This window comes from Acipenser ruthenus, chromosome 2 (genome assembly GCF_902713425.1).
Source record: "Acipenser ruthenus chromosome 2, fAciRut3.2 maternal haplotype, whole genome shotgun sequence".
In the NCBI taxonomy this organism is placed as follows: Eukaryota; Metazoa; Chordata; class Actinopteri; order Acipenseriformes; family Acipenseridae; genus Acipenser; species Acipenser ruthenus.
This window is the reverse complement of record NC_081190.1, coordinates 92,861,768-92,983,663: the sequence shown is the minus strand read 5'-3', so window position 1 is coordinate 92,983,663 and position 121,896 is coordinate 92,861,768. Positions and strand designations below refer to the sequence as shown.

Genomic DNA, 121,896 nt, shown 5'->3' with positions numbered 1-121,896 from the left:
GTCCTTCAGAGGCCGGTAGCTCGCTGACATCCGCTAGAGTTTCTGGGTGTAAAAGAGGAAGCTGGCTCGGCCGTGGGATCAGAGGACGCCGACTGAACCTTCAGTTCTCCTGAGCTGTGTGGGGAATTGTTGCGGTGAGGGGAAAATGATTGGACATTTGAAACTGGGGAAAAAATCGGGGGGTAAAATAATTAGGCACACACAAAAAAAGTACATTTTGGATTAAAAACGTAATGTCCTTTTGTTTGTTGGGTGGCAAGTGGCTGTGGTCAGATCTCAGGATCTCAAGTTCAGTTGCAATCGATCTTTGTTTTTTTCATTTTTATGTTTTTTTTTTTTTCATTTGTGAAACCAGAAAGCACATGAAAATAGATCTGACTTTGGGACTTGAATTCCTTTCCAAACAAACTATACTTAATTTGAGTTCTTTCTTACGTTTATTGTCATAAGATTTTCCATTTAAGGGGGTCGCAGTATACTGTATTATGTCTTATTCACTTTCAACACCTCCCATTTCAAACACCACGTAAAATAAAGATCATAATTGCAGGGTTGAAAAAAAAAACAAATAACCATTGTGTCGCCCTATCACAGCCACAGTAAAGGGGTATACTGAGGCTGTATGTCCCTCTGTTCTGGTTTCATATTTAAATATCTTCAGATAACCAATACAATGGGTTTTTATTATTATTATTATTATTTTGCATTAGTTGTCGTGTACCAGAATCTGGGGGCATGTTTGTACGTGGATATAGGCCACGGTGATCAACATTTTAATGTCTCTAATTTTTAATTTAAAGCAGTTTTCTTTTTATAAATTATATTCTGTTCTTACAAAAACTTTGACCAACATGGATTTATTTTAACTGGTATTTTGCATAATTTGTGAATGAAAAGGTAAATGTTTTAATCATGGAACTAATTATCTTCCTTTGTCATAAAAAGGAGGGAATGTTTTGGTGCTCATTACTCTACATTATACATAAAATGTGCAATAAAGAAAAAAATGTTCACCACTCTAGTAAAGCTTTATTAACTTGATGGTTACAGTACAATGTTTTGCCTCAACACATGCACTCACTAGATCGTGGATACAAGGGAAGGGAAATCAGTTACACAAAAGCACTGTATAGGGCTAAAACACTTCTTCCTCATCACCGATAGGCTGCTCAAGGTCTCAATAGGTTTAAAGCACCAAAGTGGAAGTAGTGCAAAGGAGAATGGGTGATTTCTGGAAAATAAAATAAGTCGTATGCTGGAATATGATTCAAGTAAAGAGAAAAATGTTTAATTATTAATTCTGATTTAAATCTGCTCCTTACACATGTAATTCTAGCTACAAATAATAATTGCTCTTTCCCTCAGCATTATATGATGCATTGTTGGAACAGACATTAATGTTACAATTGCTTTAGGCAACTGTCGGGTTGAAATAAAACAACTCTCAAAACAATTCATTGCAAAGTTGACTAATTAAAAAAAGTTTAAATGATCAATAAAAGTTTCCAAGACTTACTGCAATGTGCTCCTGAATCAATCCCAGTCTCCCTTGTTCTGATAAAATGAAGTGCATAGGGATGTGAATAACTTATTTGGTTAGGTAATTTGGAGAGCTTTCTGTCCTCTCTAAAGTTGCTGTTCCTATAGGTTTGGCCAGTTATGCAGAGCTAAATCGGCTCATTGTAAAGGCGTAACTGCTGTGCAACAAGATTCTTATGCCGTACACTGTCCATAGTTTAAATCAGGAAAAAAGAGTCAACGAAATAATATATTGAAAGTGTCCTTCGGATGAGCACCCTAGTCTCTAAGTCGCTTTGGATAAAAGCACCTGCTAAATGACTAATTAATATGAAATATTCCTGAAAGCAAAGATGCAAAAACCTTTATACACAAGCTTAATATACATCTATCCTAATTTGGGGTCAAGCATTTTTCTTTTAAAGTAACATTGCTATGGAATGTTATAGACGGTTTATAACTGTACTGTAGAAAAGAAAAAAGCTGTTGCAAAGTTTATTTTTCACAAACACCATACATTTGTCATCAAAGTAGTCAGCATAACTAAACTAGATACAGAAGATCAGTGTTGCAGGCAGTATTGTAAATCTAAGGCAGCGTCTTACATCACAAGTTCATGTCCTGAAACATATTGGCACACATTGATTTGCAAAGAGATTCTTGTTTAAAAAAACAAAAAACAAACAAACAAACAAAAAAATATTGTAATAAAAAAGCAGAATATCTACCAAACACATTTATATATATTTGTTTTAATTAATGATAACAGCCATTAAGAACTTTCAGAACAAAATTAATCTTAGTGTATATTCTGTTGGTTGTTACACATCTAAACCGAACAAAGATTAGTACACAATAAAACGACGTACACAGCTAAACTAAAGCATTACCTAGTATATTATTCAACTTGTACACATTCTCCATTAAAGACTGGAAAAATAGACATCCACTTGAAATGAACTGGTTTTAAATATCCTGCAGGTTGATTTTTTAAATACTCCCAGCAGCACGACTGATTATTTTGTTATTGAACACAGTAACAACCCCATTCAAGAAGCAATTTAGAGCAAGATCATGTCTAATTCATTCTCTTTAAAACAAATTTTTAATGTGACATCACTGTAGATTTTCCCATTTTGTTGGTTGACGCCATATTTAAGATGCGTGTAAAGAGTGCAATATACTTCAAATCCAATACAATCTAAAACTTGCTTATTATTTTAAGATGCCTGGAAGTCAGAACTCAGTCTTAACAAATGAAAAAATCCTGTAGTTCATTACAAGTAAGCGATTAACTATGTCAAGACATCATAAAACAGTTTCAAGGCATCACTGTGTATCTGATGACATGCATAAATAACCAAAACATGTTTCACACAAACTATGTTATAGTAAAGACTCACACAGACTTGCAGCCCAATTAATGTTTTAGCAAAGAAAAAAATGGTTTCAGGAAAAAACAAATTCATGTCATAAACATGGCGAATTTGGATTCATTATCGATTTATTATTATTTTTGTATATATTCATTTTCCTTATTTTTCCCAGCTTACCGCTAATGGAATTGGAAGCTTAGCGCACACTTGACAAAATATAGCATAATTAGGGCTTATTACACAAAGGCCACATGAAACTAGCTTTATTGAGTTTTATTTTGTTTGTTTGTTTTCTTCAAAATCGGGACAGTTATGATTTCAAATGGTCCCAAGTGGTCATCATCAAGTAGTGCCAGCCCCGCTATGCCCAAGCACAGCACCTTTCCATGCCAGTATGGGATGTCGCTTCATTGAAAACTGGCAGCCTGCATAAATACAGTAAGATAACAAGGGGGGGTGGGAGTGCAGGTTTGCGGTACGGAGTAGTCTAGGTGGAGAGGAGCAGGCGGTGCACTTTGTGTAGCTGTGGCGGTGTTAGGACAACCCTGTGGATCTGCTCCTGCCCGCGGGGACAGGGGAACATCACCCTCCCTATGAGCACAGTGTCGTCCTTCTGCTCCACTTGAGCCTGCAACAACAAGCAGAGAGACAAAGAAAACCCTGGATTAAGCTGTGTTACCAACCACAATTACTACTCACCCCTTTAGCGCAGGAATTATTTTTTTCTGCATCAGATTACACTATGTAACACAATTTGGGGGCTGATTCGTGAAAGTGATTTACAGTATAATCGTAAATCTCGAAAAACTACTCGCTTCTAATTCTTTTGTAGTCATTTACTTAACACTTACTACCCAGGAACAAAAAATAAATAAAAAAAATTGTTACACGGTGTTATTTACCATTCTGCACATAAACGTAGTTAATGTATAGTAGGAAAATAAAGTTTGTCTTGGTGGTACTTTAAAGGGGATTGTCTAAATATATGGTGAAGAACTGATGCATCTTTAGTTAATCAATACACTTAATCTGTACCAAACTTTCAGAAGGTTCTGCCAATTGCTTTGGTGCAGACAACTATTTCAAATAGAATTGTGAATTAAAAAGGTAAACATTAACTTATCAGCATCCTTACCTTATTTAAATTTTAAACGCCATAAATATACCGAGCATCAAAAGAAACTTACCACTATTATAACACATTCATTTTAGAAATAAATAAGGTATATAAATGATTGACATTGACAAAAAGTTTTTAGTTTCTTTTTAATCACTTGATCATTCATTCGTGACTATGACAGAAGCATATGGACTAAATCACCTAATTAGTGAGACTGTTGATTGGACAATGGATATGGAGTGATTTCAGCTGTTGAAAGACTGAATAAAAACAATAAAGAATCACAGAAAAAAAACAATATGCCACGTCTATCAAGAGAGCAGCGCCTTCGTGCAATCGGCATGTTGGAGGCTGGACTAGGGCAGCGTATTGTAGCTCACCTCTTGGGTGCTCACAGGCAGCAATTTCAAACATTTCGAGACGGTATAACCAGATCATGAACAAAACCTGCCCAAGATCGACAGGTCATTTTGCAGCATCTCCGTGATGTCGATTGTTAATCAGCACAATAAAAAGTCACTGCACCTGGTCTAAAACAGAGTTTGTCATTTTTCGATCACATCTACTGAATTTTATCCAAATATAAGTTATAAGTTTCTTTTGATGCTCAAATATAAGTGATACGTTTCTTTCAGTATATAAATCAATTGTAAAATATAGTACTTTGTATTATAATATAAAATATATACTTTGTGTATATACTTTGATTCCCATTTTTTAAATCTAAAATGATGTTACTGGATAAGGGCAGACCATAAAATGATATACTCCAGAGTCTAATGTTAAATAAAGACGGGTACATTCTACATTTCAACAGTGCCAGTTAAAATATTTTGACGCTCACCAGAGATCTTATATTGGAACGCTGTATAAATCCATTGAACGTTTTGTTTGGCATGAGAATCTGATATTTAGCCAGAACCTCAAACCTTATTTGTAGTTTTTCTTGAACGAATGTCAACATTTGAAATGTGAAAAATAAAGAGTTCTCAAACCGGTCTATGAATTCCATCTACACACTTTCCATACACATGTAAAATTGTTAGCTGTCAGGGAGGACAGCTCAATAGCATGGCATGGTCTGGTTGCCACTGCCTATCTTACCTTGACGAAGGAGGAGGAGGGGAAAGTGGCAAAGTCCGAAGGCACGCGGGCGCCGGGGCGCTGGGACACCACGTGCTCGGCCACTTCATCCTGACACAGCAGGAAAGGGGGGAAATCAAAGTAAGCAAAAGGGAGAAAAAGAGGGTGTTTTTTAAGATGTGATAGAGATTATTTGCAAAGAGACTGGTTTAGTGCAAATTCTGGTGCAAATCAATATGTTTTGGATTCCCACCAAAGTGGAAACAAACTATACGTGAAAGGGGCTTTATATTGTTAAATATGCTAAAAATGTTTGCGGTCTGATGACTTGTGATACATCCTTTATACAATCTATTGTATCGTTAGCATGGTATGACACGTCAACGTCCAAAAACACTACATAGATACTTGTATTTCATTAAATGGTTTGTGAGTGATTCATAAGTATTAAATTTACAGGTATGATTACATGCTCCCCCTAATTAATCTAAGTTTGCCTTTTTTTAAAAGTCCTTCATTAATGACAATTTTTTCTTACGACCTCCATATCGTGATACATATCGTATTATTGCCTTAGTGTTTTATTTCACCCTTAGCTATACCCCAGTTACCTTCAGTCTGTCCAGTGTGTCACTCAGACTCTTGAGACGGGCCGTCTGCTCCATCAACTGTGCAGTAGGGCTTACTAGAAATCAGAAGAAATCAGAGTTAATATTGTAATGGGGAAACAAAACATCTTCCAATAAACCTTGCAGATAATTACTGAAACTGGGCTGGCTAATTTTACATTCTACATTTTGATTATTACCCCATACGGCGTGAAACTAAGAGAAGATTCCCCACAAAAACACCACATGTTTTGAGATTTCAGGTTTAGAATAATTTTAATATATATAGAAATTATTTATAAAGTGCAAATTTTGCACTCACAAAAAAAAAAAAAATACAGCACTAAAACCACTGTTTGTGATCATTGTTTTTGTTCATAATTTACAGACAGCACAGGCACATCAGCATGTGGCAAGAGTGAGCCTGACCTGGTGTTTTTTCCGGTGATGTCCACCACTTTCATGTTGGCGCTCATCTGCAGTAGCGTTTCCAGCAGCTGGCTGGTCTTGCGGTACAGGGGGTTGGACTGCAGGTCTGTGTTCACTCCCTCCTTCAAAGGCAGTTTGGAAACACGCAGAGGCGGCAGGGATGCCAACTGAGCGTTCATCTTCTCAGCCTGCCAGCAAGGGAAACTGTTAGTTCAGGACTGAGGGATTTGAACCTTAATTATTTTAAAGCTCAACACCCATACATAGATACCAGAGAAAAGTGCTGTCTTTGAAGCACATTTTGGAGAATTAGTTTAGCTCATGTAAAGAAACACTTTCAACTTAAACATGCACATTTTAACTAAAGACTACTATCGCATTTAACCAGCACATGACTCACTGCTGAATCTTAAACCTATAGCATTTTCAAAGCATTTCAATGTATTTACTCAAAGGACAGGTTAACTGTAAGATAGTGGTAGAGGTTACAAATATTGCCAGGTTTGTTTGTCTCTTACCTTTTTGTGATGTTGTGGGTGGTATAAAATGCGTAACGTACAACACAATCAGTTGTTAAATGTGATGGCTTACATCCTTAGAAACTGCTTAGGATTTGCACACACACCTTGAGCCGGTTGTTCTCGTTCTTGAGATATTTGATGCCGAGTCGCTGGGCATCAATCTGCTGGAGCAGCAGAGGAGAGTCGATCACCTGGACTGGGCCAGAGCCACCGCCCATGGACTGCATACTGCCGACCCCTGAAAGTCACACACACACACACACAGTCAGGAGAGCTCAGGACTCACACAACAGGTCCAAACATTCATGCATGTTACTTGTTTCAGCATGCAACTCAGCATTAGAATGGTCTTATTTCATTGTCTCCCACACAATATTTGCAACAATATTTGCTTCATGTTGTTTACACGTGTAAAAGACTGAGATACAGAGTGGAAGAGAGGCTCAGAAGAGTTCAATGGCTGAGCCAATGGTTTGCTTCGTACAGTCCCTAGTATTAACCATTTAGCCATCTTTAACTTCAAACCCTCAATATACAGTAGATTCAAATGAAACTAGTTCAAGTAGACAAACGTTTTGGCTACTGCCTTATATGTTTAACCTTAACAATTAAGGCTCAATTCCCTATCCTACAAGAGAAAAAAATAGCATCCAATAACTATAAAAATGCAATAATTAAGCATAGGATTTTGAGCATTCTTGTCTGCAGTCCTGGGTCACAGGAACAATATAATGTCTTGCATATCCATGCAGTGGCAGAAATATGAAGCAGGCAGATGGTAGCACAAGTACAAGAAGTAGCTGGTGACATACAAAATACCTTTCTGCTGTTCCTCTGTGGAAAAGATAACAAAACAGGAAGGGCAGACAGAATAGCAAAAGTTAGAAGACTGAAGTGGAAATTAGCTGGAAAACCAGACCTTAGCAATGCAGAGTTTTAGGCTGAAAATACATGTACAAGGACGTTCAAAATATAATGATCATAATTTTATACATATCTTGACTGTGTCTACTTGATTTCAGTTCTGGGTGACACAGTTCTATATACTGAACTGTCCTGGTGTATTTGTTTTAGCAAACAGTATAGTATCACTACTTGCAAATTCAACACTTACAATAAATCACACCATTGTTAGCTGTCCATGTTATACTGATTAAAGTGAAGAAATGTAGGTGTCCCTGCTGGACTCACCCGATGCAACACCAGTGACGATGGAAGCGATCCCCGAAGCGGGCGGCCTTTGCAGACCATCGATGGTCATTTTGGATTGGTTGTTGAGACGTTGCTTCAGTTCTGCTTTCTCCGACTCAAGCTGGTCGATGTCGGCCTGGAGAGCATCCATCGTCTCCTCAAACTCCCTGGGGAAGGAAAACATCAGGTCAGGAGACTGAGACACTGCAGCAAGCATGCACTATCCTTATATAGTTTATGTTTGGGACCTGAAACTCCCTACGTTACTGAACTGAACAATGTTGAAAAATGTGTCTGTACTGGGCCAAGAAATGTTATTTAAATTACCCATGTAACAGTAAACAGATTAATAAGAGATTTGTAACAAAACCTGTTACACTATTTATCTATTGAACAGGCCAGCCTCAATACAGACCACACTCAATGGCCCCCTGACCCACACTCACTTCTCTTTTTTCTTGAGCAGCGCCTGGGTCTCGTCCAGCCTGGTCTGGATCTTCTCCACCCTCTCGTCTGCGTCTTTCGAGGAGCTGTCCAGCTTCTTCTCCAGGAGACTCAGACGAACACTGGCTTCGCTCAACTCCTCACCCTGGGGGACAAAAAACAGGGAAGGTCCCTTAACTTTAACTCCATGATCCACCATTCTTTGACTTGATCTCCCCCACCACCCCCTCCAACAAGGTGGATGAAAAACAAATTTGGTGGTGATAAGTGAGTCCCAGCTTACACTTCCTTATGAGCACTGTCATTACAAACTAGGACACCTAGAACATAAACTGGATGTAATTAGTTCATTATTTGAACACTGATTACATACAGTGGGGTGAAACTTCACTTTTCATTGCAGCTGGCATGTGGCATGTTGAACACCACTGTGTTTACTACTTAGGGTTGAAGTTCATTGCAATCAAGCTGCAAAAGAAAACTAGTAGTTTCAAGCAAGCTCCTTGTCAACCCATGCACAAAACAACCTAATTCAAAGTGGCTGTATTGTACACAAAGTATACCCAAGGGGGCTTGTCCTCACCTTGATTTTGAGGGACTTCTTAAGCTCCTTGATGACTGTCTCTCTGTCCTCCAATTTGAGCCCCAGCCCCTCTGCATCAGTGATCTCTGCTCTTAGTGCTGCTGCTCTCAGCTCCACTGGAGGAGTTGGCTGTGAAACATTAAATGAAAAAATACAAGTAGGCTGAGTGACATCACAGCGACACCACCAAGTCCGGACTGGAAGGGGTTGTGTGATCCATATGCCCCTTAACTTGTGGAATGCTTATACACAAGAGAATAATTAACACTTGATCTCTTGGATCATCTAAATCTGCCTTGAAGTGTGATTCGCTCTTGTCTGATTATATTAATCTTACAATAGGCATGCGTGTTACACTGTGCGGCACAAAGTAATGGGGACGCCCAGGTCTTACCTTGTTCTGAGGTCTGTCGGCATCATACTCCCCTTCCTGCATGGCTGTTGCCATTTTGTTCATGGTGGCAATGACAATGCTGCACGACTGGCGCAGGCAGTCGTAGGGGCTGACACCCTGGGCACCATAGATCTGGGAGACGAAACACACAAAATCGATTGGACGCTTTAACCCTTTACTGCCCAGGGTATGTTCCCATACCTAAAATGCCTATTTTCTCAATATCAAATATATTGGGCACTGGGCAGCAAATGGTTATTTAGTTTTTAAGAATTATGAGATCAGTATCAGATTTTTTTCTTGGTAAATTAACTTTCTTTCAAGACCATAGAGATGATTTTCGAAGCCTTTCACTCCAAAAACAAAATTACCCGATTTACTTAAAATGAGAGAAAAAAAAGTTACAAAACTAGAAATAAACACAACAGACATTTTAAGTAAGCAATGTTTATTCTTTATTTTGGAATTTGAAAGGAGGCTTTTTTTACCTTTTGAAAAATGGATGTACACTTCTATATTAAAAGATTTAAAGAACTCTAGGCTAACCAATGTAAAGAAATCTAGGAACAAAGACATATCCTCTTCATTTTAAATATCAAATCACAGTGAACTAGAGGACACAGCTAACAACAAAAATAAACTTGTATAAGGTCCAACCCAATTGGCCAATGAAGATTTTACACACCCGGTTCCCAAAGAAAGAAGCAACTCCACTCTCTGGAGATGGTGAGGATGAATCCCTACCTGTTCCCCTGCTTTGAAGGCCATGTCTTCCAGTTTGAGTGCAGACAGACCCTCCTGCTCAGTGAGTGGGGCGATCATCTGGGCCCCGGCTGCAGCTACCTCCTGCAGCACTGCCACCACCCAGGTCAGGTGCTTCCGACAGTCCAGCAGGGTCTCCGACACCTGCACACAAGCAGCACCAGGGGGTTAGACTGCAACTACTGGGAACTGCCCCGTTTATAGGCAGACTAATTGGATTCAAGATCCAATTTAAAAATCCTCTATAGATATTCAGTATGTAAGCACTTTATGTGCAGGAATCGTGTTGGGGTTTTAATGAGATTGTAGTGCCGAGGTTCAGGAGCACCAATTCCTCCAAACCCCAGTGAGTTTGGCATGTAAATTCTGCACATTTGTTTTCTGGTTCAAAAGAATCAAGTACAAAATAATTGACTCCTTATGAATGTAAATGAAGAGTCCCTTCGACTTTAACCTTCTATCTGTACAGTTCAGCAGATGGCAGTTCAGACCAAAGTCTATGACACGTTATTGTTACCTGAATTTGATTTATGTTTGACCTGCTGCAACGTGAGTTGGGGGAAAAAAAAAAAAAAAAACCCAGCAGGCATACTTTTATTTTTAAGCCACTCTTACATTCAAAGGAAATATGCTGATACAGCGATACTGTTTCATTTGAAACCACGCCATAGAGGCAAATGTTCTGTATTATATAAATCTGCTGATTTTGCAACTTCTCTTTTTCTTTCTATTGCCTTTGCCAAAACATGTGGCTCCAATTGCAAGAGTAGTTTCTGGTAGTGCCAGGGTAACAGTGCAGACCATGTAAGATTTTAACATCAGATACATTTTACACTAATTTCTCTTTAAGGAATTATGCTTGGGATACCAATAACATAAAACTTAAGACAATATCTGGTGCCAACCTAAGGAGAGAGTCAGTTTTAACAGCTTCATTGCAAGGTATTTTATTGACTCATTTTAAATAATAATTTATACAAGGGGTCAAGGGGGTGATTCTATTTTAGTGAACAAGATCAATACAAAATGTCTGTTCTTGATATGAGCTTTGAAGGAAAAAAAAAACTTCCAGTAAGTGAGCTGTGATGTTCGGGTGCTGCAAAACTGCTGTCAACCCAACAGCCCCCTCTGGTGCCTGAAGTGTGAACTGGACTGGCATTTGTGTTTAGAAAAAATATTGTTGCAGCCCAGTTACTTGGAGTTGGGAGTATAAGAATCAGGTTTTCCAAATACAAATATTAAGAGATCACAGCAGACATTTTCTGTAATCCCATGCCAATAACCACCAAGATGTTTTTTTTTTACTTAATCTAGTATTGTTTTGTAATTAAATACAACTCAAGTTAGCTGTCTCCACTTAAGTGCCCTCATTGTTATAACTTATTCCCCCAACAGGAACTTTTAGAAATCATCTCTTTTCCTCAGATACAGCAGCTGTTAAAATATGTTTTGGAAATGACTGGTACACACTGTTTCCAGTGTAGTGGCTGCTGAAGAGGTTTTCAAGCCACCCTCCCCTCATGAACTACAGAGACAGTGATCATACAGACGCCCCCCCTCACCGGCGGTCCGAAGGTGAGTGCCGCTGGGATACCAGGCACGTCTGTCCCAGGCATGCGGCGGCGGATCTTCTTACAGAACTGCCGGATATCACTGCAGGACGTCTCCAAATCCTTCAAAAGGATGGCAAGATCTGCAGCTTCTTGTCCCGTCTACAGGAGAGATAGACAGTGCAGAAAAGAGATGGTATAAAATGTAGCACTCTCAATGGCTAATATGTGTTCCAAGCTGGAACTTTTAGAACAACTCTGCCTGATTCACATGACAACCAAAACATTTTTGTAGTGGTGGGTTAGGGTGGGGGGGTTTAACATTTTATAAGCGCAATAACACACTCCAGGGTGTATAAATATGATATGCTGAACAACTCAAGTCCGTGCAGATATTGGAAAATATCTGAACACCCTATCATGTATTATTGCTTTATTATTTACTCATGGATGATCTTCTATCAGATCTAGCTGCCCAGTTATTGCAGTGAATGGTAACTTTAATCTTAATAAACTGACATCCAAGTTCACCTTTATCTTGGGCACCCTTACAAACAAGTCTGGTGAAATGCTCAAAAACAAATCAAAATATTTAATAAGCTTATCAATCAATTTTCAATAAGTATAATTAGTTTACTCAGGTGTTCTGTTCATTGACATATTCCACAAATATTTATAACTAGGGGATTTTGGATTAATGTCTCCTCATTGTGAATAGTAAAAGAGATTTGAGCACTTACATGAAGGAAGGCCCGAAGTCTGCCAACTTCCACTCCCATGCAATCCAAGGCACTCTGGGTAAACTACAATGGTAAAAACAAACAAGTCGTCATATATTAGAATTATATATGCAAATTCTGTTTGAGGAAAAGGAGATACCCCTTAACTTCTCAAAATTGTGGTTGAAAAATGAACACTAACAAAACCAATGCAAGTGGGTTGCAAGTTTGAAAGTATCAATCAATGCTAGTATTGTAGCACCTGATTTAGTTGTTTTCAATACCCAAATGGAGCAGGGTAATATGCCACAAATAAATTACAAGGCAACATTGGCTAAGGTGAGTTCAATGTTTTGCCAGTAGGATTGATTGCTGAACAGTAAATGCAAGGCACTGATCTACGACACTGAAAATCTGTACTTACTTTGATGTGGTCAGAAAGCTGCAGGGTGCAGTCCTCAGGTTGTTCTGTGAGGTGGATACTGTACAAGTGCTGCAAGAAAAACAAGCAGCAATTGAATTGCAAATATTTGTTCTACTTAAAACCTTGTGACATCCTTTTCGGTCCCTCATACGTAATCATTTACAAGCGTTAATGTGCTGGACAGTGTTCAGTACGGTACCTGGTAGTATTTAATGGCCTTGGTGAGGGGCTCCACATTGACAGTCTCGTCCAGCTGGTCCTTGTGCAGGAGGTCAATCAGGAAATCCAGGGAGCGCTCGTGGACACTCATCTCTGGATACAGCGTGCCAATCTTCTTATAAACCTCCACGCTGCACTGGTTCAGAGCTCTAGAGGGGACACAAGGGAATAATGGATAAAGACCTGAGTAAAGGAACCTCTTGGAAAAAACTGGAAGCTTATTTTATAAATACTATACCCTGTGGGTCAAAGGTTATGGTGTCACCAACCTTGAAAGAGAATGACCGGCGCTGGAACATTTATTGCCCTTTTTATCCCAGTCAGACACCTTACTTACTAAACGTCTTGGAATCACTACCTAAATTGTCTCCTAATATATGCAAAATAGGATCACGCCATCAGTGCAGTTGTACCCCAAAATCTTATCAATTTTAGTAATGTAGAACAATTCGGAATAGTGCTTTTTATCACCCAGGTTTTTCTCTCAGCCCCCTTGCTCACTAAATATCGTGGTATCCCTGAATAGATAATTGTCTCCTCTTAAAATACATACAAATGGTTTAAACAAAAAATCTGTCCCACAAGTGCACTGGTACCCAAAACATGATCAATTTACTACCAATTTAGAATGATTGTGCGCCAGTTCTTACTTTTATCCCACAATGTTGACTGCCAAGACTCGTACTGATTTCAGTTGCATTAAGAATCAACTGTACCCATTATTGGATGGTTTGCTGTGCTAATCCCGAATTTGTGTTTATCAGAGTCTGTGAAACCAGACAGCAATTTAGACAATATTAGAACTCTGGACCTAGCTTAGATCTTCTACATTACCAGCTCTCACAATTAGGCATGGCAGCAGTGTGGAATAGTGGTTAGGGCTCTGGACTCTTGACCGGGTCGTGGTTCAATCCCAGGTAGGGGACACTGCTGCTGTACCCTTGAGCAAGGTACTTTACCTAGATTGCTCCAGTAAAAACTCAACTGTACAAATGGGTAATTTTATGTAAAAAATAATGTAATTCTATGTAAAAATAATGTGATATCTTGTAACAATTGTAAGTCGCCCTAGATAAGGGCATCTGCTAAGAAAATAATAATAATAATAATAATAATAATAATAATAATAATAATAATAATAATAATAATAATAAATACAAGAAGTGAAGCCATGAAAGACTCAAACATCAATAATGCTCCCTTGCTGGCAGACACACGTACTGTTCGTATTTGTGCAGGGTTGCCTGGAGCAGGATGAGCGAGTACACCAGCCCTGCAGCGAAGCTCAGCTGCTCTCCCACCGCTCCCCGCAGGCCTGCCCTTGCCACGCAGTTCTCATTCAGGTCAAACTTCTCCTGGGCCTGCTTGCTGATCAGCTCAGCCTAAAACACAAGGCAGAAAAGCATGTGGTCAGTGTGAGGCGCACCATACCAAAAAACAGACATTTTTCTGATATTGATAACTTGCATTACATTTACATGAAATGGTGTTCCAGCTGGTCAAACCAGCAGACAGAAAACCTGATGGATTTTATCATTTGGTTTTAAGAAAACCATCGATTTGCTACCCTGTCTTTTATTTTAGAACAATCCCAAAAAGTACAAAATATTCTCCCATCAGCTCTTTAGTGTCTGTGATAAGTTAATTCTTCATTTCATTGGAGAGAGTAGTTTAAGAAGAGCGTTACCTTGCAGATGAGGCGGGGGATGAGCAGCAGCACCAGGATGCAGTCGTGGTCGCCCCCGTGGCGCAGGAAGGAGTCTGGCATGAAGGAGGTGAGCAGAGACACCTGCCGGTTCGCCTGGCTCACCTCCATCTTCCGCAGCTCCATTTCGATTGCCTGAAAAAGTACAAAACAAACAAAAGCCCCCATTAGATTACTGTAAATCATCTTTCACATGTATTACCATCATTTTATAGGTCCTGCATTTCTTATTTAAAAATCAAACACTTTACAGTAAACGTCTAGTTGTTTAATTAATATATTTATTTTTTAAAGGTAGCTACTAATGAACTATGTTTACCCATTACCCATAATGCATATATTATAGAAAACAGTGAGATATACAACATGATAGTAAATTATATGAGGTAGGATTTACTGGAATTATTTCAGCTCTGTGATCTTAAAACAAATAACAAAACGTTAGAATTCATCTGAGTGGTGCTCATTTTGATTTCCTGAAAACAGTGCAGGTACATAGAAAAAAAATAGATTCAATCATCTTTTTTGTGATTCAGTCCGTCTTATATGCATAGGAAGTAGTCACACGCAATGGCAATTATCGACAAGCATCTCTTTCCAATGCAATCAAATGTGTTGATTTAATAATACTGTTTATTCACTGTTTATTCCCCACCCGGTTTTTCATTCAGTTTTTCATTATGTCATTTATGTCAAGTGTAGCTCTTTTCTGTCAAATGAATTGAATACAGGGACACACTTGAAATGCAAGAACCAGGGAGATTGTGTGAACAAAACAGAACAGGAGAGGACTGGGGTGAAATGAATCTGTATTTTATGTATACCTGACCATAGAGCCCCTTGCTCACCTTAGCGTAGGCCTTGGTCTCTGCAAACTTGATCTTGAAGTCGAACATTTCTGCAGGAGGCTGCTGCTGCTGCTGTTCTGCTGAGGCCTCCTGTTGACTCATCAGCTCGCGGTTCACCTCCTACACACAAGAGGACAACAATGAGAGGCAAGCAACACAAACACATGGCTTCTCCATTCATATCACTACCACTAGATGGCAGCATGCCCATTTGAATCCCTTGATGAATGCACGACTGAAAACTTTCTTTCTGAATGACCTTTCATTTTAAAATTGATTAATTTGTTTTAAACAATCTTTCACAAAAAAGGCCTTTGACCGTGTATCTATTTTCCTTAAATGAATCCTTATATATATATATATATATATATATATATATATATATATAGAGAGAGAGAGAGAGAGAGAGAGAGCCTACAATAAATATAAAGAGGATCCATGTGAAGGGGAAAAATATGATTAACATGGTTTTAGCTAAATGTAATGTTAGCTTTCAGCTTTAAGAAAGTGTGTGTTAAGCAACTGTGCAGACTGCTGTACGGGACAAAAAAGATACAAACAGGTTTCTGGGAGTACAGCCAAGTGAAGCCTGTGGTTGGTAAGCAGGTACACCAGGGTGGGGGAGAAGCTGTTAGCCAAGAAAGATGAAGCTAGATAAAAGCAGTTTTGTACACAGTTGAAAAACAATACTGTATTTAGGAGATAGGGTTAAGTATGTACCATAGAATGTTCCAAAAGATTTGGGCTAACACCCCTCCCGAGGGGTGTGTGTTAAAGGTGTGTTTTAATAGCATGAAGGAAGAATACATTCGTTTAATTTAGGGGCGCTGTCTGTACTCATTGGTTAAATGCTTAATCATCTGGGGTGGGATATGCATCTGGGGAGTTAACCATTATAAAATGTCATGTTTCAAGGAGAGCTCCTCAGAAGGTCTCTGATAACTTCTCCAGAGCGCTCTGTTTTGTCTGCTGTTTTGCTGTGGCTTGGAATAAACAATCTCTAGTTTTGAAACCAGACTCAGTCATCTCCGTGTCTTGAAAATTTTTCTCCCTCTACATGTTTGGTGTTCAAAGTGTCCTAAGAACTGTTGTCATATGTGGTACTGTACCAGAAAATGTAAACAAAAAGCAGCAAGCAAACAAAATGTTTCATCTGGTATTTCCATTCACTGCCCCATTCTCCTCACCTGCAGGTGTGCGGTCAGCTCCCGGTACTTCTTGATGGTCTGCTGGTAGTCAGCGACGGTCTCCTGCGCAGCCTCCACCCTCTTCTCAGCCTCTCTGACTTGCACGCTGCCCAGGTCCAGCTGCTCCCGCAGCTCCAGCTCTGTCTCCCGAGCATTCTCCTGCAGCTCATCGTTCATCTCGTTGATGGCCTCCTGTGAGTGCGGCACAGTCACGTCAACATGCTCTTATACTAGGCAAGCGCACCCCAGTGATTGGTGTAAATAATAAATACCCTCTTTCCAATTTCTAGCTCTGGGGTTTACAGGGTAGGTGAATTATCTAGCTGGCAAGTCCAGTGCATTCCAGTGCCTAAAATGGACACTCTGTCTTCTTAGTGCTCAGAATTGTCACGTTTCCTGTTGCAGTGCAAGTCTTTCAACTGGATACCCACCAGGTCACTAGCAGTTTCTCTCAGCTCCCTCACTTTCTCCTCCAGATCCAGGTTTCTCTCTGTTAGTGTCTCCACCATCTCCTCTGCACCCAGAGCAGCATCAACCTGAACAACGCAGTCAGCAAACATTGAGAAACCTCACAGAACATCTCAGTCAATCAGGTTCAGAGGAAACAGGTAGGTGCTCATAAAGCTAAAAGGGTTATAGAATCCTAAAACACTGGCCTTGATTCAAGCTCCCCAGTATGCCAGAAATACACAGTCCCTGCCACAGCAGTAAAAACTTCATTTGAGCTATCGGCATCATGAAAGTAAATCACCAGGATCTACAGCTACCTTATATACACTACATGCAAAAATGTAAATGTGACATACTGACAGATGGATAGACAAGGCAGGTATACAGGATGCCAATACACTGCCTGTCTATCAGTATGTAAGACTTACATTAAAAAAAAAAAAAAAAAAAGATTTCTCCACAATAAAGGGTAGAAGAATTAAAAGAAATTTGCCCATTCCATAAATAAATAACTATATATTTTGATGCCCAATTCATTTACATAATATATAACACCTCTATCTCTTGTTGGATAAAGACTCTTACTGTAAGAGGGAGGAACACAAAAAACATCTCAGTGGTGCTAAGACTTTTTGCTTTATATTGTAGCAATCTGCAGATGTGTGCTGCCTCTTTACATTTCTTACTGCTGGTAAGAGATAAAAGAAGGGCAAATGGAGTAACATTAGTCTGTGTGGAGTTTTTGTAAAATTTAAACTGTAATGGTGGGAGTACCTCATGCTGGTTTCTTTGTTTTAGTTTTAAATGGATTAAATACGTTTGGAGTAGAACGGTCTATAGTTTTTATTCCCCGATTCCTGGAACTGACTGGGTTGTGCGTTGCAGCAGAAAGGAATACAGACAATGGAGCTGAGTGACAGGTTGGAGTATGGAGAGGACGCTGAATAGGAAAGCTTCTATCGGGTTTGAAAGACACTGTCTTATTCTTTTTCTTTCTTATCCTCCTTCCTCCGTTATATTGCCATTTTCATTTTATTGAATTGTCTATTCTTTTCTTTAAAAGAACTGCGACTGAACTGAGAACCGGGAATCACTGTATACAAGCAAAGGTACGCTGTTAAAAAAAATATATATATATTGACAGCGAGATACTATTACTGAATAGTTGGAATTGTGCATACTGTTCTTTAACTGTGACTGAATTGGGAAACGTGGATGCTATAAGACCAAGGAACGCTGCTAGGAAATACTGTCGGTAGAATATTATCGCTGATTAATCGGGATGGTGGATTTCTATATATATACAGCTTTGGTGCCAAAGCACGTTGGAGTAGCATTGTTACTCTTATTATTATTGAGACTTGTATGTGCTTGAAACAATCCATCCACTTTATGTTTTGTCTTGTTAGATTAATAGTACATCTTCTTTCCATTTTTGATAGTATATTATTTGCTTGTTATAGTGTACTTTATTTTCCACTTTACTAAAGTAAAAATGCATTTTGTCTAACTGTTGCACTTTCAATTGCCTAATATTGCACTTATTCTCAACTTTGCTAAAAGTAATATGAATATGTATTAATGTCCTGTTCTAACTAAGTACTGCTGCACTTTCCTCCTTGTTAAAGGGCTGATGTATTTGTATGTATGTATTAAAAAATGAGTGATTGCCTAAGCAAAAATAAGTTTGAGTGATAATATATATTTGTTTTACTGGTGTTGTAATGTATAAATGGGTATTGTAATTAATTATCAAAAGGATTATGCTTAAGCCTGTTGATTTAATTTAAAGGTACGCTTATTGCACATTGTATATTATTACTGTTTAGGAGGGGCAGATATAATAATTAATTGATTCATTGTTATTGTTGATGGATACTGAATGATAAATGTTGCTTCTTTGCAATATTCTCTTCTCCCTTCCTTATAGCATAGCAGTTTCACCCATTCTGTGTTTTACTACAAGCTTGATTAGCTACAGTGTACAGGTAACAAGCTCAGGTGTGTCATTAAAAAGTCATAGTAAAACCAGGAATGGATCAAACTGCTGTGCAATGGGAGTCTTATTTCCATCCCTGTGATGGTTACAGCTCCAACCCCTAACTAAAGGTGCATGTGATGTTGAACCCCAGTCTCATGCCCACGCTCACCTGCTCCTTGAGCTCATCGATGATCTTCTCGGCCTGCGTCATCTCCTCCACCAGCTTCTCCTTCTGCTGCCGCAGGATCTCCAGCTCTGAGTTCTTCTTCTCCATCTGCTTCTGCAGCTTCACATGCTCCTGCTTCTCTGAGGCCGACAGGTCTCGCATCCTGCGACACAGCAGAAATTAAAAGCCTCTATTTCTGAGTTATTAGAAGTTGCTGCTCTCAGCATTCTTATTTTGGTTGTTGAAAATCAACTTTATAGGTGTCTATGGGGACAACAAAGGTTGCTTGTAATGTGATGGTTATATATGCATTGTTTGTTTTTTTTGTTTGTTTGTTTCTAAAATCTGAATGTTGCAATTATTTAAGGTCTGAAATTAACATAAGATATTTTTTTAAGCTTTACACTGGGACAATTCAGTCGCTTGTATCCCAACAATTTTGCAGCATTTTCCCCCTCAAACAAGTTCTTTAAAACTATGAATTTATCTATCATTCTTGTTTTCTAAAATCCAAACCACTGAATTTAGAATCAATTCAATTCGAAGGATTATTATGAAAAAGGTTAACAAATGGATACATATTTGCATGACCAGTGAAAATGTAACACTCACTCTTTTTTTTTATTTTAATATTCAAGACTGAATTTAAAATAATTTAGACATATAGTGCCGTGAAAAGGTATTTGCCCCGTCTGATTTTCTGCATTTTTGCACATTTTTCACATTGTATTTGGTCAGATTTTTTTGTGGGTTGTAGTAGTATATAGAGGGAGTCAGAGAGAAAAAATGACACCAAAGTTTGGTGCTTCTTTCATTTGTTTGGCATGCAAGATATTCAAACATGCAATCTTCAGGTGTGAAAAAGTTATTGCCCCCCCTAGTTAACTCAACCCAATTAAAGGGATAATTAGGGTCAGCTGTTTGGAGTACTTTGGTTAACAACCAGGCCTGATTTGGGCCAGCCCTGCCCAATATAACTCTGACTAACTTTGGCCCTTACCATCAGAGTGAAGTTGTCAGCACACAGGTTCTAGAGCAGGGGTGGGCAATCCTGGTCCTGGAGGGCCGGTGTCCCTCCTGGCTTTTGTTCCAACTGTGCTCTAAATTACTTAATTAGACCAATAATTGGTAATAATCAGTACAATTAAGTAATTTAGAGCACAGTTGGAACAAAAGCCAGGAGGGACACCGGCCCTCCAGGACCAGGATTGCCCACCCCTGTTCTAGAGGCACATCATGCCACGAACAAAAGAAATTCCTGAAGACCTCCGGAAAAAAGTTGTTGATGCCTATCAGTCTGGAAAGGGTTACAAAGCCATTTATAAGGCTCTGGGGCTCCACCGAACCACAATTAGAGCCATATTGTCCAAATGGAGAAAGTTTGGGACAGTAGTGAATCTTCCCAGAAGTGGTCGTCCTGCCAAAATCTCTCCAAGAGCAAGGTGTAAAATCATCCAGGAAGTCACAAAAGAACCCTAGAACAACATCCAGGGATCTGCAGGCCTCTCTCGCCTCGGCTAAGGTCAGTGTTCATGACTCCACCATTAGAAAGACACTGGGCAAAAATGGGATTCATGGCAGAGTAGCAAGGCAGAAACCATTGCTCACTATGAAGAACATGAATGCTTGTCTCAAGTTTGCCAAAAAGCACCTGTTTGATCCTCAAGAGTTCTGGAACAATTTTCTATGAACAGATGAGTCAAAAGTGGAACTTTTTGGCCGACATGGGCCCCGTTATGTCTGGCGAAAACCAAACACTGCATTCCACAGTAAGAACCTCATACCAACGATCAAGCATGGTGGTGGTAGTGTCATGGTTTGGGGATGTTTTGCTACATCAGGACCTGGACGCCTTGCCATCATTGAAGGAACCATGAATTCTGCTCTGTATCAGAGAATTCTACAGGAGAATGTCAGGCCAGCTGGGTCATGCAGCAAGACAATGATCCGAAACACACAAGCATGTCTACATCAGAATGGTTGAATAACAAAAAATTAAAGTTCTGGAATGGCCTAGTCAAAGTCCAGACCTAAATCCCATTGAGATGTTGCGGCAGTCCCTGAAACAAGCAGTTCATGCTCGAAAACCCACAAATGTCACTGAGTTGAAGCAGTTCTGCATGGAGGAGTGGGCCAACATTCCTCCACGGCGCTGTGAGAGACTAATCTAATCAATAACTACAGGAAGCGTTTGGTTGCAGTTATTGCTGCTAAAAGTGGCGTAACCAGTTATTGAGTCTAAGGGGGGCGATTACTTTTTCACACGAGGGCATTGGGTGTTGCAAAACTTTCTTTAATAAATAAATGAAATATGTATCAAATCTTTGTGTTATTTGTTCACTCAGGGTCCCTTTTATCTAATATTAGGTTTTGGTTGAAGATCTGATAACATTCAGTGTCAAAAATATGCAAAAATGCAGAAAATCAGACAGGGGGCAAATACTTTTTCACGGCACTGTATGTAAGGATTATGACAGATCTTGTTTAACTGCACATTTCTGGAATGCTGATTGTAAAAAGCCATGTCTAAGTTATGACTGAGTCTTGTAAGGAAAGGTAAGGAGACGAAAACACGTCAAGAAGACTGACCTGACAAGTGCCTCCTTCAGTCTGCCGTTCTGTTCCTCCAGCTGTTTCACATGGTAACTGGAGGCAGCTCCGTCAGATCCTGTCGACAAGAAACAACATCAGTAATATGTTCTGGAGTATTTTGATAGCAAGCAAAAAACACACAGTACCCTTACAATAAATAATGTATTTATAAATTACAGTGCAGACATTGGGGAACATTAGGTTATTATCATAACCCTGGTTCCCTGAAATAGAAAGGTAACCATTACCTCATGGGTATTTATCGTTTAATACCATCTAACCTGAATAGATATATCGTTCATATGCAGTTTTAACTGTATCTATAATCCATCTTGATAGCCTCTTTTAAACAGAGCTTTCCCATGGGACTCATAACAGATAAAAAACTGCTCAGACTGCCTCGAACTTTGAGTTCTGTCCACATAATACACTAGTGCCCGCACCAGTCAAAATGTATGGAGCTGCCGCTCTCTATCAGACTGGAAAAGAGACGGACGAAAGGCCTTAAGTTCCACCATCTGGTTGATGTGGAATGCCGAGATGGTTTCCAGCAAAAAAGCAGGATTAGTGCGAAGTGTGACTTTCGCCCTGGCCTCTGCAAATATTAAGCAGGCTTTTGCGATCGAAAAATCTCACCCACCCGCTTAGCAGATGTAATCTAAAGCAAGAAAGCTGCTTTCATAGATAAATATTTCAGCTCCACTGAACGCAAGGGCAAAAATGGAGGCTTCATAAGTGCTTCAAGCACCACACTAAGCCTCCAGTGAGGGACAATGTCCTTCATAGGCGGCCGAAGCCGCCGAGCTCCTTTCAAAACTTGCCCCACCAGAAAATGTGCACCTGGGGAGACTGAATACATATTAAAATGACAAGCCGAAATGGCTGCCAAATAGACCTTCAATCTAGGTCCTGTAAAAAGTGCCAAGGGACAGGTTGTAGGGTCAAAACCCTTAGGCATGGCACCACATTTGAAAAACGCCCCACTTGTACCCATACTGGGAATGTGTAGACTCTGCTCTGGCATTCTGTAAAGTGTCAATGACCCTATTAGAAAGCCCCAGATGGCTCAAATGGTGTGACCCAGAGCTGCCGGCTCAATAGGCTGGGATGCCACAATGTACCCCGCACCTGGCTGAGTAGGCCAACAACCAAACGAGCAAGATGGGCTGAATGACCTCCTCTCGTCTGTAAACTTTCTTATGTTCTTATGACTATTTCTTAAGTATAGCGCTACCCCTCCATCTCTTCTGCCCTGCCTGTCTTTCCTATACAGTTTATACCCACTAATATTATAGACCACCTCACAGAGCTTATCCACCTGCTCAGGGCTCTCCAATTACCATTATTTTAATATATTTTTTATAACAATTTTTTTTTTATTTTACACTTCAACCGAAGCTAGTAGCTTAAGAGAGAGCACCAGTATCTGACTTAAGGCGCTTGATACTGGGGAAGGGGCAAGGAAACAGCTGGCTTCACACGGGCCACAAGGCCGCTGAGGAACTAACAAAACAACCACGGCTGAGTGCACAATACGTTAAGTAAATTTTACTAAAACATTTGAAAACAATCGCAATAAGTGTTAAAACACAAGCGAAAAGTCAGATATAACACTTTGTGTCACTTAGCTCTGTTCGTAGCTCTCTCTCTCTCCAGGCGGTGAAAAGAAAACTGATGATGATACTTGTGTCAGTGGTCGTTTATGCCCTTGGGGGCAGGCACGACTGTCACAAGCACTACGTGCAGCTTTGATATATCTATTCAGGTTAGACGGTACTAAAAAGATAAATACCCATGGTGTAATGGTTACATTTCGTACCTGATAGGGAACACATCTCAGTTTAATATCAGTCTGTCTGTCTTCCATCTTTCAAGTGACAAGGAGTCCCCTGTGATTGTCACACTAATATTTTTATGTGCACTAACATCAGTTCTAGGGAAGACTACAACTCTTGGTCTTCTAGTAATCAATTTAATCAAAAGAAGTGCTAACCAATGTTTTAAAATGGATTTCCAGCAGTAGAAACATTATCTCTTCCCATTGCTCTTGTGTTGACGATGTTGTGGTTCTTTGTTGTTAATACCTTATTTTGGGATATGTATGATGTTTCAAAAACAATAGTATAGGTGAGGGCTGTCCAACACATGGCTCTTTGAAGAATCCCATTTAAAGCTTTTAGTCTGAAAAGACTGCAAGGGCAATCTATAGTCTTACATTGATAGAAGCAAGTCAGCATTCCCAATGTTGTGTTTTAAACATGCAACATGTTTAATGAGCAGCTGTGTCTTAGTGTAGTCACTACTATTGAGTCAGTGATATGCTGTTGCTGTTGATATATTTTTTGTATGACTCTGTACTGTAAGAATTCCATGGTAAAGCAGTGTGGTGATCAGTACCTTTCTCCTCAATCTCGTGCTTGAGGATCTCCAGGTCCATGGTCAGCTCCTCCGCCTTCTCTTTCAGGGAGTCCACCTCCTGCTGCAGGGACTCGGCTCGTTCCTCAGCCATCTCCTTGTCAAGAGTCGCCATCTCGATCGCGTCCGCTGTGTCTGCCATCTCCTCCATGTAGCGATCCTTCGCCTCCAGAGCCTCTCTGGCTTCCTGCAGGGATTATAGGTCACACTTAATACAAGCAAGACCACCACCACCCTGTGTTCAACCGGCTAAAAACGAAATACTTACCATGGAAGTTGTTTCACCTTTAATGGAATTACCTTAGGGTGATATAGTAGATCTATTTACCACATTTTAACAATAAAACAAAAAACCAAATCAGCCCATCTAGCCCTAGTATCATGCTTGGTAACTGACTACAGCAGACAGCAAAACAACATTCATTAATTCAGTGACTAATCATACCTTACCCATGCCTCGAAAAAGTAGGACTATGAGTGTTACCTACATGAGTATTTACCACCAGGCCTCAGAGTGCAACCTTGAGTCTGCTGACTAAACATTTCCATTTCTTTATCCCTGTGTCTCTAGTGCTGGCCACTGATCTGCTTATTTTGCTTGCGTTTGTTGAACAGTTCATATAGGAAAAACTGGAATTAATGTAACAGACATTACTTCACTCTATTCGATACATTTGATCTTAACAATTTTATTATATAGAACTTGGCATAACCTAGTGTAAAAAGTTTCTGTTCACATGGAATGAGCACAGTCTATGTTGTAATTTACCACTTATTGTAAAGGTTTTATTTGAAAAGATGGAGAAAGACTTTGCCAAAACCTGTGTCAAAAAATACTAATTTATTTTAATATTACTTTTTTGTGTTTAAGTTTGAAAGGAATTCCAACATTGCAAATCTGAAAATCTGAAAGGGCAGTCTGCAGTAATTGGATTTAACTTTAAGGATGCGTAAGGGTCTTGGTGCACATCCTGTTGACCATACGAATCTCAGCGGGGTACCAATAAGCCTGATACATAGCAAGTATGGAGCTGTCATCCCTAATCTGTCAAAACTATTTTTAGCCAATTCAGGTCCCATCTCTGATGTCACAATGGCCAAATGGCAATGAGCAGCGGTGTGTACTGAAGCAGCAATTCAATATGAATCTAGAGATTCCACTGTATTAGAAATCGAGTTTGCTCAGGTAATAATGTTCCTTAAAAATATATATTAGATGTTACCCTTTTCATGCACTCAGCATCTCTAAGCAAGTGACTGTACAATTATTATGCACACAGCCGTGATGTTTATTTTTAGTTTGGCCAGGACCACAAGAATTAAATTGACTTGGTTCCCTTTGCTGCACTTGAACCATATCCCAAAGGTAAAAGTCAATGGTCTTAGGCAAGTTTAGATGGGAGAGACACAACTTCTAGAAGCAGACTATTTAGAAACTGTTTTCCAAACTGTGGTGGAGCTCATTTACCCTGCCACTGCACTGCCTGTGCAACAAGTATTAGGACCTTCAACAATGTCTACTGTGGGAACAGAAATCCAGCAGCTGTGTTGTTGTAGGAGAGGGAGCTTTAATTTGGACACAAAGACAGGATTTGTGACTCCGTGCTGAACATTTGTCCTCACTGACCCAAATTGTTACAGAAACATGTTGTAAAACAGTTCAACTTTATTTAATTATCAAAACCTTTGTGGTAATGCTGAAAAATATATATTGGCATGACAAGTCCATGGCAACGGTAAGTTTTGAACTTGCTGTAAACACTGCATGATGTTAAATGCCCGTATTTCTGAATAAACACTAAGGAGAAGAATCCAGCCTTACTGAAATACAAAGACTAGTAGAACTATGTTTTTCTAGGGTAGTGGGGGGGGGGGTTTGAAACAACCACACCACAAAGCAGAGCAATTCATTTCTTTATTTGTATTTATTTTGTATACCTGCTCAATGAATTGAAGGGAATAGGAAAATGATCTGATTAAAAATAACACAGTTTTAAGGTTAAAAATCAAATTTTCAATATTACTATATTAACAAGGGTGCATGTAGGGGTTTGTGGCAAACCACTGTTCTAGTGGTTCAGTTAAAAACCTCTGCCTTTACCTTTTTGGCCTCCTTTAGCTGCTTCTGCAAGTCAGCCTGCTGCTCCTGCATCTTGCCCTTCCACTCCTGCAGCTGCTCCAGCTGGATCTTATACTTCTCCAGCTCCTTGAGCTTGGCCTTGTCCTCGCTGCGCTTCATCTTCAGAGTCTCCAGCTTTTCTTCCAGGTCCTTCACCTGAACACGCAGGGCCTCCTCCTCCTGACAGAGAGTGAGAGGGGGAGAAAGAAGTGCAAGTGTGAGGGGACTTATGTATGGAATAACATGAGCCGAGGAGGATATACAGTCAGATACAGGGAGTGTGATGGGGATACCCTGTTCAATCAAATACTGATGCTGCAAGTGTGTTAGGAGTGATATCATACCCTACGCAGTAAACAACAAATTTCTTTTTAATTACATCAACTGAGTAACACATTTCTCAGCACTTACTCTGGAGCTTTCGCCAGGAAAAATAAAACAGTTGAAGGACCGCAGTGTATCCATATCATGCTCACTCCTGCAGCAATGCAGGTTTACTGTTCCCACAATACATCACTCATTTCAATCACAGTGCTAGCATTGTTGCAGGAGGGAGCATGAACTGTGATGTTCAGAAGAAAAAAATCTCTCTCTCCTGGCGAATGTTCCTGAATAAAAGTAATTCCCTAGTTTAACTATGATGTGTGAATAAAAAATTAAAAATAAATCAATATTTGAGAATGTTAAAAAAAAAAAAAAAAAAACCCAAAACCTGCGATATGGACAGCACGGAATACAGCAAAGATAAAGTTATGTGTTTCTTGTAAACACAAATGTATTTTGTTTTGTTTAAAACTTTAAATGAAAACCTACAAAAATGAATTGTGCAATACAATTCAATCTTTTTTGCCCTATAGCAATTTCTAGGTTCTGTCCGAATAATCATCCCAAACTCACATTCAACTTGCAAACCTTCTGAATCTTTTTTTTATTTTTGGTAGTTATCACTGGAATAGTTATGTATAATAAAGATAAGCACAAAAAGGCACTTGCAATATTTATGCTTCTATCTAACCTCTATCAGCAACTGTGTAAATCCGGATAAGCTAACTAGCTTTGTGGGTCTGCTTGCAACTTTTAACAAGCTGGGTCTGTAGTTTGAAACATAAGACAGTGGGTTTGCTAAACTACAGACTACCCCTTTCCTGAATCAGGTTTGCAGGTTCTTGTTTACACCTCTTTCCCCTGGCTGGTCCTCACCTTGCTGGGAGTCGGATGAGGGTGAGCTCCTGGAGATGTGAGCCCCATGCTAGGGGTGGGGATCACGGGTGCTGCCAGGGGGGTCTGGGCAGGGGTACTGGGCTCGCTGCTGCTCATGTCCCCCCCGGAGGCTGAGGCTGACCCAGAGGGACCTGCCGTGCCACTGGACGCTGCCGAGCTGGGGGGTCGCGTCGGCTGTTGAACCACAAGAGACTAGGAATGTTAGATTCTGTTTTATTTCCTAATTATTTATACAAGGATTAACACATACAAACTTTCACATATTGGAAATTTATGTACTTAATCATAACACAACATTAAAGTGGATGAAACATGTGTGCAACATTACTTGTAAGTTACCTGTATACATCATACTGTTTAACCCTACAGCTGACCTATACATTTGAGACAGATCTTTGACAATAGTAACTGGAAAAATAGCATGTCTTCAGTATGAAGCCTTTTTTCAATGGTCCCAAAATCAGTCCGACTAAATAGATGCATAAATGCAGTTTTACAGGCTCAAAACAATATTTTTTAAAACACTACTTACTGCAGTGTGCCAAATTTTCGACCAAACTTTCTAGCCTTCTAGACCAATAGTTAGTGGCACTTGCATAAAAGTGTGTGTGCAGATATCAGCATGGACCTATCCAATATTTTTCTTTGTTAGTGGTATTGGAGTTAAAGTTTCTGTTGGCTGGCTTCCGAAACATATCGGTAGCGAGGTTCTGAAACATATAGCATTACACGTCCCCACGTGTTGCTACAACTGTTTAAATAATGTACTTGTAATTTTTCTTTTCATTGTTAACATCCTAAGGATTAAAAAATAAAAATCATATATATTCATGTTTTAAGTGCATGATACATATCTAAATACTATACAGTACACATACATTTAGTCCCTTCAGATCTGTAGACTTGTGTAACCTTTTTCAGTACTGGAAACATCAAAATAATAATAATAATACAATATTATTATTATTATTATTATTATTATTATTATTATTATTATTATTATTATAAAACATCTCTGTTTGAATACAGTTATGTTACATGTGCTTCATGCTGCAAAACGAAACTTAAAGGTGCAGTCCTCTGAATCCGAACTGATAAATAAACACACATATTTCATTACATTAACATGGCATCCAAGCAAAGTATTGTGTGGAAGTTCTTTATCAGGCTGGAGAAAACAGAATTCGCAAACTCTGCCAAGGAAATATTTCATTCAAAAGGAGGAAGCACTAGCACAAATGTTTTTATTTAACCCAAAACCAAATAGATACACGTTTCGTAAGCGTGTGAGTAATGTTTCTCATACTGATTTAACTTTGTACTTTGCACCGTATGCATTTTGGCATGTGTATGCTTTTTCTTAGTAAATCTACTTCATTAAAATAAAAAATATATATATCTGTGCAATAACTGTAGATAAAGCATTCTGTATTGGAAGCTACACAGAGTTATTCCTGACATAAACAAACAGGATGTTATTATGTTGTTTTCTTTCTGATTTAGTTCCTGAGAAGAATAGTCGTAGCAGTTATTATTATTGAGCTGTACTTGCCACTCGCAGTGTGTTATTGTTTTCTGTAAAACATTGATATCCTGTCAGTTAAGAAAAGGCTTGATGACAGAGACCCGCGCTTACAAATGTTTTGCCATATTTTCTACATCTTTAAATTCTCAAATTAATAAATCAAAACCCGTAAAAAAGGTATGAATATCATGAATCAGCACCATCACCCCTGTGGTGAACAGTAAAATAAATAAATAAATAAATAAATAAATAAATAAATAAAGGTGATTTAGAGGACAGATCTCAAACCCCAGTGCACTAAAGCGGACATTTAGAAAAGAGATTTGAAGCAGACTTTAAAGTTACAAGTGTAAAAAGTTGTCAGGATGTTAACAATGACATGACTAATTAGGGAAGCTGGGTCTGTGGGTATTTAAGTCTAAACTTAAAACACATTTTTATAAAATGGCATTTTTATCTTGGTGGTTTTAATGCAACATAATTTGCTAGCTTTTAATGATTATTTATTATTATTATTATTATTATTATTATTATTATTATTATTATTATTATTTGTATTGTATTTTATTTTTATGTATTTGTGTACAGTGCCTTGTGATACATCGGTATGAAAGGTGCTATATAAATGAAATAAATAAATACATTTCAGGTACATTATTTCAACAGGTGTAGCAACATGTGGGGACTCATAATGCTGTATTTTTCAGAACCCTGCTAGTTACTCTAAGTCACCCTCTTTCCCCACAAAGGAAACTGCTTTTGTAGCTGTTCGCTAAGATCTTTTTTTTAGAGATTAGAGTAAAATCACAGACACCGTTTCAAAGACATCACAAAACTGCTGGTTGGATACAAACATATCTTTCACCACGGGGATTACCTTATGAGATTTAAGGCTGGAAGGGATACAATCATTAGAATAATTTCCATTATTTGTAGTGAGGGATGTTGCCATGTTCAAAGATGTAGGAGGTCCTTCAACAATAGGATGAATACAGTATCCCCAATGACAATCTCCTAAACAACCGGATGAGCTTCACCCAGTATTTGTGATCTTAGTTTCAAGTCATCAAGACTTCTTGCAACACTTCAATTACGGGGATTTTGTGCCGTGCACAAACTTGACATGCATTAGACAACTATGTATCCCATTCATTTTAAATTAGTTGCAGCCACTCAACACACCATGCCCAAGAACACCCATGTGTTAGTGCTCACCTTGGTCCTCCTGGCTGGGGTCTGGAGGAGAGTGGGAGGATTCAGAGTAGGAAATAGTCACACACGGAGAAATAGACACATAGACAGACAAGCAGCAGCGGCAGCAACAGCAGCAGGCAGAGCGCAGTGGCAGAGGCAGCAGTTATCAGAATAGAGGGACAAAAAAAACAAAAAAAAACAACACATTGTCATATTGGTAGCTATCCACATCAGGGTTGCATCTCAGTGCTTGGCTTAATATGCTCCAGATTGGCACGGCTATTAGTAGTTCCCTTATGGTCTGCTAAACAAGGCCAGCAGAGTGTTTGTGGTGCTTAAGCACACAGATACTTCTTATCAACTTGAGTGCACTACAAGGTACCCGGATAAGTGAAGAGTCTTGTTAAAAACAGCACCCTCTCTACCGGAACCCATTCAAACTGTTGCCACCATAGCCATTTCCTTGTTATTCTCCTAGCATGTCTGTACACCAAGTGTACACAATAAGATATATGGATTAGTTTGTCTGAATAAATCCTAAGAGACACTGTTGAGTTAAAAGTTAAGGGGCACTGCCGTTTTTCAAAAACAAAATCACCAGGAATCCCCTTTTATATTTCTGAAATGAATAAAACCATTTATTACAAGATATAAAGCCCACTGGATTAGCTCATCTTTGACAAGAAGGACAAACAATGTCAATTAAGAACACACAAAAAAAAATACCGCATAATTTATTAAGCAAATTAGCTGATCTGAACACTTTGGTGATTAGCCGATTAATTTCTACATCAAGTTACTGGTTTTCAAAAGGCATTTCTGCTAATTTGAGTAACTCGACCAAACATAACATGTCCAGCTAGCCGTGTCAGTGCATTCACTGGTACAGTGATTGTACTTCAATGACTATATCTGTTTTTTTGTTTTTTTGTTTTTTTTAACAAAGACGCTATAGTACATATAAGAAAGCAAAATCTTGAATAACAATGAACTGGAGTGGAACAACTGGGCCATAAGGTTTGATTTTAAATAAAGCACGTTGGGCTTTTCTTTTCTTTTTTTTTTTTTTTAAGAAAAAACACAGACAAAGCCATTCAAAAAACAAAATCTTATATCCAAAGGTTGGAAAAAAAAAAAAAAAAACCCTGCATGATCGATATACATTCTCATAATATTTGCATTTGATACATACACTGTATGTTTTCTGCAATATACTTAAAAATGTTAGAGGAAAAATAAAATAATAATACTAATTTAAAAAAGGAAAAGTTGGGTCTTATCTGTCTGTTTTGCCTGGTCTTACAAAAACAGTTCACTTTCAACTAATGCTTTTTACCTGGGTGTGTGGTTCTATGTGGACTTTCCGAGTTGACCACAAGTACAGTATAAAAAAAGAAAGATGACTACCGGTACCTTAAAAACAAATTAAACTTTAAACTGATATTAATTCAATTGCCCCATACACAAAAAGCCACAAGGATACCATAAATAAGCAATAGTTGAGCTTGACTGCAAAGATCAGTTCAGATATAGACATTAAAATAGTTGTGCACCTTGCTACACAGTTGTTTATGTCTATGCAAGGTAAAACTAGATGTTAATCTGACCGGCTAAACCAGGAAAATGATAGAAAGCAGTCTCCTATTAGTTAGTAAGTCCTTGACACATTGTGCTTTAAATTGTCCAATCCTATTTGTTGAAGACAGCAATCTCTTTCAAAGAGTGTAACTTTGTGGCATTTTTAGATTTTCTCTGGCATTTGACTGCAATATATTCCTTCTGTACATTGATTTTTATATAGAGCAGCAGGTACCTGAATATACAGTTTTTGCAATGTATTCACTTTCTATAAATACTGAATGTTTGTCCATGAACAGTGCATTACAGGAGTAGATAGTCCAGAAGTTAGTAATATATTGAGCAAAATAATCAACAATTTGAGGCAAATAACTGAAAACTACATAATTAATACATAAAACAAGTCTGATGTAAAATCTAAATTGAGCAATGCCAAAATGCATGCACAATCCTTACTACTACAATTAAGTAATTACTGATGTACACATTTTTTTAAAAGTACATTTTAAAACTGACATGAATGAAAACAATAATATATATATATATATATCATGAACAATCTAACAAGACCTTAAGCCACTATTGTTAAAAAGTTGAAAGTTAAGTTAGTGTACAGGCATATTTTTTCCTATCTAAAAGAATATGCCATCATTGTACTGTAACCCCCCCCCAATTCCAAAATAAAACCTAAAAAAAATTAAATAGGACCAAAAAAATACTCAATAAACCAGCATCTAAAAACAAATCAAGATAGGCTATGGCTTGCCTTAAAAATAAAAGGAAATCAAAAGTAGACTTACTTAATTATCACAGTATTAAACAAAGCATAACCAAGCAGACCCAACTGACAACGGCAATTAAAATACCACAGAAACACTATACTAATCAAACACTATGATTAAAACACAGAATAACTTAAAGCCTGACAGTAAAAAATATTGCATTGATGTACCTTCCTGGGAGTTGGGGTCTTTCTCATCATTTTGAAAGAAAGGATACAGAGGAATAAAAACAGAGAAACACTGTCAGTTAGAATCACATTGAAACAAAACAAAATGCAGGTTCTGCTAGGTACAGTACAGTATTGCAACCCAAAGAAAGGCTGCTGAAGATTGCTTGCAAATGGCTGCTGGGTCCTTTTTCGTGTCTCTCTCTCTTCCTCCCCTCCTCTGTCCTCTGAAATCTATTGTCCAGTGTCTTTAAAACTTGCTTCACGGTTGCCCCTCTCCGCTCCAAAAGCATCTGCGATCGGCTAATTAGCACAGTACCATCGTCAACAGGCCCGGAACCCTGCACCTGCGCTCATGAGAAGGAAGCCCCTCTCTTTGCCTGTGTTCCTGTGATTCTCCAACCACCACCCTGCTTGGGCATTACATCATCACTTATAGATTTTTTTTCCTATCCTGCTCTCTGCCCCCCTCCCCCGACTGCACCGGTAACTGATTTGAAGCTTTGCTCTGCTGAGGAAGGTGATGCAAGGTTTCTTTGTATCTTAGCAACAGACTGAGCTTTAGTCTCTCTTGCCTCGGTAGCTAATTAGAATGGCTTGCAAGTCCCTCCCCAAAACAATGGAGAAGAGAAGACAGCCTGGCCTATAAGCCAGTGTGTGTCTAGTGTGTGAGTGAAGGGGGTTGCAGCAGACTGCTTCCAAATCACAGTGACAGCTGACTCCATTATTGGTTATCACCTACTTGACATATGGCCCATTATTGAAAATATTAGAGCCAAGACTCTTTGTTGGATTAACCATGGAAGAGTTTTACTTTATGATTTGTTGCTGTTTTTTTTCTTTCTTTTTAAGGTCCAGACTTAATGCATGCACTGGCAGGAGTTTGAAAATTAGTATTTTAAAAATGAAGCAGCATATGTCTGTGGGTTCATGTCCCTGTAGACGCAGTCTGGTGCAGACATGGATACAATTACGGTTTTAAACAACATTAGCACAGCAAGATAATGCATGCTGATCTCTGCTAACTGTATGCAGTCTGGGCAGTTTGTTTTAAGGGCTTGGCTGGAGACAGTGTGTTGAAATGGCTTTGTTTTAAAATTACATGTATTTAATGTGATCTGAATATAAAACAACGTTACATTATTAAATATGTCAGTCCTATCAACGTCAGCTGTAGATTTCTGCACTGGGACTAAGCTTTTCTCATACACTGATCATGTTAGAGATCAGCTCAATTCCACATACTGCTAAGTTGCATTGTAAAGCAATTCAATGTACAGTACTTATGCTAAAACATTGGGTGACAGTACTGGAGTCAGAAAAACTACAGGCTACAGTAACTGGTACGGGTTTGTAAGCATTCATTCTACAGAACACTCTGAACCTCACAAAGACAAGACAGAGATATAGGCTGAAGCCAGTTTTATTGTCTGCCTATTTACAGCTGTCCTTCAAGGCACCCTTGAAAGAAGAGACATACATCTGTATGGGCGGTCTCTGTGGCAAAAGAATAAAGAATTACATTTAAAAATCGCAGATAGTTTCGATGCAGTAAAACATCCTTTTTTGGTTTGTGAAAGTGTAATACATACAGTTACACAAAAAAGTCGAAAGTTATATCCCCACCCTCAACAACCATGTCCCTTACTGACGACAGACTTCTGCCAAACATAGTTTTGTACATCTTGTTGTTGCATTACAGATTTCATTATTAGCCACCAGCAAAATAGAGGAGGCTAACAAGGGCAGTGCCCTATTAAGTTAAAGCTTGTTGACTTACAGTAAAGGCAACAAACTGAGCTAACTGAGCCACCCCTTCCACTGATTATTCAGCCATTTGCAAACATAAAGCCTATTTAGCAGAACCTGCAGTCCTGAGAAAAATGTTTTAGGAAGACAATGAATGAAACCACGATTGCAGTATATCTGGCATCAAGGCTTATTTAACAGCAGCTTAACACTAATGAAATGAACCTGCTTTAAAGCTCTAACAGAAAAGAGTATTATAATGACTTTACAGAAGGGGGTGCAGTTGGCAGGACAACAGCTACTGAGAGGTAGTGTAAATCATGCCGCAGTAAAAGTACAGTGCATGCACAGTAAACACCAACCCCTTCTTTTCAAATATATTAAATTGCAAATTACCTGTGTGACTAAAACTAAAAAGGAGTTATTTTAATGTATTTGTATCCTTCACTTTCATCAAATTACACTACAGAAAGTGTGATGCTCATCTCTTGGTCACTTTCATTTTTCACAATGGTCATGGCTGGCTAGTTTGAGTTCAAACTATTATCCTTTTTTTTCACAATTTTAATTAAAAAAAAAAAACCTCAATATATATTTACCATTTTTAAAATGTATAAATGTGTCCTACAGTTCTCCTTTCATTGTATATCTTATTGTATTTTTGCTTTATAATTTCAGTATTTTTCTGGGTCTCTATGTGGGGAGGGGGAATCTCATTTGTATCAATACATCTTCATGACTGGCTATTATTAACACTAATACTTATGTATTACCTTTCATGATTACATTTCAAGAACAGGTGGTGTGAGTAATTGATACCCATTCTCCTAGTAGACTTGTAAACAGATCAATACATCAGGACTGACACTAGGGGGAGCATGTATATCATGTAGAGAATAAAATAAATGAACACATAAAATTGTTTAGAATCAGTAGTTATTGAAAACTGATTACTTGTAGAAAATTGCCAGGACTTCTACAACTGGCTGCAGTAGGTGGTTAATTATGAGAGTATCATAGAATTGGCAAGCACTGGCTGCTTAATTAATATGGGGAAGCTTTTTGATTAATGGAATATTCATTCATTCCAGTGTTGTATTGAAATTAGAACACTTAAAATGTGCCAAAGAAAGTGCAAAAGTATTCTGCTGGCTGCAAAGAAAGTTTGAAATGGGAACAATATTTCAGGGCTGCTTTAAAAAAATAAAATTAACTGTTAGTATTAGAGAAGAATAGTGAATATTTAACAGTTTTTAGTGTGATAGGCCCTGTAAAGATTAACTGATTGATTCAGTGTCAAAAGTAAATGAAAACATACAAATGTGATACTGACTTTGAGAAATGTAAATAAGCAAAATCCTAAAGATAGCATTGACTGGTAAGGGTACCCCATTTAAAATACTGTACATTTCAGTTAGTTTAATAGACTAAATGTAATTGCAATTAAGTTAATAGTAATTCTCCAAACTTTATAACTAAAACCAGATACACTTTATATAAAAAGAAAAGTGTACTTGCTTAATACATTATGCATACTTAATAGTATGGTCAAAATAAATATATATGTTGTAAATGTATTTGCATATACACAATTTTCTGTATAACTGCAGTTACTCTTCCGGTTTCATTTTTTGGCTGTGTCTGTGTCAGATTAAACTGTTAAGTGCATCACCTGACTCAGATATTTCCAAATTAAAAGCAAATTAAAAGCAAGATTACTTTAAAGATACTAAAGCAAGATAACTACATGCTCCTTCCTGACAAACCGCTTCAGTGGCTCCCCCTTAAATAAATGCAAACAGAGGTCCATCCAATTAATAAAGATACTAAATACATGTAAGAATAAACCCTGAAAACCTGCTGCAGCATGAACTACACAGTATAATATACAGTGTTTCTTGCAGCCAAGAAAGCCATGTGAATAATAAGCGCAGCAGGCATGCAGAAAGAAAATGTGCAGTACAGAGGCACAGTGATGGCTATGCGGATGTAGAGAGAGAGAGAGAGAGAGAGAGAAAGTGAAACATGCAGATAGGATAACATACAGAGACCCGCATACTCCGTGGACTGGAAGGACATGATAGGTTGTTGAGGAAGTCAGAAAATGGGCATGTCATAATCTACGCCCCCTCCTAGCGATCAGGAATACTACTGAACAGAAACTTGGCTCTGAACTGAGACTAATACTTTTCCTTGACCCTTTCTGTCCTAACACAAGCCCCCCCACCCCACCCCACCCCACCCCACCCCACCCCACCGATCAGCTCTCCAGAGGAAATCTGCTATGTATGTGTGTGCATTTTGTGCCAATTCCCCTTCTAAAACGTACTATAAACAGATCCTATAATATACTCCTTATAGAAAAACATGACATCCGCAAACTGTGGCGAGAAGTGGTCCCGTCACAGAAAAGCTGACAGTAACTTCAGCTGAACTTCATTTGAAATGTAGATCCTCAACACTTGTTTTCAGTTGTTTAAATTTACTAATGTAAACAGAAAAAGAGATTTTGAAATATTTTATCTTAATTCTTCTTTATTTTATTAAAAGGAATGCAGGATTACCCTTCACTATACTCAAAGCCTGAGCCTCATACACAGGAATATCCTGTCATTGTACTCAGAATAACTAACTTTTCTAAACCTTCTCTTCACATGCTGGTCACGCACTAGCTGAAAAGACAAAGTCCACAAAAAGCTGTTTCAGTCACATGCTGCCAGTGTGTTCAACAATGAGGTGGCTGGACATAAAATTGCATGGTGCTGTTTGATGTGCAGGGTTAAATATATGGTGGTGAGGAAACACAGATGTGATTAGGTGGGTTGTTCTTTTCATGCAGCCAGGTGAATCTGTGATGTTGTCACGCATTAATAAAAACATGCACCACCTTCTTGAGTTTCACTCCTCGCTGCATGGGTGGGGGACAAAGGTTAGAAGTTAAAGTTACTATCAATGTTAGGCAATGGACACTGTTTGCAGTGAGTTAGTGTGCCTTCTTACTGGCAGAGGCAGAATTGCACTGGAAGAAATGTAATGCATCCTTCAGATTTTTAGTAGCAAAAAACATTTTTATTAGCTACATTTCCATACAATGAATAAAAGCCTTAAGTCCACGATCCTGGTCTGTCCCACTTATAGGTTAGTTTTATGATTAGGTACCACCAATGCTGTTCAGTTGGGTCTGATACCTGAACAAAAGAGTATCTGCCTTCCATTAGAAAAATTGGGTATGTGTACATTGATGGCTTCAAATGGTGCAGATGTCTTTTTTTTCAGCAAATGTCTGTACTGTATGGAACATGGACTTGTGAATACAAGGAAGGAGCAACACATGGGTCAATTTCCTATATTTCAGTGTTTTTTGAAGAAAAGAAAAATCTAACATCTCCATTTTGCAGCTTGATTGACTTTCTGTGGATGGTTAATTAACTGGGAACAAGGTTCAGGAAACAAATATGACAAAGTATATGCTATTAATCTGCAGTGCATTTTCATACAGCCCCTTTAGTAGTCCATGTGAGCAGACTGAGGTAGATCCCATTAAAACAAGCCTGTGACAACCAATCTTAACCAGTTAAAGGATGCTACCATGTTTGATAATTTATGCATCTCAAGTACCTACAGAAGAGTTATATTACTAAACAAATGAAATATAAAAAACACACACCAATTGAGGTGGAACCTTTAAAATGGTTCACTTAGATTCAGTAAAGTACACGAATACCATGAAAAAACAGCAGCTTCAACAGTTTATAAAATATTCTCTGATGCACAATACTATTGTGTTTAGAATCTATAACTGCATTGGTGGCAGGCAAAATATTTACTTGGAAGGATTTTTTTTGAAGGATATGCTCAACTCAAGGCTCCTGAATCTCTTCAATTAAGAATAGCTTAAACAGATATTGAACTGCTCCAAAACCTTACATGGAGGAATATAAGTATTACTTAAGTTCCAGTCATTCACAAACTAAAGCAAGATAAAGCTTCAGGCAAGCTTGGCAAATGTATTGCTCTACTGCCCTCTGCTGGAGTGAAAAGGAAATCCAGCTTGATCTAGGGCACCAGTTTAGCAACCTGAGCAAATTGTGCCCAAGTTATGCCAGTTTAACTTAGCAGCTCAATTAAAAGAGCTATTGGGACTTGGCTGCCCATTTGGATATTCACAGATAGGTGTAACTGTGAGAGAACTAGGGTTTTCATTGCATCACTGCACCACATAGTCTTTCCTTATCTTTTTGTATCAAAGCTTATTTTTTCCAGTAAAATTGTCACTAACATATTGTACCATGTAATCAGTTCACGACTGTACTTCCTACATTATAGGTAGTAAGCATCAATAATGAATATGTTCTCCTCAGCAGCCGCTTTGACTGCTCTGCATACCAAACTCTTGCTCACTCCGACTCGGATTGTTGTAGAGAGCAGCCAGTAAAAGATAACCCTCTGTTTTCATTCCTTATCCACAGACTTGAAAATATTGGGAAACTGAACACAGCATTAAAAAAAAAAATCCTCCAAAAAACATCAGTTTTAATTTCTTTATAAACCACTTTGTGTAGTTAGTGCTGTGACATCCAGATAAAGGCTGAAAAGTAGAGCTTGCCATTTGCCCTCTGTGTCTAAGACAGTGCAGTTCCAGGGTGAAAGGGTAAAGGGGAAGCAGAGGGGAAGACAGACAAGAGAATCAGCAAAATCGACAGGGTTAGACCACCAAACCAAACCAAACCAAACTGGCTAAAATCTTTGTAGCAAGTCAAAAACAGCTCTTTTATTAACAGTCCACAGGGAACTTTGTGGAAAAATCTAAACACAGGGAACTTTGTGGAAAAATCTAAACATTTGGGAAAAGAAATCTTGAGATCAATTAAAAAGGAAGAATATTATTCTTTCAGGAAGTTTCAAAGAGAGACTTCTCAATATTAGTACTTTGTTTGTGTTAAGAGGATGAATGCAGAATACCAAACCAGATTAATGTTATATGGTAATAAGGCCAGACAACATTTAATATTTTTTCAAGGCCCACCTGGTCCTGTCTGTTAGGCCACACTGCTGTTTTTTGCTACAGTTCTATCTTTACAGGATAAACCGAAGTTTCAAAATGCAACCGAAGTTTCAAAATTCAAAACATATAAACCTATACACAGCCTCACTTTATTAGGACCTGTACTTAACATCCGGCTGAGCAATAAATTTACCAGACCGTACCAATTTTGCTTACATAGCATCCTTCGTGTGCAAGCATCACAGGGCTCTTTGAAAAAATAAAAATAAACAGCAAGCCAAAATTGCTAACTAGTGAAAGGTCAAATCAAATAACTATGTTTTAAACTTAGATTTAAAAATACTGACATACTCAGCATTCCGGAAAAAATTTGGAAGCAACTTCCAAAGTGAAACAGCTTGAGAACTAAAAGCCCTTGAACCATGTTTTTAATCGGGTTCTTGGAATAACCAAGAGGCCATCATGATGATGAATACGTTCAAGTTCGTCTGCTCAGTTGTGGTGACCATTGAAGTTTCCTGAAGTCTCTGCCATTGTCTTCAAACCAATGGAAGGGTGCATAATTGTCTTGAAAGTACCATCAGGGTATTTATGCAGAATTGCTGAATGGATTTAATCCGCAACGAAGCCTAAGTGAACAACACATATGTTTGCCTTCCAGAATAATTAGGGGACACACACAGGGTTTACCAACAAAAAAAGGCCCCCCACCAGGGCGATGCCAAATCCAATCGGATAGACAGGTCCTAATAAAGTGGACAGGCAGTGAATATGAAAACCAGGGCTCCACTTTAGCACCTGTCTGCCTGCTATTTAGTGCTATGGTCACCAGAGGTCAGTTTTAACATGAGTTCAGGCATTGAACTAAATAAAATAATAATTAAGCTACAGTTTAATCAGAATAACAGATAAGTCTACCACTGCACTGAATCAGACTAGGCCACAAACCTAGGTGTGGTTAATAAAGCAATACTAAAGTCTGACATGTCTTGATTTGTTTCATTTTTCTTTTTATCAACTTTTATCAAGGCTAATTCCTGAATTATGCCAGAAGTGACATCAGGTAGCTGTAGGACCAAATAGAAGGTGGGTTTTGCCTGAGGATTTGTTTGTTCACCCTTATTACAAGATATCTTCCATTTTAAATAATAGAAGCGATGATCCATTCCACAGGAAATAGTACATAATGTCCATAGAATACATCTTAATGATTCCATCCTCTTCATGGAATCCGGGGCTGGATTTCCTACGATTGTGTAAAACTTACCTTGCCAGCAGAGCCCACCTCTTGTGCACATGATCCATGCGAGCAATACACACACATATAATGCACACTTGTGTGAATCTGTTTGCTGTATGCATCTTACCATTATGTATATATAAATTAATAACATATGTTTCCCCATAGCTTATAAAAGGGACAAAAAAAATCTAACGAGTCAAACATTCAGATTTTTGTTTTGTTGGAATAGACATCTGGAAATTGAATAAAAACATCCTACTCACCAGTTTGCTGGATTTAGGAGTTTCCAACAGCTCTGCGAGAAAAAAATAAATATATTATAGCCAAATTAACTAATTTAACCTTCAGTTTTCTCCACCCAGAAACATAACATGTACACTTTACAGAATATAAACACCATTGGGGTATGAATATGCAGATACTAAGATGGTATAAAGTATGATTCTAAAAAGACAGTGTCACACAAAAACACAATCAAGAGTAGATGGAGTCAGAATAAACTGTAAATAAACATAACACATGCCATGTTCAAAACAGTGCAGTTCCGGATGTTTAGATGCCTCTAAACTAAGCTGGATATGTGAATGCCCAGTAAAATGGGGTCCCCTAACAAACAGAAATAGATCCATTGAAGTTGAGGGTGTGACAACTATTGACTTTTAATTCAAAAGCAATCCTTGTGGTAGTCCTTAAATGTTCTAAACCTTATTTACCTTATTTCTAATATCATTTTTCTTGACAAATCTGAAAATACAATACTATATCATTGCATCCCTCTCCTCCACAAACATGGAGTAATGGTCTATAGTGCTGTACCTTTTGCTCAAATTGAAACAAGAATCATATATAACATATTGCAAAAGATGCAGGCCTGACCTACTTCTGTTTTACAGATTTTTTTTGCTTTGTGAGACTATGAAATGAAAAACTGTTATGCAATTTAGATGCAAATAAAGAGTTGGAAAATGGATTGTAAAAACTCAGGTGATTACAACTTTATATAAAAAAAAAAACAGTTTAAAAAAAAAGCAAAAGATCGTGGATGAGGTAAGGACGGGTGATTCGTTTCCAGCCACAGCAGCGAACAAAGCAAAAGACTGTCTCCCAAATGTAGATGTGACCTTTGCAAGTGTCAGGGCCCTGAAACACATTGTACAATGCTACCCCATTATAACGTGACCTATTATAGTGCGGAATCGGTTATAACACGGTAATGTCGTGGCTCCCATTACCCCCATAATGCAATTTGACTTGCAAACATTGGGTGAACGTTCCAGATTCTCGTGATGTTATCATGAATTATGCTAGGATAAATTCTAATAGAAACCTACAGCACTGTGTTTTTGTTTTATTGTTGTTTTTACATTACCGTATTTAAATACATTTAAGTTGAAACTGGGTCGTATAGTACTTATAAAGCTCCCGTGCTCACTGTATTTTTTTTTCTTAATGTTACAAAACAATACAACTGTGTATAAACGTCCTTGGATTCTGTATTATTTATTTACAGTTTACAACATTTATTATAAAAAAATATACTATTTAAATAAAAGTGGTGTAATCTTTAAACTGGTGGAATAGCAGTTTCTATTACACTGTACATATTGTAACGACCCAGGATTTATACTGTTGCAGGACTGGTCTACGGACCCTGTTGTTTGTTTGCGTGTGTGTGTTTGTTAGCAGGGAAGCAGTAAGCTTGCCTCAGCTAGGGTTGGTGAGCGACTGGTGAGAGTCGAGTGAGACAAGCTGCTGTGTGAATGTGCTGCTGTAAGAGTGCAGGACTGTTTGTTGTTTTTGGTGTGGCCCAGTATAACAGGGGCCGGGCTTAATCGTCCCAATAAACCGTGGATTCAAGTACCTGCAAATTGTGTGTGTCTCTTTCCTTCATTTTCCAGTGTACACTACAATATTAATTTGGCTTGTGGGCATTGCAAATCATTTCAGGAACATAAATGCCAATATTTGTTACAAGGCAAAACACAAATAACGCAGTCTCCTAATTATGGACTCTAACAACCGTATTGCAACAAGGTAGCACTGTATTTGCTTGGGAACTATACTCCTTTGCCTAAACACAAGAAATGGCATACAAACTAATTAGACAGCGATGAGGACCACATGTACAGCTCAATGTAAGACAGAAAGGAGTCTAATTCTTACAATCAGGAAGGGAATATCAACGCGAATATGTATTTTATGAGAAACTGTAATGAATAAAAAGAAATGTCACATTAACACCGACAGCTGATTGTTTTACCAGCATCTTATCTACTGTTAAAAGTATCCACAATCTTACCCACTGTTGTGGTTCACAGATATGGAGGGATACTAAACTCGCATGCTGTACACTGCAGTCCCAAGACTGCAGCAAAATTACATGTAACCACAGCAACAACTGACACTATGGCGCACCAGGAATACTGAGCCCTTTACACATTATGTCAGTGTCCTTGTGATTAATATGTCTGCTGCATTTTTTACTTCTGTATTACAAGTTGCAAGTTTCAAACGTAACACATATTCAACAACACAATTACAGAATCTGCAAAAACCCAACAAGGTGCATTGCAAAAAAAGGTTTTTATATCCGATCCTAGAATTAAGGATTTTAAGACATGCCAAGCTGAATTACCTACAAACAGTAAATCACTAAAAGTGCATCAGACATGAATTCATTTACTCCATGTTTCTTTTCAGACTTCATATGAAGAGCACATCTTGTTCTCAGCTATTGGCCCAATAGCCCATTGTAAGAAAGTAGAATCTAAATTGTAATCCTTAGGCATGTCACTTTACAATGGCTCTTATACACTCCCCTCACTTTGAAAAAACAGCTGATTATAGGGGACTTGCAGCAGAAAGCTATCCTCATTCGCTTCTGAACAAAGTCTTCTTTTTTGCCTAGTGGTTGAGAAAACCCTGATAACACAAAAAATAACTTCCATATCCACCCATAAATAAACTGTTATCAGAGGCTAATTATATATTTTTTTGTCAGGTCAGAGTTTATCCTACCTCAATATCAAACTTGATTGTGCAGGATTGGTTTTATTTAGTACAACACACTACATAATTTTACATACAGTACATCTAGGGAACTTAACTCAAACTTTTTTAGGACTTTAAGCACAAGTTATTGGGAATACAATGTATGGAGAAATATGCCTGTCTGTAGATCGGTGGATATATGTCAGGGTGGTTCACTTTTTTTTTTTTTATTATTGTAACTTAAAAGTAAGTAAGCAGGCATTTTTATTTGAAGACAATCTGTCTTGCTTTAAATAATATGTTAATTTCAGTGGGTGTACCTCAACTTAAACCATTCTTAAGTACAGAGAGCTTTTAATAAATACATATTGGTCTCTGTGTAACCAACTGAATTGAAAGGCAGATAACATTAGGTTATTAGTACAAGCCTGGTTCCCCGAAATAGAAATGTAACCATTACCGTATGGGTATTTACCTCTTAAAGACCCGAAACCTGAATAAGATATATCAAAGCTGCTCGACGAGCCTGTGACATAGTCATGGCCCACCCCCCGAGGACATAAAAACACTGCAGTCACAGACCTCGTCAGTTTGCCTTCAACCATACTGCAATCATAGATGCAGCGACCTTGAAGGTTAATGGTTACATTTCTATTTCTGGGAACCAGGGTTATGATAATAACCTAACGTTCCCTTTCAAGTACGAAATGTAACCATTACCGTATGGGCGAGAGTACCAAAGCCGTCGCAAGGGCAATATTGCAGAACGATTGGAATGCTACAAGGCTAAGCCAAGAGGATGCTTGTGCGTTATCATATGGAACCCTAGTAAGTAAAAAAATTGAGGGAGAAACTCACCTCCATGTCTGTTGTAAGGGTTGACTGAGAAGCCGCCCTTAACACTCTAGTTCCAAAACCAGGGTTTTGGGGCTCCATGATATTGTCTGTAGTACCTAGAAAATGTGTGGGGTGTAGCCCACCCCATTGCATTGCAAATGTCTTTTTGACAGATGCACCCTGAAATAAAGCCCACAAAGTTGCTATGCCCCTGGTGGAATGGGCAGTAAGCTTTTCTGGAGGGGGCAAGTTGGCCAGCTCATAGGCAGTCCTGACCATGTCTGGCATCTATTTGGACAGCCTCTGCTTAGACAGGGCTTGACCATGGGTCTTCGCCCCACAGCAGAAAAAAAATAGTTTGGACTGCCTCCAACTTTTCGTCCTGTCAACGTAGTACGTCAGGGCCCGTATTAAGCTGTCGCTGCCTGTCAGATTGGAAAGGAGGTGGATGGAAAGCCTCCAATTCCAGACTGTTTGACATGGAATGCCGAGATTGTCTTCGGCAAAAAGGCAGGATTGGTACGGAGCTTAACCTTAGTCCTGGCCTCTGTAAAAATTAAGCAGGCTTTCGCTATGGAGAATGCCTGCATTTCGCTCACCCGCTTTGCTGAGGTGATAGCAAGCAAAAATGCCGCTTTGAGTGATAAATACTTCAGCTCAGGTGAATGCATGGGCTCAAATCGAGGCTTAATGAGTACATTAAACACCACATTTAACCTCCAGCTAAGAACAATATCCTTCATAGGTGACCAAAGCCAGCAAGCCCCTTTCCAAAATTGCCCTGCCCGGAAGTGAGATCCTGGGCAGACCGAGTCACTTTTGACATGGCAAGCAGAAATTGCTGCCACATAGACCTTTAAAGTGGAGGGAGATTTCCCCTAATCAAAAAGGTCCTTCAAAAATTGCAGGATAACTGCCATGGGACAGGTTGTGGGGTCGAACCCACGAGGCAGACACCACGTCTGGAAAACACCCCACTTGTACCCGTACTGGGAACACGTGGACGGTGCTCTGGCATTCTGCAGGGTGTCAATGACCCTATTAGAAAACCCCAGACGGCTCAAATGCAGCCGTTCAGGGGCCAGACCCAGAACTCCAGACTCGATGGGTCAGAATGCCATAAGGTCCCCCGTGCCTGACTGAACAGGTCACGGCGCTTGGGCAGTCTCCACAGCTGGCTGCTCAGGAGCTGCATCAGGGTCTCCTGGTCCAATAACGAACACCTTGGCCCGGTCCTGCCTGATTTTTTTCAGACACAGCGTGAGTAGGGCAAGCGGTGGGAAGGCATATAACAGTTGCCTCGGCCGATGGGTGTTTGAAGTGCTTTTTAAAACCCAAAAAGTAATGACTAAAGCAAAGGTTTACAATTTTTAAAAGGCAAACTATGAAGGAATGAAATAGAGACTAACAGAAGTAGATTGGAGTAAAGTAGCAAAAACATCCACAGAGAAAGGATAGCTATTTTTCAAAAATGTAGTACTAGAGGCACAAAACAAATACATCCCAAAAGTAGACAAATCAAAATCTAAAACAAATGGAAAGCCAAAGCTGGCTACGTGCAGCAACCAGCACAGCCAGGTTCCTGCTTAAAGTCTGCCTGTTACCTTTCGACACCCAGAGCAGGTTCTTATTAAACAGGTGCAGCTCCTCCAGCTGTTGAGGGCCTGTGACTGTCGGAAAGGGACCTCAGCAAATGGGACTGGTAGGCTACCAGAATACTATTATAGTTGCTCAGTTGTGCGGCGAACGCACTGGCTGAATAGGCACGCTTGAGGATCGCCTTCAAGACCCAGCACTGCTTGTTGGGGCAGGTGGCGTCCTTGGATAGAAGCACTAAATTAGGCGCGTGTACCAAAGCGGCAACTGAAGCCTCCACCGGTGGAAATTGGGCCAGGCTCAGCTTCTCCGCATTATGCACTCTATATAGCGTGTCAATTGACTGGGTAACAGCAGGACAACTGGATCTCAATAAGAAAATCCAGGTGCACTTGCGGGGACACGGGAGAGGTGGACTGCCTTGTCTCACCTTGTGCAGGCCAGGGCACTTGCAAGACTGCAGTGGCCCTCTTGAACAGCGGCAGAAGCTCTGCCGACAGGGAGAGCTTAACCGCAGGTGATGTGCTTTCTGACTCCTGCGAGCACAGTTCGTTGGTGGGAAACAGCTGCCAAGAACTTTTCCATCAGCTCTGAGTTCACCGATCGCTTGGAACAGTGACTCTTCTTCCTACCCAGGGGAGGAGACGGAGAAACAGTGAAGACTGTTTCCTGTGTGGGCTACTTTCCCTGGTGCGTTGTCCGGTTTCCCATGGTACAGAGCCATGGGGTGAGGATGCAGCCACCTCTCTGTGATGGGGAAGAGCGCTGTGCAGGAGTGAGGGACGCAGAGCACTCTGTAGAGCTGCGGGAGAGATGTTTCTCCAGTGTGCGCTTAGAGAAATGTGCACAAAACTCACAGAAACTGTGATTCACCAGTGCCTCCTTGGCATGCTCTGGCCCCAGGCAGGAAGAAACCCAGGCATGATGCAAGAAGCAAGCAATGCAGTGTACAGTATACAGTTGTACAGGTGCTGCCTCAATCTGCTTATAGACCGCAACCGGGCAGGTCAAGACCCGAACAAGACCAGTTTGGTACCGGACTGGGGATGTAAGCACCGGTCGGTAGTGGGTCCAATTGAACGAATGCTAAATGTATTTAATAGTGCACCATTAATGCATTATATTACCCAGTTATCTAAATAATCAATATCCTGTTTTGTGGGTTAAAAACATTACCTCACTTGTTGGCACAGCCAACCAAACCAAATCTACAAATTTGCCTTGATTGTTATTATGGAACCGGAACACACAACAAATCAAAGACGGTGTTGGCACTCATCCCCTACTTTGGTGAGTTTTAGACAGCTATTTATTTTTTTGTATTCTTTGTGGTCTTGAACCTCACCAGTGGAATGCTACACAGAGATCCACATCATCTTGCCAGCAATGAGAATGAACCTCACACAGCCTATTGACATTTACAGTGAATCTGAGACTGGGTGCATGGAGACAGACAGACAGACAGACAGATGTTTCAGACATTCCAATAGCTAATCTCTCTGAGGATAGCTGCATATGTTTACATTTCCTTTAAGGGAGATACACACTAATGCAATCGTAGTTTTGATAATAACTGATTTTAAGTTGCTGTATTGATTTTAAACACAGCTTTCCATGATGTAAAATTGTTGCTGATTGTGTTTACAGGTAGCGACAGGTTCAGACAATTTGCTAGAGACAAGTGAATGAAGGAGAGTTTTATCCCTGTTGAAAAAAGCCTAATTGCTGTCCTTAATAACAATGCATTAATATTTGCAGTTGTATGGCAATAGCCTTAAAAGACAGACATATTTATACTAGTGACCTCTCAGTCACGGAGCAACATTAGGTGCTGCAAAATATTTTAATAAAGGTTGCTACACACCAGATGCGATGCAACAAAATTAACAGAACCTATATACCAAAGGCAACGCGACAGGCGATGTGGGGGCCACGCAAAATAAATAAGATTAAATTCTATTGTTTGAGACTTTCTTCACGTGACAACTAGGGAATTGAGCAATTACAGAACAGCTTAAATGCAGTGTCCACCAGGGGGAAGCAGTATCCAAAATGATGGAGAAAAGAATAATACTTGCCATTGAAAAATACCCAAAGCTTTATGATAAAGATCATCGCAATTGTAAAGATACAGAGATGAAAGATAATATATGGGACTCCATTTTGAAGGAACTGCATAAGCCTGGTGTGTATGATTTATAGCCATATATGTTGAAATACTGTCAGAGAAGACACTCGTACTGGCCACATCATGAACATAGTTTTGTCAATAGCAATTTTTAATAGTTTTATAGATCTGTCAGTTTCAAATCTGTCACATCGCGTCTGTGTCGCTTTGGGTTTGTATGGTCATGTGATATCTGTATAATGTGAAATAATGTATAATGTGATATCTTGTAACAATTGTAAGTCGCCCTGGATAATGGCGCCTGCTAAGAAATAAATAATAATAATAACAATAATAATGGCCATGTCGCTGTGAAAGTATCTTGTCGTCCGATGAAAAATCGCATCACGTCTGGTGTGTAGCGGCCTTAACTGTACCCAAGATCAAAATAGTGTTTGCTTAAAGAATCATTTAATAAATGACCAGCATGTTATTTCAAGTACCTCGTTTGGGGTACTTTGAAGCCAAGGGTTCAGGGGTCTCTGGAGAAGTGGTGTCTGCTCCATCGTCAACCAGCTGGATCTACATTTAAAAAAAAAAAAACAGAAGAAATTAAATGACATAAAAAACAAAAGATTTGAAATTAAACAAAAGGCCTAGGACTACATTATGGTTGATATTCTACTAACACATTAGGGACCATCAATATTGAAAGTATGCAGGGCTGAAGGTCAGGGTATCCCTGCCTGGAGAGTTTCATTAGGACTGAGATCCAACGATTGGGCATGCCATGCTTATGTTACAGTTGTGAATACAACGGACACAGTTCTACCTGAAATGATTAAGGGTACTAAAAATGAAACAATGCTGTATATATTACGGTACAATATCATAAAACATATAATACAGTCAAGCATTTTAATATTAGAAATATTTTGGGAAACTGACTGACAGAGACAATATCATGTTTCAAAATACATGTGAGGTATCAATACGGTGTACTGTGTTATACATGAGTTTAAGCAACACATATGCATGTTCTATAGATAACGGCATCATAAAGGTTATTTGTCTTCGTAATGTTCATATTAGAGTATAGGTATATGGTACAGGTATAAGTGTGATGAAACACTACATGACTTCCTGAATAATATGCCAAAACCGGGTTTAGGTTAATAAACAAACCACATAGGATCATTTCTACCATCTCTAATTCTAACAGTAAAAGTTTTTTTTATTATTTTATTTACTATTTGAATTTCATGGAACTAGGCTACAGTATGATGATTAATCCCAATACACTGAACCAGTGAGGGGTATGCTTAGAAAACATTAAAAACAATAAACATTTCCAATTAGGATACCACATCTTTCAGCACAATACTCATTATTATTTCAAACATTAACTTGTTATTCCTGAAATATGTCAAATGAATGCTCATTGCTTTCATCTTCAAGACAACATTCATACATAAAATGCAGTTGCTTAGCAAAGGCTATTGTAGCAAGTTCTTTATATGAGACTGGTCTTCTGATTGATGTGATTTCTATTTGACAATGAAGAAAGTATCTTAGTATATAAAACATTTTCAACAAATAAATGGCATATTAATTACAAAATTAGAGGAATCAAAACATGAAGCTTAAGTAGAATGTGTCACAGAGAGACACCTCCATATATCCCTAAATACCAACCTTCTTCACTTCTGCTAATGGATGTCCTTAGCAAGTTTGATCACAGATGGATACAAGTTTCTCTAGAGATACAGTATATGTCAATATATAAGTCTGACATACGTATTAGGGATGTGTTTTTGGTAAATTTTTAAGAACGTTTAAATGCTATGCAGGTGTCAGCGTTTAAACCATATCTACATACCCACACACAGTCTTTATGTTACATTATGATGCATACCGACAGCCCTGGTTAGTATTTTCTAAGCAAAGAAACCCTAAATAAGCAAATAACGTTTTAACATTGCAGAGACTTAACTACAAAGTAAAAAAAGAAAAACACGTACACACAACGTATAGACTGAAATTAGAGCCGTCACTCGATTCAAATTTTTGATTGGTTAATTTATGGGCATTAGTTGATTAACTGGTAGATTCATCCGTGCACATTTTTAATAAAGGTAACAATCTTATAGCTGCTGTCCTGCATGCAATACTAAAAAAATCAATCGAATCTAAATGAATGAATAAATAAATAAATAAATAAATAAACAAAGCCCAATAGGAATTTGTTTTTTTAAAAGCACTTGTATTATTATTTTTATCTCAGTAAATGTCTCTTTGTATTTGTACTGCACTATTGAGATATCTCGTGAAAACCGTTGATTAAGTCGATTTTCTAGGCATTTTTGCGGGGCCCTTAAAAGGGGGGAGCGGCTAATACACAGGTGCGAGGTATGCGCCGGTGTGTCTAATATTAAACTACTGTATGTAAAGAAATTTGATAGTCCATATTAATATTTGGGATGTATGGTACATTCAATTGAGAGATATTGAGCACAGAGTTTAGGTGCGGTATTTTGGAATGCAGGGTCAGCAAATATGACCATTTATGGGCATTGGTGGAAAGGGTCTCTATTCTGCTCTGTTTTGGTTGCATGGAGGGGTGGGAGAATCTCAGGAGATAAGAGATGCAGAGGAAAGTTTGTGAGGCTTGGGGACTGGCCACGCACACAGTTTTAGGTGGGGAGGGTCTCAAATGATGCCATTACAGGGGAGTATTCTATGTTATTAAAAAGTGACTGTAGCCATTGTCTGTTGCACAGATTCCATCCGCTGTGACCCAGAGCATTTGTCTCTACTTTCTTCAAATAGTTCTATTCTTGTATTACACCAATAAACATATTTTTGACTTTCACTAATATTGTTTTTCAGGTCTCATCAATTTTTCCTTACATGTACCAGTGGCACCATGGGATTACTACAGCCACGGTTATGTCTCACACAAACTTATCTGTCAACAACCCAATTTATTTGTTCAGGATCAATGGCATTCAGGTCATGTTGCTAGGTAGAAACACAAAACCACTGTTCTGACTAAAAGTTAAAATTTCTTACTCTCAATACCCCTAGTCATTTTGAATGTTAAACGTAAGCTTTCAGACTACTGACTGACCTCCTCTCAAACATCACAGCTATACTGCTTCACTAAGGCTACATACACAACCGTATTTACAAATGACACTTGCTGCGGTTGTGTGTTGTACACACACACACACACACACACACACACACCTTTCATTACTGAAGTGAGCGCACTCCCTGTTTCAACAAGCCACTGAACTCGGGCCATGCCGATCGTGAGGTTTTGATCGAGAGCTCGTCAAGCACAGCTATGCTCTTTTCTGCAAAACCAGCGAAGATGATGTTTTACTTTTTCTGCACTGCTAAATACAGTGGTGATGATCTGCAGTACCATGACGGTAGATCGAAACATTTGGGCGATCTTCTTACCAGAAGGCTTGAATGGTTTCCAAATGGCTGGATTGAAAATGTACGCATGTCTAAGGAGTCATATATGCATCTTTGTCATTTAATGAGACATTTCCTGGAGTGCCAAAACACACAGACGAGACGTTCGGTATTGGTGGAAAAACAAGTTGCGGTCGCACTGTGGCATTTGGGGATACAAATTGTATCATATTGTTTAAGTTGCAAAACCAAAAAGACATTTTTTTTTTTCTTGCAACAAAATTGCATACAACTGTACTTTGATTAAATAAAAAAGTATATTATATGTATGCACTATTTACCACTGTTATGAATTTACTATTCATCAATATTACAAAATCAACTTGGCTCATTAGACACCTATATATATATATATGGTTGTGTTAGTGCGGTTGTAATACACACACGCAGTTAGTGAGCATTAACCAACTGCACTCAATACCTGCTCTGAAAAGGATTAACTAGTGCGGTTGTCGCTGCCCTTTGTAACCGAACTGTGTGTGTATACAAACTGTATTAAGAGCAAAAGGTGAACTCACAACCGCATTTAGCCTGTGTATGTATGTAGCCTTAGTGTTAACACAATATACAGTGCCGTGAAAAAGTATTTGCCCCCTGTCTGATGTTCTGCATTTTTGCACATTTCTCACATTGTATTTGGTCAGATTTGTTTGTGGGTTGTAGTAGTATATAGAGGGAGTCTGAGAGAAAAAATGACAACAAAGTTTGGTGCTTCTTTCATTTGTTTGGTGTGCAAGGTAATCAAACATGCAATCGTCAGGTGTAAAGATTGCATGTTTGAAAGCTGAGTAGTAAACTTTTCAAGTCTTCCGTTAGTTGTAAGTGCAATACTATAATAATGTAGGTGACCTTGAAACTGGATAACGTTGAACAGTAAGAAAAAAAAAAAGAAAATGCTACTCAACAGGTTTGAAATTGCGCGTTGTTGAATATGCAGAAATACATGTTAATCGCAATGCTGAAAAAAACAGTACGTGACTGGAGACGAAACAAAGACAAATGAGCGGATAAGTGGAAAGTGTTTATGGCCCTATGTAGAAAACATTTTGTTTGACTGGAGTACTTTGAATGACTGTAATACATACTGTAACTTGTTCTACATGTCAGTGCAATGCAGCTGTACACTTGTAAAGTATGTGTATGGTTTTGATTAACAAAACAAAATGAATGTATTTGTACAGCTGGAAATTGGAAACTTCTAAAAGCCAATGCAGCAGGAACTATTGTCTAAGTCTGGTTTTGGAAAGCAATGTACAGTAAACCAAAGATATTATGTTCTTGAACTTGTTTGGGTACTTGAGAAGCTAAAATAAAATACCGGTAGTTTAATACAGATGTGATGTGCTATGTATAACTTAATTTTACACTCTGTTAATTATTACTTTTTAATTTTTAAAAAACGAATAGTTTCTAGCAGCACTAAAAATATTAATGGAATAAAATGTTGCAGACAAGGGTTATTTCGAAACTAAACCTCTGCATCTTTATTATCGGTGTTGCGCATGGAGGAAAAAAAATATTGTAAATAAAATGTATTATAAACACAAAAAAGGTGTTTTCTTAAAATTTAACTCTCAAAAATGGGGGAGCGACATTTACGCCAGTGCGACCTATTTTTTTTTTACATTCTATTATATTTCAACAAACAAAACAAATAATACATGGCACAAGGCAGCCCCAGCTCAACAGAGGAAGCTGGTAGTCAACGAGCTGCAAAAGCAGGAGGAGAGGATGAGGTGCGTAAAGGCAATTTCCCAGGCCAAGCAGGGAGAATGGATGAGATGGGAGAGTGTGGAATATTGGGAAACCGTCCTTTTAAAATCGTGTCATATGTATTCACAGGGACACAAGGGCTAAATAAATGCCAGTCGCCATCTGGAGCGTTCTGTTTATTATGGATGTTTGCTTTTTACTGTCATCAGTAACTCCATCCTACTGTATATGAAGATATATTACTAAAATTAATACATAAAAAAATATGCGTTTGGTGAAATTTGTCACTTGACCGGTTATACGTCTAGCACATTATTCAACATTAACCACTTCTTTAGAGCTTATACACTTAAACGTTTAAAATTCCCAACCTTAATACGCATACTGTAGACATCCTGGCATGGCACCTTTACATATTCACAGATTTATTTGTGCTAAAGAATGTCCTTTGAAAGTTTTGTGACAATATAGCCCACCTCGCTGGGGATACAATTTTTAATAGAAGATATATTTGGAATGTTGTATTGGAATTACTAGTGCCTTGTGTTCTTTAATGACCAGTTGCTGTGTAAACTCCTGCTGGCTACTGCTTTACCTGATCTGCTGCAGACACATTTTTAGCCTTTTTAGAGACATCCATTTTCTTGTTTACAGTGTGTAGTATTTTAATTTCCCACCTAGATTGCATATCACATGACAATCACTGCACAACACTGCGTGCATGGCGAATATTACACACAGGCACATATCAGAGCTGTACAATTTCATTAATGTGATTTTTTTTGTATGAAATACAAATAATTATGAAATTATTTTTATTTCTTAAGAATATTGTAAAAATCGCGGTGTTGGACTAATTTCACGATTTCTACGCAGCCCATGAAATAGCAATTTTCACAAAGCCCTACTCATAATGTATGCAAAGAGTTTCCAGCAATGTGACCTGAAGAGCACCTGCAGTACACAATGCAACACAAAGACCATTATTTAAGTTCTTATTACTGCATGGTGCAATTTGCTTAATTTTTATACGGACAATATACCATTATAGTTGCAAAACTAATAAGGAATAATACTGTATATGTTTATTTTCATAAGAATCTAACCCCCCACCCCGATTCCGAGTAGGTGAGACCACTCTATACATATATAGAGATAATCTAGAGATGGCAATTCTGATTGAGCACTGATTTCTATAATATAATGCAATGTGTATGTATCGGAGTAGTTACCTACCTGTGACTGTCGGACGAAGATGCCGTGGTTCTCCTCACAAGTAAAGTACCTCTTGCCCTGCACCGTGCCGTCGTTCTTGCCCTTGGCATCATCAAGAATGACTCCCACCCACTTGCCGGTGGCAAACAGGGTGGCTCCGATGTATGCCACGGTGCCGCGGTACCCCTTACCGATCACCTCTACCCGGGAGCCCACCTTGATCGGCTTGCCACTCCCGTCTGAGCTCATCCTGCTGCTGCTGCTACTCGGCACCTACAGAGACAAGCCACTGGTCAGTTTCACTCAAGTCCAAGGTCTGAATCCTTTCACTTTCCAAATTCCTTGCTGGAATGCAGGGAGCACTAGTCTTTTCTCAAACGCTAAAGCTATTAACTGACGTCAGTGTCTAAATGTAGCCCTTTTCTCTCATGCTCATTATTTTTTAAATAAAGTTGGATTTATTTTTGCTTACTTCTATCGACTTACTATACTTTGAAATGCAACCACATACGTTGACCAAGCCTCCCCAGGTAAGAATTAAACACAAAACATGCCAAAGCAAAGCCTACTTAGATTATTGTAATGCTCTGTTTTCTGGTATTCCTAAACGAGTGGTGTCTCGTTTACAGCTAGTTCAAAACACCGCCGCCAGAATTCCAACTAAAACCAACAAAAAATAGAGCATATTATCCCTTTCTTAGCCTCTTTGCACTAGCTCCCTGTGCATTCTAGAATTGATTAAAAGATTTTGCTTTTAACTTATAAAGCCCTAAATGGATTGGCACCAAGTTATTTACAGGAGTTGTTGATCCCTTACAATCTAAGTCATACTCTAAGATCGCAGGATGTGGGGCTGTTGGTTGTTCCGAGAGTGAATAAAGATGGTGCGGGAGGGAGGGCCTTCTCTTTAACTCTTTGCGGTCCTATGTCGGACCAGGTCTGACATTACAATTTTCCCTTTCCGGTCCAATGTCGGACCCTGTCCGACATCATCAAAAAGACGTCAAGCACAGGTCTCTAGTCGTTTTTTCTCCGGAAAAAGCCGAGAAAACCTTTCAATGGCCAAGTGAGACTGATAGGAGAGAAGCCGCAAAAAAAAAAAAAAAGGGGTGGACATAAACAAACGAGATCGGTGCTTCCGCATCCAGCGGTAAAAGAATATCACCAACATTTGCCAAGCTTTTTGAGATGTTATAGTAATAAAATAATGACTTGAATCTCAATATTGAGGAGTTTGGTGATAAAATATCAGTATGCACGACTATGAAGAGGAATGAGATAAATACAGCGAACAAGGGGTGGGGCGGGGCTGCAGATGCAGTACTGAGTGTCCTGTTGATATGCAGTGCCCTTTAAACCTATTTTACTGTGAATAAAATTACTTTTAAACAGCGTGTGTAAAATAAACAGCGTGTGTGAAAATAAATTGGACCTGACGCGCCTGACAGGCGCTGAATAAATGGACCGCTAAGGGTTAAAGCCCCAATATTGTGGAATGCTCTGCAATCTTCAGTTAAAAAAGCTATTTTATAGGAATTTCTTTGCCTTTTAAATGTTGTAAAATGTTGTAAAGCACCTTGACATCCTTGTGATGAAAGGATCTATATACATGTAAATAAATAAGTATTACACTCAGCTTTGCAGCACACTGATATGACGTTTCAATCACAGAGCCCTGCCCGCTATTGCAATCTCACAGATAATCTGAATCATCATCCTCACTGAGGTAAATAAGCAAAGTGGGAGCTGGGTTACAGTGTTCTGGTAAACATGCCTGGTAATAAAAGGAAATACATTCACTAATAATCTTTTAATTGTTTCTTGCTGCTCTCAGCTAGGCAGTGATGAGGTCAAGATGAGCAGTTCTGAATCTGAAAAAACTGAAAACTCTGATGCTACTGTATTGATTCCCCACACAAGCACGCATGAATAAAGGATTTCTTTGCACAGATACTGTAGCCTGTACTTTAATCAATCAATTCATTTCAAATCAATGTTGCGAGAAATTTGCTTTTAAATTCAGACCCTTTCATATACTCTATTCACCAGTATTCACACACACACATTGAAAGCACTCAATTGTCATTCACAAGGTTTTCAACATGTGATGATTGTGCATTTGTATATATAGTGAGCAGCATAGAATAAAGAAAATGTGAGAGTGCGTGTGGGACCAACAATATACTTTGCATGGAAATACTTAAACTGTTATTCAGGATATGACATTTTATGTGCAAGTATGACATTTTATATGCAAGTATGGTAAAGGAAAAAGAAAAAAATACTATTAAATATTGAACTACCACTGCTGAAAACAAGGTATACTGTATTTGACTGATACAGACCACACAAGACAGTAACACAAAGTACTGAGATTATTATAAACCCAGCCAGGGGAGGCAGTAGGATGCGCTACCTTCTACCTTGCACTGTTTTGAGTAGAGTGAATATAACCCTTCTTCCTGCCAGAGCAGGGTCAGACAGTCCCTTTTCTGCTATTCTTAGGAAGACAGCTCAAAGTGCAACAGACTGAATGCTGTTTTTGGGCAGGTATATACCTGTGTCAATTGCTTTTCTTCACGGAAGTGTCCAAGCTCAAATAATTATTCTTTTTACAACCCATTTGAAAGGTAATTTTTAATTTCTTACAGCTGTGGGTTAAATCAAACATGGTTAAAAAGGGGTAAGTAGTAGGCTACTTCCCAAAATAAGTAACAGCAAAGAGTAGATTACCATGACCTACATCCACTGTATGCGTATGTAAAAATATAAGTTTCACTTACAGACAGATGGACAAATGCCTTCATAAATGAGTGCCCGACAGTGAGGCAAACCATAATGGCAGCAATAGCCATTGACTTATCAGGAGGGGTTCCATTAAGTCCCTAATGACCTGTCCAGACACAAATTAGAGGAATACTGGTACGATTAAAGGGTTGCTACAATTAAATCGAAAATCGATTTTTCAATCGATTCCAGTCCTCATTATATACATCGAGATAAATACAGGATAATAGATTCAATAATTACATTTTTGTAACGTGCATAGTTGATAACATTATTTATTACTATTTACAGTATATCTGACAAAGACAAGCAGGGGGTGTGTTGTTCTTTTCCTGTTTGTGTTAGCTAGCATCTGATTTGCTGGTCCCACCCTGACTACCAGTGAATCAGTCCAGAGCAGGTCGACAGGCTTGTATTCCTGGCTAACAACGTGTAAACAAATTGTGCACATTAATTTGTGCTTCTTTGGAGTTTAAAAATGAACTGTTAAACCTGGGAACAACACTGTTTTTTAAACAGGCTGCATCCGTCTGGTTTCCGGATTGATGACCACACCTAGTCGATGTAAGTACAATCAGTTCCACCCACAGCTGAAAAAATGAATGATATGCATTTGAGGGGATTTTTGGAATTGGGTCCAAACCGGGTAGTATCTGTCATTGAAACCGGATATTTTGATTCCGGTTCCCAAACTATTTAGAAAAACACGTCCGCATGTCAATGTGTGAGAAAGGTGGGGGGGGGGGGGGGGGGGGGGGGGGGCTCTTATAAACATTATAAACAAGCACTAGTCCTACAGTTCTGCCTCAGCATAAAAACCATTAGAACGACCACCACAACAAAAGAGCAAAAAATAAGTCAAACTAAACTAATCACAGGCACGATCAGTCAGTAGTCCAAAACAAGGACAACAAAACGCAAATACATAGTCTAGTTAAGTGGGTGTTTTTTTTGTAAGTATGAAGTATATAGTTATCAAATGTATTTGACAGAAATGTCTATGATACTTTTCATTGTTTTATCATTTTTATTAAAAACATAACGGTACTCACTGGAAACAGATCCTTGATATTTGTATCAGGTTCGTCAGGTACCCGGTTTCAAAGGAACCGTTTTGCACATCTCTAGATAAAACACTTTTATGCCGATACTCCTACAGTACCATGCACAAAGCTATATTACAGTTAATTACCTCTTGCATTCCATTGTTTTGCACAAGCTTTTACTGAACTGCAATGATATTAAAATAATCACGTCTGTCTCCACATTAATGGGGGATGACAACTGTGATGTGTCCAACCAAGAGCTCAGCACTGCAGGTCAGGATCTGACCTGTCCTCTGTAACCTTTCAACCTTTGACACACAAGACAGCCACATCTTCAATCAGCCATGAGAAATGGAATCCACCCCTTTTAACAGGTCAAAAGTAAGATAACTATTGTCATAAGCAATGACTGTATATTATACTAAATCAGAGTAGTGATCACTCCAAGAGAACACATACTGTACACATGGATGGGCGAATGCAGTAAGTTGCATTATTACACTATTCAATGCTGTGTGCTGGCTGTGCCAACAGCTCAGCAGATGTGTGGTGTACAGCTCTTCTGTAGACCAGGTTGGCTAGACACAAGACGGGACCTAATACACTATATCATCTGGTGCTCACCAGGTACAATTTACTTATTATGCTTCCACAGGTGGACAAGTAGACACAGACTCAGACGTACAGAATACACAAGACACCCACTTATATTCCTGGAGAAGGTGGTGAATAAGTATACAAATCTCCTTCATAAATATAAATTGAGACATTAATATTAAAACCACACACATGAACACACATGATCTCACACAGTATACACTACAATAGGAAAATAGAGCAGTCTATGGCTAAGAGAACCCTCCTCGGGAAGCAAGCGAAGTGTTCTCTTCGACAAAGTTGACCAACAGACACAATATGTCAAGGCGAATCACGATATGAATCAATAAATATAAATGTATTTATTACTTATGTCATCATGACACTCATGCATCAACATCTGAAATGAACAGTAAATAAGAGAAAAGCAATAGGCAAGCGTATGTTAATAAACTATAATAATAAACAAACTGACAAACTAACGTTAATAAACTAACTGACAAACTAAATTAACAAAACACTTGTACAAAAGATTGAATAAACCATTTTAATTTTAAACTTCTTTATGGGTTAATGCTTGTCCCAATATTTATTTGGTGGCTCTAGATGGGTCATATGCTAAACTCAAAAGGAAAGTATCCCCCCCCCCCCAATAAATAAATACAATAGATAAATAATCTGCAAATAAATTAAGATACAATGCAGTTACTAAGCCACTGGTTAAACATTCTTAAAAGTTGCACACAGGAGAATAGAGATCTTATAAATGTCCAAAACAATGAGTATAATGAAACAATTTAAATACTGGGTGATTAGAAAGTAAGTTTACCACATCAATGAAATGGTGCGTTGATGTGGTAAACTTACTTTCTAATCACCCTGTATATAAGGGAAAAGGGAAAGAACAAAACACAATGTGCCATTACATAAAGGGGTTTAATATACCAGACACATGCCCTAGAGTAACTTCAAAAGCAAGCAGACACAGTACTCTATGTACATCAGTAGCCGCACAGCCATATTTCTTACATGTTTTGAACTGTCAAGTACAGAACAGCAGGGGAGTAACAACATAAAGGTAACTAACCAAAGCCATTTCTGTTCAGTATATTGTATGTCAAACCATGCATGCCACTTCAGGTGGTAACCTACAAAGCCCTGTCACTGTAAAAACATCCTGATATTGCTCACTCTACAACTGTATACAAAGTGTTTTTGAAAAACAGAATTATACAATTAAAAAGGTACATTAAAAAAAACCCAAAAGGAAGTATTTAACGCTGTACTTTCATCTCCAGGATGTGAAGGTGATGGTCCTGGGCTTGTTTTTTTTAATTTTTTTCCTGATTTGAACGTCTTGATGAAATTATACAGTATTACTAATTAGGTCCTACCATCTACTGTACAATGTTCTGATGTGCAGTACAGATTGTGTTACCAGAGTAACAGTGCATTCATCCAGTTACAGTAATGCCTATTGATGAAATCTGTCCACACAATAATATATTACCTGACTGTGACCACTGAAAGCTAGAGGACCATTGATTGACTTTTCCATGCCCACCCCCACATCCCTAAATTTAAAGAGTAGGTTCACTTTATTCTTTCTGTGTTCTGTAGGATTGAGGTACTCACAAGAGTAGTCTGCCTTGCTGAGTTGACTCAACATGATGTAATTGAGACCTCAGGTCAGTACTACTGGTTTCCCATGGCAGAGGGAGGAGAGGAACACTTACAATCAGGGTTGGAATATGGAATATTTCTCTCATACAGCACCATATGGAACAGAATGCTTGGTATTCTACCATGTGCCATGCAGGTTGTTGAAACACAATAGTACTGAGTAGGTGGGACTGATAAGACACTGAAAATGAAGGGTATTGTGATTAGGTATCTGTGCAATAGTGTACAATATTCCTATTTAAAAAAAACAAACAAAACAAAAAAAAAAAACAGTGAGATGATACCTTTAAATGGTCTGCTAGCCAGTGCCAGCAAACAATACTGGCCTTGGGTTAGAACTTCACTTGAACATCCCCTCCCCAATGTCTGTAGCCCTCGGTTAAAGATACTATAAAAGTTAAAAAGCCAGCATTTTCAATAAGAGACAAGACATCGTCGTCGTCGTCTCCCCCCTCCCCCCCCCCACACATTTCTCTAGTGGCAGAATGTTGGCTAACTATATTGCATTTGTTTTTAAATATCTAGTTCCCCTTATGCAGTAAAGAAAAAAAAAATATGAGAAAAGGAAACTAGGCAGACGCAGACATTTTAAACAGCAAAAAAAAAACAAAAAAAAAACAAGACAATGCAGTAGTACAGCTGAGCTGTCATTAACAGGTTTAAAGTAGCTTGAATGGCAATATGTTATCCTCCTATTTGAACTATAGCACTGTACCAATGCTGTGCAGTTTCTACACCTTTGTTTTCTTTTATTAAAAAAAATATTATTTTTGTCTACTCACCCGGCTGTACATGTGTCTTTTGGTTTGAGCCATGTTGCCACTGTTACTGCTGTTACTGGGCTCCTGTTTGCTGCTATGCTTTTTTGGGGGGGTGTTTTCAATGATTCTGTCTGTATTGTAATGATCACACCATGGCTGCTACAGTAGATGCCCAGAGAAGCAGGCTGGATTCACAACTTCTCTGCAGCCTGCCTTACTCATGGACTACCTCAGGACCACTCTCGTTGTCAGATACAAAAGTAACTTGCTTTCTGGTTTGCCTTAATTTAAAAAATAAATAGAATTTCAAAGCCCCTAATGAAGGATTGCACTGCGCTATTGCCGGTGCTGCCGACTAGGGTTCCTGGCAAGCAGGCTGTAGCTCACTCTGGGTCCTAGTGCTCATGGAGTACAGTCATTAAGGATGTGTCATTCAACCCCCACCCGATTACCTCTGAGGGTCTCTCCAGCACAGACTGTAGTATGTAAATTAAATCAAAACACATGCACTGGCCTTAAAAGTCCCTTAAATAGTGTGTAGTTGGTTCCTGACCTTCTGTAGCCACAGCATGACATTGATTGTGTTTGGTTTTTGATAGTGTGTGTGCTCTGCCACTGCATTTACAAGCACATTACAGTGTGTTTAGTCTGCCATTGGTCTGTTCAGTCAGTTGGCGACAGCAGCACATCCAGCTACAAGGGACGATGAAGGAGGTGATACTGGGACACACAGCTTCTGCTACGGAGGGGCAGGCGAGCCATGCTAACTTACACTGGGGATCAAGATGTCATGAACGCATATATTTAACCTTTTAAAGTTCAGGAGAAAAATATGTGAGCCAATCTTTTAGTACTGCATCCACTGACCCTGCTGTTGAGCAACTAACACTTAACCAAATGACTGATATCACAACACATTGCCATTATTTTTATTAGCAGATTGCTAGTTTGGATTCAGCAGCACAACTCTATCCACATTTTGTTGATCAGCGGTCACCTTTATTAAAGGTAGTGCAATTCAGTCCAGTTGCTAGATGACTTGTGATCACATTAACCAGGATGTTCTGGAATGCTGACTTACAGTAACTACCCTATCAACACACTGATGCAGCAGTGTGCATATATACACATAGTATAATACAGGATATTTTGTTATGTTACTGTATAATCTTTAAATGTTTGAATGTATGCTCTGCAGCTGTCTATGCTGTACTATGTGGATAAATAGAGGAATTTGGTCTCCCAAAGAGATGATGAACCAAACCATTAAAAGCATTTTCTTACCTATGATTAAGATTTTTACAAGTAGCTTATTGCAGATAGTTAAGCATGCAATCAATTTACCCTACCACTAAACTATATACAACTTTCATTTGCAGCAGGTATGGGCTCCATTTGACACTGCATAAAAGCAGGGCAGAGTGAGGAGCCCCCAAAACCTGCAACACAGGGGATCAATTTGTAGCATGGTGGCACATTAAGTTGGTTTCACATGATGACAAAATAAAAATGCATTAAAATGTGTGTTTTTAAAAGCCTTGATATTACCCCCCTTAACAAGCACAAGATACAAAAACCCTGCCACACTATAACATGTTCCCTGTATTGTTTCGTAGGTGGTGTACTGGATGGGTTATTAGTGTCTTGTCAGCTTTTCCTTTTCAGCCTGCAGCTGGAGGAGTATGGCCACCAAATAGCATTCAGAATGGCAGACAGTTATTACAGCTTGCGTGACTTGAAAAGAAATGACAAAGCAGGCCCCAAGCATTAATTATAGTACCATTTAGTCTAAATGATCTCAATGCCGGTTTAGGCTTGCATATCTATTCTGTGTTGTTATTCCCAGAACAGTTCATAGCAGGAGCTGTCACTGCTGTACTTACATCTGTAGATCCTTTCTTTTCTGAATTATTATTTATTATTATTATTTTTTTTAAATCACCTAAACTACAGCTGACCAACCATGACCTGCTGTTTGGGTTCACCACTGTGAACGAGCACAGCTACTAATCAAAGGCTATTGGCTGACTGGTACTTTAAACTCAAACAATTCTCTCATCAGTCAAAAAAGATCCCTTTTAAAACAAGCAATTGACTCATTTCTATAAAACACTGCAGTTAGCAATACTGGCAACACAGTTTCAAGAAGAACTGAGGATTAGCAGTCTTTATGTTGCAGCTGCAATGGGTTTTGCTCGTTCTCTCTCGTATATTGTGAGTTATTCTGCTTTCTGCTGAGGCTATACAAGAGAGTGATATTGAAGGGCTAACCCTAATTCTCTATTACCAGCACACACACTCCAGCACCACAGTAGGCAATGGTTCCAAGCTGTAAGATCCAGCACCTCTTCATTAGCAGACTGAAGCCTCTGGCCTATTGTTCTCTATTTACAGCCTGATCAATAGTGATTGACCCAATGAAAAATTAATTCTGGTTATCACTGGCAACCTAGTTCCAACACAGATCCTTGCACCTCCTCCACAGCAACAAAATTTGCAAGTAACATCCCCTGCTAAGGGGATAAAAATCACATTACAAGCCATGGCCAAATTTGTGACCATGGATGGAAATAAAACTCCTATTGCATAGTAGTTTCACCCATTCCAGGATTTAACACATGCTTGACTAGCCACAGTGTATTCACCCAATCAGATGCCAAAACCTGTTGGGTCAGACAACCTGACTACATCAAGAATGAGTAAGGAATGTCTATATTATTATTTTATTATTATTTATTTCTTAGCAGACGCCCTTATCCAGGGCGACTTACAATCGCAAGCAAATACAAATACATTCAAGTGTTACAATATAAGTCATACAATAAGAACAAGAAATACAATAATTCTCAAGTGTGACAAATCACAATTCAATAATACAAATTAGGGATGGGTCAGTGTACTCGAATACACGATTACATGAAAATAAAAAACTTAGAATAGCATACTACATATTCAAGTACACAAAAAACGTATATGAGCTACAAGTAGAAGCAAACGCGTCTTTTTTTTTAAATGCTGCCGCTTGACAAGTGTTCAAAGTCAGTGTTAAACCCTGTGCGTTCATGTGAATGAGATTCTCACATTAAACGGAAGGACCATAATTAATCATGTAATGCTTGTAATAGCAAAGTTCTACAGTAAATGTATTCTGTTTGAAATTGTTGCCTTGTTTTCAGCTAATGTTAACAAATCCCCTGCTTGAGTTCCCCTGTAATGACTGCGCACAGCCACTGTTGCTAGGCAGTCATGAAAAGCTTCCGGGAGCACTGTAACTAAACTAAATTTGTAACCAAATGGCAAGTGCTAAAAAGGAAGCATAACTTTACTAGCATTGAAATTAGAACACTAATTTAGCTTTATGATGAAAATAAAGACATACTAAATGCTAAACAGAACACCACAATGACTGAGAAAACAGCATGGAAGTAGTTTAACTCTGTGGACTTTAATACAATGTAAAACCTGTAATGTTGACTTCCTGTAAATGGATGGAGTAACGTCAGCATTTGCACTGACCATTAAAAGTACTACCAGATATTCACAAGTTATTGAATAAACCAAGTAACTTGAACAACGAAATCTCGTCTTGGACATTGTTTGTACACTTCGTGAACCCGGCCGGCTCCTCCGAAGAGTGAACTTAAACTTTAGTGGCTTACACTTTTTATGCTGTCTGCTGTAGTACACATATGCATTTGCCTTTTATTCTTTATTTCGGGTATTCAAATACACGAAAATGTTGGCCCCTGTGTATTCGAATAGGAAACTATTCCAAATTCCCATCCCTAATACCAATTTCATCAGAATCAGATGAGGAGATCTCAATTTTGATAGCAATTTTGAATAGTTTTATAGATCTGGCAGTTTTGAAACCTGTCGCATCGCCTCTGTGTCGCTTCTGGTGTGTATGGTCCTGTCGCTGCCAAAGTATCTTGTCGATGAAAAATTGCATTGCGTCTGGTGTGTGGCAGCCTTTACAGTGTTGGTCCATCCTGAACAGAAATGCAGCTGCATGTTGTAGCAGTTATTTGGATATACTCTACTGAGGAATAAGCTACAGCACCAACTGAGAAGTCATCTACAGTATTATTCCAAAATGTTTAATCAGAAACGTTTGTCTACTTGATGTAGTTTCTCATAGTTTTACCACTTACTTACTACCACTACTGTTCCTGTACAGTGTTGGACTACAGCAAAGTCACACTAATATCAAGTGATTTGCTTTCAGTATCAGGTGACAGAGCAGAGAGAGCCTGTAAGTCACAAAAGAAAAGTAAAGCGCATACAGTAAATGCAATACAGTGTAACGTCGCATATCCGACCGTCACATAACCACCCTGATCAATTAACCGCCTCGCTAAATAAATAAATAAATAATAAATAAATAAATATTTAAAAAGTAGGCTATGAGAGTAATGGCATTGGCAGCAAATGTCACCATGACCACACAGTTTCATTTAATGTGGCTGAGCTATTCCCCCATACAAACTAGTCTTAAATATCTCAGGTGTCAGTAGCACAATAAAAAAGTAGGTCACCATGACCTACATTCACAACACATTGAATAACTTGTCCTTGTAACAAAGTTCAAATCTGGGGTAGTTAGCCGTTCTGAAGATATTGCCTTACTGTAAAGCCCAACCAGAACTCAACTAGGTTGCAGTGATCTATTTTCTAAAACCTTCAAGATACTGTTTCAATCCTCACAGGGTACTCAAATCCCAATCCTTTAAAGGGTCATTCCATACCCACACTCGATTGACAGTCTTTTTAATCTTTTTTTTTTTTTAAATACATTAGCATTCTGAATGGAAAGAAACAGAACAAACAATTAATTCTTGGAGGTCAGCACCCTATAGCATTAATTCTGCACCTCTGGCAGGCAAAACACAGAAGTTAACATTGAATTTCTGCTGAGCTCCTATTGTACTGCGTGCTGCAAAGCTTGACCTTAAACTTTGGAGAGGACAGGAATGAGAGACACACAAGAGAGCGTAAGGCTCCTGGCGGTGAGAGTTCAGGAACACTGAAAATAGTAATCATTTTATTTCTTTCACACAACCTTATCACTGTACAGAGGAAACATCTGAGTCAGCTTCCCAGCTGCCATTGGCATGTAAGAAAAATTGGAGCAGGAACCAGCAATCTAGTGCTAGGACCACACGGATTCAAACAGAGGCAGAAGCCAGCTCTTTCAAAACCAGCACCATGTCACAGCATCAGCAGCACAGGAGAGAAGTGCAGCCTCTGCTCTGACTGTAAGATATGTCTGGGCGGATTTAGAGTATACATTAGTATATTAAAAAAAAAAAAAAAAAAAAGGAAATCGCAGAAAAATGTAGCTTCTCCCATCCAGCCTGGATTCTGAAAACTACTCAGGAATGAAACTCCTCCCAGCAACAGCCATGCACTACATTAAGACTAAAGGCAGAACCTTTTTTTTTTTTTTTTTTGCTTTAATAATTAATAGCAAAATGCAACTAGGTAGCCATGACAACAAGCGGGGCTGCTGGTGTGAATGCTGTATCCAAGGGAACAGTCTGGAAGCCGAGTGAGGTTAGTCAATTTCAGTTGAATAATCATTTTCAGGCTAATTGAAAGCCTTGCTGAATCAGACTCGTAGGGTAATTTTCATTTCATTAATTGAATGCAAACGTATTTAGGCAGCTTTTTATCATTCCTAATTAGGCATGATCCCTTGGAGGGCTAGTTGCTTGGTACAGTAAATTAACCTGCCTTTTAAGCTTCATCTTAGGTGCTTTAGTAGAGGTTTAAGGCACAGATTTGTGTCCTACCTATTGTCTTCCTTTTCCGTGCTTAACTCTGCAACTTCCATTGATGTATTGTACTTTAACTCCTTTGCATACCAGCAATTGCCGCCATACCTGGGCATTTCTAGATGTACCTGCACCGCTTGCCTTATTTGAGATGTTTACTACACATTAATGGCACAATTTTTGAATAAGTAGTTTAAATTTAATCAAAATATAGGCTAATTATTATTATTATTATTATTTTACCATAAACAAGTTTTAAGCTAAAGGGGGAAGAGCATTTGGCCTGGAATATCATGGGCTTGATCCCTGACCAAGATAGCAAGGATCTGATCATGCTACTGTAGCTGCAAGAGTGCAGTGCTTTCACATTCACATGTAGTCAACATACTGCACATGTCTGTTGAAGCAAAATTGGATGTATTTCAGACAATTTACAGTACACTGCAAATTATCTGTTAAAACAGTCTAGTGGTGTAAAATCTACTTGCCCACAAAACACACGCACACAAATAGAATATAACTAATGATTTAGTGCATGACACACGGCAAAACAAAAATAAAAATTAAACTAAAGATATTCAAACTACATCCGACTTCACGCATCAGGCCAATAGAGATACCTTTTATTATGAGGTGCAAGTATGCTTAACAACCCCCCCCCCCCCCCCAAAAAAAAAAATATATATATATTTTTTTTTTTCCCCCAGAAGATGTTGTTGAGTTGGCACATCTATCTGATGGTGAACTATTTCAAATTACGCACCCGACAAACAATTTGGTGTAAAATGAAAACCAGACACAGTATTTATAAAATGCTTTCTGATCCTGTGAGTTGTGGCTACCACTGATATTTTTCGTTTGTAGGTAGGAGATCACTAAATTACACTTACTGAGACATTTCTAAAGAAAAATTAATTTCAGTACATTTTAAAACATATGTTTTACATTCAAACTAGGTAATCGTTGGGTATATTTCATCATAGAGTGAAAAGTATAATACAGAATACTTTCGGTGGAGGTTTGCCCTGATACACAAGCCGAAAGTCACATTGTCAGTCAAACCTCAAACAGATTGAATGTTCACGGAGCTGAAGGTTAAAGGATTGGTTTCTAAACTACATTACACAGAAGAACGGCGATGACGCTTGTTTCATACGTTTTGGTTTCCTATATGGTCATAAAAAATATTGTTTTGTGGGCGTTGCGCTGTCGGTCTCTCTATTATTAAAAATAATAATAAAAGACAATCTATAGCTTTACAAACCTACTGCCGACATTAAGTAGCTTTAAAAATATAATAATAAATTGCTAAACCGTTACATACAAAATAGTTTCATGGTTTTTGTAATTTTTATTATGTTAAATATTCTTCCTAGAGCTGGTGGTCAAACTTTACTGGGCTCCTACTGTAGACAAAGGCAATATAATAGTATTGTTGCATTAATTTTAAATACGTTTGTTACTGTGTGTGACTGAGGATTTGTGAATTAAAAGGAGATTATATATATATATATATATATAGTGAGATAGTGTAGTCCCGTGTGAAGAGGACTACATCTCCCAGAAGGGCACAGCCTTAAATTGTTAATTGTTTTATTAGTAATTACACTATCTCAGTTTGTTCTGGGCTGCTGATGTGTGTAGAAGCCCAACTGTGCTTGTACAGCCGTAATTATAACAGAAATGGTAGTGTAAAGCCTTTTTGGTGTGATTTGCTTAAAAACAGTGTGTTTTGTGTTGTTTTTTCGTTTGAACAGGTAAACAGCTTAGCTGTCCTGTTACATAGCTTAGGTTCCTGTTTTGTGTTTTAGTTTAGTGCTCAAGAAAAGAGCTAGATGTTTGCTTTGAAATTTAGAGTTACGCATTTAAAAACATTAAAAAAAAAAATATATATATATATATATATATATATATAGCAGCGTGACTCAATTAAAATCTACAGGAGTTTTTTTATAGCAACAGAACATTGTGACAAAAGAAGAAAAAAAAGTACTTGTCTGATGGGCAAAGTATACCGGTAAAACTTATTGTTCCTAACACAAATCTTGTTATCCCGAGTGTCGGGTGACATGACTTACGCACCCCTGTGTATAGTACCATTATCCAGTAAAGGACTGCTTTAATCATTTTAAATGTTAACCAACTGTCCTTTGGTTAAGGAGATACATGAGGCCAAACAAAATAAATGGTGTGTTTCTGGCAACGGTGTGGGAAAAAATAGGCTAGGTACTGTAGATAGGGCCAAAACCTTTTCTAAAAACAGTATACAGAAACTAGAGTAGGCAAGTACTGTAACATCCAAAAAATGTGACTTTTTATTTAATTGTCATTTAAGTAAGCATATGAAAAACATTATGTTGAGCAGTACAATAAAGTAAATTACCTTTTTTGGTGTTAGACAGCAGTGCTTTACAGAACTGGCACCATTACCGCACACCCTGTCGTGGGTTATTGTTTTTCAGGTATTTCAATAGTGTGCTGTTATTGCAGAAAACTAATGGAAAACCCTGTTTAGCACGAGTTACTTTATGTAAAAGGTGAAATATTATGGAAAAAATGCAAGTTTGTTTTCATGAAGGAGACAATACTTATGTGCATCGATCATAGCAATGGAGGCCAATACATGGAACTCGAGAGATTTTTGGTGGATCTTGGCGCAAATCTGAATTAATCATCAACACATAAGCATAGCATAGTTTTAACAGGGTTGATTACATATTTAAAATATATAATTCCTTACAATACAACATACAAAGAAAAATGACATTAATTCCAAACAGTATATGGCGCTAATAACTGTACTCTGGCTTCCATACCTTAGTAAACCGAGCAACAAGCTTCCTCAAGGCGTTGGTTCGTAGTGTACAGTTGTAAGTTTGTGTTTGGTGGTTTCAATGGATCGCTTTGTGGTGCGAGTTTAAAAAGATGGGGGAGAGCCTTCTGTGCCTTCCAGTAGTTCTGATTTGGATGAAAATATCCCAGCTGTTTCAAAGAAGGTAAAGGCTGCGCCAAACCTAACATTAACGAAAGGTGGGAGCTGGAATTTGCCGTTGTTTTGGTTCCACATGCCTGTGGGCGACTACGTTTTCAGCACTGACTGACCTCCAATTGAAAAAGCGCTGAAAGCTTTGTTGTGCTTCAACATCTTTTGAGCCTGAGCTGGAAAAACAGTCAAAACCAAAGCATGCAAAAGTTCACACTTAACTTTAGGCAATTGCGCTTTTTTTATGCCACCTTGTTTAGTTTTTGCAGAAAACAAAAACAGGACACATTTGTTTACTTGACTAAGATGTTTCTTTAATTTTAATCCATTCAAATGTTCATTGTTACTTTTATGGGGTGATTTTTATTGGACAAAAATGTCACAAAATACACAGCAGCTTTCAGAACTTTCTTTTTCTTAAGAAAGGATGAAAAAAAGTATTTTTGTACGTTCCTAAACTTGAAAATGCTGATATGTTTGGATTCTGTTTTATTTAATTTTTTTCATTGCTACCTTAACGTATTGGTCACCACTAGTTTAAAGCCAGATAATCCCAATTGATCAAAAGGGTTTTACTTTATTGTACTCTTGTTCACTTTATTGCTGGTGGATCGCGGAGCCCACTGAGATCCACCAAAATAGATCTCAATACTTGTATTGGCCACCACTGCCTAAAGCAAAAGGAAATTTAAAGTTTCAATTATTTTTTACCATGAAATTGCCATGAAAAGGTAAGTCACCATGACCTTCATCCTTGTAGAAAAGTACCTCAAATGCCATAACCATCAAAACCAGACAAGCACTTTCCATGAAATAGCTTTCAATCAGGCACCAGTTATACCATACTGTCAAGCTCAATACAATTAACACACGAATGCCATAATAATAATAATAATAATAATAATAATAATAATAATAATAATAATAAACATTTAAACAAATACAAATGAATTGGGGGTTCAAATAAAAATAGAGTGGTTCTCATAGTATGCAGATCATCAGAAATATAGGGTGGGATATATCCGACAACATGTATTGTCCACGATCCAGCATTCTTCTAACTTGGGTCGATTTAAAATTGATTAGCAATGTCCAAATAATTGCCGTTAGTCATGGGCTAAAGATTTAACTCTTGGTAGCAATCACTTGACAGGTATAGTACAGCCAAGTCCAGACAAAGATAACCAGAGCTAATCAGATACAGTAAGCCTACAGTAGTTCTTCAACAAAAAGATAACGAAAATAACAGCAATTTCTTCAACAATTAATAGCTATTAATGAAACCTACGATTCACTGCTAGAAACTAAAAATGTGTCACTACTTTCAATTGGTGAATCTGTAAAAATGAGTACTAAACAAATCAAGAGAAATGTACTTCTGCAGACATGTTTGTGCAGTAGAGCAATGAAACTCGGCAAGAACAGTAACCAACAGGGAAGAGCGTGGCATGGTTCACATGAGGTGCTCGCGTACAAAATAACACTTACAAGTGCTGAATTTGATTACCCTTTCTTCCCATCTAGTGCTGCATGAAACGTTTAATCGTTTAATCTATCGATGGTTGCTTCGATTAATCGAATAAATACCAACACATCAATCAAATGTTAGCATGTTGAACCATTTTAACAGATGTTTATGTACCCAGTACAATATATGTCTCGAGATGATTTTTGCTTTGCTATTTCAGCAACAAGAAATACTTACAATTTCTTAAGTATCTAAAATAAATTATTAAATAAAGAATACTCAGCGTAGTATCCTTCTGAAAAAAAAAAAAACGAAGTTTATAACTTTACAAGGGCAGCAGTGTGGAGTAGTGGTTAGGGCTCTGGACTCTTGACCGGAGAGTCGTGGGTTCAATCCCAGGTGTGGGACACTGCTGCTGTACCATTGAGCAAGGTATTTTACCTAGATTGCTCCAGTAAAAACCCAACTGTATAAATGGGCAATTGTATGTAAAAATAATGTGATATCTTGTAACAATTGTAAGTAGCCCTGGATAAGGGCATCTGCTAATAATAATAATAATAATAATAATAATAATAATAATAATAATAATAATAATACAAACTACTTATTTTTAAGTTGACCACGTCATAAAACAAAAAAACAACTATATATGTTAATTATTGCTTTTTGATTTTTTTTTTTCTAACAATGGAATGACATGGGGAAAAAAAATTACTTTAAAACAAAACAAAAATGGTCTAACTTTTCAACAGTATTACACTGTGGGATGTACTTCAAACAAATAACCTGTTTTGTTTTCAAATCTTAATAGCACTTTTAAATAATTATTTGTAGAGGAAACTAAAGATATTAATTATATTTGGTCTCTTCAAGTCAGTCACGTGGTAATACACATAATTATTATTATTATTATTATTTTACCATAAACAAGTTTTAAGCTAAAGGGGGAAGAGCATTTGGCCTGGAATATCATGGGCTTGATCCCTGACCAAGATAGCAAGGATCTGATCATGCTACTGTAGCTGCAAGAGTGCAGTGCTTTCACATTCACATGTAGTCAACATACTGCACATGTCTGTTGAAGCAAAATTGGATGTATTTCAGACAATTTACAGTACACTGCAAATTATCTGTTAAAACAGTCTAGTGGTGTAAAATCTACTTGCCCACAAAACACACGCACACAAATAGAATATAACTAATGATTTAGTGCATGACACACGGCAAAACAAAAATAAAAATTAAACTAAAGATATTCAAACTACATCCGACTTCACGCATCAGGCCAATAGAGATACCTTTTATTATGAGGTGCAAGTATGCTTAACAACCCCCCCCCCCCCCCCAAAAAAAAAAAAATATATATTTTTTTTTTTTTCCCCCAGAAGATGTTGTTGAGTTGGCACATCTATCTGATGGTGAACTATTTCAAATTACGCACCCGACAAACAATTTGGTGTAAAATGAAAACCAGACACAGTATTTATAAAATGCTTTCTGATCCTGTGAGTTGTGGCTACCACTGATATTTTTCGTTTGTAGGTAGGAGATCACTAAATTACACTTACTGAGACATTTCTAAAGAAAAATTAATTTCAGTACATTTTAAAACATATGTTTTACATTCAAACTAGGTAATCGTTGGGTATATTTCATCATAGAGTGAAAAGTATAATACAGAATACTTTCGGTGGAGGTTTGCCCTGATACACAAGCCGAAAGTCACATTGTCAGTCAAACCTCAAACAGATTGAATGTTCACGGAGCTGAAGGTTAAAGGATTGGTTTCTAAACTACATTACACAGAAGAACGGCGATGACGCTTGTTTCATACGTTTTGGTTTCCTATATGGTCATAAAAAATATTGTTTTGTGGGCGTTGCGCTGTCGGTCTCTCTATTATTAAAAATAATAATAAAAGACAATCTATAGCTTTACAAACCTACTGCCGACATTAAGTAGCTTTAAAAATATAATAATAAATTGCTAAACCGTTACATACAAAATAGTTTCATGGTTTTTGTAATTTTTATTATGTTAAATATTCTTCCTAGAGCTGGTGGTCAAACTTTACTGGGCTCCTACTGTAGACAAAGGCAATATAATAGTATTGTTGCATTAATTTTAAATACGTTTGTTACTGTGTGTGACTGAGGATTTGTGAATTAAAAGGAGATTATATATATATATATATATATATATAGTGAGATAGTGTAGTCCCGTGTGAAGAGGACTACATCTCCCAGAAGGGCACAGCCTTAAATTGTTAATTGTTTTATTAGTAATTACACTATCTCAGTTTGTTCTGGGCTGCTGATGTGTGTAGAAGCCCAACTGTGCTTGTACAGCCGTAATTATAACAGAAATGGTAGTGTAAAGCCTTTTTGGTGTGATTTGCTTAAAAACAGTGTGTTTTGTGTTGTTTTTTCGTTTGAACAGGTAAACAGCTTAGCTGTCCTGTTACATAGCTTAGGTTCCTGTTTTGTGTTTTAGTTTAGTGCTCAAGAAAAGAGCTAGATGTTTGCTTTGAAATTTAGAGTTACGCATTTAAAAACATTAAAAAAATATATATATATATATATATATATATATATATAGCAGCGTGACTCAATTAAAATCTACAGGAGTTTTTTTATAGCAACAGAACATTGTGACAAAAGAAGAAAAAAAAGTACTTGTCTGATGGGCAAAGTATACCGGTAAAACTTATTGTTCCTAACACAAATCTTGTTATCCCGAGTGTCGGGTGACATGACTTACGCACCCCTGTGTATAGTACCATTATCCAGTAAAGGACTGCTTTAATCATTTTAAATGTTAACCAACTGTCCTTTGGTTAAGGAGATACATGAGGCCAAACAAAATAAATGGTGTGTTTCTGGCAACGGTGTGGGAAAAAATAGGCTAGGTACTGTAGATAGGGCCAAAACCTTTTCTAAAAACAGTATACAGAAACTAGAGTAGGCAAGTACTGTAACATCCAAAAAATGTGACTTTTTATTTAATTGTCATTTAAGTAAGCATATGAAAAACATTATGTTGAGCAGTACAATAAAGTAAATTACCTTTTTTGGTGTTAGACAGCAGTGCTTTACAGAACTGGCACCATTACCGCACACCCTGTCGTGGGTTATTGTTTTTCAGGTATTTCAATAGTGTGCTGTTATTGCAGAAAACTAATGGAAAACCCTGTTTAGCACGAGTTACTTTATGTAAAAGGTGAAATATTATGGAAAAAATGCAAGTTTGTTTTCATGAAGGAGACAATACTTATGTGCATCGATCATAGCAATGGAGGCCAATACATGGAACTCGAGAGATTTTTGGTGGATCTTGGCGCAAATCTGAATTAATCATCAACACATAAGCATAGCATAGTTTTAACAGGGTTGATTACATATTTAAAATATATAATTCCTTACAATACAACATACAAAGAAAAATGACATTAATTCCAAACAGTATATGGCGCTAATAACTGTACTCTGGCTTCCATACCTTAGTAAACCGAGCAACAAGCTTCCTCAAGGCGTTGGTTCGTAGTGTACAGTTGTAAGTTTGTGTTTGGTGGTTTCAATGGATCGCTTTGTGGTGCGAGTTTAAAAAGATGGGGGAGAGCCTTCTGTGCCTTCCAGTAGTTCTGATTTGGATGAAAATATCCCAGCTGTTTCAAAGAAGGTAAAGGCTGCGCCAAACCTAACATTAACGAAAGGTGGGAGCTGGAATTTGCCGTTGTTTTGGTTCCACATGCCTGTGGGCGACTACGTTTTCAGCACTGACTGACCTCCAATTGAAAAAGCGCTGAAAGCTTTGTTGTGCTTCAACATCTTTTGAGCCTGAGCTGGAAAAACAGTCAAAACCAAAGCATGCAAAAGTTCACACTTAACTTTAGGCAATTGCGCTTTTTTTATGCCACCTTGTTTAGTTTTTGCAGAAAACAAAAACAGGACACATTTGTTTACTTGACTAAGATGTTTCTTTAATTTTAATCCATTCAAATGTTCATTGTTACTTTTATGGGGTGATTTTTATTGGACAAAAATGTCACAAAATACACAGCAGCTTTCAGAACTTTCTTTTTCTTAAGAAAGGATGAAAAAAAGTATTTTTGTACGTTCCTAAACTTGAAAATGCTGATATGTTTGGATTCTGTTTTATTTAATTTTTTTCATTGCTACCTTAACGTATTGGTCACCACTAGTTTAAAGCCAGATAATCCCAATTGATCAAAAGGGTTTTACTTTATTGTACTCTTGTTCACTTTATTGCTGGTGGATCGCGGAGCCCACTGAGATCCACCAAAATAGATCTCAATACTTGTATTGGCCACCACTGCCTAAAGCAAAAGGAAATTTAAAGTTTCAATTATTTTTTACCATGAAATTGCCATGAAAAGGTAAGTCACCATGACCTTCATCCTTGTAGAAAAGTACCTCAAATGCCATAACCATCAAAACCAGACAAGCACTTTCCATGAAATAGCTTTCAATCAGGCACCAGTTATACCATACTGTCAAGCTCAATACAATTAACACACGAATGCCATAATAATAATAATAATAATAATAATAATAATAATAATAATAATAATAATAATAAACATTTAAACAAATACAAATGAATTGGGGGTTCAAATAAAAATAGAGTGGTTCTCATAGTATGCAGATCATCAGAAATATAGGGTGGGATATATCCGACAACATGTATTGTCCACGATCCAGCATTCTTCTAACTTGGGTCGATTTAAAATTGATTAGCAATGTCCAAATAATTGCCGTTAGTCATGGGCTAAAGATTTAACTCTTGGTAGCAATCACTTGACAGGTATAGTACAGCCAAGTCCAGACAAAGATAACCAGAGCTAATCAGATACAGTAAGCCTACAGTAGTTCTTCAACAAAAAGATAACGAAAATAACAGCAATTTCTTCAACAATTAATAGCTATTAATGAAACCTACGATTCACTGCTAGAAACTAAAAATGTGTCACTACTTTCAATTGGTGAATCTGTAAAAATGAGTACTAAACAAATCAAGAGAAATGTACTTCTGCAGACATGTTTGTGCAGTAGAGCAATGAAACTCGGCAAGAACAGTAACCAACAGGGAAGAGCGTGGCATGGTTCACATGAGGTGCTCGCGTACAAAATAACACTTACAAGTGCTGAATTTGATTACCCTTTCTTCCCATCTAGTGCTGCATGAAACGTTTAATCGTTTAATCTATCGATGGTTGCTTCGATTAATCGAATAAATACCAACACATCAATCAAATGTTAGCATGTTGAACCATTTTAACAGATGTTTATGTACCCAGTACAATATATGTCTCGAGATGATTTTTGCTTTGCTATTTCAGCAACAAGAAATACTTACAATTTCTTAAGTATCTAAAATAAATTATTAAATAAAGAATACTCAGCGTAGTATCCTTCTGAAAAAAAAAAAAACGAAGTTTATAACTTTACAAGGGCAGCAGTGTGGAGTAGTGGTTAGGGCTCTGGACTCTTGACCGGAGAGTCGTGGGTTCAATCCCAGGTGTGGGACACTGCTGCTGTACCATTGAGCAAGGTATTTTACCTAGATTGCTCCAGTAAAAACCCAACTGTATAAATGGGCAATTGTATGTAAAAATAATGTGATATCTTGTAACAATTGTAAGTAGCCCTGGATAAGGGCATCTGCTAATAATAATAATAATAATAATAATAATAATAATAATAATAATAATAATAATACAAACTACTTATTTTTAAGTTGACCACGTCATAAAACAAAAAAACAACTATATATGTTAATTATTGCTTTTTGATTTTTTTTTTTCTAACAATGGAATGACATGGGGAAAAAAAATTACTTTAAAACAAAACAAAAATGGTCTAACTTTTCAACAGTATTACACTGTGGGATGTACTTCAAACAAATAACCTGTTTTGTTTTCAAATCTTAATAGCACTTTTAAATAATTATTTGTAGAGGAAACTAAAGATATTAATTATATTTGGTCTCTTCAAGTCAGTCACGTGGTAATACACAGTTGCATTTTTGCTAGTCTACAGTATTTGAGTGCAAGAACACCATCATATCAACCCGTTCTGGGGTTAGACTCTTCACGTGTACTCCTTGTTTACTTATTTACACTGCAACTCAATTACTGTTTGTAATTGTATTGAAAGCCCCCCAAATTATTTGAATACATTTTAACTAGGGAAGTCAAGCGATTAAAAAAATTAACCGCGATTATCTCACGATTTAAAATTTTTTATCTTAGTTAATCTCGGTTTTAATCGCATATTAAATTGTTACAATTACTACATCCATTGAATTTAAATTAGTTTTATTACTGATGCTATTGTTTTTATTATCCTTAACTGTAAATAAAATTGTTTAAAATGTATTTATTTAACCAGGAAATTTACCCATTGAGACCACCACCAAAATGTACCAGGGGCAATAATTTAGAAATTACAAATACAACCAACACAATAAAATGTGCGGTACATACTATGCGCAATTGTTAGGCTTTACATACTACGCGCAAAAAAAAAAGGAGCAAAGTTAGCCTAACTAATTTATTATCATGATCATACTTAGCTTGATATGGGATTGCAGCGATCCTGCATTTCTGTCGAAACTGGTGGGTTTAATTTGTTCTTGTTATTGTCTGTAGCAAGAGCTGCTAGTGTATTTTGAGAGATGAAGGCGTGTTAAGCACGCAGCAGACTAGATGTGCTCGTGTTTGATACTGGAACTCACTTTGACAGTAGACAAGTAAGCGACTTTCTGTCCAGTGAGCCCGTCGAAAAAAAAATCCCATCCATTTTTAGTGCTTTGCTCCATTAAGCGGTTCAGTGACTAACTTTCTATTTTAACAATAACTGCACTCAGACACTCAATACAATGCTGCCGCAGCCGGGATTGAAGTACGGTGTGCAGAAAGGCTCAAGACACAGCAATGCGATTAACACACGTTAAAATAATTAATCTCTAAAAACATTTACGCGTTAATCGCAGACGTTAACTGCAATTAATTGACAGCCCTAATTTTAACTCATTTTGTCTCATATAGACACACCAATAGTGCTGGTTGTTTTGTTGTTTTGACACGTATTAATAACGTTTGTTAGTATACTTTTATAGGGAGGCAGAATTTGCCATTACTGCAGCAGACTGACTTTTTGTTTACAAACTGAAAGCAGGCGGCACACACTGCAAGCGATTTTCTTATGCATGTTTGAAGGAGAGGGAGTGTAGGGGGAAAAAATAACCTGATGGAGAAGGAAGAGGTTTTGATCCTAGTGTAATAAATAGGAAAAAAAGTGTGTATATGAAAAAAGCCATGGGGAGTGTAGCCCTAGTTATGACAGCCCATACCTCTGTTTATACTGTAACTTACGGGAAACCTTTGCCTTAAATAAATAAATGAACACTAAACCTACTGTCTCTGCATTCACTATCTTTATATTTTTTTCTTTTTCTAGCTCTTTCAGCTCTGGGAATATCTAGACACTTCTGTAATTGGCTTCTCCACATTTACTCTGCGTGTGTGTGTGTGTGTGTGTGTGTGTGCGTATATTGGGGGGGGGGAGGGACTCACATCACTTATTGCTTCTGTGTGCTCACTGTTTGTTAAACAATCACCCACATTGTGGTTGTGTGAACTAGGCTTAAGCACGCTCTATGCTCTACGCTCTATCTGCGATGGGGGTCGATGAATCACTAAGAATATTTATCGATGATGGCAAAATTCATGGCTAATCGATGAATTTAAATAATCGTTGCAGAACTATTCCCATCGTTACTTGCGTTCAAGGGTTGACATTACCAAAAGCCCATTACAAACGATGAATGATTGATGCTTAGGGTCTGATTTTATGAATTGATTTGGTTAAAATGTATTCACCAAAATCATGGCCCTTGGTAGTCTGTTTTAAAGCCTCCTAGCATTTCAAAATCTGCTATGCACAAGACCACAGCACTCCCGATAATGCAAAGTAGCTTTTCTTTGTGGGTGGAATTTACTCCTCCAGGCTTACCATATGGGACAGGCAGAGGCAACCATCCCAGGGGTTCGGACTCACAAACTGAGCAGAAAAAGGTACCTCGGCTGGCAAGGCACAATCTGCTCTACAATTAATTAAATGCTGATCTAAACTTGACAGCAGCACGGGGAACTTGCAGCCTGTAAAGAAAACACATTCTGCCCTCTTGATTAATAATGCAAGTTATTAATCAAGTTGTAAAGTGAGTCACTGCGATAGGGTGATCTTTCAACCCTGCTGAATAAATATATGGTATGTCCAGCAAAATGTTCTGCGTTGTTTTATAAATACTCACTTAACATTTTAAATATTAATTGGTTTTCAAATTATTTCACAAATCAATAAAAGTAGGCTGTGAATTAGGCTTAATCATTTGGCACCATAATAAAAGAATGGTAGTGTTGTGCCACATTGTGGTGAACATTGTGTCAGCCCCAGGTACAAAAAAGAAGAAATAAAAATGTGCTCACACAAAATATTTGACATCTCTCATTCTGTAGATTAACTCAAAACAAACCAAAAGCATTGTTATTTGGTGAGGTGCTCAATTCATCATTTTAGTATGGCTGAAGAAACTACATTTTCTGACATTAGATCTCTTATCAGACGTTATCAGCCGCTCTGGGGTAATCACTACTGCGCTGCTTTTGTGCTGCTCATACATCATGGTCACCAATCTTTATGCAAGTGTTTTTACACTAAACATACTTTAATTCAACATAAGAAACAGGCCAGTTGATTCTCAAACTCTTAAAATCAGGCCACTAAACTGTTAGAGAGGGGGTCCATAAATGATTTTAGAAAATGTGGTTTTCTGCATTTTTGGGGGAGGGTGAATTGTATGTGAAATAAAAAAATATATATGAAAAAGCAGCTTAGGACAGTCCCTGGAATGGAAATAGGTCATACTCGCTGAAAAATAAGAAAGAAAGCAGGGTCCCGTCTTGCCCTGAGGGAAGCAGCAGCAAGCCCACATATGACTTAAGTACATACAAGACTGGTTTATACAGTCAGGTGATATGACAAATAACCATGAAAACATGCAATTTTAACAGACTTGTTAATTCTAACATTGTGCTAATTATGCAGAGCAGTAATGCTTGTGTCTATCAATAAATGAAAAAAAAACTTAGACAACAATAACTTTTCATCTCTCCAGCCTTCCAATGTTTCATGGTGTCATGGCATGAGGTTTCTATTTTAACGGCTAGTATTCCATCTGCTTGTGCAGTTTACAGTGCAGTAAGCTCTAATATGACTGGAGCATGTACCTGGGAATTCCTTGTATTGTGACTCAAGAATCACACTCAAGACCACTCAGATTTGATAGGATGTCATTAAGAATCATAGATGGAGTACAGCCTCTAGAGTAGATGTGACCAGTCAAGTAGGTCTCACATTGCAATCATTTGCAGTTTGTGCATATTACAATTCCATCTAACTTCACTTTGCCCATGCATAAACTAAAAGGGGACTAAAGGAGGGGGGTTGGACTTATATGATAAAATGCAAATATGGTTTGGAAAAGTAAAATACTGCTACCCTTTCATATTACCATCACCCGTTTAACACACTATGCCCTGATCAACTATTCCTGTCAGCAAGGCTTGGCTTACTCGGAAGGGGTCATTGCAACAGAAAACTGACAGATCAATACTGCATTTAGCATCAGCAACAAAAAAACAGACATCCATACAGTTGATAAACAGTGGTTTCTAAAATAGAGAACTGAAGAGCAGAAGAAAAAAAGACCCCATCTCAACAACATATTTATTGTTTTGTATTTCACTAAAACAGTACAGGTATTTAATTACAATCAGATACGTTTGTTTAAAATAATAAATCGCTGGCTGAGGGAAAGAACACTGTAATGAAAAATAGTTTTCATATAACACGCTCATTGACGTTTAATATTAAAACAGGCACCAGATGTTTCTTCCTATCTTTATAAACAATCACAATACTGATAACTCTTAAGCTGTCCGGTCATTCCTTTCGTTTCAGTAAAACTACATACTCATCATACCAAGCTTAAACAGAACGTAGAGTCATTCTTATTGCACACATCTTGACAAAGCCGGTTTTCTTCAACTCCTACGACTCTCGTACAAACTTAAAATCTTATATCAACCATGCTTGCACAAAACTTTGTTATTGGTTTCAGAGCATGTTTTTTTGTTTTTTTCCTACAGTGTCACTCAGTATCCTTAGTAGTTAAATTACATATGTATTCTACAAAATAATTGTTTATAAGAGCTATTAATTTCAATAGATTCGAACTAGGTCTGATTAACCCAGAATTCCATATGTAACGGGCCTTCAATCTCAGCTGCATTTCTTTTTGGTGAAATTCCAGTAATTTCTATTCAGGGCACCCATCCGCCACATTCAAGTACATGGTCATATTACCAACTGAACCAAGTTAAAGCAAGGCCTGCTACCGGCGACTCCCATACAAATGACTCTGTCAATGAGCATTTCCCTTTTGTTTGCTTCTTTTCAGATATAAACTCCACAGCCTGCTGCTAGCTGTCTCTCCCTGTTCCCTTCCTTTTTTTTCATGTTAATTGCTAACAATTCTTACCTGAAATTAAAATTCAGCTCAGCTTCTCTCCCCCAGCTCTCCAAATAGCAACACCAACTTCCTGTGCCAGCGGCGGGGGCGGCGGTCTCTCCTCTCTGAGGCCTTAGCAGACAGGACAACTTTTTTTTTTTTTTTTAGCTTTTGTTAGTTCAAGTTTACTACCATTTACACACATTTAGTTAACTTATGTAGGACAATTATGTTTGACATGTTGTAAGTGGTAAATATTACTATTTAAAAACGGGCTGATGTTGTCTGTGAAAGACCCTTGGCGCGCATGCCCAGTTGTTGTTTTGAGGTAACTTAGTGGAGGCGCGCCGCCCCGCAGGAGAAGGGTTGTTATGTACAGTAGATGTGTGTCAAGTTTGATTTGTAGTCGGTTTGCCAAGATTTTGCAGACAGTCGCAGATAAACATGCGTCCTGGTGACGATCTGTTTATTATTATTATTATTATTATTATTATTATTATTATTATTATTATTATTATTATTTATTGAAAGATTGATTAATAATACAAAACACACCAGGAAATGGCAACATTAACAAATTACAGTTATCACAAATAATTACAATACAATGAGCACGAAAACAAAAATACATACAACACACAAATACTGTACTAGGGGTCTTTAGAAAAAAAATAACATCATAATAAATAACTGTTTGTTTAAGTTTTATATGTTTTTCTAAGACCGGGGATTCCATATAATGTGAACATTCTTGCATAAAACATGCAACGTTTGGGGTATTTTTTTAAGAGAATTTTTATTTATGAATATAATACTTTGCCATTAAAATTAAAAGATGTGAAATACATTAAAACTCCCTGTGAGTAGTATTACATATGAGCTCAAAGTCTTTCAGTTTAACTTTGATGTCTGTTTTAGTTCTAATAAAGTTACACAGCTCTTTCCAAAATGTACTAATTTGAGTACAATTACAACATAGCTGCGTGAGGGTTCCTGACTCCTGATTACAAAGTCTGAATTAACATTAGAAAATGACGTTTCTTAATTCGTGTTGTACTGTGTCCTCTTTTCTCTTTTATCAGACCAGAATGATCTTATTATGAGAAGACACAATAAAACTTCAAGGTGTTTCAATGAATCTAACAACTTCGTTGTCAATCTTTTTTTTTGTTTTTAATATAAGTACAGTACAAAGAAAGTTGTATGTACAGTCTACAGCAGTTGGACTAAAAATGTGAACCTGCTATAAACGATCCATTGAATTGTGTGGTGGTTTTGTGATTTTGACAACAATTGCGAGCACTAAACTGTTATCAATTAAAAAATGTTCATCTTTAATTAAATAAATCAGACCTCCAGAAGTGAAAAACTACTGAACTGAAACACTCAAGTACGATATTATTGTGTGCAGAAATATGTATGTGTGTGTGTGTCTGTGTGTGTGTGTTTGGAGGGTAAATACTTATGAATGTCCAAAACCAGCAGAGAAGGTGATCAGTGAAAGTGAACGGAAAACTATTTTGACTTAAAATAAAAACAAGTGTCAGTTTGGACCACATGCAGCAGGTGGCGCTAGAATGTTGTAAGTAAACTTTAGTTGAGGCAATTGCGGTTAAAGATTCATGCGCACTCACCTCTCATTTTACAAACCCTGATGTTTACTTGTGTTGAGAAAATAAGGTTATTTTGAAAGCACACTAATACCTTCAGCGTGTGTTCCATAGTCACTAAGGGCAACCCTCTGCTCCTGTGGGACAGTTGTGATAGTCAGAGGTCTATAGCCAGAGGTCACTGGTCTGTAGCTATACTAGCTGTTTGCAGCTGCATTCAAGGCATTGCAAAACATCCATCAGCAGCTGCCTCATTACTGGCTGTGATCAGCATGATTGTTGATTCTGATTTCACCAGGAGAAGAGAAAGAATCAGGATTCACAATCTGCTTAATCAGTTGTGTGTTGATTTACCATGTGTACAAAGGATCTTAATTATTGATTGAGTATTTTGTTATTTTAGAACCAACGTTGTTTCTAATGTTACTTGATTAGCAGAGGCAAAGAGCTCTCTAATCAAAAGCTAGTTTTAGCTATACAGTACACTACTCAGCCAATGTATTTATTTATTTATTTATTTATTTATTAATATATATATTTATATAGTGCCTTTAACCAAGGTGCTTAACAATTTTTAAACTAAATGGTACAATCAGGAAAAAATGGCTGAAGGAAGAAGGTATGTTTATTGGGCAAGGGTGAGGAAGTAGAGTGTGTTGCTACAGTGAGAACAGAGGCTAGGGCAGGGCTGGGCAAACAGGCAGGGTCCTGACCAGGGGTTAGGGGCTAGGGCACGCAGTGGGATGAGCTAGGGTGAAAAGATGTGTTTTAAGGGAGGAGCGAAAACTGTGTAGTGTAGGAGACTGTTTTATAATGAGTGGGAGTTTATTCCAATGAAGGGGAGCCAGGAGGGAAAAGGAACGGAAACGGGATTGGGCACAGGGCGAGGGTGGGACCGAGAGGGACAACAGAGACTGAGAGGGACAACAGAGTTTGAGAGCGTAAGGGACGGGAGGGAACATAGTAAGTGATAAGTGCAGCCAGATAGGGTGGCGCGAGACCATGGAGGGATTTGTAAACTAGAGTAAGGAATTTAAATAAACAGCGATAGTAAACAGGGAGCCAGTGTAGCTGGAGGAGAAGAGGGGAGGTATGAGAGGAGCGGGGGAGGTTGAATATGATACGGGCAGAGGCGTTTTGAATTTGCTGTAATGGTGTGAAGGCGTAAGAGGGAAGGCCAAGGAGGAGGGAATTGCAGTAATCAAGGCAGGTGAAGATGAGAGCATGAACCAGGAGTTTAGTGGCAGAGAAAGAGATGGAGGGGCATATTTTGCGGATGTTAAATAAGTGGAATCAGCAGGTTCGTGTAGTGGCCGAGATATGATCAGCAAGGGAAAGGGACGCGTCAAAGATGACGCCAAGGTTGCGAGCAGAGTTAAGTGGAATGAGGGACAGGGGAGGAAATTAAATGGTGGGGGTGGGGGAGATAGGTATGAGTGCAGCCAGCTAAGGGGTGTTCCAGAAATGCCGAAGTTGGAAAGGAGGATGGAATGATCGACTGTGTCAAAGGCAGAGGAATGATCAAGGAGAATAAGAATTGAAGAGAGGCCAGCGTGGGTGGAGTTGGCCAGATGATTCTGGACAGTGGGAAGGCAGTCTCCGTAGAATGGGAAGGACGGAAACCAGATTGGAATCGGGGGTAGAGGGAGTTGGCGGATATGTATTGTGATAGGCGTACATGAACTAGACGCTCAAGGAGTTTTGAAAAATATGGAAGGAGAGAGATTGGGCGGTAGTTGGCAGGGAGGGCAGGGTCAAGAGTGGGTTTTTTTAACAGAGGAATGATGGTAGCTGATTTAAAAGAGGCAGGGCAGATACCAGTGGACAGGGAGGAGTTAAAGAGGGAAACTGGATATTATTATTATTATTTATTAATGCATCTGTAAGTTTTTTGTTTTTTTTTACTACTTACAGTACTATTATTACACAATATATAAGTACGGTATTATGTGATTCATGTGGGTTAAAATGAATGAATAAGTTATTGTGGTGGAGCTGCTTTGTGTTTTTCAAAGTATTTTTAAAATGTTGAATGTTGCACAAGTCAAAGTTTCCTTATGATTTCATAGTTCAATAAAAAACCCCTCTGTGCTCATATGTAAGCTTTCCATGTGGCATGTGTTGCCAAAATTACCTTATTCAAAATTACCTTATTCATGAACTAGTGTGCAGATTTCCTATTATTATTATTATTATTATTATTATTATTATTATTATTATTATTATTATTATTATTAGCTTATTTGGCAGACACCTTTATCCAAGGCAACTTACAGGTGTTACAGAGCAATACAAGGTTACACTGCAAAAACAGTATTTAAAAACAGTATAGTTTACAGTAAGTGCAACTACTACTAGAATACAATATGAGAAAAGAAGTAACAAGTTAGGATTAAGACAATTTGTATCTACAAAGACATAATGGTAGTTCAAGAACTAGTAAAATGGTGCTTAGGTCAGGCAAGTCCAGTGGATAGTAGGAGGGGTGGATCTAGAAATGACAGGTTGCTTTAGGCTATGCTGTCGTCTTCATGCACATTATTATTATTATTATTATTATTTATTTCTTAGCAGACACCCTTATGCAGGGCGACTTACAGTTGTTACAAGATATCACATTATACATTATTTCACATTATACAGATATCACATTATTTTTACATACAATTACCCATTTATACAGTTGGGTTTTTACTGGAGCAATCTAGGTAAAGTACCTTGCTCAAGGGTACAACAGCAGTGTCCCCCACTGGGGATTGAACCCACAACCCTCCGGTCAAGAGTCCAGAGCCCTAACCACTACTCCACACTGCTGCCCCATGCTACAGTATTGAATGTTGCAGGCCTGTTTCACATACAGTCTCTGTATTTGGTCCTAGAGGTAGACTCAGGAGTGTTGTCTAGTTCTGAGAGTTGACTTGGGTGGAAGTTCAACCAGTTATTTAATGATTTATAGAGGCTGGTATTATGACTATTTTGCAAGCAAGTGCAAAGTCTAGGCATATCATAGTCTGTCAATAGCTGTATAAAACTAGCAATGCAAAACTGCTTAGTTGCAGGAAGGAATGTAATTAGTGTTCTAGAAATTTGCTTTGCTCTTTCACTATCTTATTTCATCCATCCAATATCATTAACTGCTTACTCCTTTACAGGGTCGTGGTGTGCCGGAGCCTAACCCAGCAAACACAGGGCACAAGGCGAGACTACACCCTGGACGGGACGCCAGTCCATCGCAGGGCACCACACACACTTACACAGAGGGCAATTTAGAGTGACCAATCAACCTGGACAGCATGTCTTTGGACTGTGGGAGGAAACCGGAGTACCCAGAGAAAACCCAAGTGAACACAGGGAGAACATGCAAACTCCACACAGACAGTACCCTAGGCCGGATTCGAACCCAGGACCCTGGCGCTGTGAAGCAGCAGCGCTAACCACTACGCCACCGTGCCACCCTATCTTATTTCACTTGTTTCTAAAAAGGACCCTGTAGCCTGCACTACAGTGTATTCTATATTCTTGACAATACTTATGTAATTTCCAATGCTTATACCTTACATTTACCTCTCTTTACTATAGTACTTATCTGTGCTTTATTATTATGCCAGTGCTTTTATTATGGCCTTACTACACTTTGTTATTTTTTACTGTGGTATACTGCAGCATATTTGTGTGGGTAAAGTTCTGTACAAAAACAGGACGACATCAACATCTTTAATTAGTTTACACATTCACACACGCACTCTCATACACACAAACAGAAATATTCCTCATACGAAACACATACCTCTCCACACAGGACCCCCTTTGGACTTAACCACCCCGCTAATGTAAACTTTTCATGTTTATGAAAAATAAAACACAGCCCCAGCTCTAACCAGTGTTGAATGGTTTTCTGTGGTTTACTCTTACTATTCTTGTTTTGTAAGCTTTTACGGGGACAAAAGAGGCCTCTGGTGTATGTTTTAATAACGTGTTTGTTTTACAGCATTTGTGTTAATTGTGAATGTGTTTATGTGCCACATAAAAAGTGGCAAAAATTACAGTCTATACACTATATAGGAATATGGTAATATATATTTTATATACTGTATACAGTGCCTTGCGAAAGTATTCGGCCCCCTTGAACTTTGCGACCTTTTGCCACATTTCAGGCTTCAAACATAAAGATATGAAACTGTAATTTTTTGTGAAGAATCAACAACAAGTGGGACACAATCATGAAGTGGAATGAAATTTATTGGATATTTCAAACTTTTTTAACAAATAAAAAACTGAAAAATTGGGCATGCAAAATTATTCAGCCCCTTTACTTTCAGTGCAGCAAACTCTCTCCAGAAGTTCAGTGAGGATCTCTGAATGATCCAATGTTGACCTAAATGACTAATGATGATAAATAGAATCAAGTGTAATCAAGTCTCCGTATAAATGCACCTGCACTGTGATAGTCTCAGAGGTCCGTTTAAAGCGCAGAGAGCATCATGAAGAACAAGGAACACACCAGGCAGGTCCGAGATACTGTTGTGGAGAAGTTTAAAGCTGTAGTTTACTGTGGGTCCTTTATGACTCTATTTTGCAAGCAAGTGTAAAGGCTAGCCATATCATAAGGAGGCAGTGCGGTCCAGAGATTAAAGTCAGGCGCTTGTAACCAGGTCACTGGTTCAAATCCCACTTTTGCCACTGACTCACTTTGTGACCCTGAGCAAGTCACTTAACCTCCTTGTGCTCCACTCTACTGTGGATGAGATGTTAAATCAATGTCCTATTGTAAGTGACTCTGCATACAATGCACAATTCACAGCCTACTTCTGAAAAAGCGCTTTATAAAGATGTTATTATTATCAATACAATGCATTACTTTGATACAACTGATCACATTACAAATCTTGACCTTTGTTGTTTCAATGTTAGCAGCCATTTATACAGTAAGTAAAAGTATAGAAAGTGTATTCAATAGTTTGTTTGATAATTGCAAGACCCAAGGCTGTATTATTTGAATTGTGTCTGCGTAATAATTTATAAATGAAATCTGTCATACATTGGAGTGGGTTTGAGAGATGCTTCTATCAAATCAATTTGATCTTGGATATGGCTTCCAAAGAAAGGAAACAGTCTTGAATTTCTCAGTAACTGGGTTTTTTTTGTCAATTGTGTACAGTTAAAACAAAGATTTGTTTTGTTTATACACAGTATTGAGTGCCAAATCAATCTGCCTCCAGCTCCTACTCCTTCCAAAATCTCTAAACCTGACAGCACAGTTGCAATGCAGCTCAAGCAATATCAGCCTCTATTTACATCTGAATCATAGCGATCACAAGGAGCAGTCGGCGTGTAGCTAGAGCAACTAAACTGCAGTTCACTTTCCAAAGTAACCCACCTTCCACCCACTGCAGCATTGCTGTAATCAGCGACAGCCTCCCCGATTGGAAACAGTTGCCTCATGGTTTACACAACTTCCCTCCAGCTGGTTCTCACGATTTTCTTTTCCTTGGGTGTTTTTCAATGTCCTCTCTTGCTCTTTCTTTTTTTTTTAAATAAGAATATTCAGCCCATCAATGCTTGTCTGGTTTCTAGAATCTGATTGTTCCGACAACTTTGTTTTGTCAACTCTTAAAAAGGATCCTAATGACTCAGCAGCCAGAACATTCTTTGGTAACCCATTCCATACACCAACCAATTAGAAGTCTGCCTCCACTTTCCAACTGTACTCTTTAGTCCTGGTCTCTGTTCTGCAATTGAAATAGCAAGACAATGTGCCAGATTGATCAAGGTCTTGACACAAAAGTAACAGTAAATGCTACAATCTGTATACTATTTTGCTTGTTACTAGTTTGTAACATTTACAGTATATTTCACTAAATAAATACCTTGATAGACCAGTCCCGGGTTTGGATACTGGAAGTAATATCCCTGTGCACCACAAGAATATGAAGGAGAAAATTATTTTTCAGGAATTGTCACACATACAGTAACAGCAGTAATGCCCTGTACCCTTACCTTCTGGGTAGGAAATATCAGAATTACTGTACAGACCTGTCTGGAAAACCAGGCAACATATCTGGTACTGTAACTGCTTTCCCATTTTCAGGTATTACTGTATTAAAAGGTTCTAGCAAATAAAATAATTCTATAAATCTGCAGTTTCAGACATTAGGGGACATAGCTGGTAGGTAAGAGGGTATTGACCTAGGAAATGCAGAGCTACCTGAAAGTAAAGCAAGAAAACATTAACACATTTTTTTAGCACATACTTTTCTTATAAATGTGTTTCTTTCAAAACTGAACTAAAAAATTGGCTTAATATTCTATGAAAAAACAAATTGCCAATACCACTATGAATAGAACTGTACATTCTTTATTAATCAACCCACAGGAAACATAAGCCTATAGTTGTTTTAAACCATTATACAATTATCTACAATGTTTAGACATTATTTTTGCAAGGCTCCCAAATAAGATTATTTTTCTTAACCTTTTCTAAATGATATTTTAAAGAGAAAAAAAACAAAAACATTGAAATCAGACACATAATTGGTGACATGACAGAAACATTACATTCTTTTATGATGATTTGAGTTTGCATATTGATTTTGTTTTTCTACTGCCCTAATTGGTTACATGTCCAGGAAATTCACTATTTACTACTGTAATCGGCTGCAGTAACATTTCTAAAATAGCAAGAGATCACCAATTCTACAATGTAACATGTGGGTTTGGCATATTAATATTAATCACATAAACTAGGCTATACAATTACATTTGAGATCACCTGCTGGGGCTGAAACACCAAGACATTATTATTTTAAAGTCCTTATCCAAATATTATTTTCAATGATAACACACCAAGCTACTGCTTAAAAACTCCAGTGGCCAGTTACATAAAACACCCTAAGTTATATAAACCCTTGGGTTTAAGGGTGGTGCAGAAAGCTGCTTAAGGACATTTTTCCCTTAATTAGGGTATTGACTTTTTTTTTGTGATCAATTTTTAATTAGGGTATTGACTTTGATGCATGAAGTGTTATAATTTAAATTCATATTTTGTGTTGTATGGGTCTCTCAATTAGTGTGTGTACATGAGTTCAAGTTTTCTGAAAACTGCACTTTCCTGCGTTTACAAAACAATGAACAGTTAATCCAGGAACAGTAATTCAATGGGCTAGACTCTCAAAGCTATTTACTCCACATCATCATCAGTTTTACCTGAAAGGGAAAAACAAAACACAATTACAATCCTACAATGAATAAGAAACAACTTAAGACTACTTACAAGTTTTGTGAACATTTTGTGTACATGGCTTTTAAAATCCAAATTATTCAAAACTAGGTAACCACACTCACTGGGATTATACACTCAGGTCAAACCCCATTTGCTGGGACACTTGAAATATGCCTTTAAAATGACAGCAATTAAGAAGCAATAATAGTAATAATAGTAGTAATAAGTATAAGTAATAATAGTATTAAGATACACAACAAACCACTTTGTAATACTTTTGGGTCTCTAAAATTAAACTTTTGGTTTTGTTTGTTACTATTTATTTTCCTTTCATAAAAATAACGCAAATTGCATTTTAGAGTAAAGACTTCCAACAAATCTGGCCCAAGTATATTTGCCACTACTACAGTGTACCTTTTCTTCAGTTTGGAGCAGCAATGTCATATCTATACACAAATATTGTGAAGTTCATGATCTTCCCTGGAATGGATTCCCAAACGTATTCGTTGGTCTTTTTATAACCAACTCTCTCATAAAGCTTCTGCGCTTCATGCTGGACAACCGATGTTCTCAAAACCACAGCTTGGTAGCCATTCAAACGGGCGAAGTCTGAGACGGTCCTGCACAGCGCTTTGGCAATGCCCAGGCCTCTGTAGTTCTCTCTCACAGACAGGCGCTTCAGCTCCAAGGTGCCTGGCTCTTCCTTAGAAGGCATGGCAGCAACTGTACCGACCACGTTATCATTACTCTCCGCCACCCAGAAGCAAGAGCCTTTACTCTCCAGGTATGTTTTGTTGATGTCCAGTAGATCAGCATTCAAGCTCTGCTCAATGTACTTGCCAGATAAGTAGATGATTCCCTGACGCCCTGCTGCTAGCAGTAAGGTGAGTGCCAGGATGGGGAAGAGGAAGGATTTGGAGCTCAGGAGCAGAGCGCAGAGTAAGCACACGAGGAACAGCTGGGACCAAGGCTGCTTGAGGGCATGCATAAAGATGCCTGGGAATTGTTCGCTCATGCCACTAGCAAAAATATCCCTGGCTACTTCGTAATCATCGTCTTCATATTTTCTGATTCGATAGTCGGCCATGGCGAATACCTTCAAAGACTTTACACTGTAAAACAAACAAAATAGACAAGTTATGAACAGTTCAGTACCAAGACTTTACATTAAACAGGTGCATCCAAAAAACAAATCTTCAGTTTAACAGATGATTTTTTTATATAGTTACCAGCAAATCAGTCTGCTATTGAAACTGAACTGGGAAAAACAGCTTTTATATATCACAAAATTCATGTTAAGGATTATTTCAGCATATAAAAAAAATGTCAATATAAAAAGTATGTGCTACAAGTTTCCATTTTTTAGCCCAACCTAACAGGTACAGCGATACACAGAGAATACTACTGTATTTTTACTATTACTATAGTATTGTTAAAGGAAGTCACACAGTAGTAAAACAGTTCAACAATACTAATTAATTAAACTTTTTTGATTCCACAGCGGTTCTCTTTACAGTACTAGAAAGGGATTTTTTTTAAAGGAGTTCACAAATTCTTAAATTCAGGAAAATATTTATTTAACTACAAAAACATATGTATATATTAATTTACAAATGTTGTTTATTATAATGAAAAAATGTCTCAAGAATAAAGTTAAACCCTTTACCTCACTAAATTAGCTTACAAAACAAAGACAGGGCTAGAAACTAACAAAATTGTGGTACTAGTCCAAAGGACTAGTACCTTTTGAAACTTGCTAGTCTTGATCTAAACTTACTAGTCCTTATGTGAAGTGCCTAATTTGGAATCAACAACAGTTGGGGTCCTAGAAAATAAGCTTAAATGTTATTTTCCTAAAAATTAAACTGTTATAAATGTATTTATTATTATTATTATTATTATTATTATTATTATTATTATTATTTTTTAAAACAAAGGCACCTTAGTAAACAGACTGACCAATCACCTGTTTGCACCTCGTTACTGAGCGACTACTGTACTATGTGCTATGTGCTGAGAAACTGACAGTGACAGCACCAGTCGGGATTCTCATAGGCATGTCACCTTGACGACCATGAAGCTCCGCCTGAAACTGACACCAAAGACACAAATAAAATGTTTATTTTATTGTTTATTACTTGTGTTGCTATTTACAAAAATAATGGCTAGTTTGTGGAGTTGGCGGTTACAGCCTGTGAGTGAATACATAACTAAAGCCTTGTTCACACTTGTATCAGTACAATACTAGTAGTTTGTGTCGACTTCACCAGCGCAATCAAAATTTTTCCATGGCGATCTTCACTATTCCAACACACCTTATTCACGCCAGAGGCTTGGAATGCAGCTGTTAGCTTCTGGTCGCTGATGTCTCCAACTGCAGTGGAGAAGTTATGGCGTTGCACTGGTGCGTTCCGTTTTGTGGTTCTGATTTAAGAAATAACCCAGTGCACATTGACCTTTTTAGATGTTAAAACTCCAAATTCTGTACATGTATTATTTAATTATATTATATATATATATATATATATATATATATATATATATATATATATATATACTTCTGAAGAGAAATCACAACTTTCATTTTTGTGTTAATGTACATATTCTTCATTATAGTCACAAATGTGATTACATTTCAGTTATACTGTCTGGGAGCCAACTGAGCAATTCCAATCAGTCCTAATCAATAGATAAGTAAAATGCAGAAGCTTGAGATTATGCATGGATACTAAAGGGAATGTGTCTTGTGGGATGCAATGCCCAGTTTGTATTAAAAAAACGTATATGACACACCGAGTGTAATAAGAGTCTTTATTAAGCACGACTGAACAAAATTACAAAAACGTTTAGTAACACGAGTTAACAAAAAATATGCTTGAGTTTTACACAATACTTGGTCAGAAAAGAGATCCTTAACGTTACATTAACGCCAAATAAACTGTACAGGAATAACAGAAAGAGGGACGTTTTGATTCTTGTTTTTAAAATGTCTTTACTTACCTTCTTATTATTATACTTACACTTGTTCTACACACAAAACATTGAATGTGCTAATGGAACAGCGGATTAGTATACAACTGAACAGAATCTTAATAATGGGATTAATAACGGAACAGAACTAAACTTGGAGAAACAAACCAAGCCTAGGTTTTCGGATATGGTGTTACCTGAACTCTGTAAAGTGACTCATTCTTTTTCATTGACCGGAACGCCTTAGCCCTAACGCTACATCCATTCTCCTGCCTCTTAACTGTATTTAGAAAACAATTAACACATGCTTATACCAAACCAATAAACGTGAAACAATACAGAGGCTTAATATCAACATCAATATTAATTAAAGTAAACGTTCTCTAATTAAAACTGCGAGATCTAAACATATTTTACGAATCTAGTATAGGCTAGTAGCTTATTCACTTTCCGATCACAAATAGTATTTACGCTTGCTAATTTACCTTCTACTTCATGAATATATTATTATCTGCCCAATTTTCAATTTCTTCTACTTTTATTTGTGGACACATATTAAAGATTTTGTCCACACAGTGATATTATCAGTAGCTGCGGCACCCATGACAGTTGCTCGCACACCAAGCCTCGTTTTCAACCAAACACGGCCGCTGCATGAATAAGGTCTATTATTATATGTAAAAGTCAGCCTCTCGTGAAAACTAAAATCTATTAACCTTTAATATATATATATATATATATATATATATATATTAGCCACTGCTACTTTCAAATAGTAACTTTAACAAATGTGTTTTACTTACGCTTGCCAACTGTCTGTTTTTTTGGGTGGAATTTGTAACTTGTACGGTCAGAACCAACCACTGACTGGACAGCATTAGTCCACTTCAGCACGAACCCCCCCCCCAGTTGTGACCGGTTTTGGAAAAATGGAAAGCTGGCATTATATATATATATATATTTTAGCTCAAAGAGCCAGCTGCCCAACGTTTCGATATGTTGTACATATCTTTCTCAAGGGAGCCTGTGTTTGAATCCAAACATTGGAGGTATTTAAAGTTTTTTGACGGCATGACAACTACTTGTTATTGTTTACATTCAAATCCATGATTTATTCTTACATGATGTAATGGTGTTCTATATATTGTGACATCATTTTTACTTTATCTTTGAATCTGTATTAATTCTAATTAACACTACTTTATATAAACTTATATTTTTATTATATCATGCAATGCTGGCTTTGAGGATCAGTCTAGATTTGGCCTCCCCAGCGCATCAGCATGCACAACTTTGAATGAATTTTGTTTATTTATTTAATGTTATATATTTATTGAAGTTAATTAGTTCATTCTTTTCTGTTGAGTCCCGCTGGCATAATCGTGTTCAGTCTATTTATCCATTTACTTTCTTTTATTCTTCTATATGTCGCATTGTCTAATTTGAGCTGTTCTAATACTACAAACTTTACATAATTTATGTCATGTCCCTGACTGGTGAAGTGCTGTACTATTGGTTCATTCATTTTTTTAATTCTAATTAATGAAAGGTGGTTCTGAATTATTTTATATAAAGTAGTTCCAGTCTCTCCAACATATTTGATTTCATCACATTTTTCACAGGCTATTCCATAAACAACATTGCTATTTTTACAGTAGGTATTAGTTTTTAGTGGATATGTGGTGTTCTTATGTTTAATTATATTTTTACTTTTGTCTATGTATTTACACACTTTACATCTACTAGTGCATATGTTCGTAGAACCTATTTTGTCAATTATTCTTTTATGTTTACTGTGAACTAAAATATCACCTAAATTAGCTTCTCTTTTGAATGCTACAACTGGGGCCTTAAGAAATACTTTTTTTTAATTTTTTCTGAATTATGTAGAATCCGCAAGTGTTTCCAAACTATCTTAGAAATATTGGGCAAAAGTTTAGAGTAAGTCATTATTAATGGGACTCTTTTGACCTTTTTATCTCTATTTTTATAATCTAGTAGATCATCTCTTTTTAGTTTATCCACTTTTCTTAACTCCGTCTCTAATTCTTTCTTTGTATCCTCTTTTTTTAAGATTTGTTTTTAATACAGTTCTTTGTTTTACATAGTCACTTTCTTTTGAGCATATTCTTCGTATTCTTATTCCTAGACCCTTTGGGATTGCCCTTTTAGTGTGTATCAGATGTGCAGAGGACATGTGTAAATACTGGTGCATGTCAGTAGGTTTACAGAAGAGGTCAGTCTCAACTGAACCTTCTTCAAGTTTTACTATGGTATCTAAAAATTCTATTTCTTTCCTTGTCCATCGAAGGTCCACCTTAATATTACTGTGTATTTCATTTGCCATTTTATGAAACTGGAAAAGAGATTCTTCTCCATGTGTCCAAACCCCCAAACTATCATCTACAAACCGAATGTATTCTAAAGGTTCTCTTTTTGATTTTCTAAAAGATATATCGATACAATAAATGTAATTATACATACCAGGTATAAAAGGGGAAACTCGTTGGCTGCAGAAATGCTGCACTTCACCCTTTTGTTATTCTGATTGGCTGAGTTTTTCTTGAACCTTCACAAATCCAGTGTTCACCTCGTCGTATTGAAGCTAACAAGGACACCGTTTGTTACAGCAGGCCTTGATTAAATTATATTATGTATAAACAAATACAGTTAAATGCTGAGCAACACAGTCCCCAAAGCAATAATTACAATGTGTACACCAACCGCATGTAATTCTGACATCAGAATTCAGAGATTTTGCTTCCCGGATGTTATCTGTGTGCGTGCTTCCTCGTTTCCTCCTATCCGTATCACATGACACACTGTCGACGATGAGAGAAACCGCCTTGTGCCTCAAGGTGACATTTAGCTTCGATTAAAAGCTATTTTGGGTATACATACCATGTATTAAATGAAACAGGAGTGGAACAGTATATTTATTTGTTATTGAATAAGTACATAATCAATGATCTGCTAGTCAGAATTATAATTACTGTATAACAATAATATATAAAATAAAAAACATGTATTTATATTTCCACAGGTTATTGGTTCATTTTAAAGCGTACCCATTCTGTGATTTTACATTACTTATTTAGGAAAGCAGATCCGTAAGTTTTTAAATACTCAGCAAGCTGCTTTTATGGTGAGCATGGTGACATGGAATATTTTATCTAAAAATAAACTGGACTTTAAAGAAATGTATTTTTTTTTAAAAAAAAGATTTATTTATTCATTTTTAAACTTGCAAGTCCTTTGTCTTTGAGGGCATCGCTCCATGGAACTCTGCTGCCATCTCCTGTACAATAGGTGCAATTGCACTCACTTGGATTGAAGGCAGAGTGCGGTAGGATTCAGAACCTGTTTTGATCGTCACATTTCAATAAGCACCCTGTTAAAGCTAATAAAAAAGTAAACTTAGCAGGGAACCACGTGAGACTTTTTTTCTATTGCTATGGTCTGAAAATGTATTAAGATAATGCTAAAAATGAGTGTGGGTTGTAATTATAAATCAACATTTGAATTGAGCATTAATCAGGCCTTTTCTGATAGAACCCTAAAATGGGACCCTCAATTTACCAGTCAGTTCTAATTCTGAACATTTCATATAATGGACTCTTTTTAGAACCAATGTATATATTATGAATGAGTGTGTGTTTAAAGTTATCTGCACAAGGGGCACAAAATGTGCAAAAATTAAGCAGGCAGGCCTGGTAACTGTTACTACTGAATAACTGCACTGGGCAATATTTAGGGGAGCGGTGATAATGCAAAAAGGAAGCAAATGAAAGTAAAAGTACACAACAAAAACCATACAGATTCTAAGGGCAATGGTTTTAAAGCACATTTAAGTCTGGGAGAAGATGTATAAACAGTTTCGTGCAGAAAACAACACTTCTGAATTTCATGTACAGTAAATAACCCTTGCTCTCTGGAGTGCTTGTTATACTGTATTGCACCAGCAGGTGGCTGTGATACTGAGAACTACAGGCTTATCTGAGATATATGTTTCTATTAGAGTTTTATCTGGTTATGGGACAAACTTTAAAATAAGAAAATCTAAATATTAATCAGAAGTCTAAATAGCATTTATGTCCTGCCTTTCTCAGAAATAAAATAAATGTTATTTAAGAGTGATATAAAAACATGAAACAGGTGTCATTACAGAAAGTGGGACTATAGCATATTTTTTAACCTTGCTAAATGAAACAAGTCAAGCCGTGTCATTGCAACACAGTAGGAAATATGGATCAAAATAGAAAAGAAAAAAATATTACTTTATATGACTCGTTTTTAAAATAAACAGATGTATTTCTTTCTTTCTAAAAATGGGAGTTAAAGGTCCCCCTTTGTTTTCACACAACCTTTGAAATGTACTGCATATAGCTGTGGTTCTCAAATTAATTGGGATCCTATTTTAATTGACTTTGGTCTGACCTCCCCTATACGAATAAGCTTTTCTAATACAGTATATTACTGAAATACACCTACTGAAGATACAGTATAGAACAAGGAACATGCAAATAACAAACAAAGAAAAACAACAAGGTATTCTATCTTATCTGCCAGGCTTTTATAACATTAAGTAATTAAGCGATAGTGCCTGTTGATGAAGGCCTACTGTGTGATAGTTGACCTCACTGGAGCTGTGTGTCCCGAGCCAGCGCATTGGTTGGTTTTGTCGGTGCAAAGTATTGATTGGCTGGTTTTGGTGCATATTAAAATAAGTTGAAACCATTGAGTTGTTATTTAGTATTTGCTGTCCAATAGCTGTGAACTGAACTTTCAATACAGCAAGTCAAAATGATAAAAAGTTCACTAGCAGGATTGATTTTAAGTTTGATTCACAGTTGATGCAACAGGCATCTACTGTCTGTTGAAGCCCTTTAGAGCTTGAAGCTGATTGGCTGAGGATACTGTTAGTTTTCTAATGTAGTATAAATTGTTCAGGTCTGTAGTATGTGTGATGTGGTGTTTTGTGACCTGTCTGATCAGCCTATAATGCAGCAGGATTTTACAGCACTGGGGTCACCCTGGATTGAAGTGACAATATATCTGGGCTCAGCTGGGATGACCCCTAAAAATAAATGGTTAATTGAATCCAGGTGGCACTCCTGGTGCTGTAAAATGCTCTAGTCCAGCTATATCCTGGATGGTTTTCACGTAACTCTGCATATTCCTATTCCTATCTTTGACAGGATTGAAAGGAGTCCCTGTCGTAATTCGCCCTCCCGACCACCGGCAGCGCTGTGTAGGGTTGACCGTTATTGGGTCAGGAGGTTGAACTCTGACCAGACAGGAAGTTCCGGGTCAGGCGGCCATCTTGCCCAAGGTGGAACCATGCGGCTGCCGAGTCCCCTCGATTGGTCGATTGGCTTACGTGGGGCAGCGTGCTGATTACAGGGGCGGGACTCGGCAGTATTCAGGCAGCGTGGTTTTGCCATTTGGTCTCCCTGTCCTGAACGGAAAACACAGAAGAGATGTGCTGTGCTTTGTTGTTTTGCTTTTACCAACTTGCTGTAATTCATAGAAACCTGAAACTTTGGAAAACCTTGGTGGATTGCCATGGTGAGGAAAAACCCAGGACAAGTCGTTATTCCTTGGAAGGGAGCCAAGAGGCGGTGAGAGAAAACTCACTGGAGTAGCACTTTGTAACCGCAATGTTTTTGTTTACTCTTTTTATTTGAAACCTGAGTTTACCATTGCTGGTATTCCAGGTGGTTTTCTTGTTTGTTTTCTGTTTATTTTCATTGTGTGTTAAAATAAAACCCTGCCCAGATACCATTGTTGGTACTGGGCTCCAGGACCAAACGTCACTTCCGGCTCCTGTGTGCTGTCATTTTTGGTCCTTCCCTAAGCTGAATTTTTAGTTCCAAAAAATCGTCTTCAATCAATTGGCGCCAGAGCTTTCTGCTGTTGTGCTCCTCGTTTGTGGAACTCTATTCTGGCTGACACTAGGCAGGTTGAAACTTTAGGTTCTTTAAGTCTAAAGTGAAAATATGTGTTTTTAATGTGCTTTTGTATAATTGGTTGTAGCTGGAGTGTGTTGTACATATGAGCTCTCTTGTTTTGTTTTCAGTTTAATGCAGTGCTCTGGGATGCCATGGGGTGAAGGGCACTATATAAAAATACATTTGTATTGTATACTCCAGAGCACTCTGCAGCTTTCACTAGAGTAATCTTTCCAATACATTGACAGAGGTCAGAACAACTGTTTTCAGGAGTCATTTTGGTTATTAAATATATTTAAATGGTACATAACTTTGTAAAATAAAAACACAAACAAATAAAACAAACAAAAAAAAAGCAAGCTCATTCAAAAGATCCCTTTGTCCAGTTGCACACTAGATGGTGCCACAGACCACCACCTTGCTTTCCAGGACTAAATACTGTACAGCTCTGTATTAGGGTATTTGTTTTTGCTGTGGAGAGGTGGCTTGTTCCTATCATTAGAAGGAGTGTGTGATCTTCTCTGTAACCCTCACAGTCAGTTCAGCTATATTCACTCTGAGCCTTGCTGTTAGACTGCCAACTACAGCTGTGGCCAAAAGTTTCCATCACCTAGAATTTTAGGATTGAGAAATAATTAAGTTAAAAATTATATGAACAATATTTAGATATTTTATTTAACATCATGTAATCAAATAAACTACAAAATGATACTGCAAAAGTCTACTGGAAACCATAATAGGAGAACACTATTTCATGTTAGATTTCGAAATGTCACATTTCAATATATGGAAAACTACAAAGCAGTATATAATGCAATATGTTAACGTAAGATTATTTAGTAGGTTTCATTCGCCTTTATGAAGCAAAATTAGTTCATTCTATAGGGTGATGCAACATTTTTAGTCATAGCTGTACAATGCTAGCATTTCCAGCTAGTAGCTTTAAGATTAGGGTCTGTGTCCACTGGAACTGGACTAAAACCTTTTAAGTAAATGAATGTATCTCCCCCTAATGGCTGTTAGATGAAACTGCAGTACTGTACTGAACATAAGAACATGAGAAAATGTAACGCTTTCATGCATGGCAACCCTAAGCTCTCTTCTTGTCTTTATATGGGGATATGGAAGACGCAAATGCAAGATTAATCTGTTCCCCATATAAAGCAATTGAAAAAAAATGAAACAATTTTCAATCAAAGAATCCATTTTCAACGGCTAAGAACGAGAAGTACATTTGACAAAGCGGTGCTTGTCTGGTTCTTAATAGCTGATAGATCTCAAAACTTTGTCAAGTCTAGATCTCAGTGTTTCAGCATCAAAAAAAAACTTGACTTGAAAGACTCACAACTTAATTCTTGCTGTAAAACTACAGTTTGAAAATTAAATGAGCAAATTGGCTTTTAGATATAGTGAACACATTGGATACCTGAAAAAAGCAAACGTGTTCCTAAACTATGGGACTTGACAATGGTTCCCCTTTGTGGTTGAACAAGTTAAAGATCACATTGTAACTCAAGCTCAGGAATGTCTAAGATTTATTTTACTTGTGTGTCATGTGAGGTCATTTATGTTTGATTGATAATGCAGTGTATGGCCGTGTATGTATGTTTCATTTCAACAGGGTCTGTATTAAAACAATGTGGCCTGTCAACTTATTACAGCTTTCCTGTGTTTTCAATCAATCGTAGCCTTTTATTTTTCGAGGCTTTTCTTTGTTTTCTCGATTTCGAGTGCGCTTGTGTTTACAGACATTTTACAGGACTGCCAAAAACTGCATCATGGCTATTTTCCTTCAGGAAGAAATCCAAGATGGAGTGGTTTTGGGATTGGGAGATTATGATGTAGGATACAAAATATAACATATAACAAACATAATTTAAAAAAAAAAAAAAAAAAGTTATCTGTCTGTCTGTCTCTCCTAGATTAAAATAATCTCTCAAATCTGTAGTACAAAGTGAATGTAAGATCAGAATTTCTATTTAGTTGTAACCTCAGTACAAATGTTTAAAGACCAGGTAGTTCTCAACAGCACTTTACAATGTTGGAGCCCATGTCTCAGAGGTAATCTGAAGGTGCTCGGATAACCCAATAAGGGATCTGATTTATATTTAACGTCACTTTCTTGCAGCTTTTTGCTTTAGCTTTAATTAAGCATATATTTTGTTTGGTATTATTGGCTGTGATATGTATAATTTACATTTTGTCCTAAGCATTTTAAGTGCCTTAAGTGCTTTACATATTGGTTAAATCACGTATGAATTATTTGGTCCGATTTTAGGTGCATTAAATTGTCTGAACCTCATCACTAATTATTTTTTAGCGCGGACTCTACACATGCATTAATTGCCTTGCCTATTAAATGTGATTTGTGGTTCAGCCTCACAGCACTAAGGATAGTTGAGACTGAAATGTCGGCAGTGATTTACACTTTGCACTTTTAACTCTCTTGCACCTTGTTCTGAACATTCGATATAAAAATAAAAAATAAAAAAACTTTTATGTTTGCATTAATTTTATGGGGTTTTTTTTCCTCCAGCGTTGCAGAGAACGATTCTATTTCTGCCGGCTTTCTATTTTACACCAGTAACTGAGCATTAATTAAATACTCTTCATAAAGTTACTTGGAATTTGTATCAATCTCTCTCTGGGCCACATTTTCAAAGCATTTACTCCAGTGTTTCATTAACATGCTTAAATAGATCTCCCATGTACATTACTGAAATATTTTATACAAGTTTTGTAGTCAATAGGCGTTTTTTTCTTAAAAAAAAAAAACCAGGAGTTAAAGACGAGTAAACTCTCTTGAAATGTGGATCTCTAATGCCAGAAAGCTTCAAGCCCAGTAAGTTTTGTGTAAAAAGCAGGATTTGTACTGTATATTGGTTACAGTTTTTTTTGGCAGCAGGCTTACTTTCTCATTCCAAAAAAAAAAAAAAGGATTTTCTTTTTGTCCAGTTGATTCTCTCTCTCTCTCTCTCTCTCTCTCTCTCTCTCTCTCTCTCTCTCTCTCTCTCTCTCTCCGTTCATTTGTCTCCGCCAATATATTGACTTGAACCTGAAACACAGATTCTTAGCTTTACCTTCAACAACATAAACAGATGAGGTTAACAAAGACACAAGAAAAAAAAAATGTTTTGCCTCCTGAGCTGTAACAACATTGAAGATGTCATTGACAAAGAGGGGTTCCGATTTTTACGTTAGAAAAACCAAAAAATTCAAAAGCAGGTTTAATCCACACCTCCACAAGGGGCAGGGGGAATCGGGTGAAATCACTTTCCATTGTAGTTTATCATCCTGTTAATAAATCAGAAGCTCAGAGATGCCAATGTAGGAACATCTAAATACTCCATTAAAATGCATTGACTCTTAAAATCGAGCAGCAAGACATGATTTGTCTCTAAGCTTTGCATTTTAAGATTTATTACAGTTACCATATTAAAAAAAAGTCATTTATGTTTTTTACAAAAAAAAAAAAAAATTATAAAGAAAAAAGTACTATGAAACACTATATATTAAAAAACACCACATAATATTTTAGTGGATCTTTGCAATGATTATGGAGGCCATCCAATTATTTGAGGCATCTATAGTTAGTTATAAAATAAACTCAGACTTCCTTGTCTTTTGTTTTATTCACACTTCATGAGAACATTCTCTCCATGGACATTGTATCATGTGCTGTGGGACGGTTACAGCTGCACACTGGACTATGGCAGAGTACAATGCTGAAACCTGAGAGTATTTTACTAGACTGGTGTCAGGAATTCAAGAGCCCTTTCCAGTTACCAGCTTTCTGTCCTAAAAATGTCTTGCTTTCAAATACATACCACTGTTTATTCCTGCTGACATTTCTCAAATGTTTCACTAAAATATCCCCGCCAATCTCTCATCTTTACCTTATTACTGATCTTTTAATGAGAAATAGCATTACATTGTAACAACAAGTGATTGAGGACATACTGGTATTTTGAATAGATTTGTATGTATTAGAAAATTGGTAATGCTATTCAAATTTTTGGCAACACCAGAGATTGAAACAGTTGCAGAGACTTTTCTTTGAATGCATGGTTGACGTGTTGATTATGCACATGGTTTCCTCTGTAATACGCTATATAAAAGCTGCATCTCCCTGTTGTAAGTCAGCTCCTCTCCCTCTTGCCACTCCTTAAACTCTCTACCTATCTCCCCATTCCTTGTCATTTTCTTCTCCCTCTCCATCCCTCTCCTTTTCTCCTCACTCTTCCTTCCCCTCTTCCATCTCATACATCTCCCTCGCCTTCCTTTTCTCGTTCGCCTTTCCTCCCCTTTTTCTTTCCCCTCACTCCTTTTCACCTCTTCCCTCTCCTCTCTTTCCCTTTCCCCTCTCCTCTCCCTCCCTTTCCCCTCACTGCTCCCCCCCTCCCTCATTAGTGCTCTGCCCTGACAGCTGCAGATTTTAAGCAGAGCGAACATGCAGTGATCCTGGTCCCTCTCTTCAGCTGATGCTCGCTGGCTATTCCCCAAGGCAGCACCATCTGTTCTCTCTTTCTGGCACCAGCAGGGGCAGTGGCAGGGCTGCTGGCATGGCTTATGGAAGACATAAAGAGCAGGAGTCACTTGCACAGCAGCCTGGCCCTCGTCCCCGGGGCATACTGTGGTGCACACAATGTTAACTGCTCTCTTTCTCTTAATTTATGACACAATCTGGGCTCTGTTTTTTTTTTCTTTAACAATGGATTCCAGTGGACAGCGTGTCACTTTGTAAGCAAAAAATAAATAAAAAAATATGGAACCCTAATGTTGCACGATTAATCACAACTGCCAGTCCAGCAGAGTCTGCACCTGACCTTTCCACATAAACCACAGCCGGTTTGTATTAAATAATCTGTTTCTCTTCTCTTTTAATGTTTCAGCTAATTATACTTCAGGATATACATTACGTAGCAATCATAAGCTGTTAGCTTACCCAGTGTCAGTGCTAATTATTATTGTGATTATCATTATTATTTTACAAACTGATCCATGATCTACTACTACTACTACTATAATAATACTAATAACAGTATTGTACTATAACAATAATAATAATAATAATAATAATAATAATAATAATAATAATAATAATAATAATAATAATAATAATAAACTTATTAGTAGTAGTTGTAGTAGATCATTGGTCAGTTTGTAAAATAATGATAATCAAAATAATAATAACAATAAGTAGCAGTATTAGCTTTTACAGACATCTTTATGGCATCTGAGTACTGACCGCTTTCTATAAAACTGTGTCATTGGTTGGTGTTTCTGGTATGCGAACTACTGTTCACTGAGGAGCAGGTGGACACTGGTAAGACTGGGTTGATGGTATCACTCATTGGGTTATCAAGTGGGCAACAGCTAACTTTGTTTAATGACGAGTCCAGCTGGGATTACACACTGTAATCCACTCGTCCTTGTGATCCCACCTCATCCAAATGTGCTCTCTCTCCCTCTCTCTCTCTCTCTCTCTCTCTCTCTCTCTCTCTCCAACTGCATGGTAAGGCATCCCCAGAGTGCTACCTAATGCATCATCTTCAATAACCTACAGAAGAATTGTCTGCATTCCAGATCCACAGGGTCTCCACCCACCTTCTACGTAAAGGGCTGCCTGTTGGAACCTCCATTGCGAATTGTCAGTGCTTGTATCACAAAAAAACACCATTAAATGCTAACTAGGAAAAAACAACCAAAAATGTACAACGATGGACTTGTAGCGCAAAGAAAAAAAAATTGTTATCCACTTCAAATCTTTTGAAATATGCCGAGGGTGTTGCATTTTGGATGAACATGGTGTGCAGCTTCAAAACTTGTAGAATCCCTACAATATATATATATATATATATATATATATATATATATATATATATATATATAATAACTAAGTAGCGCATTTAAATTTACAATTTACAAACCATATTATAATTCAAAATAACATTTATATAGTGATGTTTCATGCACTCAAGCATCCAAAGTGCTTTATAAAAATATGCCATGATAAATCCCCATAGCAATTTTGCAATATTTCTTTTATTCCCAGGATGGAATCTGGATATTATTTATGAGAGCTGCAACTCCCTTATAGACCTTAAAGCATTTTTGATGAAACTGTTTGCTTGCGCCACAGGTTGAAATTTGCAGTCAATTGATCTGCAGTTGCTCGCCTGTTTTGCCTTGCACTTCAAATTAATGCACAGATATCACGATCCTGGAGTATACGCTAGGAGTTCCATGCCGACATCACCTTAGACACTGTTGCTCGTGAAACATCAGCAAGCTGGGCTGTCTTGGTCACTGGAGCTCCTGCCAAACGCGCCCCAACAATCACCCCTCTTTCAAAGTCACTGAGGTCTCCTCTTGCAGCCATGCTAGCCATAATTATAGGCAACCAGGCCTGTCCAGCATTTTTATACATGACCCTAAGCATGCTGGGATGTTATTTGCTTAATTAACGCATGAGCCACACCTGTGTGGAAGCCCTTGCTTTCAATATACTTGGTTTCCATTTTTTGTCCACTGCCTGTAGGTAACCATTGTAAAGCCCAGAGAGGCATGGTAAAGCATATTAAAAAACAAGCCATGGTAAACTAACCCTTATAAAAGTTTCTCATAGTAAAAGCATAGTAATTAATGAAGCACAGTTAAAGCATGGTAGAGCATAGGTTAACATCGTAAAGCCCGGGAGGTATGGTAAAGTATATTTAAAAACTTGGCAAACCACGATTGACTATGTAAATGTCACAGGTGACTATCACTGTAGCGTGTGGGGTGTTTTGTTTTTCTTTTGCACTTTATTGATAATTGTTCTTTTTGTCATTATTAACTTTGCATATTTTTCACAGTGTTTGCTTTGAGATTATTATTGTTTATGTATGGATATTTTCTTTATTGTTTGTGGTGTTTACCCACTTGTAGTGAAGATTTGATTTTGTATGTAATTGTGTTTATATTAGTTGTCATTTTCTTTTATGCAAGGGGAAGGGATTGTGATTAGTTCCCATTGCTCCAAGGACCCACAATCACCCATTACCACCATGAAAGGGGAACCAAAACTCACCATTGGGGGAAGCGCAGGTTGCTGGTGGTGCCTGGAGACTGGACAGACAGGAAGTCGGCCATTTTGTGGAGCAGGAACAGCAAGACAACAAAACACAGAGAGACTGAGTTGCAGTCTGGTGAAAGGGTTCTGCGTTGAGGGAGGACCGCTTAAATATAAGGGAAGTATTATGGATATTCAAGTACAAGATAAGTCAACAGTATAACGCTGCATGTAGAGAATACTGATTGTGGATTATTGTCTGACTGCTTCAAAGACTGTGGTTGCATGACCTCCAAGTATCAGCTGAGTACACAAGGGTCTCCAAAAGCCGCACGCACTGCCACTTATGAGGGACCTGCCAATATTAATCACCTATGTGTTATGGCTCTGTTTCAAAGGCACCCACACTGTTGACATCACTGCTACAGAGGAGTGAATGGCATGACCCAGGAGATTGAATACCAACAGCACAACACACACCCGAATAGTGAGGCCCTACTCTACGTTAAGTACCAGTGGCCATGTAGGAAGGCAATTCGTAGAGCAAGGAAGCCGAAAGCGGGGTGTGTTTTGAACCAGATAGAGTGCTGCTTGCAGTGGGAATAAGTGCTGTTCATGTCCTTTTTTCTACAGGAACTACTGCATGGTGTCGATGAGGGTGCGAAGGCAGAAGATTGTTGTGTTGATGACTGTTTCCATCAGGGCCTGGAGAAGATCAAGCAGGCTGTGGGCATTATGTTAATTACTGTCTCCATACCAGCGATATAAACAGGACAGAGCATGCAGCAAACTGTGTATAGGATTGAATCTCTAGGTCCCCAAGGGCCCAGGTGATATTGTTATACCATTTTTTCCATACATACCTGTTGGAGAGACTGAGTATGCTATCATGGGATGAGGATTTGCTTTTTAGGGTTTTAGTGTTTCCTTGTCTATCTGTGAAATTTGTCTGCTATATTTACCTGTGTGTTAATAAAAATTGTTGAAACTTACCTGTTGTGGTGTTTCCTGCACACTCATTGGAGAAGGTCCAGGTGGTCACCTTGACATCCAAAACTACCTGTAGGGGAGAACAAAAGTATTCATAAATTGTTATACTTACCAGTGTTAACGATAACCCCTGACATAAATACATAGGAAAAGTGCACATTTACTTTTATAAGGACTGTCAAATGCCCTCCAGGCCATATTTTGAAAACATTTACTCCAGCCCCTAGGTTTCAACAGGAGAAAATTCCACCTTAGTGTTAGTGTAACCACAGGGTATTCGGCACAAGGGACTACACTGCTTGTCATGCTAAACGAGACCAGTTGACTGCTTTTTAACAAACCTTAAATCCAGTAATATAAAATAATCATTCCAATCAAAACAGACACGTGATAAGTTGGCCAACATTGTGTCTTTCAGTTATTAATACAAGACAAGTATATTGTTTCAGTACACCACATTGGTTATACGCAGGATCCATAAAATGTCCTTATCACTCAATTCAACAGTCCTACCACTTGGTGATAAGTCAAAATAGTACTGTAGTAGAACTCACTGCTGCTTCTAGAGTTTCTTCACAGATTATGTTTTTCCACGTTGGGTGAAATGTAGTAGGGGTGACACATGGGGGTTGTAGTTTATGTGGGTACAGGGACCATCCTGGGAAAGACCTCCAGCTTAAATCCATCAAAAAACAAAACAACACAAAACAAAAAAAATGGTAAGGTAAATTAATGTGTACTTACACATGAATACAATGTTATTATGCATATTTACAATGTACTTAATGTGTAAATCTTTTTGCAAGCTATAACCCCACTAACCCTCACTCTAAACCTAACCCTAACCCTTTTCTGATACCATGGTGTACTTACATATATCATGCACAAAGATTTACATGTCAAGTACATTGTAGCTATGCACAATACCATTGTAATTATGTGTGTTACCATAGCTAATGTAACTAGTTGTTGTATAATTAATACAATCTACTAAAGTTCTGTTCATGTTCACTTTTTAAATAAAAACGATAAATACTTTACAGTATAAAAAATAAATGAAAATATGATTTAACTAGTTTTGCTGTTTGCAACTTATCTGTAAATAGTTTCACTTTCTATTGTGCATTCGAAAGAAATGCACAACTCTCAATATAAAACCAAAATAGGGAAATATATTTCCCAACAGCTTAATTGGCTTGCTCAGATTCATTTTACTGTCTCAGTCACTTGTATTTAACTTTACTTCCTTTCAAAATAAATGCAATGCTTAAGTCCCCCCAAAAATAATATTTCCTATTAAAATTATATTTTGCATACATCAAAGCAATTTAAACAAATACTATGGGAATTATAGTTTTAAACTATCTCTTGTAGGATTTGTTTTAATTTCTAGAACATACTCAATGTTGTCTCTCAAAAGTCTTTTTAGAACTCAAACTAATTACTTTCCAGTACAAAAAATATATCTGGTTTTAGTGTATTTTTTACTATATACAATAATATAAAAGCACAAAATCAAGAGCAATGCTCTTTTATGCAGCTGTGCCTGGACTCGATTGCTTGTTAAATCATTTAATCAGGCCCAGGCACAGTCTTTGGCAGTGAATGCAATCAATGCTGACTTAAAACACCCGTGCACTAATACATACATACATTTTAAACACCAATAAAACCACACCCCATGCACCAATACATACATACATTTAAATCATAAAACAACAGAAAAACACAAAATACGCACAGGGGCGGGGAGTACCCCATCACAAATCTATCCCCTTATGCGCAGCACACATGGCCTCAAAGGCCACCTCCCCTCTTAAAGGCCCAAAAATCTCTGTCAAGGTCCTGGACCCTGACTGGAGCTCCTAATGGGCCTACGGGCCGCCACGGTGTGAGACCCTCCTCCATTAACCACCGCAATGTTGTCAGCGGCAATGCTGACATTGGTAAGGCTTGCTCCTCAAGCCTGGGCAATCCTGGCAGCGGAAATGCTGCTAGTGGCAGCGTTGTCAGCGGAAATGCTGGCTCCTCCAGCACTGAAAGATCCCTGGGTGGTGACATGCAGGCATCCCCAAGCGGTAACGAGCAGACATCCCCGGGCGGTGACGAACAGGCATCCCCTGGTGGTGAGGAACAGGCATCCTCGGCTGGTGATGAGCAGGCATCCCAGGGTGGTGACGAGCAGGCATCCCGGGGCGGTGACAAGCAGGCATCCCAGGTCGGTGACGAGCAGGCATCGTAGGCTGGTGACGAGCGGGCATCCCAGGGCGGTAACGAGCAGGAATCCCCGATGGGACTGGAGATGGTGGAGCCCCTCCCATATCTGCAGTCAGGTAGTTCCACACCATTCACAAACACCAAAGGGACATTGTGGCCTTGGAGAGAGTTCAAAGATGTGCAAGCAGACTAATCCCACGACTCAAAACTAAGCTACGAAGAAAGGCTGAAATAATTGAATCTATTTAGCCTGGAACAAAGAAGAAGGGAAAGGAGTTGACATAGTTAACCCAATCCATTACTTTAAGTGTGGTACAGGAACTAGGACCAGAGACCACAGTTGGAAATTAAGTGGTGATAGACTTAGGACAGAGGTAATGAGACACTTCTTCACACAGAGAGTGGTGAGGGTATGGAATGGGCTACCTTGTCATGTCCATTAAGCTGCTCGGAACCAGACAAGCCTAGATGGGCCAAATAGTCTCCTCATGTTTGTACATTTTCTTATGTTCTTATATGACTGTTAAAAAAAATAACAGGGGCTTTTTTTAAAATAATAGTAGTTAACTAAATACTGGAGGCATTTCTTAAAATAATATACCCTGGGGTTTCTAAATAGCTAGGAGAAAAATTTAAATTATAAGCTTTTACATTGTACATTATATTGTGTAACATCATAGAAACAGCCTGCAATCAATCATCATAACGTATGTTATCATATTCTGAAAAAAGCACATTAGACATGCCATTCAAAAGTGTATGAAGCATTGAGACAAACATGCCTGAGAAACAGATTTTCTTGAACTGTACACACAAAGGTTAAGTATAGGAAATTGTAATATGTCTGTGACTTGCCATAATGACATATGGTAGTGATAACTTCTCTCAGCTACATTAAAACTCCATCATCCCCCTACTGTTATGATCCCTCAGTGGCTGAGAGGGAAAATTAGGTAATATAATACAGTGATGCATTTGTGCTGCTTTTTCTTATTTGACTTTTGTCCACTTGGAGCTGGGCTGAGCAAACTGACCTTGCATTAGTTTCATTTCCATGCACTGTAAAATAAAGTAATCAACTGCTTCAGACCTTACATGGCCTAGTTCCACAGTTACATTCTACAACATACATGTCACAGAGTCAGACACTTCTATTATTTAGTCTGCTAGTTAACCCACGTTACTCTGGTTACTCTGGTTACATCTACTCAGCTCTCTGCCCTCCTCTCCATTGAGGGATAACCAACAGAGCTGGGCTTGTCTGCATTCATGGTTTTAGAGCTTTTACCCTCATTTCATCTCATTGACAGGAAACAGATTATGTAATGGCAGTGTATCTCACAACACTGCCTGTTACAAATACAAGTATGACTTATTTTAGTAATACATGTTGCATGCTGTATATACATAAGGACAGGTGGCAAGAGGGCAAGGCCTCAGTTTATCTGAGAATGCCAACAGGGCTCTTGTCAAGGCATGTGAGATTTAGCAAACCAAGACCACAACTCTAAATGGTCTTAGGGATCAGGTGTCATTATACATATACATGTTCTAATGGGTAACACTTTACATTAAGTGTCACTAATTACTGTGTATTTACAATGTTATTATGCATAGTTACAATGTACTTAATGTGTACTTTTGTTTTGCATGATATAACCTAACCTGAACCCTAACCATATTCATAACCCTAACCCTAACTCTAAACCTAACTATAAAACTAACCTGAACTCTAAAGCTAACCCTAATCCTAACCCTAACTCTAACCCTAACTCTAAACCTAACCTGAACTCTAAACCTAACCCTAGCCCTAACTCTAAACCTAACCCTTACCCTTTTCTTATACAATTGTGTATTTACATTAATTGTGCAAAAAGATTTACACTAACTACCATGTAAGTAGAGACACTTAATGTAACATGTTACATTCTAATGAAAGAAGAAGAAGAAGAAGAAGAAGAAGAAGAAGAAGAAGAAGAAGAAGAAGAAGAAGAAGAAGAAGAAGAAGTGGAGGGCAGACAGACGCAGTGTATTTCATTTTTCCTATATAGAATCATTTGACTGAATTTGAAGTCAGTGCTGCATGTATAAAACAGCAAGTTCTCCAGGCCGGTCAGGGTACTCCTGTGAAAAGCTTTTACTCCTACCACAGTAACCACAGCCTGCTGCAATAACAGCACAAAGATGTGTAGACTACACTTTTGCTTCAAGCGTTTCATATCTGAAGTTTGTTCTACTGTTGTTTAAAAATCAACTTGGTACTAGTATGCAATATATTAGTTGTCTTATTTACACTGTATTCTTGTTGTTGTTGTTTAGATGCACTTTTTTTTAATCATTTTCTGATTCAGACATCAAATCCTGGTAACTTTTCAAGCACCCCTCAATAGAACTATCAGACTCATGTCTAAATTCATAGTACATCAGGTTCACTAGAGTGTATCCATTAACCTGTCCCCCTGCAATGCTCTGTCCTTGTGGAAGTAAGAAATACATGACCACATTTCCGCTATGTGTTTTTTTCTTATTCAAGTGTGGTATTTATCACACTATGACATTGTGTTGCAGGGGGACAGGCTAATTGTTCGGATGTTCTGAGAACTCTATTGAAATCATAAGGGTGCTTGAACATCTGGGGTTAAAAAGTTACCAGGATGTGATGACTGAAACAGAAAATGAAAAAGATGAAAATGTATTAGTTACTCTGTCGCTAAAATAGATCCCTAAAACATGCCTCTAAATTGATTGATTACATTTTTTGGCACTAGTTTTCGTGCCCGGCCTATGTGGTTGGCTACAGCTTCTAATCAGGGTTGGGCCCCTGCTAATCCGAACCCCTATGTTTTTTTATTGTTTTTGGGTTGATTTGGGTCAATCGTTAGTGGAGTACGTTTGTTTTGCTAAAGTAGGTTGGACCTGGGACATCCGACCTGCAAGGGATGTTTAGGGAGCTTGATAACTTGTTTGTTGTTACTTTACCCGAGTCAAGCCTCCATCTTTTCATCCTGATGTATCACTTGGACAGCCCTGACAAAAGCTGCACAACAACATGAGCTAGATCCTGTCTGAAATGTTCCCAAAAATCATGACAAACTGAGCAAACAATGTTAAAAGAAGAAGAAATTACAATGAAGCCTCATTGAATGACAGAGCATCCTCTTCTTGTGGACTGGATTAGGAGGACAGGACCCAGTGTTCAGGGGTGAGAATCATGGTGACGGGGTAGCAGGCGCAAGGAGGCAGGCCAGGAGGGAGTTGCAGTAGTCTAAGCGGGAGAGTTCCAGGGCCTGGACGAGGAGTAGTTGGTAAGGAAGGGTCGAATTTCCAGCATTCTGTGAGTCATTAATCACCTATGAAGGCTTTCTTTCCATTACTTTTAATATGCCTTCACTGAGTTCACTTCACACCAATACAATGTCACTGCATGGATGTGTCAACAAGGGATTCTCACTATAAAACCTTTTATTGTATGTATGTATGTATGTAGGTATGTATGGAGGGAGAGAGGGAGGGATGGATGTATACATTTTTCTAGAATTCTTATAAAGTTGCATCAATATTTAAGTTTAGTCAAATTAGGTTCTTTAGAATACTGTATGGTTTCTGTTAAGATTTAGCGATTAAAACCTAACAATTAATACATACATTTTTAATAATATAGTAACAACTGGGTAACTACCAGTGGTTTCTGTTTTTAAAGTGTAACAAATGAATGCACTTACCCGTCACACGCGATTTCCGACTCCGTCACCAGTTTTCTGATACAAAGCCCATCTCTTCAATGTTACAATTCATTTGATTTATCCATCACAGCCCGCATTTTTTTTCTTTTTTTTTTTTTCTGACATGGCAAATCAGTCTGTCTTTATTGTGCACTGCAGTTACACAGCGCTTTCTCCAAAAACAAAACAAACGAGACAAGGCACGGTAACGTAAAAGTTAATCTTTAAAAAGTTTTAGATATTGTGATGCATTTTTCTTTTTAAATCTGTGATCTTCTGTTGCTTTGGTGCATTTTCATTTGCAAGTGAACTGTGACATAAGGGCCTTATTGAGCACTATATTCTGCAATTTTGAAGACTGACTTTGGATACTCTTTTAATTCTGGAGACTGTGTTGTTGTTATTTTTAAATCTTTTGCAAAATTGCATAGCCATTTACGTTTTAAGCAGTTCTTAGCATGGGTAACATTTTGATTTCATTTTGCTGTTGTATCGTTGTATCGTGTTCCAGTCGTGATATTTTCAGAATCATATCGTTCTGGATTAAAATACTACTGTTGTTGAAAATATAGTACTGTACCAACAAAACCAACTACAGTACATATAAATGAAACCCTACTTATTTTAAAACACAGCCCTTTCAGCTATGTATTTTTGACATTGTATTTTTTTGTGTTCCATGAAAAAACTGACACATTTTTGTCTTTTACTGCTGCGTTATAAAGAATCAACGTCTCCCTGTACAGTTCCTCAAACCCAAGTCATATTTTTTCTTTCCATATGAAATGTGTGTGTGTGCAGGGCAGGGGTTGTTTGGGTGGTAGGGGGCAGGTTACAATGTGTTCACCTACATACAGATCAAATCAGATGAAATAATCAGATATGCGTCACACTTGTTTAACCGTCGCTGAAGTCAAGATTTTACAGGGTCGGATATGTGAGTGCTGACTATATAACTTATCTATATTTTTCAACCGAAATAAGATGACTACAGAAAAACTAGTGTATGAAGCTATGGAACAGTTATTCCATCAAACTGTCATTCTGCATTTACACTTGCAAAACAAATACACATTAATTACATTGTAACTATGCAAAATAACATTGTAATTATGTGTAAGTAAACATGTATTTACTAAGTAACTACAGTGTAAATACACAGTAATTAGAGACACTTAATGTAAAGTGTTACCCCTTTTTGTTTCTATAGCTATACATCCCATGTATGACACTTTCAGAGGTTCATATGCAAGTTCATTATTGCAGTGTTCTGGTACCTCCACTAACCTAACTTGGCAACATATATATTGTTAATTATAGCAATTATCCTCACTCTATATGAATATGTTTTTAAGTAAGATTAATTCAAAATTGTGATCATGGAAGATGAGGGATTGCTCTTAGCTACCATATAATTACCTGTTAATTAATGCTCTTCCTCCACATTCTCCTGCCCTATGGAATGTCATTGAGATTAATATTATATTACTTAGTTTGGTGTATATGTCTTATAGAAATAATTCTGTTTCTGTAGTAGCCCTTTTTTTTAAATTTATCTACATAAAGGTTATCTAAGTAATAAATGAGAGACAATGTGTTCCATAGTAACTATTACCCTATCTGTACTTTGTAAGGAGTTATAAGTTAGTTTTGCATTTGACCTTAAGGACAGGTCAAAGGTCACGGTCAAGTTAATTTTTGAATAGAGCATATATGGGTTAATTTGTGTATTCTATAGTAACTAGGACACTGTCTAAACTCTCAAAGGAGTTCTAAACAAGGTTTGCATTTTAGCTTTAGCAAGGTAATATGTGCAGATATGTGCAATTTGATCATAGCTGAAATTTGATTGGCCCACGGTAGCCATGTTTTTTTATATAGCGAGTTGCTTTGCACAAACTTGATAGACAACCTTGCCAAGGCTATGTATGCAGTTTCACTTAAATCGGCATAACGGTTTCAGAGAAAAAGACGTTTGAATATTTTTGACAAATCCAATATGGCTTCCAAGCCATGTGACCAGTCGACTCTAAATATAGACCATAAGGGTAGTATGTGCCCCAAGTTTCACATATGTACCTGTGGCAGAGTGTCCCGCCCCTATTTATTATTATTTGTATTTTTGTTTGCGGCGCGGATAAAAGCGCCGCGTTTTTTATTATATTTAAAAACCCCATGAGGATGCATGGCTGATCAGCTACTGATTATTTAACTAGCTGACAGTCATGCATCCTTACCAAACGTGTGCAGACTCTGGCCGAGGGATAATAAGATAATTAACTACTAGTTAATCCCTCGGCCAGAGTATATAAACCTGCAGCTCTCTGCACTCGTGGTTGAGTGTACAGAGGAGAGTACGGGGAGCGGACAGAGCGAGCAACATTTAAAAAACAATTGCTAAAGTGCTGGATTATCCAGCACGACACTTACTTGTTTGTTTGTTTATTCGTTTGGCCCTCGTGCCCTTTTGTTTTGTGTTTCGTTAAAATCATTTGTTTGTATATTAAATACGCTGAGTGCACTAGCATTCAGCTTCACCCGCCCATCCACTGTTTTGGTGTCAGTTACTTCCTGGTCCGTGACGTCATCCACCTCACCACTGCGAGCCAGACTGTCACAGTACCATAAGAGAGAAGATTTTGTTAAATTGGCCAATATTCACAAAAAATCCAATATGGCTGCTAAACCATGTGACTATGACTTTGTTTTTGCTCTGACACAACTTCCCAAAGACCTCTACCACCACTTTATGAAGATTCACTAGTCTACAACATTGTACCTTAAATGAATATTGCAATATGTGTAAATATGTGCAAATTGACCATGTTTTTTTTATGTAGCGACTTGCTTTTAACAAACTTAATAGACAACCTTGACAAGGCTATGTATGAAAAGTTTTGCTTCAATCGGCATAACCGTCTCAGAGAAGACGTTTGAATATTTTTGACAATTCCAATATGGCTGCCAGACCATGTGACCAATCAACTTCTCTTGAACAACCGTAAATCTAGGCCATGGGGGTAGTCTATTACACCAATTTCACATCTCTGCGATAAGCGGTTGCGAGGAAGAAGATTTTTTAAAATGTCCAAATTTCTCGACAAATCCAATATGGCCACCACATCAGGTGACCTATGATCTTCATTTTGGCTCTAACACAACTTGCCTTAGGTGCCTACCACCCTACCAAGTTTCGTGAGTTTTTGTGCAACATTGTTGATTTTACGGACATACGGAAATTTGGCTTGGAAAATCCAATATGGTTGCCAAATCATGCGACCAATCAACTTCATTCTTTTGTTGACATTAATTTCCCATAGTCCTCTACTACTGTATGAAGTTTCATCACTCTACCACATTGTACCAAAGAGAAACACTGCAATATATGCAAATTGACCATAGCTGAAATTTGATTGGCTCGTGGTGGTCATGTTTTTTTTAAGTAAAGACTTGCTTTGAACAAACTTGATAGACAACCTTGCCAAGGCCATGTATGCAAAGTTTTGATTCAATCGGCATAATCGTTTCAGAGAAGAAGTCATTTTAATATTTTTGACAAATCCAATAAGCCTAATAAAAGGATGATGTAATAAAATGGTAAAGCAATGTATATGTGCAGTTACCTGTGGAATCTTTGGAAACATGGTTGCAATGAACCAGGCTGCTTTAGCACAGCAACGCATTTAGACCAGGAGACCAGGCCTGATCCTCAGTCACAACCTAATGGACATAATGCTGAACTAAGATCTAAACAGTGCGAAATGTAGCAGCCACTCCCCTGTGCTGTACAACGTATCTGAGAGAAGCCGAATTTAGCAATATTACAAAATAATTTCTGTGTAGGTTCTGTTTTTTTGTTTCTTGAAATGCACGGCAAGGATGTTATAGAACTTTGGAGCAACTGAACTGTTTCCTTAGAAAATAACTTTTCTCCTAACTTGTGCTAACTGCACCCATTGTTATTAATATCTAGCTTCAGTACCAGGAATCATTTTTATATTCAATGGTTCTTCTTCCCTCGTGTCAGCACAAGCTTGCTGACTGTTTTCCTTTCTACAGCCCTTTGCAATCTGTTGTGTTGCACTTTCCCCCAGTCAGAAATTATCACAAGGCAGAGGCTCAATATCTGTAACACATTTTATTAATGACAGAGACAGACAGCTGTGCTTTCTTTAAAGTGTCTTTCACTGTGCATTTCTTTGTTAGTGAGAATCCAGAGGCAGAGGCTTTTCTCAATGACAAAGTTTGATTATCTTTTTTTTTTGCAGTTGCCACAGTTTGTCAATTCTAAAACCACCTCAACAAATTAAAAGAATGATCGAAAAGGACATTAGAAGCATGGTAAAAAAGAATCTTGGCAGGAAAGACAATAGAAAACAATAGAGAGCACAGCTGCTAATTAAATGTATTTACTGATTGATCCTCCACATATTTCAAGAGGTCACATACAGGAATGTGGAGCAGCGATTAGTTACCAAGCTGGTTCTTCATCATTTTCAAAGTATACAGAGTACACATTTTTTAATTCTTTTTTACGTTTAGTTATTTAATATGCAAATATGTTAAAGACACTATAGCATGTAAAATCACGGAATCGTGAAAGAAAAGTTACGAACAAACAAGTGGGCTCGTCCGGTTCCTAGTTGATTGATTCCAAAACTTTGTCAGGTCGGATATTTTTAAGGTCCTGAAACAGCGGGTAGCAAATACTGTTGTTGTAGAAAATAAATAAATAATAATAAAAATTATTTTTAATTTGTCTGCGCCGTTATTCCAATCTATATGGCACATGGTACAATGCACTAAATTACGTACAATATTTAAACTGTTTTTGATACAACATTACAGCTCATTTCTAACGAACTAACAGTATACCAATCTTTCTAGTTCTGAGGAATGTCATCACAGCTTGAAAGGACCTCATGCCTATGGTGGCTGGTTCAGAGGACAGCAATAAAACAGGACTTGCAAGTGTTTGCAGAGTATACTCTGTATTTCCAGGGAGCTAGAAATGCAGTACAAAGCATGAAGCAGGTGAGCTGCCTTAAGAACTCATCTGACTCAGAATGCACCATCTTCAGCCCGCCACAGACAATCAATAAGAAAATAAACAGCACTGATGAGTCTTATTATCATGAAGTGGTATAAACCTCATCAATAACATAATAACATTCTCTTCACACAGCACTGCAGCAGACACCTCGCTTGCTGCAGCCAAACACACCAGAATGTAACTGGGAAATGTCTTTCGAAATGTCACGTTGGATGACATGTTCCATTTTAGAAGGCCTGCAAAACACTTTACATTAGGATATTCATATTTAAAGAATGTGTGAAATATTTATTAGGGTAAATAAGCATCTTTCTGCACTGGTAACCTCTGGTGAAAATGTTGTGGGGTGCAATAACTTGATTGAAAATGAACTTTTTTGGTTTTATTGGTGGAAATGATTTGGTATGCCTGAATCTGTGAAGAAAGTGCTGCAATCTGAGATTGGTAGTCATTTCCAATAAACGATCTTTGCTGGTAATACCTATTGCTTTATTAGCTTTAAACTTAATTTTTTAATATATTTTCTTTTCCATTTCAATGGGGAAATCTGTTTCGTGCTGGCAGTTGGGATTCCCAAGGCAAGTCCAGAAAAGTAAATAGTGTTCTGTATTTGTTTTTATAAGTACTGGTACTTTACAGAGGTGCTGTGTTTCCAGATAGCTGCTTTAGTTTAAAAACTTACTTCAGAGAGTCCCAATTCTTAATTCTTGAAAGAACATCTTCAAGGAGGCTGTGTGGTCCAGTGGTTAACGAAATGGGCTTGTAACCAAGAGGTCCCTGGTTCAAATCCCACCGCAGCCACTGACTCATTGTGTGGCCCTGAGCAAGTCACTTGTGCTCCGTCTTTTGGGTGAGATGTAGTTGTAAGTGACTCTGCAGCTGATGCATAGTTCACACACCCTAGTCTCTGTAGGTTGCCTTGGATAAAGGCGTTTGTTAAATAAACAAATAATAATAATAAAAAACTACTGCATTCAGTCTGATACCTATTATTTAAAGAAGCTTGGATTTTTGTCTCAAAGTTTTTTCTTAAATTAAAATTGATTTACTGGCACAATGCTGGTCACTGGAGATTTCTGTGGGTTGTTTAGATGTATCCTGGACAAGCACCCCAGAAACTATTTTTACTGTCCATGCATCTTGCTCTCTTCCCCTTCACCGCACAGCTAATGTAACAAAACCAGAAGACAAAAGAAGTCCATTACTTTTTAAAACAAGTCCTGAGTGAGACAGTGATGTGTACTGACAGGCCCTGCTAATTGGAGTAAATTAATTTACCTCAGGCGCTGTGCTTTCACAAAGTGCCGCACTACCAGTGAATAAGTGATGAACGCGAGGACCTGAATAAGCTCTGACTTTTTAAATCATTTAATAGCGCAATCTGCTAATTAGCAAAGAGAAAGCTAGCTTTCAGCTACAATTAAGATAGGCCTCTGTCAGTCAGGGGATATCAAGCATCCAGACTGTAATTTATTCATTTTCAAAGCAGATGTTCTGTGCGAGGGGAGTTGAGAGGGGGTGGGTGGGCTGAGGAAGCTTCATCCAGTTTTTCTTTTTTTTCAACCCACGGGAGGGAAGAAACTTTGTGCTGTCCTGCAGATGGAAGGAAGTCACAGGATCTCATGTTTCTTCACACAAGAGGGTGTCTCAGAGCACTCAGTATCTTTGTTTGGCTAAGCTCTCATGCCACTCACATGCTGCACAAGCTTCAGTGGAGATGGCTGACTCTCAACTCAGGCGCCTTCTTCAAACTTTCAATTCTTTCTGCCCTGGGCGATACAGGGGCCTCATGTGAATTTCATGCCGAAGATAAAGCGCAGGTCTCGCACACAATGTCACTTACACACTTTGATATTACTTCAATGTCTCGCCTGAGCAGGCCTGATCTCACTGTTGTAGTGATAATGCCAATCAGTAAAGAAGGGCACTCCTTAATTTAATTAAGCACAGCATTGGTTACTTCTTGAGTGTGAAACTGTAGCTCTATGTTAAAGGTTAATCTACACAGTACAGTTTACACTCAAGTCCTACACTTACCACGTGCCTTGGAGAAGGTCCTGTGTTTTGAAGGATCAGCATTCAGTTGCAGCACCCTTATGTCATGAAATAGTCTGGACCAGAGTATCCGGCATATGGTAGTACATCAGATACGTAACACAAACTTCTCAGCTAAATGTAGAATCAATATTATTTAATGAGCAGGTTTAAAGAGCTATTGAAGAACTACCGTATGTTTTTAGAGCGATGATGTTTTTAGTGATGTTTTCAGATATCATTTTTATATGAACATAATTTAGATCTTTTATTTAAAATCATGTAATCAAAGAAACTAGAAAATTATATCACAAAAGTCTACTGGAAGCCATGATAGTACTTATATTGTACACTGAGTGAACAAAACATTAGGAACACCTTCCTAATATTGAGTTGCACCCCCTTTTGCCCTCAGCACAGCCTCAATTCGTCGGGGCATGGACTCTACAAGGTGTCGAAAGCGTTCCACAGGGATGCTGGCCCATGTTGACTCCAATGCTTCCCACAGTTGTGTCAAGTTGGCTGGCAGTAGATCTCTACTCTGAATAGCTCGTTCCATCTC

At 37.9% G+C, this 121,896-nt stretch overlaps 2 protein-coding genes and 1 long non-coding RNA gene across 8 annotated transcripts; 1 reads left to right on the top strand and 2 right to left on the bottom strand.

Moving 5' to 3' along the window:
• Positions 1-1,009: 1,009 nt before the first annotated feature.
• On the bottom strand, positions 1,010-62,045 carry LOC117409548 (dynactin subunit 1-like). Of its 3 annotated transcripts, XM_059004006.1 has the most exons (32): positions 61,709-62,045; positions 54,835-55,086; positions 48,903-48,981; positions 41,132-41,163; positions 37,508-37,528; positions 32,875-32,892; positions 30,366-30,386; positions 27,605-27,799; positions 26,387-26,584; positions 24,268-24,472; positions 21,868-21,946; positions 19,282-19,441; positions 17,113-17,217; positions 16,682-16,873; positions 15,495-15,614; positions 14,629-14,781; positions 14,163-14,323; positions 12,922-13,090; positions 12,723-12,791; positions 12,320-12,382; positions 11,592-11,741; positions 10,012-10,173; positions 9,268-9,399; positions 8,874-9,002; positions 8,293-8,435; positions 7,847-8,013; positions 7,475-7,489; positions 6,760-6,893; positions 6,130-6,322; positions 5,709-5,782; positions 5,119-5,208; positions 1,010-3,522 (listed from the first exon to the last, which is right to left on the bottom strand). In XM_059004006.1, the coding sequence occupies exons 1-32, from the start codon at positions 61,739-61,741 to the stop codon at positions 3,382-3,384; spliced, it is 3,855 nt and encodes a 1,284-aa protein (XP_058859989.1). In that variant the 5' UTR covers positions 61,742-62,045; the 3' UTR covers positions 1,010-3,381. The 3 variants fall into 3 exon arrangements, with proteins under 3 accessions (XP_058859989.1, XP_058859997.1, XP_058860001.1); XM_059004014.1 differs by lacking the exon at positions 37,508-37,528; XM_059004018.1 differs by lacking the exons at positions 7,475-7,489; positions 30,366-30,386; positions 32,875-32,892; positions 37,508-37,528 and having other exon boundaries at positions 61,709-62,044.
• A 4,653-nt stretch (positions 62,046-66,698) lies between these two features.
• Positions 66,699-89,754, top strand: LOC131702110 (uncharacterized). Its single transcript, XR_009309283.1, has 2 exons — positions 66,699-67,243; positions 87,277-89,754. It is a non-coding gene; the product is annotated as an uncharacterized LOC131702110 (long non-coding RNA).
• Positions 89,755-90,459: 705 nt separating this feature from the next.
• On the bottom strand, positions 90,460-97,133 carry LOC117408398 (probable N-acetyltransferase camello). 4 transcript variants are annotated; one of them, XM_059003979.1, is made up of 4 exons: positions 96,798-97,133; positions 93,659-93,767; positions 93,310-93,435; positions 90,460-92,455 (listed from the first exon to the last, which is right to left on the bottom strand). In XM_059003979.1, the coding sequence occupies exon 4, from the start codon at positions 92,428-92,430 to the stop codon at positions 91,765-91,767; it is 666 nt and encodes a 221-aa protein (XP_058859962.1). In that variant the 5' UTR covers positions 92,431-92,455; positions 93,310-93,435; positions 93,659-93,767; positions 96,798-97,133; the 3' UTR covers positions 90,460-91,764. The 4 variants fall into 4 exon arrangements, with proteins under 4 accessions (XP_058859962.1, XP_058859974.1, XP_058859968.1 ...); XM_059003991.1 differs by lacking the exon at positions 93,310-93,435; XM_059003985.1 differs by lacking the exon at positions 93,659-93,767.
• Between the last annotated feature and the right edge of the window lie 24,763 nt (positions 97,134-121,896).

What these genes read in the sequence shown, in the direction of transcription:
- LOC117408398 (XM_059003979.1), bottom strand. Translation starts at nt 92,430, where the DNA reads ATGGCCGACTATCGAATCAGAAAATATGAAGACGATGATTACGAAGTA.
- LOC117409548 (XM_059004006.1), bottom strand. Translation starts at nt 61,741, where the DNA reads ATGGCTCAAACCAAAAGACACATGTACAGCCGG. An exon ending in GCACGAGATTGAGGAGAAAG is followed by an intron (nt 21,947 to 24,267) that starts GTACTGATCACC and finishes TCTTGTCGACAG; the next exon opens with GATCTGACGGAGCTGCCTCC. An exon ending in TCGATGAGCTCAAGGAGCAG is followed by an intron (nt 17,218 to 19,281) that starts GTGAGCGTGGGC and finishes TGCGTTGTTCAG; the next exon opens with GTTGATGCTGCTCTGGGTGC.